Below are 144179 nucleotides of genomic sequence, written 5' to 3' on the forward strand. Positions count from 1 at the left end.
CTGGAAGAACAAAATAATCTTGTTATATGTAGTAACTTACATATTTGATATTAATTTTCTTTTTAGGCATTAATATGCTTTTTTGTTTTTACTGATAAACTTATGAGATATTAGCATTTCAATTTAATTTGTGGTTTTAGTTTTCCTTACAAACAGATATGACCAGAAGACAATTGGAATATGAAGCAAGGCAAATCAGAGTTGCAATGGAAGAACAACTAGGTACTTGCCAGGATATGGAGAAAAGAGCACAGGTAACTTATTATTAAATTATAAAACAGCACAGGCTAGAGGAGAGCTATTAAGAATGTGATGAATTATAGCTCTGTTAACATTGATTAAATTTTATTATTAAAGATATTTATAAGTCTACCTTCACTTAGGCACTGTTTCAGAATAATTGTTATGGCTGCTGCGCATCATAACCAATGTTCACGTGATTCTGCCTCTACCGTATTTCATTTCCCTGATTCTGTTCTGCTGTGCCTTGGAATAGTAAGAGAGAAAAAGTGTTAGATGCTGGTTATCTGGTAGCTGATAGTTAACTTCACTTCTCCTTTGAGATTTTTGCTTCTTGTAATCTAAGTATGTGTAATGACATTCAGAATATTTCACTGCTCTTTAAGTTGTACACAAAAAAAGGGAAGACCTCACTTAAAGAAAGTAGGAAGGAAATATAGAAAGAGGACACAGGGAGAGGTGAAATGAGTTGGATGGAGAACATTCCCATATTTCTACCTCAGTTGATGTCAAGAAAAGAATATTAAATAGCTTTGCTATTTGTCAAGCATTTTCATACATTATTGAACTTAGCACTTTGTATTTACACAAGTGTATTACTCGCTAATGTTTTAAGCCCTGACAAGGCCTAACCATTTGCCTTGTCTGTTTCAAAGCAAGTATGGGCATTAAGAAAGAAAAACAAAAAAAGGAAAACTTTTACAACAAACTGGGAGGAAAACATTATTTTAAAGATTTTATTTAAGGGAATAGTCAATAAAAGGGAGGGCCTACATTTGTATGTATGGTATAAATACATTTTTTATTCCAAGAAGTTTATGGTTTTAAAATCACTAATACAAGGCATTTTACATCCCCAAACTGTAGTTTTTATCTTTTATATGGTAGTTTCCTAAACACAATGTATATTTGCTTTATGCTAGAGTATGGAGGTAGACTAAGAAGATAGTTAAGCCCCAGTACCATGATATATTTTGTAGTCCATACCTGTTATTTTCACAATGAGGCTAGAGGCTCAACTAATATATCTATATTACTTATGTTATGATACATGCATATAATAACTTTTGTTAATTTCCTCTCACTACCTCCCCCATCTGTTCAAATTAACATCTTAAATGCCAAAAGTAAAACTTTAAGGGGCTTCTGGGTGGCTCTGTCAGTTAAGTGTCCGACTTCGACTCAGGTCATGATCTCACGGTTTGTGAGTTCGAGCCCTCCATCAGGCTCAGTGCTGACAGCCCAGAGCCTGGAGCTTGCTTCTGATTCTGTGTCTCCCCTGTTCATGCTCTGCCCCTCCCTCTCTCTCTCTCTCTCTCTCTCTCTCTCTCTCTCTCTCTCAAAAATAAATAAACATTAAAAAAAAATTTTTTTTAAAGTAAAACTTTAAAAATAAGCCTTTCAGTAGAAAATATATATGAATATCTTTCTAATATTGGGGTAAAAAAGGATTTCTTAAGCAAGATATAGAATACTATTTGTAAAAGAAAAAACTGATAAGTTTCATTGTATTAAAATTCAGAATTTATCGGGTACCTTAAAAATACGTAAATTTTGGGTTTGCAGTTACATGGATGAAATTAGAGGGTATTATGCTAAATGAAATTAGTCAGAGAAAGACAAATATCATATCACTTAACTCATGTGGAATTTAAGATACAAAACAGATGAACATAGGGGAAAGGAAACAAAAATAATACAAAACAAGGAGGGGGACAAAACATAAGAGACTCTTAAATACAGAGAACAGCTGTGGGTTGCTTGAAGGGTTGTGGGTGGGGGATGGGCTAAATTGCTAAGGGGCATTAAGGAAGACACTTGTTGGGATGAGCACTGGGTATTCTACATAGGGGATGAATCACTGGAATCTACTCCTAAAATCATCATTGCACAATATGCTGACTAACTTGGATGTAAATTAAAAAATAAATAAGATATAAAAATACATAAATTTGGGGGGAAATGGTAAATAGCTCAGTAAATATATAGGTACAGCTAGCAACTTATTTGGGAGAAGAGAAATTAAATTAGATCCCTAATTCAAACCTTGTATACGAAAAATTACAAATGGGAGTGCCTGGATGGCTCATTCGGTTAAGCATCTGACTTCGGCTGAGGTCATGATCTCACGGCTCGTGGGTTTAAGCCCCTTGTCGGACTCTGTGCTGACAGCTCGGGAGTTTGGAGCCTGCTTTGGATTCTGTCCTCTCTCTCTGTCCCTTCCCTGCTTATGCTCTGTCTCTCTCTCTCTCTTTCTGTCTCCCTCTCTCTGTCTCTGTCTCTCTCTCTCAAAAATAAATAAAATTTAAAAAAAAGAAAAAGAAAAATTACAAATGGATTGAATATCTTAGTGTGAAAAATAAACCTAAAACTAATGGAAGAAAATACAGGACAACAAATGTAATTTTTCATAAAATTTTAAAATATTCTGCAGAAGATAAACTAAGGGAAAATATTTTTAACACATAAAGGGGAAAAAAGTCACTATCCCTATAATGCAAGAATTCCTACAAACTAAGAAAAAAAAAGACATCTTTTTTTTTTTTTTTAATGGGTAGAGGATATCATTTTATTGAAAAGAAAATGCAAGTGATTAGTAAAAACATACAAATGACTGGTAAGCAGTTTAGGGAAATTCAAAATAAAATCCATTCTTGCTCATGACTGTGAGATTGTCAGTCTCCAACTATCTCTGTTAACAGTTTGGTTATTTATTTTGCTTTTTATTTGTTTACTACATATTTGGGCAGCTAATGGTGCCTACCACCTACTGGTGGTGGTCCCTAGTCTCCTATACACATGTACACAAAGGCTGGGGAAATGTACATCAAGTTGTTAATGGAGCTAACTTCTAGGGACTGGGGATTGGTAGGCTAAAAGTTCCTCACACTTCCATTTTACCATAATTTTTTGTAATTGTGTGGATAATATAGTTTGTATGTTTCCTGGTTGATGGCCATTTAGGTTGTAATTTTTCACTGTTTAAACAGCTCTGATAAACATACTTATTCATATCTTGTAAGAGTTGTGCAAGAGTTTCTCTTGGTTAACAGTCAGCAAACTTTTTCTTAAAGGGTCATAAAAAAAATATCTCATTCTTTGTGGGCCATATGATCTCTGTCACAGCTTCTCAACTCTGCTTTTGTAGCAACCATAGATGTTAGTATGTAAGCAAATAGGCATGACTGTGCTTCAGTAAAACTTAATTCACAAAAACAGATGGCTAACAGGCCCTAATTTGTTGACTTCAGCTCTGTAGTATATATACCTAAAAGCAGCATTGCCGGCCATAACATGTGAGTGTTTTGAACTAGTGTTTGCCAAATTGCACTCAAAATGATTTTATCGATTTACATTTCTACTAGTAGAGGTCTCTGTGAGTCACGCTTTATAATAGTCAGTGGGCAATGAAACATCAGCTTGTTATTTAATTTATATTTTCTTGAATACTACTGAAGTTGAATATCTTTTCATATATTTATTAGACTGTGGATTTTCTTTGTTACTTGTTCATCTTTTTCCCATTTTCCATTATGTTAAATGTCGTACTCTTAAATATTTGAGAGATGTATTAATATCCTCTTGATACCAATCTATTGCAGATAATATACACCACATCTCCTCCCTGCAAAATCCATTACCTGTTTTAGATTTGTGATAACAAAACTTAATTTTTGTTATAGAGCTAATTAATTATATATTGCCATATTTGTGCTTTCTGTGAATTATTTGTATATCTTTTCCTATCCTGGAGTCATAAAGTTACTTTCATATTATTTCTAATAGTTCTAATGTTTTATTTTTGCAATTAGGTCTTTAATTCATCTCCAAAATATAATCATGTATGTTTTAGAGGTAGGGATCTAATTTTACATAAATACAAGTATATATGATTTTATATGTATGTGTGTGTAATTATTCAATATATAACTTACATATTAAATAATATGTTGGTTTTTATTAATATTATATGGTCAGTTATATATAATATATATACAGATACATATACATACATGCATATTTATGTTTTTAACAAAATTACCTATTTATTTGATATTCCACTGTTCCCCATTGATTGCTAATGAATTCCATCTCTGGCATGTGGTAAGTTTGTATTTGCTGGATATTTCTACATTCTGTTCCACTGATCTATTTTAATTTCTCTGTGCCTGCACTCATACCACATTTGTTTTATTTGCTGTAGTTTTATAAATCTTGGTACCTGGTAGAGTGAGTTGTCCTATTTTTGTAAAAATGTGGTTATATTTTGTCTTACTACTCTTCCATCTGAAATTTCATATCAGCTTGTTGTCTAATTCAAAGAAAAAAATGCCTAGTGCATTTTTTGTTATAGTCACATTGAATTTATGAATTAATTTGAGGAGAATTCATATCTTTACAATACAAAGATTGGTTCTTGGTTAAAAGGATGGACTCTGGAGCCAGACCTCCTGGGTTCTAATCCCAGACCTGCTACCTACCTGCACTGATTTTGGGTACATTCTCTGCCTCGGTTTTCTCATTGATAAAGTATAATGCAAAACTGAAATGTGAGAATTAAATGAGTTAATACATGTAAGAGCACTTAAAGTCTGGCACATGCTAAACACCAAGCAGTATGTATTAGGTCTTATTATTTTATATCTCCATTCATTTAGGTGTTATTTTTGTTATAAAGTTTTGTAGTGTTCTCTATAAAAATTTTATACATTTTTAAAATTTATTCCTAGATACTATGTAGTTTTTGTTACTGTTATGAATGGAATTTAATTATCCAGCAACCTTCTTGAACTCTTTCATTAAATTGTCTCAGTAGTTTAAGACTTTCTTACATTTTTCTTGCATTTTCCATATGAACTGTCACATTGTTTGCAAAATAATGATAATTTTGTGTGTCCTTTTCAGTTTTTTTTCTCTTTATATTGCATAAAAACTCTAGTACGTCTTTGAATAAGAAGCAGTGATACTGTGTACTCAAAAGTTTTTGATAGTTACCTTTTCTCAAGTTAAGGAATTTACCTGCTATTACTCATTTGTTGAGAATTATCCTGAATCTGTTTTGAACTCTATTACTGTTACAATTTTTTAAAATCAGTTTTTCGAAAGTCATACTAACTACCTACCCTTGAATTGTTAAGTACTTGTTAGTAAGCATAATTTCATAAATATTCGAGGGTATCATACAAAAAAAGAAAGAACTACTACTGGCTTCTTCTATTTTCATTTTCAGAAACAGAAGCACAGGGGTTGTATTACTAGAAATCCTCTACTTCATGGGGCACCTGGGTGGCTCAGTTAAACATCTGACGCTTGATCTCAGCTCAGGTCATGACCTCACAGTTTGTGAGTTTGAACCCCCTGTTGGGCTCTGCGCTGATAACACAGAGCCTGCTTGGAATTATCTCGCTCTCCCTCTCTCATTCTGCCCGTCCTCTGTTCCTGCTCTCTCTTTCTCCCTCAAAATAAATAAAAGAAAGAAAGAAAGAAAGGAAGGAAGAAAGAAAGAAAGAAAGAAAGAAAGAAAGAGAAAGAAAGAAATCCTTTATCTCGGTGGATATCAAGATATAGACTGACTTCAAGATTTACTGACATATTGACAATACAGAAATCAAGAGAGATATTAGTTACAGTCTCCTACTATCATCTTCTAAATATTAAAATTTTTAATTTAAGATTTTACTGGTGGATCCCCCACCCCTGGGCTTTGCATCTATGGAGCTCCTCAGGCAGCTTCACTCTGGGCACTGCCCCCCAACTCTGTGCTTTAGGAGATCTGCCCTCTCCAATACTGTCTTGGCAACAGCCCATGCAAGGCAGTGCCACGGACTTGGCAGTGTGCAGGCAGATCCTATGGTGGCAAGCACCACTCTAAAGTGACTCCTACCCTGGAAAAAGGGGAAGATAACCACACATACCAGTCAAAGGAGGCCCCAGAAGTGGACCGGAGGCAGACAAGTGCTCTGACTACAGGTCCTGCCCACCAACAGAACCTTCTCAGGACAACACAGGGAAAACACCCAGCAGTTTGGTGCTACTGTATCTCTAGCACACATCTGGTCTGACTCAACCCAAGCCCAAGGCATACAAGGACTAGTCCACTAATACCACAGGAACCAGATTCTGCCCACAACAAGACAAAGACAGACATTGCAGATGACTGCACTAGACGAAAAAAGCATCTCAGCTGCAGCAGCAGAGCACATGCATCACACATAGGAGACACCCCTGAAGCATCAGGTTCTGGTGAATTAGGGACACTGCACAGCAGGGCACTACTGGACCTCTTCTTCATAAGGCCATTACTTTCAAATGCAGAAGATGTAGCTGTCTTTCCTAACATACAGAAGCAGACATAGAGAGTAAGACAAAATGAGACCGAGGACTATGTCCAAAATGAAACAAAAGGACAAAATCACAACAAGAGACCTAAGTAAAACGGAGATATGCAATATGCCTGAGAATTCAAAGAACCAATCATTAATACACTCACTAGACTTGAGAAAAGAGTGGGGGACATCAGTGAGACCCTTAATGAGATATGAAAGACCCAATCAGAGATGAACACAATAAATGAAATTAAAAATACACTAGAGGGAATAAGTAGTAGAAGCACAAGAACAAATAAGCAACTTGGAGGACAGAGTAATGGGAAGTGACCAAGCTGAGCACATGAAAGAAAAAAAATATTATGCAAAATGAGAACAAGCTTAGGGAACTCAGCAACATCATCAAGAATAATAATATTCTCGTTATAGGGATCCCATAAGGAGAAAAGGAGGCAAAAAAATTTATTTGAAGAAATAATAACTGAAAACTTACTGAATCTGGGGAAGGAAACAGAAATCCAAATCCAGGAGGCATAGAGATCCCCCAACAAAATCAGTCCAAGAAGGTCTACACCAAGACACATAGTAATTAAGATGGCAAAAGGTAGTGATAAAGAGGGGTGCCTGGGTGGCTCCATGGTTAAGCATCCAACTCTGGATTTCAGCTCAGGTCATGATCTCACGGTATTGAGAGCAAGCCCCACACTGGGCTTTGCACTGAGTGTGGAGCCTGTTTGGGATTCTCTCTCTCTCCCTCTCTCTGCCCCCCACCTCAAATATATAAATGGTTTTAAAAAGTGATAAAGAGAACATTTTTAAAGCAGCAAGAGAAAAGAAAGCAGTTACATATAAGGGAAACTCTATAGGCTGTTAGCTGATTTTTCAGCACAAACTTTGCTGGCCAGAAGGGAGAAGCATGATATATTCAAACTGCAGCCAAGAATACTCTATCCAGCAAGGCTATCATTCAGAATAGAAGTAAAGAGTTTCCCAAACAAAAAGGAAATCATGACCACTAAACCAGCCCTACAAGAAAAGTTAAAGGAGACTCTTCAAGTGGAAAGGAAAGACCATAAGCAAGAGTAAGGAATACAGTAGGAAGCACAGAAATAGTAAAGAAATAAGTATATCTATAAAAGTCAGTCAAGGGACTCACTAAATGAAAGCATGTAAAGTATGATACCACCTACCTAAAATGAAGAAAGGAAAGGAGTGGGTTCAAACTTAAGTGACCATCATCCTAATATAGACTGCTGTATACAGAAGATGTTACATACAAGCTGAATGGTAACTACAAATCAAAAACAATAAATATGCAAGAAATAGAGGAATCCAACTATATCACTAAAGAAAGCCAACTAATCTTGAGAAAAAAAAGCAAGAGAAGAAACAAATGGGGAAAAACTACAAAAACAGCCATAAAAGAAGTAACAAAATGGCAATAAACATATGCTATCAATAATTACTTTGAATGTAAATGAACTAACCACTCTAATCAAAAGACATAAGGTGATGGAATGAATAAATAAAACAAGACTCTATATGCTGCCTACAAGAGACTCATTTCAGACCTAAAGGCACATGCAGATTGAAAGTGAAGGGATGGAAAAGCATTTATCATGCATATGGGTGTGAAAAGAAAGCCAAGGTAGCAATATTTATATCTGACAAAATAGACTTTTAAACAAAGACTATAACAAGAGCCAAAGAAGGATACTATATGATCATTAAGGGGACAATGCAAGGAGATCTAACAGTTGTAAATATTTATGCATCCAACATGGGAGCACCCAAATATTTAAAGCAGTTAGTAACATAAGGAAATAATAGAGAGTAATACAATAATGGTAGAGGACTTTAACACCCCACTTAACATCAATGCACAGATCATCCAAACAAAATCAAAATGAAACAGTGGCTTTGAATGACACGCTGGACCAGGTGGATTTAACAGATACATGCAAAATATTGCATCTTAAAACAGCAAAATAGGGGCGCCTGGGTGGCGCAGTCAGTTAAGCGTCCGACTTCAGCCAGGTCACGATCTCGCGGTCCGTGAGTTCGAGCCCCGCGTCAGGTTCTGGGCTGATGGCTCAGAGCCTGGAGCCTGTTTCCGATTCTGTGTCTCCCTCTCTCTCTGCCCCTCCCCCGTTCATGCTCTGTCTCTCTCTGTCCCCAAAAAAATAAATAAACGTTGAAAAAAATTTTTTTTAAAAACAGCAAAATATACATTCTTTTCAAGGGCACATGGAACATTTTCCAGAATAGATCACATATTAGGCCAAAAAAAAAGTCTCAACAAATTCAGAAAGATCAAAGGCAATCCATGCATCTTTTGTGACCACAACACTGTGAAATTAGAAATGAACCACAAGAAAAAAATCTGGAAACACAACAAATACCCAGAAGCTAAATAACATGCTACTAAGTAATGAATGAAGTCAACCAAGAAGTCAAAGAGGAAATCAGAAAATACATGGAGACAAATGAAAATGAAAACACGGTGGTCCCCAAAATTTTTGAATTCTATTCTAAAAGGAAACTTTATAGCAATACAGGCCTACCTCAGGAAGGACAACAGATCTCAAGTAAACAACCTAACATTACACCTAAAGGAGCTAAAAAGAAGAACAACAACAACAAAAAAAAAAAAAATCCAAAGAAAGAAATAATAAAGATTAGAGCAGAAATAAATGAAGTAGAAGCTTAAAAAAAATAGTAGAATAGGTCAACGAAAGCAGAAGCTGGTTCTTTGAAAAGATCAACAAAATTGATAAGCCGTTAGCCAGACTCATCAAAAAGAGAGAGAGAGAGGTCTCAAAATCAGAAATGAAAGAGGAGAAATAACTGACCAAAAATACAAAGGATTATATGGGAATATTTTGAAAAATCATATGCCAACAAATTGGGCAACTTAGAAGAAATGGATAAATTCCTAGAAACCTGTAACTTTCCAAAATTGAATAGGAAAAAATGGAAAATTGGAAAAGACCAATTACCAGAAATAAAATCAAAAAGATTGCCAGCAAACAAAAGCCCAGACCAGGTGGCTTCACTGCAGAATTCTACCAAGCATTTAAAGAAGAGTTAATACCTGTTCTTCTCAAAATACTCCAAAAAATAGAAAAGGAAGGAAAACTTCTAAATTCATTCTACAAGACATGCATTACCTTGCTCCAAAAAAACAAAGACACTAGAAAAAAAACTACAGGCCAATATCTCTGATGAACATAGATGCAGAATTCCTCACATAATATTAGCAAACCAGATCCAACAATACATTTAAAAAAAAAAATTCACCACCAAATGGGATTTATTTCCAGGATGCAAGGATTCCTCAATATTCACAAGTCAATCAACACAATACATTGTATCAATAAGAGAAAGGATTAAAGACATGTGATCATTTCAGTAGACACAGAAAAAGCATTTGACATAATAAAACATCCATTCATGATAAAAACCCTCCACAAAGTAGATTTAGAGGGAACATACTTCAACATAACAAAGACCGTATATGAAAAACCCAGAGCTAACATCATCCTCATTGGAGAAAAACTGAGAGATTTTCCCTTAAAGTCAAGAACAAGACATGGATGTCCACTCTCAGTTGTATTCAACATAATACTGGAAGTCCTAGCGACAGCATTCAGACAAGAAAAAGGAATAAAAGGCATCTGTATTGGTAAGAAAGAAGTAAAACTTTCACTATTTGCATATGACGTGATACTATATTGAAAACCCTAAAGGCTCCACCAAAAAAACTTACTAGAATTGATAAAGGAATGCAGTAATGTCCCAGGATACAAAATCACTGTATAGAAATCCATAGCATTTTTATACACTAATAATAAACCACAGAAAGAGAAATTAAGAAAACAATCCCATTTATAACTGCACCAAAAATAATAAAATATCTAGGAATAAACTTAACCATGGAGGTGAAAGACCTGTACTCTGAAAACTATAAAACACTGATGAAAGAAATGAAAGATGTCACAAAAATAGAAAGACATTCCATGCTCATGGGTTGGAAGAACAAATGTTGTTAAAATATCCATACCAGAGCAATCTACAGATTTGACGCAATTCCTGTCCAAATATCAATAGCATTGTTTACAGAACTAGAACACATAATCCTAAAATTTGTATGGAACCACAGAAGAACACAAATAGCCAAAACAGTCTTGAAAAAGAGCAAAGCTGGAGGCATCACAATTTGGACTTCCAAGTTATATTACAAAGTAATAAAGTAATATAGTAATCAAAATAGTATGGTGCTGGCACAAAAATAACTACATAGATCAGTGAAACAGAATAGAAAATCCCGAAATGAATCCACAGTTACATGGTGAATTAATCTTCAACAAAGCAGGAAAGAATATGCAACAGACAAAAGACAGTCTGTTCAACAAATAGTGTTGGGAAAACTGGACAACAACATACAAAAGAATGAAACGGACCACTTTCTTACACCATCCACAAAAATAAAATCAAAATGGATGAAAGACCTAAACGTGAGACCTGAAACTATAAAAATCCTAGAAAGGAATGCAGGCAGTAATTTCTCTGCCATCAACCGTAGCAACTTTTTCTAGGTAGGTCCCCTGAGGCAAGGAAACCAAAAGCAAAAGTAAACTTAGGACCACATCAAAATAAAAAGCTTCTTCATAGTGAAGGAAACAATCAACAAATGAAGACAACTGACTAAATGGGAAAATATTATTTGCAAATGACATATGATAAAGGGTTAGTATCCAAATATATAAAGAACTTATACAACTCAACACCCAAAACCAAACAATAAATCCAATGAAAAAATGAGCAGAAGGGGCACCTGAGTGGCTCCATCAGTTAAGCATCTGACTCTGGACTGTTGGTGAGGATGTGGAGAAAAAGGAGTACTCATGCCCTGCTGTTGGGAATGAAAACTGGTGCGGCCACTGTCAAAAGACAGTATGAAGGTTCCTCAAAAAGTTAAAAATAGAACTACCATATAATCCAATAATTGCACTACTGAGTATTTACCCAAAGAATACAAAACCATTAATTCAAAAGGATCTCTGCACCCCTGTGTTTGTTGCAGCATTATTTATAATAGTCAAATTATGGAGACAGATCAAGTGTCCATTGACTGATGAATGGATAAGGAAGAGTGGTGTATATATGCAGTGGAATATTATTTAGCCATAAAAAAGAATGAAATCTTGCCATTTGTAATGACATGGATGGAGCTAGAATATAATGCTAAGTCAGGGAAAGACAAATACCATATAATTTCACTCATATGTGGAATTTGAAAAACAAATTAATGAAGTGGGGGGCAGAAATAGAGAAGTAAACCAAGAAATAGCTTCTTAACTATAGAGAACAAACTGATGGTTACCAGAGGGGAGGTGGGCAGGGAGACAGGTGAAATAGATGACTGGGATTAAGGACTGTACTTATCATGATGAGCACTGAACAGTATGTAGAATTGTTGAATCACTTTATACCTGAAATTAATGTAGCACTGTATGTTTACTGGGACTAAAATTAAAAACTTAATGAAAAATTTAAAAAAATATTTTATTGGTGGCAGGGAGCTTGTTACACAAAGAGGAAAACCAGTATTCTGAAGCTGATTGTGTATAGTTTCGTTGTTTCATGTAAAGCCAGAAATTGTTTATCATATGGTTGTAGAGGTAACCACTGATATCTGCGGTATCTTTAGAGAGCTACTGAAAATATAGGCATTTTTCCTTCCTTCACCATGTTTTCATGATATAAATTAGATAAGGAAGGGTTTGTTAGAGAAATTTATTTACCTTAAGTTCACTGTTTTCACAATTACAATAGAGTATCAGCATACTTATAGTGTTATGAGGGAAAGGAGGAGAGGGAGGGAAGGAAGGATTTGGTTTTGGGAGGGTTTTTTTTGTTTGGTGAGCACAATTTTGAGTTTTTCTGTGGTTATTTATCATAATATTAAATAATAGCGGCAATAAATGTTTTTACTGTGTAGTAAAATCATAAGGATACTGTATTTAAATAAAACTAAATATATCAGTGTAAGTTTTATAGTATAGATAGCTAAAGCTGTTTTAGTACTTTTATTATTTATCTGTTGGGATATGCATGCTCAGGAATCGTTTATTGATAGGGCACACACACACACACAAAAAGTTTAGAAATGACTCCATCTAGCTTCTAACACGTTTTTCGCCCATTAAAATAATTATCCATAATTTTCATGCCTCAATATTAGGATGTCACTATAGAATTATTTCAGAAGATGATACAACATTGATAGTACTTGTTTCTTTCTTTTTTTTTTTTTTAATACACTTTCCTTATCAAGGGTGACAAACCAAAACAAAAGCCTGAACATGTAAAAACCCAGGGTGCTGGAAATACAAACTCAGTTCATTCAAACTCAAGCTCATCCAGACCCTGGTCGCAATCCCTAGTGAGGTACATGTGAGCACCAAATCAGGGACAGGGGGACAGGAGTGATGCCAAGAGAAAGGGTGGGAAGGGGTCTCCCATAGGCCCCTAGGGATCACCGTCACAGTGGTACCTCCACCTTCCCAGTGACAGTGAAGACATACTAGGCCCTAATCTTTTGACCCTCACCCCAGCCCTGGCCAGGGTTTCGAATGCCAATCCCAAATGATTCTACCCTCCCTTGCTCCAGCCTCACTTCCACCCTCACTCTTCTCCACACTCTTCCCTGTGATTAGTAGCAGGTTAGGATACTGTGTGAGCCACAGTGAGGCTGGGGTCCAGGAGAGGCAGAGTGGAGACAGGTGAAGAGAGGAGACGAAGAGCTGTCCAAGGATCCCTCTCTTCATGGGATCCCAGACCGTGCAATCGGCAACTCTTTTGCGTCCACTCAGATCTGAGAAGGTGCACTGTGGGCATAAGCAGCTATCCTGGAGACTTGCTGTAAGTCGGAAAAAAGGGATGGGCTCGCTGGCCAGCCTTTGGTGGGGCTGGCTGGTTTGAGATGGCAACGGCAGCAGTTTCTTCAGTGGGTCAGGCTGCAGCTCAGCACAGCCAAGCGGGTGCTGGGCAGTACTTTTTTCTAAAACCTATGTGTTTGTTGTCATGAAGGTAATTAAAAATCATTTCACTTTGCAAGGTTTTCATATACAAGTGATTTGGTTTTTCTCGCTTCCACTTGTGTTCATAAAAATTAAAGCAAAATTTAGCTTTTTGTAAAAAGCACTTTTCCCACATTGTTTCAATTCCATGTCGTTTGATCTATAGTAAATTCTTTGTGTTCATTTACTGGTCTTAGGATAGTGGGAAAGCACAAAGCTTCTAACATTGTGATCCTAGTGTTGGGAATAAAAATAATGTTTAGCTGCGGAAGGTATTTGGGAAAACTATATCTGAAAGGTACATCTGACTTATAATAGGAATAACTCTGGGAAAGGTTAGTCCTACTGTTTAAACCCTAATGTTTATAAAAACAAATCAGATGTTCTTTCCCTTAACACATATACCATGCTTTCTTTAAATCTGTTACATTATACTAGCATCTGGATAAATATAAAGATAAAACTCAGGTGTAATTTTGTCTTTGGACTATTTTTTGAGAATAACTTAAATATGAATTTTTATACCACATGTGCCATGTAATTTGATACATGACTTTATGTGTACAATTTTCCTAAATAAATCTATCATGTAAAGTTAGATGTATTAAAAAATTGAACTGCCCCATATGTCATCAGTGTGTGACTATGTACACATTATCTAACTTCTTATGGAAGAATGATGTAGCATATCCCTGAGCTACTAAATGATAGCCATAGTATGACTATTTACACTTATGTTTTTAATAAAATTAGATCTAATTTGGTCACTTTTTTATTTTAGCGAAGAGTAACCAGAATTCAACAAATAGAGAAGGACATACTTCGTATACGACAGCTTTTACAGTCCCAAGCCACAGAAGCAGAGGTTGGTAAATTGTTTCTTTTTCATTTACAGATATAAAAATAGGTAATTATTCTAAGAAAAGAAAATATGTATAATTAATGTGACATTGAAATATAGATGTTCTTCTAGAGAATGGAGACACTTCATAAGTTTTTTTCATGAAATTAAATGAATTATCAAAAACCTTGACTATGTTGATCTTTTAATAACTCCTATGCAATTAAAATTTATCGAGCCATAAATACAGATACCTTACTTCAGTTATCAAATTACATATAAACAGATAACTGACTTAATTTGGCTATTATCAACTAGTAAATAAGCTATAACTTGTATGTAATTCATGATTAAAATTCATCATACAAAGTTATTTATGCTTGCTCCACAATCCTCATTAAAATGACACTAAAAGGATGAAATTAAAAAGGCAGAGACAAGGGAGTAACATCATAAAATTTGGGGAACTGAAAAGCAGGTAAATAAATGCACTGTTTTAGCATATGGCAGTGAATTAACCCCTAAGTCAGCAATAGAAAGTCATGAAGCAACTCATTTTATACTGTGGAGTTCCAAAACAGTTACCTATGGATGTGAAGATTAAAAAAAGTGACTAAAATTTTAGTGAGAGGATGATTGAAAATGGTTAAGAAGCAGGTGGCACCTCCAGAGCCTGTCTTCAACTCTCAGTAGCTGGGTGAGTTCTTTCTAATCCCAGCAAAAGATGAAGGACTTATTCTAGAAAGAAGAAAAGATCTTCAGATAGGGGTAAGCCCAGTGTAACTGAAATTACATGCTAAAAACTGAATTGAGTGAAAATTTACCTACTGAGTGCTGAAACCCTCACTGAATCCAGGCTTATAATACAGACAAGGTGCTAGAAGCAACTTCTTTAAGAAATGTGATTAACCCAAGAAAACAGACCTAAATGTACTGACATTGGAGGATTCCCCAATAAAACGACACAGTTGGACCACCCAAAAAAATAGCTGTAGTTGCCAGTCTTTATCCCTCATGTATAGAGCTTCACTTAACCTTTTCATAGGTAGCCCATTCCGAAGTAGGGATGGACTATGCAGAAAGAACACTTTAAAACATAAAACGAACATTAATATTCTCAGATAAATGATAATGCATCCATAGTGCAAAGAAACCATGGTACACAAAAAGAATATTCAAAGAATTCAGGAAAGAGTTCTTAGGAATTAAAATTGTGGTAGCAGAAATGAAAACTCAGAGTAGAAGATAAATTTTCCGGAAGATAGAACAGAAAGATATGAGATGAAAAACAGAAAAGATGAGAAAATCAGAGAATCATTCCTGGAGGGTTCAATATTCAAATAAAGAGGAGTTCCAGAAAGAGAATAGAGGAGCTAGAGGGAGCAAATGATCACAGAAGTAAATTAAAATATCCCAGAATTGGGGGGCATAGTTTTCCAAATAAAATGGTCTCTCCAATATCTAACACCACAGATGAAAATAATCCCACAGCAGGCACATCATGGTGCCATTTCATCTCACTAGAAATAAAAAGAAAGTCTTAAAACATTCTGGAGAAAGGAAAACAACTTCACACATACAAACAAAAATATAAATGTCTTTAGATACATAAACAGCAACACTAGAAGCTGTGACGTAGAATACCAACTTCTTAAAACTTCTGAAAGAAAATTATTTCCAGCTATGTTCTAATACCTGTTCCCTGACATACTGGGTGTCCTATAACTCTACTCAGTTCTGAAACTACCCAGAGTGTAGACCCCATATTTAAGGGTAAAGTCATTCCCAAGACTACTACCATCACTTCAGACACCAACTGCAAGTATCAGGCATCCCCAAGCAAACTGCACTTTGCTCACCTTCCTGTAAATTCTACCCTAAGTGGGGATGTTCCAGTACAATTCACTTCTGACAGTAACTACCTAGAGTTAACATAACACATACAGGTTAATGGTAGAGTCCTTCACAAAAATAACCCCACTTCACATGCCAAGCTACCCATACTTCTGCCCAACTGGTTACAAAATTGGGGCTTCCCACACCTGCTTAGGTTCAGTAATTCACTGGAATGACTCAGAACTCATTGGAAATACTACACATACAATTACAGTTTTATTTTAGAGGATTCAGATCAGGAACAGCCGAATGAGGAGACTTACAGGGCAAGATGTGGGGCAAGTGAGGGATAAAGAATGCAGAGCTTCCATGCTCTCATAGAGTCTGGATACATCATTCCCCCACACATCAGTATGTTCATCAGCCAGGAGGCTCCACTGAGCTTCAGTGTCCAGAGTTTTATTGGGGTTTCATTATGTAGACATGCTTGATTAAATAGGTGACTATATGATTGACCTCAATTTCCAGTCCCCCTCTTCCTCCTCCCTGGAGACTTGTCTGACCCAAGGTTCCAATCTTCTAGTGACCTGTTTCTTTATGCCTGACTCTTAATATCATAGGAACTTTGGCTGCAGTACATCCGAATTTGAAATATATAGAAACGTGTTTGCTAAGTAGGCAGTTTAAGTACAATTAAGTCCTACTCCTAAAAGCAGTTTTAACTTGGCTGTCCTAAGCCAATGAAAACCAGATAATATATGTATAAGGAATAAGTTGTCCATTTTGCAGTGTTGACTCTTAAAGACTAGAAAAAAAAATGGTCTCTCTTCTCCTTTTTCAGTTTCACTAGTATTGTTACATGGTAGTATTCTGGTCGTTATAACCTCTTTGACTTTACGGTGTAGTTTATCTTTTTTTTTTTTTCCTTGATTAAACTTAACTCTATTTTTAAAATTATTTTTAAAGAGGCAGCCTTTTGTTTTCATTGAGCAACACTGCATTTTATATTTTCTCTTCTGACATTTTCTGCTTTGAGTTTCCACTGCCAAGTTTCTCACTTCTTTAGTTACATTTTTTTCTTCCATCTTTTTATATTCTGATTATTACTGTTTGTCTGCATCTAACAAGTTCTTTTATATTTTGAAATCAATATTCACATTTGTTTTTTTAGTTGGTTGAATTTTTTATTTGTATGAAATAGCTCTCCTTATTACATTTAATGCTCTTCACCTTAAATTTCGTTGTTTGCTATTAATATTACTACACTAGCTTTTTGTTATCATTTTCCCACTATAACATATTCCCTCCCTGTATTTCCAAAATTTCCAACTTTCTGGCTTCTGGAAAGCCCTAAAAAATTGTCATTTGTTAATTGCAATCCTTATTTTTCAGCATCAGTATAAGTTTATTGCAGGTTGGGGACTTGTTCATCTTGTTTGGAATTGTTCAAAACTTTTTATTCATATCATTGGATTTGGGTCCAACTGTCTACCATTGTGATCCAGTCTCTCTTGCTTTCTTTTGTTATGAAAAGGATTATGTCAGTCATAGCCTACAGTGGTTACATTTAGTCTACTAGTTCAGTGAATGTACATTAAAGGAAGGTGCCATCTCACATTTAAGAAAGAACCAAAATCTTTTTTTTAATTTTGCTTTTTGAAGTTTTTTTTATTCCATTGTCATTGTTTTGCTAATATAGATAAGTGGGAGAAGCTGGAAAATGGAGAAAACCAGGGTTTGGACACTCATAAATTAGTTCATACTCAGTGTATACAGGGAAAGAGAAGATTTCTGTCAAATAATTTCTCTACAATGAAGCATATTTCTTACAGCACTGTCTTTGTCCTACCTGCTGACAACTCTGATTTAGGGTTTAAATGCTGTACATAATTCAAGTGATGTAATTATTGCACATGATTCAAATCTCAAAAGTTACAAAAAGATATGTGAGACAGCCAGTGCTACCACTTTCTTGTATATCTTTTCAGTTGGGTTATTTACTGACAAACAAATACGTTTGGGGAGATCAAAAAGATAGGAGCTGTGAGAATTTTAGCATGGTTGTAAAATCTCTAGATAGCCAGTGAGAAATATTTATTAAAATCCTATGCAAAGTACTTTTACAACTCATTAATAGGGAGATAGCTCAATTTTAAAATGGGCAAAAGATTTGAATAGACATTTCACCAGAAAATATACAGGAATGGCTGATAAACATGAAAATAAGCTTACCATCATTAGTCATTAGGGAAGTGCAGATCAAAACTAGAGTGATATCCCACCTTACCCCATTAGGATGGCTATAATCATAAAGACAGTAATAAATATTGGCAAGGATGTGGATAAATACAAGCCATCATACATTGCTATTGAGAATGTAAAATAGTATAACCACTTGAAAACAGTTTGGCAGTTACTTAAAATATTAAACATAAAGTCACCATGTGACCCAGCAATTCCACTTCTAGGTATACCCGTCCAAGAAAGTGAAAACATGTGGCCACACAAAGACTTTAACTTGAATGTATATAGCGGTATTATTCATAATAGCCTCAGAGTAGAAACAGTGCAAATGTATATCAACTGGTGAATAAATAAACACAATGTGTATATCCTTACAATGGAGTACTGTTTGGCTGTAAAAAGGAGTAAATTGGTGATACATACTATAACATGGATCAACATCAAAAACATGCTGAGTAAAAGAAACCAGACATGTAAGCCCATATATTTCATTTATAAAAAATGTCTAGAAAAGGCAAATTTATAAAGACAGAAAGTGGATAAGCCAGAGACATGAATGGGAATGAGGATTGACTGTAAGTGAGCACAAGGAATCTTATTAGAATGGTGAGAATGTTCTAAAACTGGATTATGGTGATGCTTGGTAAGCTTACAGAAAAATTGTTTAAAATGGGTGTATGTTGTGGTATATAAATACCTCAACAATTTTTTTTTTTAATTTTTTCAGCCCTAGGGTAGACAACATTGAGGAAGTTGTCCAGCAATGCTGGAAATGAGATCTCTAGTTAGATTGTTCTTTTTTTTTTTTTTTTAAGTTTGTTTATTTTTAGAGAGAGTGAGCACAAGCGGGACAAGGACAGAGGAAGAGGGAGAGAGAGAGAATCCCAAGCAGTCTCTACAATGTCATCATGGAGCCTGATGTGGGACTCAAACCCACGAACTGAGAGACCGTGACCTAAGCCGAAACTAAGAGGGGGATGCTTAACCCCCCGAGCCATCCAGGCACCCCAGGATTATTCTTTCATAAGAATCAGCAATAGTTTCTTTACCTTCAGTGTTAGCAGTATCTTTGGACAGTGATAAAGAGTGCAGGCAGGCCTGTAGCCTAGGATCAGTAAAAGAATAAAGGGAAGTAAATAACAAATAAGGAAAGAAGAAAAAGGAAAGAAAATAAAGATAGTAAGTGTTAAATATTAGTTTAGGCCCCGGAGTCAGACTTGTGATCCCCACTCTGGCTCTGCCATTTACTGAGTATGTGACCTAAAGCCAGATACTTATATTATCTGTTTCTCAGTTTCTTTATCTGTATAGTAGGGATAATAATAATACCTATGTCACAGAGCTGGTATGAGGATTAAATGAATCAATAGATGCCAAGTGATTAGTGCATAGTAAACATTAGACTTTTTTTTAACTTTATCATATTCATCATCCTCACCATCATCAAATGGGCCTGGTAATCCTTCAGGACTACTGTGTTTCTGTGGATCTCCATTCTTCTCTTGGAAATGACTTATCTCCCTCCCTTTAATAATTCCACCTCCTCCTTCCTACAGAAATCAGAACTGCCTGCCCTTCCTATCAGGAAGCATTCTACCTTCCTTCTTGTACTTTGGATTTTCAACTCCTGCCTTTTCAGGGACTTCTTACTCTTACTTCTTTTCTCACATTTATCTTCTTCTTCAGTGGTACCTTTGCATTGACATTTAAACATCCTCAAGTCAAGACTCAGGTCTTCATAATATAAAATGAACCTTCCTCAATTCTGCCTCTCCCTGCAGCTGTCTTCCTTCATCTGTCCCCTTCTCTCCCTCATTGTCTTTTCCCACTTCCCCACTCTAAAGGTGTTTCTAGACTCCAAGTCTGTATTTTCTTCCCACCATCCTCTCTTAAAATACACCAGTCTAGTCTCTACTCCCAAATGGATCATCAGCGACTTCTGTATTATTAATTAAATTGGTATTTTCAATCTTAATCTTGACATTTTCTACATTATTTAACACTTCCTGTTTCTTGAAATATTCTTCTCTTGGCATCTGTGACAACTGTTTTTTGGTGTTTTCCCACCTCTTTGGCTTTTATAGGCTCATGTTCTTTTATCTGGACATTAATTATAGGCATTCCTTAAATCTTCTCTTTTGTCTGTATTAGCTCTCCCTTAGACCATCTCATTAATGCTTAGACCTTCACTTACCTTCTATACACTGTTGGCTCTCAAATTCATTTTCTAGCCCTGAGTTCCAGACTCCTAAATCTGTCTGCCTACTCTGAATCTCCACTAAGATGTCTCAAAGATACTTTAAATCCAATATATCCAAAACATAATTAATGATCTTCTCCTAAGTCCTTCTTACCATGCCTCTACCTCCTCCAAAAAATCCTCACGCCCTTACTATTACCTTCTCTGCACACGACACCATTATTATTCAGTTGTGTAAGCTAAGGAACAAAGGAATTATTCTTGACACTACATCTCTTCCTTTACTCCATATCCAATCATATCAAGTTCTTCAGATTTACCTCTCTGTCTCTACTTCTTTTATCTTTATCACTGCTTGCCTAGTGTCAGGTACCATCATCTCACACTCACATTGATATATTAGCCTCCAAACTGGTCTCTATGTTTCCTATCTACTTAGGCCATTTAAATTTAAAATTAAAATTTTACCTTAAAAGATCAATTTATATTAACTTTTCCCATTAATAATCTAGTATTGGTTATGTGAGGGCAGGAGTGACATATGAGAATTATACTAAAATTCAACAAAGTAAGATTTATTGTTTTTACCTTTTTTGTTCTGTTCTCTGCACATGATTTTTTGATGTACTAGAACAAACCATGCCCCCTCCTACTCTAGGTCCATCATCTTTTTATCTAAAACCTTCCTCTAACCCTGTCCCTTTTCCCAGAATTCCTGTTTATTTTTTAGGTCTCAGTTCTGACAGTACTTCCCTGAGAGGACTCTTTCCCAAACTCAGGCCTTGTGATATCCCTCTGCTATACATTTCTCACAGCACTTTGTACTCTTTATTTCAGTGTGCTTGTCAAAGTTTTAACTTTATTGTTAGCTCTCTCATTATTTGATAGTATCCCTGATGAGACAATAAGCTTGAGCACATAGAGCAATGTCTGGTTTTGCCAGCCCTGTAGTCTCCAGCACCTAGTACAAGTAACAGAGCAGATGCTCAATAATTACTTTTGCATTGACATCTTTAATTATGTTAGTATAAAGTCTTTGTGTTTTTAGTGGTTTTTGATTCATTTTATCTCTCGATTGACTTCGTGTATGTCTCTACTTTTGTTGAATTTGTTGAATTTTCTAGTGTGATTTTCAGATGATACAATTCTTTTTCTGAATTATTGGGGCTTCCTCATTCTTGCCTACATATAACTAATGCTGGCTTATTGATGGAAATATTGCATGAAAAGTAACTTTTAAGTCACATTTTAAATGGTTTAGGAAAGCTTGGTATGTAAAGAAATTTTAGTGAAAGCCATTTTGTAATTTATTTATCACTATTAAATATGCCAAGTTTCTTAAAGGGTAATTTTTATTTTAGAGTATCATTTTCCTAGAGCAAGCAAGCACATTTGTAATTGTTGCTATGAAAAATAATGGAAAAATTATTTTACTTATTTGATTCTGCAGTGGTATTTTTACAGAGTGACTGCTGTGTACTGGATATAATCTATCCTGAAATGACTGCTTTTACTGGATATAATCTGTCATTTTCAGTTCATATAACAGATGGTGGTTACATTAAAAAAGGTTTTGGTTTTATTCATATCAGATTCTAAGAGCTTATTGATTTCATCTGACTTTTATTAGCAGAGGATATATATATATTCTGTGTTTAAATATACCTATACAGAAGGTATTTGTAAGCTTAGGTAATAGTTTAACTGTTAATATTTGCAGCTACATTGAATGCCAGAACCATGTGACCTTGTGGAAGAGACACTTATTTATTCTAGTGGGGTTATATCCCTGATAGTGATGTGAGCACAGCTGGTGGAGGATGGTGTTTCTGTGAGTCTCAGAAAATCCTTTGTCTTGTGCGGCTCTAATGCTCAAGGGACACACTTCACTTTCCTCCTGCTGAAATAGTCGACTGCCAACCATGCTGGAGGTTATGAAGTATAAAGTGCAGTTCTTTGCTTTTGTAAACCTATAAAATTGATACATTCAGAGCTTTAATACAGGACAGGAAAAAAAGCTGTGGGCTAAGAAAGCAAACACCATTTTTGCATGTAATGATATTAACTCCATATTAACAGAGGTCATCTCAGAGCAAGCATGAAGCCGGCTCACATGAAGCTGAGCGGCAGAATGAAGGTCAAGGAGTGGCAGAAATCAACATGGCAACTCCTGGTAGTGGTCAGGTAAAGAAATTTATTGGTTTTCTTTTTAATTAACTATTTAAATATTTCTAAAGGAATATGGGGTGAGATAGTCCTCAGAATGATCTGTAAATCTTATTGATTTCCTTAATCCTGAATGAATATCTCCAGAAGAATTCAGTGCCAAAATGCTATATTTATTACATCTAACAATGACGTTTCAAAATTTCTAATTTAGAGCTATATTTTATACCTCTAAATTCTGTATTTCTGTTTTAGTCTGAAATGATTAGCATGAGTAGAGGGGTTTTTTTGAAAAATAAATGCTAAGCTGCATTTTGCTTATATATATGATTTGACCTAGTTGTTATTGCTTGCATTGAACAGATTTGCTCTTTCTCTAAGGCATTCTTTGAAAGGGATTATTTGCAAAGACATTTTTATGTTTTTAAAAATGATCATAAGGACTTTGTTATAATTCTTTTTTTCTTTTGTACTTTAACATTACATAAATCTGAAATCAAAATTTTATCATTGAAAAAAATGATACTAATGCTCATAAAAAGTAAAGAGACCTAGCTTAGTCATGTTTAACCATTATCACATCATTGCTAGCAAAATTGTGGAAGTCAACTTGATTTTTTTTGTTTAATGTAAAACGGTTATCTTGTTATCCTGCCTTTAGTTTTCTATTAGAGTTTTATTGGAATGCATCCTCATATGACAGAATTTTCCTTGGGGTGTTATGTATTCTCCACATTTTTTTCAATGAATATTTTTTTGTTGTAAATGAGTGATTTTTTAAAAAAGAATTTCACTAAGTTTTTAAAGATAATTTCCCTACTCATGATGTAAAATACTCCTTTAGTGTCTCTGGTTGTTTTTGATGATACTATATTTTTAAAAAAGGAATGTATTAAAATTTAAAGCTTAAAATGTCTCATAATTATGTAAATTTATTTTACTGAGTTAAAAAAAGAGATACTTCATTTTTAGTATTACTAATTACCATTATACTGGGGGAAAACTTCAGCTATAAATGGTAAACTGGGGCAAAAGAAATTATATTTAACACATTTGAGTTATTCTTTATATTTTGGGAATTATTTGGGAAGTTTATATTTTCCTCCACATATCTAGAAAGAAGAAAATTTTTATGTTCTTGACAGAAAAAAATTGTTTGCCCCAGATTAGACCACCTATTAATGCTTTGGATCATGTTCCAGTTATTACGTATTTTAAAGTCTCATTTATCAATAAGTTGTCTATCCCATTTAAAATCTAATAATTGAGGGGTGCCTGGGCGGCTCAATTGGTTAAGCATCTGACTCTTGATTTCATCTCAGGTCATGATCTCACAGTTCATGAGTTCAAGAACCGATTTGGGCTCCGTGGTGACAGCTCGGAGCCTGCCTGTGATTTTCTCTCTCCCTCTCTGCTCCTTCCCTGCTTATGAGCATGCACTCTCTTGCTCTTTCTCAACATAAATAAACTTTAAAAATAATAATAATTGGATCCTTACCACACTTTTTATATCAGAATTAATTCTAAGTAGATTAGATTTCATGTCAAAAATAAAAATTAAAAATATAAAAAGATTAGAAAATATATACATATAAAGGTTAGAAAAATGTGGGTAGAATGATTATAATCATGAGGGAAATCATGAGGTGGGAAAACGGAAAAAATCAGTAGCTTTCACATAAAAACGTAAAACTCAAGTACACCATAAAATTATAGCAAGGTTACAAGACAAAAATTAAGATCTCATTATTTACATTTATTTATAACAAGAAAAAGTTACATTTCAAAATACAAAAAGAGTATAAATTAATTAAAGATCATTAAAACATGAACAAATGACATTACATGAACAGGAACTAAAAAGAAAATGACTTTTAAACATATGGAAAGGTCATCAGTTTCATAGTAATGATATATAAATATCAACTATAGCCAAAATAAGATTTTTTTTTTTTTTTGGATACCATTGGGTAGACAAAGATCATTAACACTCAGTATTGATAATGGTAAGTTTATAGGCATTCTCATGTGTGAAATGGAGCATTCTCATGTGTGAAATGGAACAACCTTTCTGAAAAGCAGTTTTGTAAATAAGCATCTAAATTTCTAGCTGTACCTGCCTTGTGGGTCATCATTGCAATATCTAACATTTTATGCTATGAGGTAATCAGTCAAGAATGTTCAGACATGTTTGAAGAGATTCATCATATTATTTGTAATAACAAAAATTAGAAATAAATGTATATTAATCAGTAGGTAACTGAGTAAATTATCATTTGACTGAGATAAGTGGTTAAATGGCTCTGGAGTCAGCAGTCCCGGGATTAATCCCATTCCTCCGCTAACTAGCTGAGAGACTGATCTTGGACAAGTATAAACTCTGAGCTTCAGTGTTTCCTCTAGCAAAATAAAGATGATATTGTTGTGAGAACTAAATGCGATATGTACTTAATACAGTTCTTGGTGGATATAGACACTCATTAAACATAATAGCTTATTGTTGTTAATAACTAATAATTATGATTTTTTAAGTAAAATTATGTGCCAGATGTTATAGTAGACTCTGGAGAGATCGAATTGAAGAGGACAAACAATCCCAGGCCTCATAGAACCTATGTGGTACATGAAACATCCATACAAATGTTAGAAATGATAAATTAGATCTCTGTTTATATAGAGATCTTCTATTTCAGCCTTGCCTTTTCTAGCATATTTTTCATATTATAATCAGAGTGATCCTTCCAAAATACCTGCTTATATTGCTTATTTATTTAAACCTTTCAGTGGCTACCCAAAGTGCCCAAAGAATAAAATCCAAATTCTTTGTTGCCTGCTTTTTCAACATTATCACTATATGCCCCCATTTCTCTACACTCCCTCAACTTCAGCTTCTTCGGGTCCTTGAGTATGTCCAGTCCTTCCACTCTCTGCCTGGAACTCTCCTCTGTTTCAGTTCACCAATATGTGTTCTACTCATCCTTCCCCTCAGTTTAAATGGCAGGCACTCTTCCAGGATATTTTCCTTGCTCCTGTCTCCCTAGAACTGATTAAGTGCTCTATCAGGTACTCTCTATTTCTGTTCTCACTGAATTTAGCACAATTTATTATAGGTTTAATTGTCTTCCTTCTTAAAATCCTTTAAGCTGAACTATATTGCCATTGCTCACCATTGTAACCGAACAAACTAACATAGTACTTGATAGACAGTAAATGTTCAAATGCTTACTGAGTTTGGGGCACCTGGATGGCACAGTTGGTTAAGCATCCAACTTTGGCTCAGGTCATGATCTCATGGTTCATGGGTTCGAGCCCCGCGTCAGGCTCTGTGCTGACAGCTTGGAGCTTGCTTCAGATTCTGTGTGTCTCTCTGTCTGCCCCTCTCCTGTTTGTGCTCTGTGTCTCAAAAATAAATAAACATTAAAAAAAATTAATGTTTGCCTAGTATTAATACATGCTATTAATTTAGAAAAATAATTTTAATATTTTTTCTTAAAATAAGTAATCTTCCATACTGTACCTATGTATATGTGTGTACGTGCATAGAAAAATGAAGGAATATTCAAAATGTTACCAATGATATCTCTAGTGTTGGGATTATGTTGTTTTTACTTTCATATTTACATTTTTATGTATTGTGTGAATTTTTTGTGATGAACATGAGATCTGTTAAAAACATTGAATCGGTGGCAAGTATTCATTCTTCAAATGGTGAATTTTGATATTGCCATAGATTCTGTGGTAAATATGATAAGACATTTGTTTGGCAATATTAGCCATAGACTCTGCCACCAAATCGGTGTTTCTGTGGCACTAATATTGCTAATGTCATCTATTTGGTTACTTTTAGTCACTGTTTAAAACACTACTACAGCTACTCCAAATCCTGATGTAGCTGAGTGATCTATATCTGTGTGACTGTGATTCAATTAACCAAGATTCCTTTAACTATCTTAATAGGATCTATACACATGACAACCTCTTGGGATTTCTTTTTTTGTTTTATTATTTGCTCCAGAAATAAAAACCATTGACAATAATTGAATATGAAAATCAGATCTTTGACTCTCTCAGGATCAAAGTAGCATGATGCAGCAAAGCTCCTATCCTTGCGGACTTATCCCTATCACTGTGTGAAGTACATTGTACACCCTCTCTCACTGGTTTCTGGCCCACATCCTTTCTGCCAGAATGATCTTTACAAAGATTTAATCACCTCGTTATAAAACCCTTTATTGGCTTCCTTGGTTCTTAGAATAAGATAACCCTTTATTAGGACCTGTATAATCTAGCTCTTATCAAACTTGTCAGCTTTACGTCACACTTTGCTCTTACCACTTCAGCCACACTGGCCTGTTAGTACCTCATATTTATTGGGCTTCCTTTTCCTGGGCATCCTGTGCACAATCTGTGCCCCTTCCATATAGTACTCTTCTCATCCCATTTTACTCCATTAACGTCAGTCCACGTGTCTTCGCGTTTAAGCATGACTTTCCCAAGAGGCTTGAACATAACAAATCCCATTGTTATAGGCCATCCTAGGACGTTCTTCTTCTTTGAAGAAGACTACATTTGCAGTTTACATTTATTTGTGTGATTATTTTATTAGTATTGATTTCCCCCACTAGACTAAACTCCAGAAGGGCAAAGATTTTATCTAGTTTTGTCCATTTTTCATATCCTAACAGTCCCTGGTAAATAGTAGATAACAGTAAATATATGTTAATTGGAAGGAAGATCTGGCATCCCTTCTAGAAATAGTGTTTCTTGATCTGTGATTAATCTCCCCTGGAAGTTAAATGGAAAGACGAAGTTAGAAGTAAATTATACAGGTCAGATCCCTGCTTGCTTAGTATATAACTGCATGTGTAATTCATTTGTGAATTTGTTCTTAGCTTTTCTATGTAAAGTTTAGAACCAGATCTCTAGTGAGAGCCAGTAAGTAGTGATGAAGATCAGCCAAGACTGAGAAAAAAATGAAATGATAGAACACTTTGCTGCTAATAAGCATTTTAAAACTTTTTACTATGCAAAACTTCAAACATATACAGAGGCAGATAGAATAATAGAGTAACCCACATGTACCCTGTCTACCTTGCCCTCCCATTTTATTTTTGAAGACGATCCGGCATCATCGTTTCTTCCATAAATATTTCACTCTGTATTTCCAAAAGATAAGAACACTTTTTAAAAATATACAACTATTTGGGCACCTGGCTGGCTCAGCCAGTAGAGCATGTAACTCTTGATCTCAGGGTCTCAACTTCAAGCTCTCACATTGGGCATAGAGCTTACTTAAAAAAAAAAAAAAAAAGCAAAATATATATATAACTATATTGCCATTATTACATTCCCAAAGGAACTAATAGTAATATATCGGATTATCCAGTCAGTATTCAAATTTGCAGTTGTTTCATAAATGTCATAATTTTTCACAATTTATTTGACTCTTTTCAGGTAAGGTTTGTGATTGGGTTTGGTTATAGTCTTCAAAGTCTTTTAATCTATAGTTTCCTTTTTTGTCTCTTGTTTTCTGGATGTTTATTTGTTAAAGAACCAAAGCTACTTATTTTATACAGTTTTCCAAAGTCTGGATTTTACTGATAACATCTCCATGGTATGTAGTTTGACATTTCTCTCTATCTTCTGTATTTCCAGTAAATTGGTATTTGGATCTAGAGATAGAATTCGCCTTGGATTTTCAGTTGTTTTGTTTTGTTTTGTTTTTGCAAGTCTTTTTCAGAGTGGCATTATGGTCTTCTCATCTTTAGTCAGGAAGCACATAATGTCTGGTTGTCTCTCTTTTTGTGATATTATCAGTAACTGATACCTTATGCCTAGTTCCATTAATTCATTAGGGGTGCAAAATTAGCTGGAATACTTCTGTAAAGAGAAACTTCATATGTACTCTTTGATTACTACCACATACAATTTGTTTCTGCCTTCAAAAAGTTTACATTCTAGCTTTTCCTTTTGAAAGATTAAGAACTGCAACAGAATACTTGCCAATATTGCTATCTAGGTGGATGTTATTCTTATAATCATTATTTTTAATCATTAATGAATTGTGTTAGCTGTGGCCTCTATTTTAATAGGTCCCACATATTTATCTGCAGCCCCAGATAAATATGTCCAGAGTTGCATCCTGGTTTTCACATGTCCATTTTTCCTGGGTGTCAGTATATTGAATGGTGATCTCACTTCCCACACTGAAACCTGTTATCTCTTCCTGAGTTTTATGTATTTTTTAATACCAGCATTATCCATGCATTTATCCAAGCTCAGTGCCTCCACGTTGTCCTTGGCTCCCAGTGTCTCTTTACTCACATCCAGTCAGTTAGCAAACCAATTGATTCTGTCCCCTACACGTGCATATCCCCAGGGCACTCAGTCAGTTGAGAACCTGTATCAGGTTCTATGCTGAGCATGGAGCCTGCTTAAGATATATTCTCTCTCTCTCTCTCTCTCTCTCTCTCTCTCTCACGCGTGCTCTAATTATTTTTAAAAAAAAATTTTTTTTTTTTAAAGGGGCGCCTGGGTGGCTCAGTCGGTTAAGCATCTGACTCCGGCTCAGGTCATGATCTCACGGTCCATGAGTTCGAGCCCCGCGTCGGGCTCTGTGCTGACAGCTCAGAGCCTGGAGCCTGTTTCAGATTCTGTATCTCCCTCTCTCTCTGCCCCTCCCCTGCTCATGCTCTGTCTCTCTCTGTCTCAAAAATAAATAAACATTAAAATAAAAAATTAAAAAAAAAATTTGTTTTAATAGAGTATTCTCACTTCCTTACTTTGTGTCCTGCTCACTGCTCAGCTGTTGAAAATACCCTCTTCCTGATTTGCCATCTTTGAGCTCTGCATCCTGTCTTTTCATACTCTTTTAAAGGTATAATTCTGGTTGTGCCATCCTCCTGCCTAAAGTCTAGTGGCTCCACAACGTCCACGGTTTGAAAGCAACATGTTTAAAATGACTCATGAAACACTTAATTTAACCCAATCTTTATCTCCCACCATACACCTTGTGCTCTGTCCACATTAAACAAATACTCCATGCTCTCATATTTATTACCTTTACACAGACTGTTCTATATGTCTCCCTACTCCAAGATTCTAGGCCTACCTTAAATGTTACTTTATGCAGCCTTTAATAGTTCCTTAGCAAGTAGTTGTTTCTTCCTGTTTTCCCTAAGTATTTTATGCATTTTTCTGCTGTGGTGCTTATAATATCACAGTGCAGTTATTTATTTTTTCATGTCTTTCTCCAATGAGGTTTTAAGCAGTCCTCTCTATACTATGAGCTCCTGGAGAAGTTAGACTGAACCAAATTCCTAGTTAGTTTTGTGGTAATTTAGAGCATTTCATCAATCAATAAAGCTTTCTATCAATAAATGTTTATTTGACCAAATGTGGTTGCATCTGTTTTGATCTGTGAAAAAATACCACTCTTAGAATTTCTTCAGTGTTTGGTTACTTCCATACAGTAGTTTAACTTCTTTTGCAGCACATCTCCTTTTCTCCATTTTTGCCTTAAAACCTACTTAAGTTCACAGGTAAAAATACTCATCTTGAGTGTTAAAATGTCCACACTTTTAATTGTGTATTTAGCTGTTTACCTTAAAGACAGTTCATTTGGTGCACCTTAACATGAAGTTAGCTCTATTTGTTTATAATCTAGATCATTCTATTCATAATTTGCTTAATTTCTAGGGTTCAGCTGCGCGAATGGATCATGAAACAGCCAGTGTTTTGAGTTCTGGTAGCACACACTCTGCTCCTCGAAGGCTTACAAGTCATCTGGGAACCAAGGTAACAGAAGATTACAAACTCTGGTCACTAATACTATGAGTACTTTGCTCTAAAACATTCTTCACTCATCTTTTAAATTCAGCTAGAGGACAGTTCTGGTTCCATCTCTTCTTCAAGAAACATCTTTTTATATAAGAGAGCACAAAGGAAAAAGGATTATAAAAACTGCCAAATTAGCTAGTTTTTTATTCTTTTTCAGCTATATTGTGCACTTCTCTGCAAGTACTCTAAGCTCCAGCCACACTGGCTTCCTTGCTGCTTCCCACGCACTACCTGTCACTTTTCTGCCTCCATGACTTGGCTATGATGGCACACACATCCACTTTCTACACCACCACAAAATGACTGTCAGAATCCAAGGCAGCCTTTAGAGCCCTTCTTGGGCTTTACTTCTTTACAGAACATTTTCTGATTCCCAAGTTCCTCTCACCTCCCCTTGTGGTCTGTCTACCTCCTTGGGGTCACTGCAGTTTGCATGAAGTACTCTCTTTCTTTTTTTTTTTTTTCTTTTTCTTTTTTAATGTTTATTTGTTTATTTTGAGAGAGAAAGAGAGAAAGCATGTGCAAGCAGGGGAAGGGAGAGAGAGAATCCCAAGCTGGCTCCATGCCGTCCACAGAGCCCAACAAGGGGCTCCATCTCATGAACCATGAGATTATGATCTGAGCTAAAATCAAGAGTCAGACACAGACTGAGCCACCCACATCCCCCTGCATGAAGTTCTCTTGGAAATAGGGACTTTTTTCCTTAATCTTTTGCAGCGTCTAGCACAGAACCTGCACATAAGTGTGTTTAATAAATATTCAGTGAATAGAAAAATTATCAAAATGGAATGTTACCCAGTGTTAAGCTAGTTTTTTTAGAGTCTCTCAGATATTAGCAAGTATTTTAGGACTTTAGAATGGTATGTTTTAAAAAGAAAATAATTATTGTATTGTTGTCATCTCTGTAAGTTGGCCAGAGTCTTTAATATTATATTGACAAAGATGAAATTCTAATTTAACTAAACAGTATATTTTTAGTTAAATCTCACTAATTCATTAACTGTTTTCACAGAATACTCTATGTATAATCTTTCTTTACTTTGACAATATAATGGCTCTTAGGAAAAGCATTACTGAAATAATGCTGATTTAAGAAATGAATTTAGAGTAATCAGAGATAATTGTTAATATGAGATTTAATACTTTTAATAACTCACAGCTGCTAATTGAGACCTCTGGTATGCCAGTAACTGTGCTAGAAGTTATGTGTACATTTCCTCTAATCTCAAAAACACTGTGAGGTATTCTTGTCCCTCTTTTTTAAATAAGAAAACTGAAGCAAAAAAAGTTCAGGCAGCTGTTGCGTATTTAAATTGGAATTCATCCCCAGATCTGTCCAACATCAATATGTAATTCTTACTATAAAGAAAATCTAATATTCAGCAGTACTACTGCATGAAAATCGGCAGCTAGAATACCATTTCCTGTTGAAGTAACTGGTGAATGATCATATTAAGACCTTACTACATTTTTTAATGCCAGCTACTGTCCTATACAGGTATTATTTCATTTAATCTTCACAGAGGAAATCTCGTTAGGTTAATATCTCCATTTTGCAGTTGAGAAAACTGGTCTCAGAAATCAAATAACTTGGTAGTGTCACACAGCTCATTCCTAAGTAGCGGGGCCAAAATTTGAAAGCCCAGTTTTCCACGGTTCTCCCTTCCTAAAACTTTAATATCTAAAAGTAGTGTGTGTTTATGTATTTAGAGTTTCTTAGCCTCAGCATTGTTGACTGGATAATTCTTTATTACAAGATGTTAAGCAGTATCTCTGGTCTTTTATCTTTTAAATGCCCATAGCACTTTCTTTTGCAGTTGTGACACCAAAAAATGTCTCCAAAGCAAAGCATGTCCTAAGAGGGCCAAAATCACCCCTGATTGAGAACCACTGATTTGTAGAGATGTTACATTCTTTATATAATAGCCTCGATTTTTATGTAATAGCTCTCACATTGAAATGAGGCTAACCACGGTGCAAGATAACTGGGTACTGTTTCCAGTCTAATCTACTTCTGAGCAAACCCTTAAAATTTGTTGTCAGAGTTATTGATGTTTACTGGTTGCTTTAAAAAAAAAAAATGGTTAAGAAATCTGGCCTTGGAAGGGGCGCCTGGGTGGCTCAGTTGGCTAAGTGTCCCAACTTTGGCTCAGATCATGATCTCGCGGTTCGTGAGTTCAAGCCCTGCATCCAGCTCTGTGCTGACAGCTCAGAGCCTGCAACCTGCTTCGGATTCTGTCTCCCTCTTTGTCTGCCCCTCCCCCACTCAGCCTCTGTCTCTCCCTCTCTCTCAAAAATAAACAAACATAAAAAAAAAAAAAGAAAGAAACCTGGCCTTGGAGCACCTAGGTGGCTTAGTTGGTTGAGCGTCCAGCTTTTGATTTCGGCTCAGGTCATGAACTCATGATTCGTGAGATCAAGCCCCGAGTCAGTCTCTCCCCTGAGCATGGAGCCTGCTTAAGATTCTCCCTCTCTCTCCCTCTTTCTCCTTCTCTCTCTCTATCTCTCTCTCTCTCTCTTTCTCTCTCCCTCTATGTGCCTCTCCCCCTACTCTCACACACCCTCACTCTCTTTTTCAAAATAAATAAACTTAAAAAAAAAAAAAAAAAGAATCCTGGCCTTCTACTCCCTATATGATCATGGCATTCTTCCTTTTATGGCAGAATATTTTTATATGTATAAGGGAGAAATTATATACTTTTAACAATATTATAATCTGGTAAAGTTTAGTGATTGTTGAAAACTAGTATGTAGTAAACAATAATTGTTGAAAAGTTTTCTATTTATTGATTATAGTTATAAATTAAAAGAAGTACAGTAAAATTTTAAATTGTACATTTAAATAAACCACATTCCTCATTTGTGTGTGTGTGTGTGTGTGTGTGTGTGTGTGTGTGTGTGTGTGTGTGAAATCATTTGATTGTCATTCATTATAATCAATGGATTATTACCAGCTATTCCAGAAAAAGGGCAGTTTAAGTATGTAAGAAGCTACTCTCTCTTTCAACACTGTATGTCACTACTGCTTCTGTTTATTCATATAAACAAATCAGTGATGATTATATGGATTTTGAAATAATGCTCATTACTTCATCCTGGAAAGGGGTTTTGAGTTTTGTTTTTCTTTTTAATGAGTTACAATAAATATCCCATTCATCACTTCATTGGTGTTAGCATTTGGATATTAAAGTCATAATTTTGTTTCTAAACTCATTTGGCCCACAGGTGGAAATGGTGTATTCATTGTTATCAATGCTTGGTACTCATGATAAGGATGATATGTCGCGAACTTTGCTAGCTATGTCTAGCTCCCAAGACAGCTGTATATCCATGCGACAGTCTGGATGTCTTCCTCTCCTCATCCAGCTTTTACATGGCAATGACAAAGACTCTGTGTTGTTGGGAAATTCCCGGGGCAGTAAAGAGGCTCGGGCCAGGGCCAGTGCAGCACTTCACAACATCATTCACTCACAGCCTGATGACAAGAGAGGCAGGCGTGAAATTCGAGTCCTTCATCTTTTGGAACAGATACGAGCTTACTGTGAAACCTGTTGGGAGTGGCAGGAAGCCCATGAACAAGGCATGGACCAGGACAAAAATCCAAGTATGTTCCCTGTAGTGCATGTTACAAAGCAAATGTAAAGTTTTGTAAATGAAAACTTTTTAAGTTAGTATGTTGTCTTTATGAGTGGAATATGAGTGGGATATAGGAATGGGAAGTTCATAGTAGCCATCTACACTGCTAACATAGTTTAAAGCTTAAGTCTGTATTTTTCTAGAAAAAATTGAGCAAAGGGCAACCAAAAAAGTACAGGGAATCAAGAGATATATAGTCATAGCATCGTATATTTAGAAAGAACTTGAGCAATTATGTTTTTCCATCCCTTTCCTTTTATAGATTAAGCTCAAGAAAGTGACTTTATACAAGTTTATTCAGCAGTTAGTGACCACACCATAATCTTTACATTTGCATAACATTCTGTTCAGTGGATGCAGAGATATGTTATATCTGTTATATTATTTGGCCCTCACAACAACCTTGTGAAGTAGGAAGGGAAAGTATTATCTCCATTTTACAGATAAAGAAACTGAGGCTCGGAGTGGCTAAAAGACTTGCCTGAAGCCTCATAGCTACTAAGTGGTAGAGTCAGGAACAGAGGCCAGATCTTCTGACTCTCAACCCAGTGCTCTTCCCACTGTACCATCCTACTTCAGGCCATGGGCCCTACTTACTGGGAGTGATCAGCCACCCAGCTCTTTGCTGAGGGAGAAACCCTGGGCAACCAACCCCTCTCCATCAGCAGGGAACATGGGAGTTGGGACCCTTGGGGACATAAGTTACTTCATTCCTGTAGCAAGAACCAAAAGCAGTAAGTATATAAGGTAAGATCTTCTTTTCACCTGGTAAGAAAACACACACACACACACACACACACAGGCACACAGGCACACAGGCACACAGGGTGGGGACTGTTGTAGTAACCTGTTGATTTAGGGATAAGGGGTGATGGTGAGAACACCATCAATGAAGATTTAGCAGGTTTTTTTTAGCTTACGTATAAAGGTGAATGTATTTTAAATTTACAAATTTTCAAGAATGAGAAAATAGCAGAAATGGTCTTTTATATCTTTTATATCTGTTTTATATCTGTTTATATCTGTTTATATAAAAGATATTGTTATATCTTTTATATCTGTTTTATATCTGTTCTCAAAATGGTTAAATTAAATATTATTACTTCTGAAAAATAGACTTTTAAAATGTTGATTTCACATAATGAGTTTTGAAACTTTGTACATGGTATTAAATGTGAAGTCATATTTTCTTGGACATCTCTTTAGATTTTTGTTTACTCTATATAGTAAGCTTTCTCTACTAGGTTCATACTGTATTTCTTCTTTTTTTTTTTTTTTTTTTTTAAGTTTTTACTTACTTATTTTGAAAGAGAAAGGAAGGAGGGAAAGAGAGAGAGAGAAAGAATCCCAAGCAGGCTCCGCGCTGTCAGTGCAGAGCCTGATGGAGGGCTCAAACTCAAGAACTGTGGGTTCATGACCTGGGCCAAAACCAAGAGCCAGCCACTTAACCAACTGAGCCACCCAGGCGCCCTATACTGGATTTCTTTATTACATTTGTACACAGCTAAGTGTTTTTAACCCACACTCATGACAATAGTTTAAATAGAAATTATAACAAAACAGCTTTATACCAAAGTGTTTTTATTCTTTTATATATTCAACATAATTTTATTTTATTTTTTTATTTTTTTTTTAATTTTTTTTTTCAATGTTTATTTTTGGGACAGAGAGAGACAGAGCATGAACGGGGGAAGGGCAGAGAGAGAGGGAGACACAGAATCGGGAACAGGTTCCAGGCTCTGAGCCATCAGCCCAGAGCCCGACGCGGGGCTCGAACTCACGGACCGCGAGATCGTGACCTGGCTGAAGTCGGACGCCTAACCGACTGCGCCACCCAGGCGCCCCTATTCAACATAATTTTAAATTATTATTTGAGTTATAGCATAAACCTGCAAGGGATTTATACTAACAGATTTGGCTAAAGGCAGGTAAGTGGTAAATATTTTTCTGGAACCAAGAAAAACCCTTTACTCATATTTTCTTTTCCATGTTTGTCGTATTTATTCATCTATTCAGCAAATATTTGTTGATCTACTAAACTACTATGCATTAGGGATATTAGCCTTGTTTTTTTTTATTAAGTATAATAAACATTATTGCTTTTGAGAAAACAAAGCATTATGTTTTGTATCAATTTTATTTTTCAGTGCCAGCTCCTGTTGAACATCAGATCTGTCCTGCTGTGTGTGTTCTAATGAAACTTTCATTTGATGAAGAACATAGACATGCAATGAATGAACTTGGTAAGACAAAAATGTTTCTTAATGCCGTAGAAGAAACCAACATTTTTCATCATCGTTGGAATAAATGCCACACGTTTCTATTACCACCTGCTTCCTCCTTGTAGGAAATGATTATACTCTGGTTTCCGGAGGGAAAAAAAAGGGTTTTTAATGATAGGCACTGCTACCTTGTTTAAACTAACTTGACTTTTCAAAATCTTAGCCAGCAGTTAGCAGAACTACTAACTGGGCTACTCCTTGCCCCTGTTGCCATAGCAGACCCTATGTGATAGTTGCTGAGGAGGGTAATTTAAATTATTTTGAAATGTGGAGCTAGGTGATTGTTCTTGAACTCAGTCACTTCTCATGGACACCAGAAGAAATTATTATTAAAATTCTCATTTATCTTCGTGGTTACCAACACTTTGCTGGATTCTCATGATAAGCAGCATAATATCTCTGAAACTGGTTAATGAAGAAAATCATTATGGTCTAATTTACGTTAGAAGTATTCCACTAGTTTTGGAAGGATTACTCTTTTGTGTATGTGTTATCACACACTCTAAACCTTTTATAACCTGCATTTTTGTGCACCCCATTTTTCATGTAACGGTTTTTCTTTGATTTCTAGGTTCATTTTGCACATGTGGTATTTATAATTGCATCATGCTGAGCCATCTCATGTGAACTGGATCTCTAGTCGTGCCACAAGCAAGAACCGTACACTGAGTTCCCATCTTAGTGTAGCTGTGCCCTTGCTTTTCATGCTGTTTATTTTACATTACACTCCAGCCCCCACTTTGTATTCCTACCACCCTCATCATTGTCATTCATCATTTATCTTAAAAGTCACAAAGTCATGAGACTCTTAAACACAGAGAACCTAAATGGCCAAAAATGAGTGTTGTCTCCTTCAGAGTCATCACTTTGGGGGGCTGTGTACTTTGTGAGCTCAGGCCTGTCCTCCAGCCATGCTTTTCTTCCCACAGGCCCTTGCAGTTGGCCCATCTGATTCTCTTTCCTTCCCCCACCCCCAGCCTCCCATGGAACTGAGTGTGGTCTTATGAGTTTGCCCCTCCTTACTACAATCTCAGCATTTGTGAAAATTTTACATTTGAGTGTTTTTTTAATGCTAGTAATTATGGGAAGGGGATAAAAATCATGAATAAACAAGAAAACTAATCCAATTTTAAACTACTACAAAGGTTTTCCTGTAAATGTCCCTGTGTTCCAATGAACTGTAGATTAGGACTGACACATTGATCATCTGAATTTCAAAGTAAAACCTAGACTCAGTATTTGTTCCTCTTCCTTCTTCAGGTAGGAAGGCTACCCGGGGCATTTCATCACAGGAGCTAGGGCAGGGGCTTGCAGGTGAGGAGCAGGATGGGGCCTCTGGGGGTGTGACTGTTGGCACAGAGCCACAGGGGGTTACCTTCTTCTCATTCCTAGCCTCTAAATTTGTACGAAGCAAAAGAAAGATCAAGGTTTGTGGATTGTGCAGAGATGGAGTAATTAAGCACAAGGTAATCTGATAGTGAGGGATAAGGAGGAAAGAAGTTCCAAATAGATGAAGGGACATTCCAAAGCCCAGTCTGCTGGGACTGTCATTTGTACATAGAAGATTCTACAACTTACCCAGGTCATTTAGGTTTGCATCAATTAGTATCACAGGTTTTAGACTATAGTATCAGTGATATATACATTGATTAAATGCCCACTCTTTCCTAGAAACCATGCCAGGCCCTGGAGGTAAAATGATGAAGATATGGTTCTGACTTTCAAGGAACTCATGGCTTATTTGTATTAGTATTTCCAAAACTAGATCATAATAATCACCAGAGGTATTTGTCAAACCATACAGATTCCCTGGCCCTGTAGCAGGCTTAGTAAAGCAGTATCTCCAGAGGGGGTACCCAGGAATCATGTAATAAGTGACCCAGGTGATTCTCATGATAAGGAAATTTTGTGAAACACCAATATATAGAATATTTATGTTGAGTCCCTAATGTTTATTTTAGAATGAGACGTTTCATGCTAGTGGTGATATCTAAACCCAAGGAAAAGGAAAAAATACACCTTTTAAAACTAAGAATCATCTATTATCTTTTTTTAATATAAGTCTAAATTAAGGATTCTGTTGAATGGTTTCTTTTGAAACCATTGGTCCTCTATTAGCTTTAAGGTTATGAGGTACTACATTGGATTATATTTGGTCCATCTGGACCCCTTTTTTAAAACACAGACACTGAGCAGAATGTGAAAAAAATTATGCTTATCATCTTTGCATTACCTTGAAAAAGCCTAAGTTTTCTTAGGGCATCTATTTTTTATTCTATCAGTCATGAATTCACGTCATATTTTTGTGAATCCATTTATAGTTTTCACATATATATTCATTGCCTTAAAATTTACAGAAAATTTTTTTTTCATTTGCCTGAAATCATAAAAGATTCTCTCTTTTATCTGATATCCTAAAATTTATTGAATGTTCCTTTTTCTTCATGGTGTTGCTGATATTGACAATATCCTTCTTTAATCATTGTTTTCAGAATCCAGTCCTGAGTTTTTTAATTTTTCCGTTCAAAAAAACTCTTTGTTCATTTAGTGCCTTCTTGAGACCTTCTTTATTAGATCATTTCACTTTCTTAAGAAAGTGTCACAGATACTGATATAGCAGGCAGGATTTCATATAGTCACAAAGCATAGTATGTTTTGTTTTGGTATTGATAGCCTGCTCTGTAATGCTCGACATCTTGGTGATCTTATCAGTATATAGGGCCACAGTCTTCAATTCATCAGTCACTCCCATTTCCATTTCCTGAGTCAGAACTCTCACTTCTTCTACTGGCTCCTTCTAGTAGTAAGCTCCTTAATACTTTACTCAAGTATTAAATGGTAGAAATTCCTCAGAGTTCTGGTGTAGGTTTTCTTCGTCTCTCCCTAGGCAGTATCTTCCAGTCCATGGCTTCATTTACAGTGTTTTTCAGATTTACATCTTAATCTGAGTTTGAGACACATTATCAAATCATTCATCTGACATCTTCATTTAGATGGTTTTTCAGACATTTTTAACTCAACTGCCCCAACTGAATTTGTTATCTTCTTCATCCCCAAATCTCTGTCTCTTCCAGGGTTCTTTTTCCCAGAAAATGGCATGCCAGCCAGCCCAGTTGCTCAGGAGACAATCTCGGGAGACATCCATGACTGTCTCCTCCTTATCCCCTACGTTTAGTAACTGAGTACTTTCATTCTGCTTCTTAAATCTGTCTCATCACTGCTCTCCTTTTCGTCTCCAGTTCAAGCCACTGTCGTCTCTTCTGTTCTGCAGTTCTTTGTCTTATTTGTCTCCACACGTCCAATTGTAATCCATTATGCACCTTGCAACCATAGGAGTCTGTTTAGAGCACACATTTAATTACTCCTCCTGTCTGAAATCCTTGGTGTGACATATAAAGTCTTGCATGATGTCTCCACCCATTTTTATAGCCTCATCTTGTGACCTTCTCCTTGTTGCTAATTTAAGGTTCAGGGGCTTACTGTTTCATCTGCCTAAAATGCTTTTGTATTATTCCTGTCCCACCCATTTTAGACACTCATTCATCCTTTAAGTCTTAAACTTTATTTCCTCAGCCTTTTTCTCGATCCTCCCAGTCTAGGTTAAATCCACCTATTACCTTGACCTGTGCCTCTTCACAGTCCATTTTACCTTAATTAATTGTTCAGTGTCTGCCTTTCCTCTAATCTATAAGCTCCATAAAGATAGTGGCAGTATTTTGTTCACTGGTTATGTATTTTTCCATCATCATGGGTGGTTGGAGGAAAACCTTCCTAAATATGGTTTGGATTTTCCTTAACCAAATTAATTTTCACTTATCTATGTTCAAACTCATCTGTCATTACTGCTAGTCATAAAGATTTGCACCAGCCTTCCTACAGTTAATTCCCCTGGCTTGGAATTCTTGACTCCAGTTAGAACTTCTACAAACTTGCAGATTCCTCTACAGACTGACCCTTCTAAATCATTTACAAAAATACTAAATGTACAGGTCCTCTTTCAGATTAATAACCTGACTGTTAAGACTTAGAATTTCCAAGAATTGCCTGTTTATATTCATCCTCCTTTTTTCTAAGCCACTTCTCTGTGACAAAACAACATCCCTAGTCCCATGATGATTAACATTGATGATGAATAATATTTTGAATAGCCTCCATATGCATTTTTATTTTTATTCACCTGCTCACCATTTTGCTTTACCTTTTTTATTTTGTTCTGTTTTGTTACTACCCCTTCCTTTATGTCTTTCGCTTTCCTTTTCCTTCATTTTTCTCCTTGCCTTCCTAGTGTTGACCATTGTGGGTCGAGCATACCCAGTGGTGGGAATCACAGAGAAAAAAATACTCAATTCTAGTGTAGTTGAATGTATCAAAGAAAAAGTAAGAAATGTATCAAAGAAAAGTAAGAAAAATTTTTAAATATATAAATATATATGTAGTTTTATAGAACTTATTAATAAGTTGAACAGATAATTCTTTTTCATAAAAAAAAAAAAAAGCTTTCCTTCATGCCGTTTTATTTAGAAATCTCAGGATTCCTAAGGATAATTCTTTGGCAAACCAAAAACATTAATTAGGCCATAGTGTATAACATTGAAGAATGTTTGTAAAGTTCTAATAATAAAAATAAGTTACCTTTTTCTGCCTTCATGCGGGAAGATCTAGTGTTAGAAAGTAGCCTTCTTCATCAATGAGAAGATACAGTGTGTGTGTAGTAAATAGAGTATAATTGCTCACTTCACTAATGAAAGGGTTTGAAGGGTGGAGAAAACTGGCAGAAAATGGAGTAATTATCATTTGTACTTTATGAGTGTATTTCACAAAAGTTCTTTATAACAGTTTTTGTAGCTTCTAGTTCTAAAGACATACTTAAACCATATATTCTCATTCTTTGAGATTTTTTCCTAGTAATTAGTTTTTAAATTTGGTATTACTTGTTTTATTTTAGATTATTGTCTTTTTCCTCTTGCCCTTTTGAAATTAGGGGGACTACAGGCCATTGCAGAATTATTGCAGGTGGATTGTGAAATGTATGGGCTAACTAATGACCACTACAGTATTACATTAAGACGATATGCTGGAATGGCTTTGACAAACTTGACTTTTGGAGATGTAGCCAACAAGGTATGTTTTAGAAGATCCGTTTCTTAAGATCTCTCTGGTATGAGTTAGTTTCATACAAACTACCTTTCACTAATTTTCTTTTTTTCCTTTCCTCATTAGACATTCACTAATAAAAAACCTGAACTTCACACACCACTGCATATTCTTACTCATTACGTTGTCTTACACCTAAACAAAGGCAAAACATGGAACACAGTAGTGGATTTATGTAATTGCATTTAAAATACTGTTCCTAGGAATGAGAGCAAAAATCTGAAAATCCTGATGACATATGCAAGTGTACACATATATTGGTTCCGTCCAAATAAGAGACTTTACTTTAAAACCCTTTGCTTATTATTTCTTATCATTTATTCATTTTATTTCTCCAGTATACTAAGAACTGATAGCAAAAGACTTATGTAATCTGGTTTTACATCTTTTATGGGTAAAATATTAGGATGATTAAAATGAGACCGTTAAAACTGGATTTGAAGTTTATTAGACAAAAATAAAGCACAGCTTCATTTTGCCTTGTTACTGACCCTCTGTTCCATTTCTAATTTTACAGGCTACACTCTGCTCTATGAAAGGCTGCATGAGAGCACTTGTGGCCCAACTAAAATCTGAAAGTGAAGACTTACAGCAGGTACTAGTTAGAATCACAAATGTTTTTTGGGGGTATTTGTGGGTTAATATCATGATTTAGATTAATTTAAGCTTTGGCTCAATATTTAGTGTCTCATGTTTCAATTATGGTTACATTAATACCAGAATAAAGGAAAATAATTATATTGTAGGAATTGCTTTTGGCACCATATTAGCATTTAGGAGGAATTTCTTTATTAGTAGATTTCTACTCTAAACAGTAGCATTAAGGGGCGCCTAGGTAGCTCAGGTGGTTAAGCACCCGACTTCGGCTCAGGTCATGATCTTGTAGTTTGTGGGTTCAAGCCCCGCATTGGGCCCTGTGCTGACAGCTCAGAGCCTGGAGCCTACTTCAGATTCTGTGTCTTCCCTCTCTCTCTGCCCCTCCCCCACTTGCATTCTGTCTCTCTCTCAAAAATAAATATTTTTAAAAACTTTAAAAACAAAAGCAGTTAGAGTGGAAGAGAGCCAAAGCATAAGAGACTCTTAAAAACTGAGAACAAACTGAGCGTTGATGGGGGGTGGGAGGGAGGGGAGGGTGGGTGATGGGTATTGAGGAGGGCACCTTTTGGGATGAGCACTGGGTGTTGTATGGAAACCAATTTGACAATAAACTTCATACATTGAAAAAAATAAAATAAAAATAAATGAATAAATGAATGAATGAATGAATGAATGAATAAATAAATAAATAAATAAATAAATAAATAAATAAATAAAAACTTTAAAAACAAACCAAAAAAAAAAGCATTAAAAACAAAACAACTATAGAGGCACCTGGGTGGCTCAGTTAGTTGAACATCCCGGCTCTTGAGGGTCATGGATCAAGCCCCAGGTTGGGCTCTGAGCTAAGCATGGAGCCTGCTTAAGATTCTCTCTCTCTCTCTCTCTCTCTCTCTCTCTCTCTCTCTCTCTCCCTCTCTCCCTCTCTCCCTCTCTCCCTCTCTCCCCCTCTCCCCCTCTCCCCCTCTCCCCCTCTCCCCCTCTCCCCCTCTCCCCCTCTCCCCCTCTCTCTCCCCTCCCCCTTCCCGCCCCTCTCCCCCACTGGCACTCCTGCTCTCTCACTCTAAAAGAGAACAAAACTATAAATTATTTTATATTCAAATTATTCTAAAATTGATTTCATTTGCAGGTTATTGCAAGTGTTTTGAGGAATTTGTCTTGGCGAGCAGATGTAAATAGTAAAAAGACATTGCGCGAAGTTGGAAGTGTGAAAGCATTAATGGAATGTGCTTTGGAAGTTAAAAAGGTACCTTTGAAAACATTTAATATTCTCATTCGGATTTTCATCTTTGGTTACTTTTTCCCATCCCTGAGATTCCTTAATTCGTGACCCGCTTATCTCATCAGTTCTTATTCTTAGACTGCTCTAAACTCCTACTAAAGTATTAAGATGGAAAAGATTGTACAAAGTGTCCTAGGGTAAATCAGGGTTTTTCGGATTTGACACTGTTGGCATCTTGGACCTGATAATTGTTTGTTTTAAGGGACTGACCTGTGCCTTGTATGGTGTTTTGCAGCATATTTGGCCTTTGTCCATTAGATACCAATATACTTCCCCTCAGTCATGACAGTCAAAAATGTCTCCAGATATTACCAGATGTGCCCCAGAGGGGCAAAGGGAAAGAATCATCCCCAGTGGAGAATCACTGTGTACGTAGTGTTAGTGTTACTCTGTGCTCTCCAGAGTCCTCAGTTTTGACAGTCACCCTATCAGGAGGTGAAAAGACCCAAGGGCAAGGAATTCCTCAAATAATAGTTTGTTTACAAAAGGAAATATCACCAGATGGCATATCTACTTCATAAACTAAGCTAATTTAAAAAGAAAAGCTTAAACTTGAAATCTGGGACTAAGCAGGCTTCCTTTCACCCAACCATTCCCCCTGGACCCACAGCCTACATTATTTTTCTTCAAAATGTCCTTTTCTGAGAAGATAAAGAATTTGGGGGTTTTGTTTATTTATTTGTGTATGTATTTTTGTGAAATTATACCAGGAAAACCCAAGAAAATCAACTGAAATATAATTAGAAATAAGAAAAGTATTCAATTAAAAAACTGGTTATAACAATAATATTCAAATATACTTAAGGTCTGCATACAAAATACCATTAAAACACTCTTGAAATAGCAGAACACTTGTATTTCTTACAGGGAGGAACATATACAAATGGCCAAGAAGCACTTAAAAAGATACTCAACGTCATTAGTCCTGAGGAAAATATAAATTAAAACTAGTGAGATACCATTACATATATTATATTGGTTAAAATGTAAAAGATTAACCAAGTGTTGTCTAGGATGTTAAGCAGCTGGAATTCTCATACACTGCTGGTGGGAATGTAAAATGGTATATACCACTTTGAAGAACATTTGGCAGTGTTTTAAAGTTAAACATAGACCAACCATACAACCCAGCCATTCAAGTTCTAAGTGTTTACCAAAGAGAAACAACCTCTGTTCACACAAAATCTTAAACACAGATGTTGTCAGCAATTTTGATAGCCAAAAACTAGACATAACTCTAAAGTATATCAACAGGTGAATGGGTAAAGAAGTTATGGAATGTCCACAATGGAATACTATTTGGCTATTTAAAAAATGAACTATTGGGGTACCTGGGTGGCTCATTTGGTTAAGCATCCGACTTTGGCTCAGGTCATGACCTCTTGGGCCCCGCGCTGGGCTCTGTGCTGACAGCTCAGAGCCTGGAGCCTGCTTCAGATTCTGTGTCTCCTTCTCTCTCTGTCCCTCCCCTGCTCGTGCTCTCTCACTCTCTCTCTCAAAAATAAACATTTTAAAAAATGTTTTTTAATGAGCCATTGACACATGCAATAATCTATAATGACAGAAACAGATCAGTAGTTGCTTGGGGCTGGCAGTGGATTACAATAAGATACTAGGAAATTTAGAGCATTGATATGTTTGTTATATACAACTTGCTGTTTTTATTTAATATTAAATCTTAAACATCTTTCCATGTCAGTATATAGAGGGTTTTTTCTGGGTTTTGTTATCATGAAATGTCATCTTTTCAGAATGCACACCAATTCCGTCTCATAGTCTAATATGAGCTCTTGTCAGGGTTGCCCAGCTGGGTGACTTAGTCGGTAAAGCATCCGACTTCAGCTCAGGTCACGATCTCACAGTCCATGAATTCGAGCCCTGCGTCAGGCTCTGTGCTGTCAACTCAGAGCCTGGAGCCTGCTTCAGATTCTGTGTCCCCTTCTCTCTGCCTCTTACCTGCTCACACTCTGTTTCTCTGTCTCTCTCTCTCTCAAAAGTAAATAAGCGTTAAAAAATTTAATATGAGCTCTTGCAAAATATGTGTGTACCATCTAAACACATAGAATAAAGTTCATAAAGGTCATTAGTTTAGTATTGTGTTCTGCTTGTTCTATGGGGACATCACTTAAGTTCCATTTGGTATTTTATGAAAGTTGTCCTAAATGAAGAGTTCCTAATACTTTGCCCATGAGGGGCAAGGAGCAGGGGAGTTGTGCAATAATAATAACAACTTACTCAAGGTGTGCTGGGGTGGCCCAGTCGGTTGAGTGTCCAACTCTTGATTTCTGCTCAGGTCATGATCCCAGGGTCAGGGGATCAAGCCCCACGTCAGGCTCTGCATGGAGTGTGGAGCCTGCTTGGGATTCTCTCTTTCTCTCCTCTGCCCCTGTCCCCTGCTCACACTTTCTCTCTCTCTTTAAAAAAATTAACAACTTAATAGAAATAAACACAGAAGTTGGAAGAGGCACATTCCAACTCTAATTAGATGACACATGTTCTGTTTCTTAATAGGAATCAACCCTCAAAAGCGTATTGAGTGCCTTATGGAATTTGTCAGCACACTGCACTGAGAATAAAGCTGATATATGTGCTGTAGATGGTGCGCTTGCATTTCTGGTTGGCACTCTCACTTACCGAAGCCAGACAAATACTTTAGCCATTATTGAAAGTGGAGGTGGAATATTACGGAACGTGTCCAGCTTGATAGCTACAAATGAGGACCACAGGTAAGTTTTATATTACTTTCAAATGAATTAGTGTAGAATTCTTACCCTTAAAAAGACCCAGTTGTAAGTAGTGTTTTGTTTAATTGTGCAGGTTCTAAGCCGAATTGTATTTATTCTAACAAAAGTTTATAGTATCACAAAGATGTGTACAAGTAAATAAATGACACTTAAAAGGTATAACCCATACGTAGGGAAAAAAAAGTTACAAATACTACAGAGAACAAAATCTCATTGTATATGTTAGTATGGCATAAAGGAGTATAAGGTTTATAAAGAACAAAACTTAGGTGTATAATCCAGAGAACACAGTAGTTCATGTCTTTCTAACAGTGTCTTAATAATCATAATGTCATTTAACCAACAACCATTTATCTAACTAGGGCTGTGAAACCTAAGAAAGTACCTGAGATACAAGGCACACATTTTCAGAACTTAGGCTCTGTATTTTGTCAACAAAAATATGGGTATCTTTCACAGCATATTTATTTATTGCTTCCCATTTTCAGAAAGTCCAGGAGGTGCTTTTAGTAACAGTACTTGTAAAGAATGTGAACATCTTCTCTTTAGGTTTTTGATGCACAGACTAACAAGCCTTATAGCCCTTTCTGCTATGCAAAGAAGACCTCTTAAATTCAGTAAGCACTCAGCTGTTTGCTGGACTGCTGAGAGAACTGTCATGTTAAGGCTCACTGCACACCCTTGCCGATCAATTTTAAAGTCCTCTAAAGTTGAACATGCTGTCATTAAACTTCAGTTTACCGTGCATTAAACAAGCTATAGCTCTTTCAAGTCCCAAAGTTCTCAACCTTTGGGACTCTCAACCTTTGTTTTATTTATTTATTTTTTTATATATATATATATGAAATTTATTGTCACATTGGTTTCCATACAACACCCAGTGCTCATCCCAAAAGGTGCCCTCTTCAATACCCATCACCCACCCTCTCCTCCCTCCCACCTCCCATCAACCCTCAGTTTGTTCTCAGTTTTTAACAGTCTCTTATGCTTTGGCTCTCTCCCACTCTAACCTCTTTTTTTTTTTTTTTTGCTTCCCCTCCCCCATGGGTTCCTGTTAAGTTTCTCAGGATCCACATAAGAGTGAAACCATATGGTATCTGTCTTTCTCTGTATGGCTTATTTCACTTAGCATCACACTCTCCAGTTCCATCCACGTTGCTACAAAAGGCCATATTTCATTTTTTCTCATTGCCACGTAATATTCCATTGTGTATATAAACCACAATTTCTTTATCCATTCATCAGTTGATGGACATTTAGGCTCTTTCCATAATTTGGCTATTGTTGAAAGTGCTGCTATGAACATTGGGGTACAAGTGGCCCTATGCATCAGTACTCCTGTATCCCTTGGATAAATTCCTAGCAGTGCTATTGCTGGGTCATAGGGTAGGTCTATTTTTAATTTTCTGAGGAACCTCCACACTGCTTTCCAGAGCGGCTGCACCAATTTGCATTCCCACCAACAGTGCAAGAGGGTTCCCGTTTCTCCACATCCTCTCCAGCATCTAGAGTCTCCTGATTTGTTCATTTTGGCCACTCTGACTGGCGTGAGGTGATACCTGAGTGTGGTTTTGATTTGTATTTCCCTGATAAGGAGCGACGCTGAACATCTCTTCATGTGCCTGTTGGCCATCCGGATGTCTTCTTTAGAGAAGTGTCTATTCATGTTTTCTGCCCATTTCTTCACTGGGTTCTTTGTTTTTCGGGTGTGGAGTTTGGGGAGCTCTTTATAGATTTTGGATACTAGCCCTTTGTCCGATATGTCATTTGCAAATATCTTTTCCCATTCCGTTGGTTGCCTTTTAGTTTTGTTGGTTGTTTCCTTTGCTGTGCAGAAGCTTTTTATCTTCATAAGGTCCCAGTAATTCACTTTTGCTTTTAATTCCCTTGCCTTTGGGGATGTGTCGAGTAAGAGATTGCTACGGCTGAGGTCAGAGAGGTCTTTTCCGGCTTTCTCCTCTAAGGTTTTGATGGTTTCCTGTCTCACATTCAGGTCCTTTATCCATTTTGAGATTATTTTTGTGAATGGTGTGAGAAAGTGGTCTAGTTTCAACCTTCTGCATGTTGCTGCCCAGTTCTCCCAGCACCATTTGTTAAAGAGGCTGTCTTTTTTCCATTGGATGTTCTTTCCTGCTTTGTCAAAGATGAGTTGGCCATAAGTTTGTGGGTCTAGTTCTGGGGTTTCTATTCTATTCCATTGGTCTATGTGTCTGTTTTTGTGCCAATACCATGCTGTCTTGATGATTACCGCTTTGTAGTAGAGGCTAAAGTCTGGGATTGTGATGCCTCCTGCTTTGGTCTTCTTCTTCAAAATTCCTTTGGCTATTCGGGGCCTTTTGTGGTTCCATATGAATTTTAGGATTGCTTGTTCTAGTTTCGAGAAGAATGCTGTGCAATTTTGATTGGGATTGCATTGAATGTGTAGATAGCTTTGGGTAGTATTGACATTTTGACAATATTTATTCTTCCAATCCATGAGCAGGGAATGTCTTTCCATTTCTTTAAATCTTCTTCAATTACCTTCATAAGCTTTCTATAGTTTTCAGCATACAGATCCTTTACATCTTTGGTTAGATTTATTCCTAGGTGTTTTATGCTTCTTGGTGCAATTGTGAATGGGATCAGTTTCTTTATTTGTCTTTCTGTTGCTTCATTGTTAGTGTATAAGAATGCAACTGATTTCTGTACATTGATTTTGTATCCTGCAACTTTGCTGAATTCCTGTATCAGTTCTAGCAGACTTTTGGTGGAGTCTATCGGATTTTCCATGTATAATATCATGTCATCTGCAAAAAGCGAAAGTTTGACTTCATCTTTGCCAATTTTGATGCCTTTGATTTCCTTTTGTTGTCTGATTGCTGATGCTAAAACTTCCAGCACTATGTTAAACAGCAGCGGTGAGAGTGAGCATCCCTGTCGTATTCCTGATCTCAGGGAGAAAGCTCTCAGTTTTTCCCCGTTGAGGATGATGTTAGCTGTGGGCTTTTCATAAATGGCTTTTATGATCTTTAAGTATGTTCCTTCTATCCCGACTTTCTCAAGGGTTTTTATTAAGAAAGGGTGCTGGATTTTGTCAAAGGCCTTTTCTGCATCGATTGACAGGATCATATGGTTCTTCTCTTTTTTTTTGTTAATGTGATGTATCACGTTGATTGATTTGCGAATGTTGAACCAGCCCTGCATCCCAGGAATGAATCCCACTTGATCATGGTGAATAATTCTTTTTATATGCCGTTGAATTCGATTTGCTAGTATCTTATTGAGAATTTTTGCATCCATATTCATCAGGGATATTGGCCTGTAGTTCTCTTTTTTTACTGGGTCTCTGTCTGGTTTATCAACCTTTGTTTTAAAGTTACCTTTAAATTTCCAAAACCTTTCATTAGAAATAACAAACTACGTGCACAGTTTGACAGCACATTTGTAAGGGGGATGGCAGTACCACGGACTCAATCCACGGACATAGAGGTTATTCTAAAATGTCAGTTTGCCGGCCTAGGAGCTTACATAAAAGCTTACAGCTTTATGACTATATAAAGATCCATCGATCGATTCTTCCACGTCTTCCACCACGTCTTATTAGTCGACATTGTGGCACCCATCCATAGATTAAGTTACCACAAAGTCCCTGTTTAGCATAAGATTTCATGATACATTTATTGGGGAACTCTATGACCATATAAACAAGGCAGATGTGTCTGCTCAGGCAAAAATTTTAAAGGCTATTGGGTCAGAATAGGAAATACAGAATGTGTTAAAATTAACACTTCTTTTAGTCTGACAGATGAGTATTTTTAAACAATAAACATTAAATGAACTAGGAACAAATGGAGATGTGAAATGCTTGGAATTTGTAGTATAATTTGGTGCAGTTTTATTGTGCCTATTAATCAGTTTTAGTAGTTATCTTTAGATTTAAATTTGTTTTCTAACCTTTTATTTATTGTTATAATAAGCAGATTTTTACCTTAATTTTGGGATCTCTTCTTTTTATTTCAGGCAAATCCTAAGAGAGAACAACTGCCTGCAAACCTTATTACAACACTTGAAATCTCACAGTTTGACAATAGTCAGTAATGCATGTGGAACCTTGTGGAATCTCTCAGCAAGAAATCCTAAAGACCAGGAAGCATTATGGGACATGGGGGCAGTCAGCATGCTCAAGAACCTCATTCATTCAAAGCACAAAATGATTGCTATGGGAAGCGCTGCAGCTTTAAGGAATCTCATGGCAAATAGACCTGCAAAGTATAAGGATGCCAATATAATGTCTCCTGGTTCAAGCTTGCCATCTCTTCATGTCAGAAAACAAAAAGCCCTAGAAGCAGAATTAGATGCTCAGCATTTATCAGAAACTTTTGACAATATTGACAATTTAAGTCCCAAGGCATCTCATCGTAGTAAGCAACGACACAAGCCAAATCTTTATGGTGACTATGTTTTTGACACCAATCGACATGATGATAATAGATCAGACAATTTTAATACTGGAAACATGACTGTCCTTTCACCATATTTAAATACTACAGTGTTGCCCAGCTCCTCTTCATCAAGAGGAAGTTTAGACAGTTCTCGTTCTGAAAAAGATAGAAGTTTGGAGAGAGAACGAGGAATTAGCCTAGGCAACTACCACCCAGCAACAGAAAATCCAGGCACTTCTTCAAAGCGAGGTTTGCAGATTTCCACCACTGCAGCCCAGATTGCCAAAGTCATGGAAGAAGTATCAGCCATTCACACCTCCCAGGAAGACAGAAGTTCTGGGTCTACTGGCGAGCTACATTGTGGGACAGATGAGAGGAATGCACTAAGAAGAAGCTCCACTGCCCACACACATGCAAACACTTACAACTTCACTAAGTCAGAAAATTCAAATAGGACATGTCCTATGCCTTATGCCAAATTGGAATATAAGAGATCTTCAAATGATAGTTTAAATAGTGTCAGTAGTAGTGATGGTTACGGTAAAAGAGGTCAGATGAAGCCTTCCATTGAATCCTATTCTGAAGATGATGAAAGTAAATTTTGCAGCTATGGTCAGTATCCAGCTGACCTAGCCCATAAAATACACAGCGCAAATCATATGGATGATAATGATGGAGAACTAGATACACCAATAAATTATAGTCTTAAATACTCAGATGAGCAGTTGAACTCCGGAAGGCAAAGCCCTTCACAGAATGAAAGATGGGCAAGACCCAAACATATAATAGAAGATGAAATAAAACAGAGTGAGCAAAGACAATCAAGAAGTCAAAGCACAACTTACCCCGTATATACTGAGAGCACTGATGATAAACATCTCAAGTTTCAGTCACATTTTGGACAGCAGGAATGTGTTTCCCCATATAGGTCAAGAGGAGCCAATGGTTCAGAAACAAATCGAGTAAGTTCCAATCATGGAATTAATCAAAATGTAAACCAGTCTTTGTGTCAGGAAGATGACTATGAAGATGATAAGCCAACCAACTATAGTGAACGTTACTCCGAGGAAGAGCAGCATGAAGAAGAAGAGAGACCAACAAATTATAGCATAAAGTATAATGAAGAGAAACATCATGTGGATCAACCTATCGATTATAGTTTAAAATATGCCACAGACATTCCTGCCTCACAGAAACCACCATTTTCATTCTCAAAGAGTTCATCTGGACAAAGCACTAAAACTGAACACATCTCTTCAAGCAGTGAGAATACATCCACACCTTCATCTAATGCCAAGAGGCAGAATCAGCACCATCCAAGTTCCACACAAAGCAGAAATGGTCAGACCCCAAAAGCCACCTCCTGCAAAGTTCCCTCTATCAACCAAGAAACAATACAGACTTACTGTGTAGAGGATACCCCAATATGTTTCTCACGTTGCAGTTCACTATCATCTTTGTCATCGGCCGAAGATGAAATAGGATGTGATCAGACAACACAGGAAACAGATTCTGCTAATACTCTACAAATAGCAGAAATAAAAGAAAACAGTGGGACTAGATCAACAGAAGAGTCTGTGAGTGAAGTTCCAACAGTGTCACAGCACATTAGAACCAAATCCAGCAGACTTCAGGCTTCTGGTTTATCTGCAGAATCGACCAGGCATAAAGCTGTTGAATTTTCTTCAGGGGCTAAATCTCCATCAAAAAGTGGTGCTCAGACACCTAAAAGTCCACCAGAGCACTACGTTCAGGAGACTCCACTCATGTTTAGCAGATGCACTTCTGTCAGTTCACTTGATAGTTTTGAGAGTCGTTCGATTGCCAGCTCCGTTCAGAGTGAACCCTGCAGTGGAATGGTAAGTGGCATTATAAGCCCCAGTGACCTTCCAGATAGCCCTGGGCAAACCATGCCACCAAGCAGAAGTAAAACCCCTCCTCCTCCTCCTCCTCAGACAGTTCAGAGTAAGCGAGAGGTACCTAAAAACAAAGCCCCTACTGCGGAAAAGAGAGAGAGTGGACCAAAGCAAGCTGCTGTAAATGCTGCAGTACAGAGAGTCCAGGTGCTTCCAGATGCTGATACTCTCTTACATTTTGCCACAGAAAGTACTCCAGATGGATTTTCTTGTTCATCTAGCCTGAGTGCTCTGAGCCTCGATGAGCCATTTATACAGAAAGATGTGGAATTAAGAATAATGCCTCCAGTTCAGGAAAATGACAATGGGAATGAAACCGAATCTGAGCAGCCTGAAGAAGCAAATGAAAGCCAGGTAAAAGAAGCAGAAAAACCTACTGATTCTGAAAAAGATCTGTTAGATGACTCAGATGATGATGATATTGAAATACTAGAAGAATGTATTATTTCTGCCATGCCAACAAAATCTTCACGTAAAGCCAAAAAACCAGCCCAGACTGCTCCAAAATTACCTCCACCTGTGGCAAGGAAACCAAGTCAACTCCCTGTATATAAACTTCTTCCATCACAAAACAGGTTACAGACACAAAAACATGTTAGTTTTACACCAGGAGATGATATGCCACGGGTGTATTGTGTAGAAGGGACACCTATAAACTTTTCCACAGCTACATCTTTAAGTGATCTAACAATAGAATCTCCTCCAAATGAGTTAGCTGCTGGAGAAGGGGTTAGAGCAGGAGCACAGTCCGGTGAATTTGAAAAACGAGATACCATTCCTACAGAAGGCAGAAGTACAGATGAGGCTCAAAGAGTAAAAACCCCATCTGCAACTATATCTGAACTGGATGACAATAAAACAGAAGAAGGTGATATTCTTGCAGAATGCATTAACTCTGCTATGCCCAAAGGAAAAAGTCACAAGCCTTTCCGTGTGAAGAAGATAATGGACCAGGTCCAACAAGCATCTATGTCTTCATCTGGAGCTAACAAAAATCAGTTAGATGGTAAGAAAAAGAAACCTACTTCACCAGTAAAACCTATACCACAAAATACTGAATATAGGACACGTGTAAGAAAAAACACAGACTCAAAAAATAATTTAAATGCTGAAAGAACTTTCTCAGACAACAAAGATTCAAAGAAACAGAACTTGAAAAATAATTCCAAGGACTTCAATGATAAGCTACCAAATAATGAAGATCGAGTCAGAGGAAGTTTTACTTTTGATTCACCTCATCATTACACTCCCATTGAAGGAACTCCATACTGTTTTTCACGAAATGATTCTTTGAGTTCTCTAGATTTTGATGATGATGATGTTGACCTTTCTAGAGAAAAGGCTGAATTAAGAAAGGGGAAAGAAAATAAAGAATCAGAAGCTAAAGTTACCAGCCACACAGAACTAACCTCTAGCCAACAATCAGCTAATAAGACACAAGCTGTTACAAAACATCCAATAAATCGAGGTCAGTCTAAACCCATGCTGCAGAAGCAATCCACTTTTCCACAGTCATCCAAAGACATACCAGACAGGGGAGCAGCAACTGATGAGAAATTACAAAATTTTGCTATTGAAAATACTCCGGTGTGCTTTTCTCGAAATTCCTCTTTAAGTTCTCTTAGTGACATTGATCAAGAAAACAACAATAACAAAGAAGGTGAACCTGTCAAAGAGACAGAGCCCCCTGACTCACAGGGAGAACCCAGTAAACCTCAGGCATCAGGTTATGCTCCTAAATCATTTCATGTTGAAGATACCCCTGTTTGTTTCTCACGAAATAGTTCTCTCAGTTCTCTTAGTATTGATTCTGAAGATGACCTGTTGCAGGAATGTATAAGTTCTGCAATGCCAAAAAAGAAAAAGCCTTCAAGACTCAAGGGTGATAATGAAAAGCATAGTCCCAGAAATATGAGTGGCATATTGGCAGAAGACTTGACACTTGATTTGAAAGATATACAGAGACCAGATTCAGAACATGGTTTATCCCCGGATTCAGAAAATTTTGATTGGAAAGCTATTCAGGAAGGTGCAAATTCCATAGTAAGTAGTTTACATCAAGCTGCTGCTGCTGCATGTTTATCTAGACAGGCATCATCTGACTCAGACTCCATCCTTTCACTGAAATCAGGGATCTCCCTGGGATCACCATTTCATCTTACACCTGATCAAGAGGAAAAACCCTTTACAAGTAATAAGGGCCCACGAATTCTAAAACCTGGGGAGAAGAGTACATTGGAAACTAAAAAGATAGAATCTGAAAATAAAGGAATCAAAGGAGGAAAAAAAGTTTATAGAAGTTTAATTACCGGAAAAGTTCGTTCTAATTCAGAAATTTCAAGCCAAATGAAACAGCCTCTTCAAACAAACATGCCTTCAATCTCTCGGGGCAGGACAATGATTCATATTCCAGGAGTTCGAAATAGCTCTTCAAGTACAAGTCCGGTTTCTAAAAAAGGCCCACCCCTTAAGACTCCAGCCTCCAAAAGCCCTAGTGAAGGTCAGCCAGCCACCACTTCTCCTAGAGGAACCAAGCCATCTGTGAAGTCAGAATTAAGCCCTGTTACCAGGCAGACATCCCAACCAGCTGGAGCAAATAAAGGGTCTTCTAGATCAGGATCTAGAGATTCCACTCCTTCAAGACCTGCCCAACAACCATTAAGTAGACCCATGCAGTCTCCGGGGCGGAACTCAATTTCTCCTGGTCGAAATGGAATAAGCCCTCCTAATAAATTATCCCAGTTGCCAAGGACTTCATCCCCTAGTACTGCTTCAACTAAGTCCTCAGGTTCTGGGAAGATGTCATACACATCTCCAGGCAGACAGATGAGCCAGCAGAACCTTACCAAGCAAACGGGTTTATCCAAGAATGGCAGCAGTATCCCAAGAAGTGAGTCTGCCTCCAAAGGACTAAATCAGATGAATAATGGGAATGGATCCAATAAAAAGGTAGAACTTTCTAGAATGTCCTCGACTAAATCAAGTGGAAGTGAATCTGATAGGTCAGAGAGACCCGTATTAGTACGCCAGTCAACTTTCATCAAAGAAGCTCCAAGCCCAACCCTAAGGAGAAAATTGGAGGAATCTGCTTCATTTGAATCTCTTTCTCCATCTTCTAGACCAGATTCTCCCACTAGGTCCCAGGCACAGACTCCAGTTTTAAGTCCTTCCCTTCCTGATATGTCTCTGTCCACACATTCATCTGTTCAGTCTGGTGGATGGCGAAAACTCCCACCTAATCTCAGTCCCACCATAGAGTATAATGATGGAAGACCAGCAAAGCGCCATGATATAGCACGCTCCCATTCTGAAAGTCCTTCTAGACTTCCAATTAATAGGTCAGGAACCTGGAAACGTGAGCACAGCAAACATTCATCATCCCTTCCACGAGTAAGCACTTGGAGAAGAACTGGAAGTTCATCCTCAATTCTTTCTGCTTCATCAGAATCCAGTGAAAAAGCAAAAAGTGAAGATGAAAAACATGTGAACTCTATTTCAGGAACCAAACAAACTAAAGAAAACCAAGTATCCACAAAAGGAACATGGAGAAAAATAAAAGAAAATGAGATTTCTCCCACAAATAGTACCTCTCAGACCACTTCCTCAGGTGCTGCAAATGGTGCTGAATCAAAGACTCTGATTTATCAAATGGCACCTGCTGTTTCTAAAACAGAGGATGTTTGGGTGAGAATTGAGGACTGCCCCATCAACAACCCTAGATCTGGAAGATCCCCAACAGGAAATACTCCCCCCGTGATTGACACTGTTTCAGAAAAGGGAAATCCAAACGCTAAAGATTCAAAAGATAATCAGGGAAAACAAAATGTGGGTAATGGCAGTGCTCCCATACGCACCATGGGTTTGGAAAACCGCCTGAACTCCTTTATTCAGGTAGATGCCCCAGACCAAAAAGGAACTGAGGCTAAACCGGGACAAAGTAACCCTGTCCCTGTGTCAGAGACTAATGAAAGTTCCATAGCTGAGCGTACCCCTTTCAGTTCTAGCAGTTCAAGCAAGCACAGTTCACCTAGTGGGACTGTTGCTGCCAGAGTGACTCCGTTTAACTACAATCCAAGCCCTAGGAAAAGCAGCGCAGATAGCACTTCAGCTCGGCCATCTCAGATCCCGACACCAGTGAACAACAATACGAAGAAACGAGATTCAAAAACTGACAGCACAGAATCCAGTGGAACTCAAAGTCCTAAGCGCCATTCTGGGTCTTACCTTGTGACATCTGTTTAAAAGAGCTGGAATGATGAAACTAAGAAAATTATGTGTTAATTACAACTGCTATGTAGAAATCTTGTTTCAGATGAAACTTTAAAAGACTGAAAAATTTTGTAAATAGGTTTGATGGTTAGAGAGTTTTTGTTCTGGAAGCCATATTTGATAGTATACTTTGTCTTCACTGGTCATATTTTGGGAGGCACTCTTGATAGTTAGGAAAAAAATGGTAAAGCCAAGTATATTTGTACAGTATGTTTTACATGTATTTAAGTAGCATCCCATCCCATCATACTTTAATTATTGCTTGTCTTAAAATAATGAACACTACAGATAGAGGATATGATATATTGCTGTTCTCAATCATTTCTAGATTATAAACTGACTAAACTTACATCAGGGAGAAATTGGTATTTATGCAAAAAACCATTCTGTTTTAGTCCTTGTGAATCCATCTAACATTATAATTAATCATGTGGCTGTGAAATTCACAGTAATATGGTTCCCGATGAACAAGTTTACCCAGCCTGCTTTGCTTTACTGCATGAGTGAAACTGATGGTTCAATTTCAGAAGTAATGATTAACAGTTCTGTGGTCAAATTATGTGCATATAGATAGCTACGGTGTAACAATTTACACTATTTTGTGCTCAAAACAAACAAAAAAATCAAAAAATCTGTGTAACTGTAAAACATTGAATGAAACTATTTTACCTGAACTAGATTTTATCTGAAAGTAGGTAGAATTTTGCTATGCTGTAACTTGTTGTATATTCTGGTATTTGAGGTGAGATGGCTGCTCTTTTATTAATGAGACATGAATCGTGTCTCAACAGAAACTAAATGAACATTTCAGAATAAATTATTGCTGTATGTAAACTGTTACTGAAATTGGTATTTGTTTGAAGGGTCTTATTTCATGTTTGTATTAATAATTGTTAAAAAGGCCTCTTTTAAAAGCTTATATAAACTTTTTCTTCAAATTCTATGCATTAAGAGTAAAATTCCTCTTACTGTAATAAAAACAATTGAAGCTAACTGTTGACATTTAACCATTCCATGCATTGGCACTTAACCATTCCTGAAACTTATTATTCTTATATGAGATTAGCTTAGCACTCCTGGTGTTTAATATTTTTTCTTACTCCACTGGGGTTGATTTAAAACAGATTCATGGAATAGCAATGTGCACTACCTAGCACAGGACTGGACGTTGAACATAATAGGCCCACATAGAGTATTTCTTTTTTCTTAATAGTCTCTTTACTTGAAAATTTTATTGATTATTCTTAGGTATAAGTAGTCTCTTCCATGCCTGTCTTGCAGTGTAACTGTCTTGTCCCTTCATCTACCCTCTGTTGCTACTGGGTCTGGAATGAACACTTTTTATCACCCTATATGTTGGGGCAAAATTCCAGCAGCTGATTGTAATCATTTTGCCATGCTCAGAAAATGCAAATCACACGGAACTTCAAAGGTTTAACACCACTGAGATTCAAAAGACAATTTAAAAACCTCTGCCTGTTAAGGAATACTGTTTCTGGTGGGTAGAGTTATGGGGTGCATGTGCCATTGCCCCCTTCTTCACAGAGCAGGGAGAGCCTCCTTCATGAAGGAAGATAACTAATACACATATTAACATATTTTATCTTCCCAGAATTTGTCCTGACTGATCAAAGGATGAAAATGATAAATGCTCACATACTGAATAAATGAAAATTTACTTTTAGTGATAAAATTCATGCATTCTGCTTTGGGGGAAGAGAAAAGATACTTAGGTACAGTGGGGATACTGGGAAAAGTGGTTGAGAAGGAGTAAGCACATCTGCTTGATGCCCCTGAAATCACATGTGGTTATGTACCCCTTACATGTGTTTATCAATGCCAGTAAATCCTCTAAAGCCCATACTCTTTCCACTGTACCACTTTGCAAACACTTCAATTTACTGATCTTTGGGATATATCTACATTTAAATTTTTGTCATTTTATCTAAATGAATCGATCGTTTGTGAATAATAATAATAGTTGATGTATTTTTCAAAGGCTGCCTTCTCCAACAGGGATACGCACATATAGGTCATATTTCCTTGCTCTTTTAGTCCTGATTTTCTATTTTTCTGAACTACTGCATGCCAGTTTTTATGAGCACTTCAAGTACTTTTATGGAAAGAGATGGGATGTAAATCGATTAGAATAAAATTGCCTTTTTCAAGGAAGAAAAATTAAAAAAAAAAAAAAACTATCAATGCTGGGAACGAAAAAAAAAAAAAGATGTCTTCCACCTGCCAGAAAGCTCAGGAAGTACTGTAAGCAACACCTACTGTCAGATGGTCCTGTCAATCGACATTGCCTGTGGAGGAAAAAGTTGCTATATGAGACTCTTCAGTTTGAACCAAAGCTCTGAATTAGGAAAGGGGCAACCTTCAATTCTACTTCTAGAAGTTTGCAGTGTGCTGCCATAACTGATAGCAGGCCAGATGGCCCCAGTATATGCTTGTTGAAAATGGTAACAGCGCAGTGTAGAGAATAAGAGTTATGATACCTGTTGAGAGAAGCAGGGGGCAGTGCCCCATCTAGCTTCCCACTGCAGCAAACAACTCCCAAGGCGGTGGGTTTCAAACTGGACTGCGTCTGAGTCACCAGAAGTGCTTATTAAGACAGCAGAGCCACACCCCGAAATGGCTCATTCTGAACAGGGCCCAAGAATTTGCGATTCTAAGAAGGGGTCAGGTGTTGCTTGATGCTGCTGGTCTGGGAACCATACTTTGAGATCAAGTGACTAAGTTAGGATAAAGCTCCTTGAGTGATTGCCTTCAGTTCTAGCTATTCCTCTCAACCGGACCTTTTAATCTGACAAAGTATTCCAACAAATAAACTTTCCCCTGCTTTAGGCATGAATGCTAAGCTATAAAATCTGATATAGCCCGTCCATCTCCACTCCCAATAATAGACAAGTTTAGCAGACATGAATTAATTCTAAACACTAACTATTTCTGAGAAATTGGCTTATGTTCCCTTTGGAACAAAGTTATTGAAAAGGCAAATTTCAGCAAGTACACAATTTGGATTTGCAGTAAGATTGGGACAGACTATGAAAAGGGAACTTTGAAGTTAAGGACAATTATTTTAGATGAAAAGATAATGTGCCTGACTTGCTAATATACTGTGGGAGTGATTAACAGCCAATTAACTGTGGCAAATTGCTATTGGAGAATAAAATTTCCAAATGACCTGAGTACTGAATGGGGCGTTAATGAGAGGGAAATAATGAAATGAAGGGTAAGCCCAAAAGAAACAAATAGCAATGTAAGTAAAAAAAAAAGTTTTCCCATAAAATATGGGTTGTGTTACCCAAGGTTAAGGCAAGGGATGAGGCTTTTGCTGAGGATGGGAGCCAGCTGCACTATTGTCTGAATTCAGGTTATCACGTAGTGTTTTTGTATCTAAAATACGAAAAGAACAGAGTGCCAGAAATGCAAAAGGTAAGTTGCCAAGAGCTGAAGAATATTTGAGTAGTCATACTATTAAAATTTACCAAATAATTTTTCAAAAGTATCTGAAATAGAGAATATAAATTATTTTTTAACGTCTAATTCCCTCATACTATGTTGACTTTAAAATACTACTTTGTAGTGTTAAAAAAGTATGGACTTTAACTCCTGTACAGACCACATCATTTTCCTGCCATTCTCCTAACTCTGTCCTGTGGTCTATAAAATTATATTCTGGTTTTTGTTAGACCATTGATGCTTCTTTCAACCTGTATGTTCTACATGTATTGTATTGTTCTTGGTGCTAAATACACTTTCCTTCCTCTGATATTCAGGATAACTCTTTCTCTACATTTGTGACTATTCACTTATTTTAAGTTATGTGATTGTTACTTTTTTTAATTAAAAATACTCATCATGGTGTATACTAGTGAAGGTGACCATTGAATATAAAGCAACATTAGTGTAAAGTAACTATTGACAATGATGCTAAATGGTACCTACACCACCTTTTGGAATCTAAGCACTTAGCCCAACTGTTGACCACTGAATCATGTACACAGCCCATGTACCCTGACCATGGCTATTTGTACCAGAGGTGGATACTTGCCCCAGGAGAGACTCATCATCAACCAGCTAGTGACCAAAGACTTGCCTGGCTTAAGGGGTGGGGGGAGGGGGGGGGCGGGGAACTGAGCCAATCAATTTGAAATAAGAGTCACAAAGGAAATTTCTGGTTGGTGACTGAGTGCTAGAACTGAAATATCTTGTAGCATTAGGCTGAGTTAACTTGAAAATAGCAGAAAACCACATTTAGACATACCTTAGTTTTTTTTAATTTCAAAGATAGAGAAAACTCTAAAAAACATTTGTGAGGAGAGAGGAATAGGCTGCCTACAAAAAAGAAAAAGAAAAAATTAGATTGGTAACATTTCTCTGCAATGCTAAATGCCAAAAAAGAAAAAAACAATAGAATAATATGTGCAGTATTTGGAAGGGAATGGGAATATTACCTAAGAATTTTGAAACCAGCCGAATTAACATTTAATTTATCTGAAATACTTGTATCACTTAGGATCCTTACAGCTGTTAACAAGACCTCTAAAAGATAAGACGTTCATTTAACGAATGCTAGGTAGCTCACAGGATCTGTATGAGGGCCAGAAAATCATTCTCAGAAGCCCCACAGCAGAAAAGATACCCAACCATCTGTGAAACTGCTTCAGTAAAGATCCACTTGCTTCCCCTAAACGCCAGAACCATCTGACACCATACCCACTGTAAAACAAGATTACATGTGGTACATCTTCCTCACGCTGCTCATTTGCGGACTGAAGTCTTGCTGGAGTGGACATGATTAGCAGAGGTTACGTATAGAGTCTGGGAGCTATGGGGCTATGTATAGAGTCTGGGAGCTCAAGTTTTGTTTTCTCCATTGAGGAAGCTGGATTCATAAAACATGAACTCTCCAAATCCATGAGGGGCACTTTGAAAGCATTGGGCAACTAGAAACCATGAGATGTTTTGCCATAGTATTCCTGCTGCCCCAACAATTAAAACAAATGGAAAAGTGTTAAGGAAACAAAATTTGAGCAATAAAACTTTTCAAGCTGAATAAATGTGTTAATAATTGTAGTTAATCTGATAATGCTAATCCACAGTGATAATAAATCTCAGTGTTAATGTCCACATAAAACTGAAAAGATGAAATGTTTAATAATTTAAACATTAAATTCCAGATTATTCTAACCCAAATTGGGAAACGAGTTGCAAGGTAGAGAAGACATAAAAGCATGCTAAATTTCTAGTTTTATGTAGGCAGTGTCAATAGATCCTATTTTACTTTTAACTTAGAAAAATACAAAGTCAATTTTTTAGTTTAATGGTAACCTCAATGTTAAAAAATTAAAATTTCCGCCCAAACCACTAGCCAAAGACAACAACTAAGAACACTTGAACAAGATCAAGGAATGGGAGACATAGGGGAGAATTAGCCACAAAGAAGCATAAAATGACAGAACAGTACCAAATGATAAATGGATTAAACAAATATAATAATTATTCTCAGATTGAAGTCAAGTAAAAAAGTCCTCCAACTATATGCCATGAATAAAAGACACACTAAAATGATCCAGAATGGATAAAACTACAAGTACAACCACACTTGCACAGGCAAATGTAAAGAAAGTAGTTAATGCAAATTTATGTCAGACAGTATAGTTCTGGATAAAAGGTAGCAAATATAATGAAAAGGAGATTAGTATCACTCATGACTTTCTTTAAATTTCAAATGATTTAGTATCAAATGTATGAAATTACAAATAGAAAATAAAAAAACGATGAAAACAAGTGAGACTCAGTGTTTGACAGGTGACGTGGTCTATACAAAACAAAGGGAGCTGTTTTTATTTAAAACCACAACTTCCTTCCAGACAGGGTGGACCTTGTTAAAGGAAGGCTCTCAGCGGTCCTTTTCTATAGCTGAGGACCTTCATGGGTTTGGGATCTATAAAGCCAAGCCTGGAGGGAGGGTTAGAGAAAATTTAACAGATTTGCTTATGAGAGGCAAGATCTTGGGATTCTCGGGGTACCCAGGCAATGGCGGGGGGTGGGGTGGGGGCTGAGGAGTAAAGATAGGAGAGGACAAAAGGGAAGAGGAGGCAGCAAAATGAGAAGTCAGGGTCATATGAAAACCTTGATGATGCAGCAGTTAAAATGATTTTAGAAACTGAGATACGTTACTTCAGTTGCAACCCTAAGTTCTTTGCAAAATCTCTGTTCCAGTATTAATGTACTCATTGATTTTTATTTTTCAGAATCTTTTCATAACAATTGCAACTGGCTTCACCATCACACTATCAATATTTATTTGAATTTAAGTATAAATTAGATGTAAGTTTTCACCACTGTTTCCTCTGTATTACATGCCTTTCACTATCTTCAATTCTTCATGTGAATATGATTTGCCTTAACTGGACTATGTCCTTAAATAGTTCCTTTTTTCCAGAAAAGCTAAGTTAAGGATATACTTTCTAAATCCTTGCTCGTTTAAAGTTGTTTTCTTTTGCTGTCACACAAAGGATAATTCGGGTCCCAATTCTTTTTCCTCAAAAAACTTATGTTTGGGGTGCCTGGGTGGCTCAGTCAGTTAAGAGTCCAACTCTTCATTTCAGCTCAGGTCATGATCTCACAGTTCATGAGTTCAAGCCCCATGTCAGGCTCTGTGCTGACAGTGTGGAGCCTGCTTGGGATTCTCTCTCCTCCTCTCTCTCTGGCCCTCCCCTGCTCACACTCTTTCTCTCAAAATAAATAAACTTATTAAAAGCAAAACAAAAAAAAATTCTAATGTTTACTGTGGCTAAGAAGTTCAAATATCAGTCTGAGTTTTGTTTACATTATACATAACTCTTATTTCCTAACTTAGTGATTGTAGGGTTTTGTTCTTATCCTTGAAATAAAGAAATTATACTGGCATAGTCCAGTTTCGTGTCTTTTTCCCACAAGTCTGTCTTTTAATATTGAATCTTAGTGATCTCCAGTCTTCAGTTCAATACATGTTCTCATGTCATCTCGGTCCTGATTGCTGCTTTCCCGTCATCTCCTTTCTCTCACTTTGCAGGGGCAGAGACAAAGCCATACTATGGCTTGAACACCAACTTCAGATCAACCATATCTATTAAAATGGCCCTCTCCATCAGACACCAGACTCTTAGTGGTGCCTACATGGGGATTGTACTGTCAGGAGTTCCTGGTGCCCAGACATTGCATTATGTTCCTCTAGAAATGAAAAGAGCACCTATCTACCACTCAGTATCAACATTTTCCCATAAGAGTGCTTGTGTTCAAATGCCATAAAGGATTTTTAATGAAACAGTTTTATTATAAAAAAGATTTTGCCTCTAGTCTACCCTCCCATCCCAAGATATAGATATGAATCCAACAGAGACTGGATGTGGCATGTAAGCAACTCTTACTCATAAACACCATGTTGTGCTCTGTGTTTTCCCCCTGACTGAAAGCTCTTTCGTTAGGTCAGGTTGGTGAACTTAACTTTTAGTTATCCTAGGGCAGATTCTGTGTTCTTTAGAAATTGATTTCTGGGGTGGCTCAGTCAGCTAAGCAACCGACTTCAGTCATGGTCTCGCTGTTTGAGCCCAGCATTGGGCTCTGTGCTGACAGCTCACAACCTGGAGCCTGCTTCAGATTCTGTCTCCCTCTTTCTCGCTGCCCCTCCCCGGCTCACACTCTGTCTGTGTGTCTCTCTCTCTTTCTCTCTCTCAAAAATAAATAAATATTAAAAAAAAATTTGTTTAAAGAAATTAACTTCTGACACGATGGTAGATAATATTTTCAAAGATGGCACAGTATCTGCCATCCCACATGCTTTTTTGCAATGTGGGAATCTATTACTGAGCTGGCCCTGTGACTGCTTTGACCAATAAAATGTGGAAGAAGTTACAAGACCAGACATTATAAAGGCCTGGTAGTTTCTACTGTGCCATCGGCAGGAAGCTAGCCACTAGGTAAGAAGCCCTGAAGCTACCATGCTATGAGGCAGTTGTTAAAGAAAAAAGTTATTCTGACACTTGTTAAAATGGTAAGGAAGACTTCAAGGCTACTGCAATAGGGATACTGGACTAGAGGAGAGAGATCAGTTCAACTCCAAATGCAGCAAAGACAGTTGGAGATTTATAACCAAAGGGCAGAGTAAGGGCCTCAGTAGATGGAAAATTTCTAAGGGTAAATTCTTGTTGAAGACAGGCCAAGGACTATCAGAGATGGGAATGAGGAATTTGATCAGATATTGAGGGTGATCAGATAACAAGAGTAGGGGGGTGCTCAACATACTTACTTTGATGGTTAATTTTCTGTGACAAATTAACTGGGCTAAGGGATACCCACATAGCTGTTAAAACATTGCAGGGTGTGTCTGTGAATATGTTTCGGAAGAGATTAGCATTCAAATCAGAGGACTGAGTAAAAAATATCTGCCTCCACCAATATGGGCAGGCATCATCTAATCTGTTGAGAGTCCAAATAGAACAAAAAAAGGGGAGAAATGGCACATTTTCTCTCTCTTTTCTTGAACTGGGACTTCCATCTCCTGTCCTCCGATATCTGATCTCGTTTCTCAGATATTCTAACTGGGACTTACACCATCAGCAATCCTGGTTCTCAGGCTTTTGGATTCAGGCTGATTTATACCATCAGCTTTCCTCGTTCTCCAAGCTTGCAGATAGCATATTGTGGCATATCTCAGCCTCCATGGTGTGGGCCAATTCCTATAATAATCTCATATATCTCTATATATCTTACAGTTCTGTCTCTTGGGAGAACCCTGACTGATACATTTAACTTAGCAGCATTCTTGCTAAAACTGGGATAGACAGGCAAAAAAAACACAAAAAACAACAAAAAAAAAAACACGGGACAAGGTCAAGGCCAGTCAAGACAAGAGCTCAGAGGAGCCTATCTAAAGAAGTTTGGTCAAGGAGAGAGGCTTTATCAAATTTCAGCCTAGCCATATGGAGATACTACACCACAGGAAAAGGAAGGTACCAGCAACCCTTCAGCTGATTCAACCATACCAGCGAGGCAGAGATATAGGAGTAAAGAAGTCATTTGGGACTTTCTATCTCCAGCAGATGCCATGTGGAACAGAGATCAGCTGTTCCAGCTAAGCTCTACCCAAACTACAGTTTTGTGAGGAAATACATTGTTCTTTTAATTTTTTTTAACATTTATTTATTATTGAGAGACAGAGACAGAGCGTGAGCAGGGGAGGGGCAGAGAGAGAGGGAGACACAGAATCTGAAGCAGGTTCCAGTCTCCGAGCTGTCAGCACAGAGCCCAACATGGGGCTCGAACTCACAAACCGCAAGATCATGACCTGAGCAGGTCAGACGCTGAATCAACTGAGCCACCCAGGTGCCCTGGATACACTGTTCTCTTAAAGCACTAACTTTTAGAGTGTTTTGTTACATTGTAATAGACAAGTGAAACAGACCATCCGTTAGTTAGCCAGGCTGGCCTGAGTTTTCTCATTGACTCAGTGCAGGCTGGGATGGCCCTGGTATACCTGTATGCTTAACAGTCTCACCCCTTAGAGCTGTGAGAAATTCGAGCAAGAGCTATTTTATTATTTTTATCTGTATCCCTAACACTTCTTAAAGTAGCTGGCACATAGTAGCTTCTCAAAATGTCCTTGTTGAATGCAATAGAAGCCATCCAGTGATTTGTAGCACAGATATCATGTAATCCACCAATTCTTCCCCTAATCACATTCCTGTCAAAGCTCACAGATCATCTTACATATCTACCAGTACCCTCCTGTCCATGCACACATATATATCATATCTCTTCTTCAATCCCTTCTTCCTGCTTTCAATTCTTCCCAACTATTTTAGGAAAATTTCTCTTGCCCATCTTGGTCTTCTCTTTCCACCTTTGTGAACCCCATCCCTACCCAGTAGCCTCAACCAAGGCTGACAGGTTGAATTTAGTGGCACATATAAATAAGGAAAAGGAAGACAGTTTGATAAGAATTAGATTTGAGAGGCGCCTGGATGGTTCAGTTGGTTAAGCATTGGACTTTGGCTCAGGTCATGATCTCTGGGTTCGTAGGTTCGAGCCCTATGTCAGGCTCTCCACTGGGAGTGCAGAGTCTGCTTGGGATTCTCTCTCTCCCTCTCCCACTCACGCTTCCTTTCCCTCTCGAAATAAATAAACTTTATTTAAAAAAATTAGATTTGAAAACTAGTGCCATCAATCTCTAAAGCCCTATTCGTCATTTTCACAATTTTCCACATGCAACTTCATCCTCCTTTAAACCAACCTGCTTGTAAGATATTTCAACTGTAGTGTAGAGTTAAATAGAAGTTATGGATCTAGCACAGAATGGCACTCAAAAATATCAGCTCCATCATTAACTCCCTTAGTGTTTAGGAACCAGGAAACATAACCAATTTTAATATTGGGCTTTTTTGTCTGCAAGTATTTACATAGGTCTAAGAAAACCCTATGGTGAGTAGGCTACTGTATGTATTAAACCTCAGGCTACCTTGTTCATGTCCCATTTTTCCCATATGATGTATAAAATATTGATTTTCTGAAAAGTATTTGAGTTTTCATGATGCAACTAAAGTATGAAAATAAATCTTAAAACAGGCAAAGTAGATATTTTAAAGCTTGGATTCATTTCATCCCTGTTGTGTTTTGTTGGTCACATTGCATGAAGCTCTTTTTACAGGAATCACGTACACTTCAAGAAAGAAGTAAGACTGATGTATTTACATCAGCACCAAACTAATCCGGTACTGCGAAACTACAAGGAAGATTGAGAGGCAGGAATTGAGGGGGTGGAGAAAAGTCAGGGGCTTCCAGAAGGACCAGATGGGCATTATGCTCAGCCATCATTAGCCTGAATGGCCATTAACTAACTTCAATGAGACTCAAGCTTTGGGGAGGATTTTTGTTTGTTTGTTTGATCTGTAATAAAGAATACTTACCTTTGAAAAGTGCCTTTGTTGGTGTGGACTAAACAGCAGCTACTAGAATAGGAATGAAGGTGTGTTTAGTTGAAGAACGGAAATGCTGAAATAGTGCTTTGCAATTAACCTAAGGTATGCAAAAAATATAATGAATTGTAAGGTAGAAGGTGTTTTTCAGTAGTTTAAAAAGGTGTATAGTCAAATTCTTAACATTTAGACGTCTTATTGAAACAGTAATTTATCTTGTTTCACCACTATAAACATACGTATTTGCCAAGTTGGAAACAAGCAAGCTGTGGGGTCCAGGAGCAGATCAAGATTAAACATAAGAGGCATTTCCTCGCCTACTCGGATCTGTGTAGACAGATCACTCGCGGTATACAGCCTTCACCTAAGGGTGGGGGTAGCTAACACCATTCAAACTCAGTGTGAAACTGGATGTGAAGGAGCGTAAAATATTAACCCCATTTTAGCGACAGCGTAAGGTTCTAAAACTTCGGGTTTTGACAAGAGAAGGAATTCGAAGCGTTCGTGGATCCTCTCGCGATAAGAGAGGTGCTAACGCCACGTCAGAAACTACATACGTTAGTGCAGAGCGACAGATGCCGGAACAAATGATAGCTGAACAACCGCGGAAGCGTAGGCGGGCAGGTGGGCTGGACTTCCGCCGGAAAACGGAGTCGCCTGGGAAATCTCAGAGCCGGATACCGGCAGGCTTTCTGCCCGGAGGCCGTGGGCGGGCGCTGTGTGGGCCTGGGCAAAGATGGCTTGCGCTGCTGCACGGTCCCCGGCCGACCAGGACAGGTGGGTCCTGAGAAAGGGAAGGGCTTGCCGCGAGCCCGCGGGTGTTGCGCCACCCTCCCCACCCCCGAGAAGGGCTAGCGGCGGGGAGCTGGGCTCCGGCCGCAGGCTCCGGGCCGCTCCTCGGGTGTCGGTTCCTCTGGGAGGCCAGCAGCGCCAGGCTCTTCGTAGGTCCTCGAAATTCCGACTCTGGGTAGCTCAGTGTCTGCCTGTACCTGAGACAAAGGACCTTGGGTGCGACGTGGGCAGACATTGAGTAACAGACTCACAAGTGACAAATCTGTTTTCTTGTTACGTTCAGGAAGGTTCGTTCAGGTTCTTCACAGTCTTTTAAAACCTCTGGTGCCGTAGTTTCTGTGTGACAGCAGGCCCCACCCTCGGGAAGTTCTCTAGGCAGCTGTAGCTAACTGAACAGTGAAGGCATTGGTTTAGTTTGGTTTTAAACCTTCTCCGGCAAGTGGTGTTTTCTAAATAGTAAACGAAAGTTTACTTTTTAGGTAAGTTAAGTAAAAGGGAGACAATTTAAAGAAAAACTACTAAGTAAATAACAGGTATGCTGGCAGTCCTGTTGGTGATGAAAGAATGAATGAGTTTTTGGAAATACTGCTCTGCTGATACTAGCTGTGCTTCCTTCTGTGACAGATTCATTTGTATCTATCCCGCTTATTTAAATAACAAGAAGACCATCGCGGAGGGGAGGCGAATCCCCATAAGCAAGGTAAATGGGCTGCCACCTCGGTACTTGAGGGGCTCTGAGAGGTTGTACTGTTAGGGCTGCAAGGGCTTCTTTTACTGGACTGTATTGTGTAGGACCTGAAGTGAACAGCTGCCAAGAATTGAGGCGCTTAACAGTGGTGAAACCAGAAAGGCTCTAATTCCTAGCTGGGGGGATTTTTTAAATGGTTCTTCATGAGCCTGTGCTTGAAAGAGGATGGGTGGGGGTAGGGTTTGTATGTTGTTACTGGTTTTTAAACCAAGATTGTGAAAACCTTGCCCTTAATAAAGGAAACCAAGCTTACATTATTGTATAATATGTCCAGAATGCAACTGCGTTTTTAAAAAAGACTTGCAGAGGGGCGCCTGGGTGGCTCAGTCGGTTAAGCATCTGACTTCGGCTCAGGTCATGATCTCGCGGTCCGTGAGATCGAGCCCCACGTCAGGCTCTGAGCTGACAGCTCAGAGCCTGGAGCCTGTTTCAGATTCTGTGTCTGTTTCTCTGACCCTCCCCTGTTCATGCTCTGTCTCTCTCTGTCTCAAAAATAAATAAACATTTTAAAAAATTTTTTTAATTTAAAAAAAAAAGTAAAAAGACTTGTAGAGAATTTAGATGTGTTGAGTTTTATAGTTTATGTCCATTATCTTTTTTTTTTTATAGGGGTAAAGTGTAATACTTTTAAAAAGTAGGGTGTTGCAGCTGTTAAAAATAGGATTTTTCCCTTGTTTAGGTTTTACTTTTTCATGTTTGTTTATTTTTGAGACAGAGTAAGCGGAGTAGGGGTGGAGAAGCAGGGAGAGGGAGAATCCCAAGCAGGCTCCATGTTGTCAGTGCAGAGCCCGAGGATGGGCTCGATCTCATGAAACCATGATATCATGACCAGAGCCGAAATTAAGTGTGGGACACTTAATCAACTGAGCCAGGCGCCCCAAAGCCCTGTTTATGTTTTGTAATCTAATGACAGATTCAAGGAAGTGACCTGAAGCGATGCATTATTTTTGTGTTATTTAATATTTCCCATTTTGTTGTTTAGATATGTGTAAAGGAAGGTCTGCTTTGCTGCCCCAGAGTAAAAGAGACTATACCAAAGCCCTGATTCAGGATAATGCCTGACATCAAGCCAATGTGACAGAGGCCTCTGGTAGCAGGGTCTCACATAACTTGGAGAATAACTGGTTTTTAACTTTATTGACATATAGGATACATACAGAAATATAGATAAGTCTTAAGTGTATATCTTGATTAATTTTCACAGACTGAGTACACACATGGGTAACCAAGCACCCAAATTAAAAAAAGAAAGCATTTTCAGCACCTAGGAAGATTCTTTTGTCTCCTCACAGTCACTGCCCCCTCCTCATACTCACAAGGATAACCACTGTCCTGACTTCCAGCACAATATATTAATTTTGTTTTTAAACTTTATTTTTTAAATTTTATTTTATTTATTATTATTTTTTAAATGTTTTTCTTTATTTTTGAGACAGAGACAGAGCATGAACGGGGTGGGTCAGAGAGAGAGGGAGACACAGAATCCGAAGCAGGCTCCAGGCTCTGAGCTGTCAGCACAGAGCCCAATGCGGGGCTCGAACCCACAACTGCGAGGTCATGACCTGAGCTGAAGTCGGAAGCTTAACCGACTGACCCACCCAGGCGCCCTTTTAAATTTTATTTTAAAGTAATCCCTGCACCCAGCGTGGGGCTTCAACTCACAACCCCAAGATCAAGAGTCGCATGCTCTTCCAACCAAGCCATCCAGGCGTCCCTTTAAATTTTATTTAAATGGCATTACATACACTATGTACTTTTGTGTCTGTCTTTTTTCACTGAACTTTAAGCTTAAGAAATTTATTTACGTTTTTTATTGTAGTTTGTTAATTTTCACTGCCCTGTAGCAGGGTTTCTCAACAACAGCACCACTGACATTTTGAGCCAGATCATTCTTGTGTGGGGGCTGTTCTGTGCATTTTAGGTTTTTTAGCAGCATGTTTGGCCTCTACCCACCAGATACCAGTGCCTTGCCTGACTCCTGTGACAATTAAAAATGTCTCCTAGCATTGTAAATATCAGAGGGGAAAAATTACCTTACTGAAAACCACTGCTCTGTAGTGTTGAAGTGTATAAATATACCACAGTCTATTCTACTGTTGATGGATAATTGGGTTGCTTCTAGTTTGGGGCTATTACACATACTACTACTGTCAACATTCTTTAGCTTGTCTTTTAGGGAACATGTTTTGCATTTTTCATGGATATATACTAGAAGTGGAATTGCCCATCCATGAAGAATGCATATGTTTAGCTTTAGTGGACGCTACCAAACCATTTTCTAAAACGGTTGTTACCTATAATAGTTGTTTAATCAGTATTCATTTAGCACTTACTATGCTCCAAGCCTCATACCAGATAACTTGGGAATATAGTGATAAAACAGTACTTGCCTTTGTGAAGTTCATGTTCTGTTGGAAGGGGATGGACACACAAGTATGAATCAGTGCTATTCCCAGGAGTTTTTAAAATTACAATGCAAAAAACTGTACCTAATGAAAAGGAGACCTAAGGTTTTGATAGGTATTGTGATTGTAGTATTTGAAATGATTCACCCAACAATACAGCAGTAGCCACTTACGGTAAGCTGTTTAGTGTTTTTGTTTTAACTGTTCAGGCTGTTGAAAATCCTACAGCTACTGAGATTCAAGATGTGTGCTCAGCAGTTGGACTTAATGTATTCCTTGAGGTAAGAGGTGTTTCTTTCTTCACTATTTTTCCTACTCAATCTCATTGATGTAATAACTTTCTTAAAGCCTGTTTTTTTGTGTTTTGTTTTGTTTTTGTTTTTGTTTTTGTTTTGCCTTTTCACATTAGAAAAATAAAATGTACTCTAGAGAATGGAATCGTGATGTTCAGTACAGGGGCCGAGTCCGGGTCCAGCTCAAACAGGAAGATGGCAGCCTCTGTCTCGTACAGTTTCCATCACGTAAGCTTTTCTGAATAAACAAAGTTTGGGGACAGCTTATTCCTGTACTCTGCAAAACAGGTTCTAAAACTGACCTTTTGAAAGGTAAAAATCATAATTGGCATTCTACAGATTAATTTAGAAAAGGACTACTGCTAAAGAGAGGAAAACAGTGGTTCTAACTTCTCCTAAGTTAAGGACCTCTGAGAATGTGATGAAGCCTGTTTGTTTCTCCAAAAAATTTGTTTTGTGAACATTTTATGAACCTCTGCAAGTCCATCATTATTCCCAAGTTAATAGTGTAGAATTATTGAATGGTCAGATGTTTATGCCATTTCAGATCCTAGAGGCTCTGGGGCCTGGTAATAATTTCTAAAACTAATCTAAAAAGCCATACTAAGTGAAAGAAGCAAGAGAAATGCATAGTGTGGTACCACGTAGGTACATTTAAATACAAAATATTACTGTTTATTGATATATATGTCTTATTGCTTATTGATTATTATATATGTAAATGTATTTTAAGTGGACTGTAAGAAAACCCCAGTCTTAAAATAGTAATTAACCTAATGGTGAGCAGGGAGTGGGGACACAGGGATGGTGGTCAGAGAAGACTGTAGCATTATCTCTTATTTTATTTCTTAGACAACAACAGTAATCAAACACAATTGGATATCAGTATCCCAAAATATTAATTCTGAGTTTGGGGAAGATGAATTTTTTTTTTTTACACATGATTCTTTTCTGAATTCTTCATTTCTAAAAACTATAATTTTTTAAATGGAGCTATTAATTCCCTTCTTGTCACAATAATCCCAAGCTGGCAACTAAATTGTTTTTAGTTTAGTTAACATAGGTTGGTTTTTCTATGCTAAAACCTGTCCAGGTTAGTAGATATTTCTGGAAACAAGATTGTGACTCCAGAGTAACAGGTAGTATATTCCAGTGTATTTCTTCTTCGGTTTGACATCTTCCTTTACTATCTCTTAAAAGATAAAAAAAACAAAAAACTTTTGACTTCACCAGTAAGTAAAATATAAGTAAAAAATTGAAAACATTTTTCTCCCTGTTTCTAGCAAGAAAATAGTTAGAAAGTAAAAAGAGAGAAAAAATGAGGAGCTTAGTGTATTGAAAGTAGCTACTAGAGCCTGAAGAGTTATTTGGTGCACAGAGAGGGTACCTGCAGGCATAAATCATCTGGGCATATGAATGACATCTTTTGTAGCTTGATGACATTCACAAAATTAAGCAGCCCTGTGTTTCTGTAGCTTAAGATAACAATGATGTCTTCATTCTGTTTCCCAGTTTTCGTATTTAGATTAATTCTCCTTTGATCTTGAAGTCAGTTACTAGAGCCAAGACCAAAATTTATGTTTTAAATTTTTATTTTGTTCACTTAAATATTTCATTGTAGTTCTTAGAACCTTTTCTCTAGGAAAGGCTCCCACTTGAGCAAGTCATGTCTTCATACTTTTTTTTTTTTTAATCCTTGTCATTCTCCTGATGTGACAATTTGTTGACCTTTATGATTAATTTGAAGTTAATGAGCTTTTATGTCTTATTCCTTAAGTTGTACACTAAGCCTAACTTCTGGTTCCTAGGTAAGTCAGTAATGTTGTATGCAGCGGAAATGATACCTAAACTAAAAACAAGGACACAAAAAACAGGAGGTGGTGACCAAAGTCTTCAGCAAGGAGAGGGAAGTAAAAAAGGGAAAGGAAAGAAGAAGAAGTGATCGGGGATGAGAATCAAGTATGTGGTACTACTGTGAGAGACGTGAACGAAGGCTTCTAATTTATATCTAAGAGAAACAGAAGCTTTTTGTTTGCATCATTTAATCAAACTATGGACATTTGTGCCTCCCAGCTTCAGCATCAGAGCTGACAATGAAATAAATTTACATCAGAAGTTTGCATCTAGCTCTTACACAGTACAAAAGAAAATTTCTTTGCCTTTCAATGGAGAGTTTTTGTGGAAGAAAGAAGCTTATTTTTAAGTGGACAATGGATTCTACCATCAGTTACTTGAAATTCTGTATCTGTCCTGTGTGTAACATGTTTCAGATAATGAGTTTAATTAAAGATTTGAAATACACATTTTCTTCAACTTTTAAGTTAGTGAAATAAAATTTGAAACTGACTTTTAATAGCTTTTGCCTATGAACTAATGCTAGTAGAAGAGGTAATTAAAGAGAATAAAATGAGTCTTAGTGTGAGCTTAAAACTAGAAGAAAATGGCTACATCCTCTTGGACGTTTATGAACAGCTAGTCTACAGATCATTTTAATCAATTGTCATCGAGTGTTCAGTTACTAGTTTTTTGACATGGAAAATCCTGGAGTTTAAGCTTTAGATTTGCTTATTTTATAGGCTTCAGAACATTATTTATTTATTTAAAAATATTTTTTTTTAACATTTATTCATTTTTGAGAGACAGAAACAGTGTGAGTGGGGGAGGGATAGAGAGAGAGGGAGACAGAATCTGAAACAGGCTCCAGGCTCTGAGCTGTCAGCACAGAGCCCAATGCGGGGCTTGAATTCATGAACCACGAGACTATAACCTGAGCTGAAGTCAGATGCTTAACCGACCGAGCCACCCAGGTGCCCCAGAACGTTATTTTAATTGGAGTTAATGTTATTGCCTATGCTTTAACACCTTGAGATATACTTTTTCTCAAAACACTAAATTGGATTGGTGATTCTGACTTTATTCCAAAGCACTATTTCTGAAAGTGGTAATTTTGTGTAAGATTTAAGAGAATCACTATCCAGCCATTTGTTTTTGTCTGAGCATCCTTTGGGGAACTGTCTTCTCTGACTCCATATGCTTCTGGAAGGGCTATTAATTATAGGACATACCACAGGGTATGACCCAAGTCAGACCAATGGTTTATTTTTCAGGAATTTAAATCTGGAGTAGAAACACAGACATTATAGTTGATGATGGAAGCTAAGATATTTGATGGTCTACAGATTTGAGTTATCCTAAGTCCTGTTCTTGAGGCCTGTTTTGGCTCTTCTGTGAATTCTGTAAACTATACTTTATATTCTTCCAGTAAATCCCATTTTCATTGTTTTTATTGCTTGAGATAAAAAATTCCCCTTGATGACAAAATAAGTGAATCCAGAGTTTCAGAGTTTTAAATGGACTTACACACCTAGGCTGTAGGAAGGTGATCCATGGGTGTGTAGGAAGAAGTATTCAAATTTTTACTCTTTTCTCTCTTTAATAATTTCTGTTGTTCATACATTTTATAGTGAACATAATAGTATAGCAGTTTATATATTTGATTTACAAATAAATATTGGGGCAGTCTATGCAAAACAAGATTCAGAGTAGCCCTCTGGGAAGATCTATTACTTAGGAATGTGTTTATGTAACAAAACAATGAGAAACATAAGCAGGAGTTACTTTTTTTGGAATAACATAAAATCCAAAGGTATTACAGGTGTTGGTTCAGCTGCTCAGTGATGCCCTCATATCTTCCCATTCCACTATCCATGGCATGTTTCTAACAGCTTGTTGTCTCAAGCTTATAAAAGGGCTGATGGAACATCAGATTTCAAGGCAGAATGAAAACCTAGCTGTGCCAGACACTTTTATTCCTGCTTTAGGAAAGCTAAAGATTTCTCAAAATCCCTCCCAGCCAACTTTCATTTAAGTCTCATTGTCAAGAACTGTGGCTCATGTCCATCTTGAACTGCAAGAGAGGCTAGGAAAGTGACTATATAGCTTTTTGAGTCATGAAAATGGAGTCAGCCAAGGAAGAAAGTGGAGACTGGATATTGGGGCAGTCAACTTAAAAGATTTGTCACAGGGGTGCCTGGGTGGCTCAGTCGGCTTAAGTGTTGACTCTTGGTTTCAGTGCAGGTCATGAGCTCACAGTTTGGGGTTTGAACCCCACGTCGGGTTCTGCAGCTGGCAATGCTCTCTCTCTCCCTCTCTGCCCCTCCCTGCTTACACTGTCTCTGTCTTTCTCAAAATAAACTAAAAAAAAAAAAAAAAAAAAAAAAGATTTGTCACAGAAAGATGACCAGAGTCTAAAATTATTTGGGTTATGGGGCAATAGGGATTGTCAGAAAGGTTTCAGGACTCTTTCTGTAATGCGGCAATCAGTGCATAATTGAACTTTTCACATTGTTGCAGTCAGTGCATAATTGAACTTTTCTTTGCCAATCAAGTAAAAAATACAGTCTTTTCTAATGAGTAACACTGAGCATGTATTTTTATGTTGAAATGCCATTTGTATTTATTTCAGTGAGTTATGTTCACATCCTTTGGCCACTTTTTAAGGACTTTATTGTTATCAATATAATAGATAATGTAAAGAGCCAGCTAGTTTTTGTGTGTTTTCTATTTATTTTTATTTTTTTAATGTTTCTTTTTGAGAGAGACAGAGCATGAGCAGGGGAGGAGCAGAGAGAGAGGGAGACAGAATCTGAAACAGGCTCCAGGCTCTGAGCTGTCAGCACAGAGCCTGATGTGGGGCTCGAACCTATGAGCCATGAGATCATGACCTGAGCCAAAGTCGGATGCTTAACAGACTGAGCCACCCAGGCACCCATTTGTTTTTTAGGCATTAACTTCTGTTGAAGAAAACGATTTAGTTTTACCCCCCAGTGTATGCTTCCTATCCCTCCCTCCTACCACTCTATTTCATAACTTTAATCAGTATTCAGAGTTCACATTACTATCCTGTATTCCATTCATAGCTGAACCATGCAATACTTTGCTACTCAAATGTGTGGTCAGGGGTCCAGCAGCACTGGTCTCTCCTGGGAAATTGTGAAAAATGCAAAATCTTTGGCCCTAGCCCAGAATTAAAAGGTCCCCAAGGGATTCTTATGCACATTACAGTGAGAAACACTGAAGTATGCTATTGTTATTTTTGTTTTCTGGATTTGTGTTTTCCATAGATCTAATTATTAGTTTTTTAAATATTTATCACTAACTCAACCACACAGTATCAGCTGTCAAAAAATATCCTTTTAAAGAGTTTGTACATGTCCGTTTAATTCATCTTTTTAAAGAAGTTTTTTCTGGAGCATTTTACCTGGTTCTAATCTCTACTGGTTACCCTTTAGGCCTAGTGCACAGCTTCACTCTGCATCCAGAGTGACCTGCTTCACTGCTTTGCTGTTTTGGGCATCCTGTATTATGGAATCCTGTGCATTCTGTCTTGGGTTACGTCCTTGTTTGTAGCCCATCTTCTGGGAAAAATGCAAGGGAGGTAAATGTTCTTAGGCATTGCATGTCATTGTACCCTCACACAGTTTGGCTGAGTGTAGAATTAGAATCGAAAGTCATTTTATTTCAGAAGTTCAAGGACATTGCATCGTGGTCTTCTGACTAATGTTTTAGCTGAAGGGAAGTCCGAGTCATTCTAGTTAATGATCTTTTGTGACTCACATTTTTCTTGTTGAAACTCACAACATCTTGGGGCGCCTGGGTGGCTCAGTCGGTTGAGCGTCCGACTTCAGCTCAGGTCACGATCTCGCAGTCCGTGAGTTCGAGCCCCGCGTCGGGCTCTGGGCTGATGGCTCAGAGCCTGGAGCCTGCTTCCGATTCTGTGTCTCCCTCTCTCTCTGCCCCTCCCCCGTTCATGCTCTGTCTCTCTCTGTCTCAAAAATAAATAAACGTTAAAAAAAAATTAAAAAAAAAAAAGAAACTCACAACATCTCGGTATTCTAAAATATCACAATAGTGTGGCTTTGGACTTTTTTGTCTATTGTGCTGGGTACCTACCTAATGGGCCTTTCAATCTGGAAACTTGTGTCTTTCAGTTCTGGGAATTTTCTTGAAAATTTCATCAGTGGAATTCTTTCTGATCTTGGAACTCCTTATTTGGATGTTAGATGTGCTGGACTAGCTCACAAATTTTCTCATCTTTTTTTCCTCTTATTTCCATTTCTTTGTCTTTATATTCTATTTCCTACAATTCCTCAGCTCTGTCTTCCAACCCCTCTATTGAACTGTTCATTTTTCTTATATTTTCAGCTTCTTCAAGCTTTCTTGTTATCTGAATATTTCCTTTTTCTAGCATTTTGTTCTCAGGGGGTATGCTTTATATTCTTTTGTTTTCGATTTCATTTCGTTGGCGGTGGTTGTGGTTTTTATTTTGATCCCTGTCATATTAAGTGGCTTTCCTTAGACCAGGGTTTTTTGGTTGTAGATTGATGGCTTTTTGAGTGACAAACCAAAAAGCTGATTAGAAGTTCTGAGCACATAAGAAAGGTTTGCAGACTGAATTTTACTAAAGGGATATCTGGGTGAGATGTTCTTTTAGGGGAAATTTCCAAGATCAGAAATGTTTTTTCTTAGACTGACCTGTTTCCTAGAGTCCAACAAGCTCCCAGGAGGATAAAGACCTGGGCGTCCAGTGGGAGAAGTTGGAGTGGGGGAAATGGGTCTTACCATTGAGTCAATCCAGTTTTTATTACAACTTCCCTCCCTTGACTCTGCCTGTGTCCTCCCCACTCCAGAAATCCTTTTACTATCTCTGGAGGACAATCTCTTTCACCTGAAAGATGATAAGGTGTTTTTTCACTATTCCTTTTTTTAAATTTTTAGTTCCCTCACAACATTAAGATTGTTCTTTGTGGTTATTTTGATATTGCGGGTGACTTTATAATGAAAAAAATTTTTTCTTAATGTTTATTATTTATTTTGAGAGAGAGTAAAAGCAGGGGAGGGTCAGAGAGAGATGGAGGGAGAGAGAGAATCCCAAGCAGGATCTACACTGTCAGTGCAGAGCCTGGCTGACCTGCAAACCGCAAGATCATGACCTGAGCTGAAACCCAAGATTCGGATGCTTAACCAACTGAGCCACCCAGGTGCCCCTATAATGAAAAAATTTTTAATGTTTGTTTATTTTGAGAGAGAGAGAGAGAGAGAGAGAGAGAGAGAAACCAAGTGCGAGTGGGAGAGGGGCAGAGAGAGAGGCAGGGAGAGAATCCCAAGCAGGCTCCGTGCTCCCAGAGCAGAGCAGGATGCAGGGCTTGAGCTCACGAACTGTGAAATCATGACCTGAGCCAAAATCAAGAATCATGCTCAACCAGCTGAGCCATGCAGGCACCCTATAATGAAATGTCTATACCAAAGAGATTAGGTGTGGTAGGCAGAATAATGTGGTGTTCTCCCACCAAAAAAAACCCCTTGTGAATATTACTTCATATGGCAAAAGGCCTTGCAGGTGTGATTAGGAATCTTCAGCTGGAGAAAGTAGTGGTTATCCAGGTGGGCCCACTGTAATCTGAAGGATCTTTATAAAAGGGAAGTAGAAGCTAGAGTGCTAAGGGGTCCCAAGCCAATGAATGCAAGCAGCTTCTAGCTGAAAGAAGCAAGGAAATGGATTCTCCCCTAGTCTCCAGAAGGAATGCAGACCCTTTTGGATGTCTGATCTCCAGAACTGTAAGCTGCTAAATTTATACTGTTTTGAGCCACTAAATTTGTGGCAATGTGTTGTAGCAACATTAGGAAACACAGACCTGGTGAACCAATATGAGTGAAGGTAAACTGCAGACCTTGGGATTCTTAACCCCAGTAGTAGTTTCTACAAGTTCTTAACACTGGCTACATGTTAGAATCACCCTAGAGTTTTAAAAGCATACTGGCACCTAGGTATCACAGTAGATACCAGAATTTCTGGTAGTGGAGGGAGATACCAGCATTTTTGGAAAGCTGCTCAGGTGATTGTAATATGCAGTCAGATCTAAAAACCACTGTATACTAAGTGTAGAGGTAGCGTTTGTCTAACCCGATGGTTTTATCTCAAAGTGTGGTTTCTGGACCATCGGCATTACCTGGGGATTTATTGGAAATGCAAATTTTTCAGTTCCACCCCAGACCTACTGAATCAGAAACTCTGGATGGGACCAGCAATCTGTTAGAACAATCCCCTCCCCTGCAGAGAAATTCCAATGTACACTGAAGTTTGAAAACCAACTGATCTAACCAAAGAAACTTCTTATTCTTAATACTCTATGAGATGTATATTATAGATTTTATAAGCTAATATTGTAATAAAGAGCCAGAAAAAGATTTAATGAAGGTCATTCTCAAACATAATTACTTTCCTACCGTACTACATATAACTTAATATCATCTGATGGCTCAGGATGTGAACTCTCACTCTAGACACCATGATTCTAGACATACAGACATGTAAAAGCAGATGTGGAAGACAAAGCTGACCAAAGCATGACCTCCAGAAGCATTTTTTTTTTAATTTTTTTTTTTTTTTGTTAACGTTTATTTATTTTTGAGAGAGAGAGAGAGAGCATGAACGGGGGAGGGGCAGAGAGAGAGGGAGACACAGAATCGGAAGCAGGCTCCAGGCTCTGAGCCATCAGCCCAGAGCCCGACGCGGGGCTCGAACTCACGGACCGTGAGATCGTGACTTGAGCTGAAGTCGGACGCTTAACCGACTGAGCCACCCAGGCGCCCCCCAGAAGCAGACATTTTTGATAAAATTCTCAAGTTCCTCCTTCCTTGGTCTCTTCTTAAGTATAGAGTAATTTGCAGGCACATGCAGGAAGTGTTTGCTACATCAAAATGTACTTACAGGCAACCAACTTCTAGGAGACTGGGTGTAACGAAATATGCAGTAGAAAGCAACTTAGGTTTCTTTTAAATCTAGTGCTAATTATTGCTAAAAGCTTTTCACGGTTGTTTTCCTTTGGGAGTTTTTCCTCTGACAGGTAGTAACCACCAGGGGGTGACTACAGGCCAGGTAAAGAATGGGGTTAATGAACAGCAGTGTTTAAGGTTCATTTACCTGCATTTTACTTCAGATATTGCTTAAATGATTCTAGATTCTCTTAAGCCCCAGAAAATAAAATGAAACATAACAGTTCAGTGAGATAACAGAAGTTTATTTACATCCATTTCCATTTAATATATCACATCTTCTGGATGGGTGATAACTTATTTAATGGCTATGCTCATTTTCTTCAGGCTATGGATAGAAAACTTTCCCCAGAGTAGCAGTAACTGTTGATCTGAAAGCTTTCAAGTAAGGGAACTGTTGGGGAGATTCTTTGATTTTACCCCTGAAACACCATTCATGTACACATAAATGCTTGTCTTCTAGCCAGACACAGGCTCAATTAGTTTTTCAAATACTCTAGCCATGGCGGTATGTTATCTGGGAAATTTAAACAGACACAATTGCTCAACTCATTAACTTCTGTCATTAGTATGTACACTTTGCCAAAAACAGGAACTTAAATTTCTTACAGAATGCACTGCAGGAAAAAGCTGTAAGGACAAAATAATTGCATTCAGAATATATTTTCTTACTATAGCAGTTTTTAAACTGGTATCAGCCTGTAAGTAGTTATGAGCAATAGTAACTTTTATGCTTCCCCCTCTTGCCTGGTATTTTGTATACTGAAAGTTATATATTCTACATGCTGACAACCTGATTATATATTCTGTATGCTAGAAGTTGCTAATTTTCATTCTTCTGCCACCAAGAAAAGTGTACTTTATTATGGGGAAAGGAACTTCAGTACTCCTGGAGGAACTTTTTTTTTTTTTTTAATCTAAGGCTTGATTTTCTGCTGATAATTAATTGCTTATTTTCTAAGTTTTTTTTTCCTTTAAGGTAAGTTTAGTAAGATGCCTTATGATTACCACTGTCTTACAGGAAAAAAATAAATAATGTGATCCATATTATAATATTTAGCTGATATTGTCCCTAATTTTTGATATCTTTGGTATTTTTTACATCAGGAGATTTCATTATGATCTTACCTGTTATCCAAAGGAGAGCTAATTATCTCCTTTTTGCCTTAAAAAGTATTTTACAGACGGGATAATTAAACTTGTTTTGTTATAATTGGTTTTGTTTGGTCAGTGTAGTCTAATTCAGAAGGATGCTCAGTTTTTGAAGTTCCTGTGAGTTGGCAGATCAAACCAGAAACCTTAATGTTAAATTTTTGTTCTGTACTTAAACTATGTGGTTATCTGCAATTTATCAAAACAGAGTATAAAGATGAAGGCATTTAAATGGACCACAAATGACTGAAATTTAAACCAGGGAGGCCTCTTGTTTGTTTGACTTTAAAGGCCAGAGAAAGAAGGTGAAAGCAGTTTGACTTCACTGTCAACTGGATTATATAGGTTAGATCATCCTTTCATTCTCCCAGCCTTGGTCTAAGAGCCTGGTGTCATCATTAGCATGTAGCTGCTAATGACAGAAACAAGAACATACCTGTAATCAGAGGTGGGAAAGTCTAGAGGTTCCTTAGGCTAGTTTCAAAAAAAAAAAAAAAAAGACTAGTAAAGAAACAAGACTAAACCAACATATTACCAAGCTTTGAAGAAGAAACCAGGAATGGTTTCCGTTATAGCATCTTAAAACAGACAAATCTAAAGTTTATAATCAGCTTTTTTTTAAAGGCCACAAGACATTACTAGTTCTACAGGAAGTTGGTAGCTGTGTATTATTGGTGTGTGTGTGTACATTTCCCCATCTATCACCAAAGTGACTGCTTTACACATCTATTCTGGTATTCAGCTGCTACAAAGTTAGCGAAACAACCAGGCCAACCCCCACCCAACTTCATTTATCACTTAACTATTCACTGGAAATATCAGTATTTGTTTTTTTAATTTTCTGAGATATTATTTAACAGATCACACCAGCACACTGGAACCTTCAGCTTTTGGCAGGCGCTCCCTGTGAGCATTATACATGTCACAGTCAGACAGTAACATTTCCCTACACATATGTATGCACAAATACATTAAAAACATCTCATACAAAATTGTACATTACATGAAGTAGAACCTTAAAGAGTATCCTAAAATAGAAGTACAGAGAAAATGCATGCAGAGAGAGCCTGTTGAAGTACAAAGCCTGTGGGATATAGAATTTCAAGTTTCTATTTCCTACAGGATGGTAACACATGTCTTTTCCTTCCCAGAGGCAAAATATATTTTCCAAAAATTTGGACGCTGCCCATTGCATTAAATTTAAATGCCCCCTATGTATATAGACAGTAAAAGTAAGCAAAAGAAACCAAAAAAACACACATTCCTTTTTTTAATATATCAAAAATGTTTCCAAGGCAACATTATTAAAATGATTATACCACAGTCCCTAATATAACATCAAGCGCTAATAGGCAGGTACAGAGAGGGCAGAAAGGTCTCATCCAGTCAGCAGTTAGGTGCTCTTCTTTTCTTCACCAAGTAAATTCACTGCTGCTTTCTTGGCTGTTAGGAGGGAAGAAAACTGTGTCAAGACTATTTGTAATGCCAGCTCTGTGCCTAATGTAGTGACTAGATAGCAACTTGGATGACTCATATCCAGATGAGAACACACTGAGGTTTGTGGCAGGGCTGAGAGAGTTTCCAGGAAGTGGACCAGAGAGAGACCTCTTCAGAGCACAGATCCTGAGTACCCTAGCATATTTCTTTAAGGTCGTCTAGCCTAACCCTGTACAGTAACCGTCTCCTCTAAGCCGTCTACCCTCCTTCAGGTGTCACAAGAAGCAGGGATTCCCTGGGCATGTAGTGCTCCTCTGTACAAGCAAGAAATTCTTGTTTGTGTCTGGGTGCTCACCTGTTTAATTTGACTATGTCTCAGTCTGATGACAACTAGGTCATCTATCCCATGGTGACAAAAAAAAAAAAAAATCACAGAAATTCCTCCTTCCTACACCTCAGAAATGATGGAATATTTATACACCTTTATATTCTCTTCATTGTGCCACCATTTCCCTCTAAGTGTTTGAGTTGGTGGCAAGATACTACACTCATCAAGAAAATATTCTTGTATCTGTGGGAGACTAAGCCTTCCTCTTCCTAATTACCAAGCGACATGGAATATGCTGTAAGAACTAGTGTGGAGTGTGAGATGAGGGATGGGGGTGTTATGGAAGACTCCAAGGCCTCCTGGGAGAATCCACAAAGTGCACCTGTTTTTGATGGGGCCCAGGGTGAAGCACTGCCAGTCCTTCCTTGTTCACCAGCTGCCCGAGGGCTGTTCTCCCTTCACTTAAAGTTGCTGAACAGTTAACCAGAAATTGCAGCCTCTTTCTTAACTAGCCCATTGTAAAAATTTACTTCCTGAGGAATCCAGAAGTTTTGAAGTCTAAAATGAGTCAGCATGCAAGTTCCTCCTAATTTATTTTCATTCTTACACTCCCGTTTAGCAATGTATCAAAGTAAAATTGGATTTTAGAGTATTGACATCTAAGAACCAAGGGTCTAAGCAATGTGAGTGAACTAGACAGAAGTGACATCGCCAGAGGTTGCTGCTTTGGCTGAGGCAAGGAACAGGAAGGAAACTTCTTAAAAGGAAACTGGCAATCCCCAGGTGGGAGGACATGAAGGCTACAAGTCAGAAAACACTTAAAACTGTAGAAAAAGGAATCCAAGTAGACTGGAGCTGTATGCCTGGGAGAGAAGTCCAGTGGAGAGAGGAGTGTGTGAAGGGCAATAGGGAGAACATATCCACACTGCTGGAGAGCTGTCTTGGGGATCTTACTGGCCCAGTGGTCAGGTCAGTTCTCCTCTCCCACTTTCTAATTACCACAGAGCTCTCCAAACAAAATGGTAAGTCTGCATCCCTCACTACTTTTGTCCAATTTATAAAACCCTTTCTGTGCCCTCTGGAACTCAAGACCCAGTCATCAGCAAAACCTCTTCTATCCCCATCCATCTCTCCGAAAGTTTCTTTCACCTTCTTGCTTTTACAGAAATCTGGCTGTCTCTTGAGAACACTGCTTTCTCAGGTAGTGGCTATTTTTTCTTTCTTCCTTGACCCTAGTACGAGTGGGTCTGGAGGGTTTGGTAAGCTGTCTTTGTTCTCCATTGCCACGTTCAGAATCTCATGGCATCAGATTATATCTGCTACCAGCCTTTCTTTTTCCAGTCATCTCAGACTCTTGGGTTATGCTGCCTCATTTCTTTAAGATTTTAACTCCAAACTTATTTTAGTTATTGGTGATTTCAGTATTTTGCCAGTATCCTGGCCTCTCGGCTGTCCCCTCCAATAACCTTTACGCTCCATCCTACCAACCCCCACCTCTCTCCCAACCCCAGGCACTCATTCCACGATCCTCATCACTACCTGTGACCGCAGTCCCTGTATAATCTCAGTGTCCAGCATCCCACTCTCCCCCACCACGCCCAGCTGTGCAGCACACGCCCTCTGTTCTACTGATTCAGAGTCCTCCCCCACCACCTTTTCCACCGTCCCTTCCCTCCTTGGCCAGTTGAAGTTCCACCATCAGACACTAAGCACTCCCTGGTCCCTCTCTCACTTCATGGTTCTTTACTCAGTTGGCCTTGGCACAGAGCCCCACCTGCTCTGCAGCTGCGGAGCTAAGTGTGTCAACTGGCCTCACTTTAAGTTCACTGACACAACTTCAAATGAGCCTGTAATACTCCTGACAGTCACGTGGCACTGCCCCAGTCCGTCCACTCTCCCACGGTCCTGGAGTGGCCAGCAACCGACGGTCACACTCACTGGTTACTCATCTGGGCTGCTTTCACACTAGAGTGGCAGAGCTGAGAGTCCCAAGCAAGAGCTGATGGCCCACAAAAAATAACATTTATTATCTGACCCTTCACAGAAAACGTCTGCTGACCCCAGTCCTAGGTACCTATTTCATACCATCTCTTTCTATCACCATCTTCCCCATCCTCTCTCCGCTGACCTTCCTACTTCACTGAGAAATGGGAAGCAGTGGGAAAGTCCCTTCTGTAGGCACCCACCATCACAGGCACTCACCTGCCAGCATCTCTACTCGTGTTCTCAACCTCTGTGCCCCATGACCAGTCCTGTTCCTACTCTGGTTCCCATCTCTTCTGGTCTAATTGGGGATGGAGCTCCAGAAGCTCTTCCCTCACTCATACCCACTTTTTGCTCTCTTCTGGATCATTCCCCAATCAAAATTTTCAGACATATTTTGTTCCTTCTACTTTAGGAAAAAGAAAAAAAAGCACATCCTTAGGACCCTAGTTCCTTCTTCCAGGTGCAGCCACAGTCTTCTCCTTTTTGCAGGAAATTTCCCAAAAGACCTACATTCTCTCAGCCTTGCTTCCCATCTCTCAAATCCATTTCAATCAGCATTTGGGTCCCACCACTCCATAAACTGTTCTGTCAAGATCACTAGTGCCTTCCTCACCACCAAGTGTAATGGTCAGTTTTCACTCGTTACCTAACTTGACCTGTGTCTGCAGCAGGTGACACAATGGACTACTCCCCACTTTGAAACTTTCTTTACTTGGCCTCAAGGACATCAGTCACATGGTTTTCTTGCTACCACAACTGACTGCTCCTTATCAGTCCACTTTATCAGTTGCTCCCCATCTCCCCAATCTCTAAACATTGGGGGCCACCGCCTCAGACCTCATCTTTCTAACTACGTTCACTCACTTAATAATCTCACCTAGTCCCATGATTACTATCCTGCTGGTGACCCCCAAATGTATATCTCTAGCCCAAACCTGTCTCTGAATTCTCAACATATATATCCAACTAGCTGCCTGACTACTCCATGTAGGTACCTAATAGACACTTCAAAGTTATGTCCAGAACTGAATTCCTTATTTTCCCCTCTAAACCTGCTCTATCTAGTCTTCCCCATCTCTACAACAATTCTTTCCTTCCATGTGTTCTGGCTAAAAAGTTTGGCTTTATGCATGACTCCTCTCTCATGTTCCATGCCTGGTCCATAAGCAAATCCTATTGGTTCTACCTTCAAAATATATCAAGAATCCTGGGGCTCCTTGGTGACTCAGTCGGTTAAGCAACGGACTCTTGATTTTGGCTCAGGTTGTGATTTCATGGTTTGTGGGGTCGTGCCCCACAACAGGCTCTATGCTGACAGTGCAGAGCCTGCCTGGGATTCTCTCTGTCCCTCTCTCTCTGCCCCTTCCCCACACTCTCAGAAATAAATAAACATTTAAAATATACATATCAAGAATCCAATGACTTCTCGCCTCCTACTGCTACTACTATGAGCCAAGCCACCATCGTCCTCTCCAGCCGGATCACTGCAAACACCTTATAACTGGTCTCCTGATTTCTTCCCCATCCCCCTTCAGTCTATTCTTAACACAGTGGCCTGTTAAACACAGGGTGGATATGTTGCTCCTCTGCTCAAAACTCTCCAACAGCACCCCACCTCACAGAGTTAAAGCCAAAGCCTCTACAAAAGCCTATAAGGCCTTACCTGATCGGTCTTCCAGCCTCCACTCCCCAACCTCTCTGACCTTATCTCCTTCTTCTCTTCCTCTAGATCATTCCCTTCCACCCATACTGCTCCTGCCTCCAGTTTAAACATGCAGTTCTATCAAGAGCATTCTTCCCCATGGTTTCTTTCAAGTCTGATTCAGAACAGTCTTCTTGGTGAGGATACCCTAAATCACTCTATTTAAAATTGTACCTTTCCCTTCAGCCCTGGTATTCCCTATCTATCTGCTTTATTTTTCTCTGTATACTCTAACTATATCATGTAATTTCAAATTTTTACTGTGTATCTCTCAACAAGAGTATAAGCTTCATGAGTTCAAGTAGTATGCTCTGTTTGGTTCATCCCCAATGCTATGAACATGCTTGGCACATATTAAGCACCTCAAGAAATAAATACTTGTTGAATGAATGAATGAATCTGGATACGTGAAAGGGCATTCTCTTGACCTCTAACAAAAGCAATTTGAAACAGTTCAACCTGAAATGAATTAAAGAGATTGTACTGGTATATAAACACAGATGATTCTCTAAAATCTCTGCCCACCACAGGAAAGTCATTTTTCCTAATGTGCTGACTAAACAGTGCATTAAATGTGGCATGGTGGGAGAATCTTGGAAAAAGTAAAGGGCGACAGGCAAAGTATTAGTAAAGAAATCCCAGGGTGGCCTCAGCATTTGGCTGAGGAAAGCTGATAGGAAAGGGGAGAAGCCGCTTGTTATTTAGGCCCAGTACTTCCCATGTCCTCTCACCTGCTGAACCCAGCTGCTCCTGGGCCTTACCTTCTTTAGTGATGGTATCTACAGTTTCTTTGGCTTTGTCCTTCAAGTCATTCACCATAGTGTCCACCTGGGACTCATGCTTCAGGAAGAAAGGATGGATGACGCGCTTATACAGCAGTTCCGCCCCGTTAGAAGGGCTTGGGGCCATGCACCACAACAGGAAGCCGCACTGCACAGAATGAGAGTCAGCAGGTTACTGGACAGCAGTGGGCATCCTGACAACACACACTGCCGCCTCTGCTCTGTGGATGCCGCTGCCTCGGCTATGTTCTCCAATAGCATTTCCAGTGTTTTCTGCAGGCTACAAGTGCCCTTTTCTTGGACGGAAAAAACACCTGACAAATCATGACCTAGTAATGCTGAGACTGAAAACAGAAAGGTAAAACACACCAAATCTGACGGCCTAACTTCCTTCCTACTTTGGATCACTTTTTAGTTTATGGCTGCAAGAAGTTCTATTAATCATAACTCTTAAAAATCAGTTTAAGAAACATAGTACTTAACTGCACGTGTAAAGAAAACTGTCTCGGGGCGCCTGGGTGGCGCAGTCGGTTAAGCTTCCGACTTCAGCCAGGTCACGATCTCGCGGTCCGTGAGTTCAAGCCCCGCGTCAGGCTCTGGGCTGATGGCTCGGAGCCTGGAGCCTGTTTCCGATTCTGTGTCTCCCTCTCTCTCTGCCCCTCCCCCATTCATGCTCTGTCTCTCTCTCTGTCCCAAAAATAAATTAAAAACGTTGAAAAAAAAATTTTTTTTAATAAAAAAAAAAGAAAACTGTCTAGGGGCACATAGGTGGCTCAGTTAAGTGACTGACTCCTTTTAGCTCAGATCACAATCTCATGGTTTCTTGGGTTTGAGCCCCACATCATGCTCTGCATGCTGACCATATGTGGAGCCTACTTGGGATTCTGTCTCTTTGCCCATCCCCCCACTTGTGCTCGCTCGCTCTCTCTCTCTCTCTCTCTCTCTCTCTCTCAAAATAAATAGATTAAAAAAAAAAAAAACTATCTAAAGGAACCCGTGAAGCTTGTTCTTAGTTGGCTTACCCCAGTAGGTCTGTCACATGTATCCATCCTGTTATAGACAAACTCAGCAGAATCTCAGTTTTTGCCTTCGAGGAATCTTTACAATCAACTGTTCATCATCTTCCACTTTAAATGTAGATATCATTTCCCAACTCTTTTATGGCTGTACTTTGCCATTGAAATAAAAAAGAGACCAGGGGCACCTGGGTGGCTCAGTCAGTTGAGCGTCCGACTTCGGCTCAAGTCATGATCTCACAGTCCGTGAGTTCGGGCCCCGCGTCGGGCTCTGTGCTAACAGCTCAGAGCCTGGAGCCTGTTTCGGATTCTGTGTCTCCCCCTCTCTCTGCTCCTCCCATGCTCATGCTTTCTGTCTCTCAATAATAAATAAACATTAAAAAATTTTTTTGAAATAAAAAAGACCAGAATTATGCCCTAAAAACTTTATTAACAAGAACTGTCACCTTATATTTATGCCCCCCCAAAAGTCTTACTGTTTATTCAAATGCCAACAGCTTAGCCCTTTTAGTTGTCCCAGCCGCTTATTCTCATCTAAGACACTGAGCAAAAAAGGGGATATGCACAGCGACCTGCTCATTTCCCTAGAAAGTTCAATAACCAGCCTACTGGATTTTCTTAGGGTGAAAGATTCTAACATAGCCAGGTGATATAAAAAATGAAGTCCTTTCTTGAGATTCCAAATCTGTACATTTTATAACTTCTCCTTAAAGAAAAAACCTCGCACCTCTTCTGCTGTCCATTAAACTCCACAGCCTTAGTCCTTATTATTCCAAACCAAACAATGTATTCAAATAACTGAGAAGCCACAATGCTTTTCTAAGTTTATGTTTGCTCTAGAGATGAAAAGCTTTTGGTAAAGGACTAAACCAGTAACAAAGCCTTGGGCTTAAAATGCACATATTTGTGCCCCAAAGCTCACTCCATCAGTACCATTTTGGCTCTGAGAAATTTGTATTGCATTTGTATTACACTCAAAATACAACGCAAAACACAGGTTCTCAACAAATTACCCTCTCTAGATTATCTGAACTATAGAACTCTGGAAAAGTAACACTCATGAACTAGAATTTGTTGGACACAGGAGAGCAGGGGGCTAGCTTTCAAAAGACGGGCTATCAGACTAGACTAAAAAAAAATACAGTAAAGCTATATGTTTCTTGTAAGAAACACACCTAAGGCAAAACCAACTAGGAACACTGAAAATAACGGAGTTGAAAGAGGGGCGCCTGGGTGGCTCAGCTGGTTAAGCATCCAGACTCTTGATTTTGGTTCAGGTCATGATCTCACAGTTTGTGGGATTGAGCACTGTATTGGGTTCCATGCTGACAGCACAGAGCTTGTTTGGGATCATTTGTCTCTGACCCTCCCCCACTTGCTCTCTCTCAAAATAAATAAACTTAAAAAAAAAATAGATTGAAAGAGATGTATCAGACAAATACCAACTCTCAAAATAGCTTATAAAGCAATATTAACCATACACAAACATTATTGAAGGCAATGATAAAGAAGGAAAACAATTTGCCAAGTAGATTCACATAAAACCTACATATCTTTGAAGATGTAAATTATATATAACTTTGTAGGTATATATATATGTAATTATATAATTATACCATTTGTTTTTATAATTTTATAATTATATAATTATAGATAGCTTCCAAATATAGCTTTGAATTATGTAAATTAAAGTCATAATTGTATAAATGGAGAAATTCCACGCTCATAGATTTTTAACACTTCCACCAGAAACTGAGATATCAAACAAACTAGAAACTAGTAAGAATACAGAACAAGGAATACCAAATTGAAAATCTTGATCTAAAAATATGCAGCTCTCTCCACCTAACAAATTGATTTTAAGAGAGTCAGGGGCTGGGGCACCTGCGTGGCTCAGTTGGTTAAGTCATCGACCTCCGCTCAGGTCATGATCTCACGGTTTGTGGGTTCGAACTCCTGCATTGGGCTCTGTGCTACACACTTGCTCAGAGCCTGGAGCCTGCTTCAGATTCTATGTCTCCTTCTCTCTCTGCCCTTCCCCTGCTTATGCTCTGTCTCACTCTGTCTCTCAAAAATAAATTAAAAAAAAAAAATAAGAAAGTTAGGGGCACCTGGGTGGCTCAGTGGGTTGAGTGTCCGACTTAGGCTCAGGTCATGATCTTGCGGTTCGTAAGTTCGAGCCCCATGTCGGGCTCTGTGCTGACAGCTCGGAGCCTGGAGCCTGCTTTTCTGATTCTGTGTCTCCCTCTCTCTCTGCTCTTCCCTGCTTGAGCTCTGTCTCTCTCTCTTTCTCTCAAAAATAAACATTTTAAAAAAGAGTTATATATTATAATAGATAGAGGTTAAAGAATGGTCTCAAGAGAAACTGGGCTCTAGTCCTGGTTCTGCCATTTACTAGTGAGGCAAACCTTGTGTATGTAACTTAATTGCCTAAGTCTGTATAGACTCTCTAATATAAAAAGATATTAGCTGAAATTAAAAAAAAAATCTACCTCACATAGATTTTTGTGAGAAAATAAGAAATATCTGGAACATCTAGGAGTGCTGAGACTTTCTTCCAACAATTCTGTCTTCCACCAACAGCCATGAAACAGTAACAGGCTAACTGATTAGCTTTAAATGGGGTAATTACAATCAAATCTCAGAACCAATAGATACCCTTTTTAAACAATTCGTTTCTAACACTTTTAGTACCTGAAATAAAACTTAAAATAATGATACATCTACGCATATAATTACCAAAAAAACAAAATCAAGAAGTTCTCTAACTTTAATATAAAGGAAAAATAAAGTGAAAGTAATTTATCATAAACAATATATATTTTTAGGGCACCTGGATGGCCCAGTCAGTTAGCGTCTGACATTGGCTCAGATCATGATCTCATGGTTCGTGGGTTCAAGCCCCGAATCGGGCTCTGTGCTAACAGCTTCAAAGCCTAGAGCCTGCTTCAGATTCTGTCTCCCTCTCTGTCTGCCCCCAACTCCCGCTTGTGCTTTCTCTCTCTCAAAAAATAAACGCTTGAACATGTAAATGTTCAAGCCAAACTATACTAGACAACACCATAAAACACTAAGTAAAATCAGTGACTATTAACAGCTACAAACAAAATTTCCTCCATATATTTCCAAAAGGTTGAGAATTTCTGAACTGGAGGGACTACAAAGGCTGCTTCCCATATCCAAGCACTCAACCAAATGCAATTCCCTGTCATAATCTCCAAGTTATGATTTTAAGCCGATCCTCCCTCAAACCTCCTACCCCTGATGTATGACAGACTCCACAGCTCATTTACTGAACATAACAGCAGAAAGACTGAATGTTAAGAGAGAAGCAGTGGGGGAAAAGCACGGCAAAAGGAAGGGGAAGAGCAAACATTCAGACCAGCCACCTCCTAGTCTCCCCACACACATCTGTGCAACCAACCCAAACTCCACCAAGCCCTCACACACACGTGGCATCGTAAGACCTTCTGCTACAGGTCCAGGCCTCTCAATGAAGCCAATCCTTGAAATACCCTCAGCACCTCAGTATGTGTGGGTGGTTTCATGTTTCCTGCTAGTTTTCTCAGAGACTCTGCTCTAGCACCTGCTGGGCTTGCTGGCTATCCTAATGAATTATAAGAAGATGTTGCCAGAGAAACCTTGATTTTCTTAATTGCAAATTTCATAATTTGCCATTTGTAGTAACCCAAAATGCAGAAATAAGTAACTGCATTTTTCCCTGACTTTAGCTTCCATTTCCTCTGCTTAGAGCCAGGCAGACCCTATAGACCATCTCTGTAGTTAACATTTCCTTGTGGAAGACTTCTGGTTTGTAACATCCAAACATCATACAGTGTTTTCCACTGGTTGCTTATATAGGTAATGTTAATACATATATACCCAAAACACAACACAACAATTTAAACAAAATGATGTGTGAGAAAAAGGAAAAACTACATTCTTGACAGTAAGTTAGAATTCCCTATGCAGAGGCCCCCATCGAGTTCCACACTGAGTGTGGAGCCTACTTGGGATTCTCTCCCTCCCTCACTTTCTGCTCCTCCCTTACTCGCACACATGCGCTCTCTCTCAAAATAAATAGCTAAAACAACAACGGTATGCAGAGTGTCCTAGAGGTGCCATGTACTACTACATACTAAGTGATAATTTTTTACTAACTATGTCAACAATTTGGAAAACAAGAAGTGTTGGTGTTAGCATCTAACACACTAACACATTTGTTACTTATATAGAGGTATTTTGCTGTGTGTTACTAATATTTAGGAAACTGGTATGGAGTTTTAGATGTATATATCTTAATTTTTACCATTTAAAATTGTAGGAAATAGTCTCCTGGCTGGTATTTCCAGGTAGAATATCTAATTTTCAGGAATGGATTACTATTGATGCAGACCTAGAAACCCTCAGCATAAGTATAGGCATCAAGGTGAAATGGAAAGAACTCACTGGATTAGGAATCAAAGAGTTGGTATCTACTTTATTTTATGACTTTAGGGAAGGTCATAAACAACCTCTCTGAGAGTCCATTTTCTCTTCTGTAAGATTTTAGGAAAGTCACAAATTAATGTACTTGAAGAAAGTATACAAGACGGTAGTGGTATTACCAAATCCTACAGTTATTACTGTTGTTGTAAATCTTTGGAATATTATCTGCCCAAGTAATACCTCAGCCCCTCAGCAATCCAGAAAAGCTGACTCATTCATCTTTTCTGAACGAATTAAGGCAAGACTACCAGGCAGAACCAGAGCCAAGTGTCTATATTTTTATACCTCTCCAATGTGATTAGGTTTCACTCTGGTCTGCTCCTTTCTTTCCAGGGCACTGTAGCTATCATCTTGGGACAGTAAAATAATTACTGCTCTCTACCTATGTCATTAGCGTTTTCCAGTTTTCAAATGAAATAGCTTTCTTGTATTAAAAAATAAAGTTAATTACTGTTCAACTCTCATGGCTATATTCAGTCACCAGCTTTTACAACTCCCTTTCTTTAACCTACATAACTATTCTAGAGCCCAGGAGTACCCTGAACGACACAGATCCTCACAGTGCCCGCTGACAGCACAATCACGAGCAAACACAAACCCACTCTTACCTGCAGTCCAGAGTCTGTGCTATTTTGGCTGAATTCCTGGCACTACGAGCTCTCATTTGATAAATCCTTAAATTACAGATTACAGCAGGCCAGATAATTCTGTCTGTGGTTCTAATGGCTGTCGCCATCCAATTTTCTTCTAGAAGAGGTATTTCCAAGGTAGGTCTTACACTTTATATGCAGTTTCTGGGACCAGCCTGGTCAGAACTGAGTTAATATCAAAAAAGACAAAACACCCACATTTCAACACATCAGCGACCTGCTGATACACTACAATCACCTGATCAGAAACAAAATCCATAGGGAAACTTCTGCAATGTAGCCACAAGAACAGTGATAGGCGAAAGCTAAAACAGACTGCCCAGCATGCACAAATAAGAGCTCAAAAAAGAACACGTGAAGGGCAAGACTTCCCTGTGGTCTTTGCCTCTTATGAAGTTAAGAAATGTTCTGCTTTCCAACACAGGTGCAGTAGTACAGGTGACAGTCTAAGTCAGGACTAAGAGTCACCAGAGTTTTGTTTAAAAAACTAATCTAGAAAGTAATCTAAATGAGTGTAAAGAGAAGATACAAAGCTATTCATTGTGTCACTCATTAAAATGTGATAAAGTGAGATAAATGTCCTAAATGTCTATCATTTGGGGAATTAGTACATTGCTATCAATAATGGATTAGACAGTTTACCAAAGAATATTGAATAACATGAGAAAATACTCCTAGTATTATGTTAATTGAAACAAGCTAGATACAGAATCATGTATAAAATGTGGTCTCAACCATATATATATATATATATATATATATATATATATATATGGTTAAAACAATAATATATACATGGTTCTGTGTGTCTTTATGTACTTGGACCAATATACTTGCACATTAAAAAAATAGGAAGACTAACATGTGACCGGGGGTACGATTACAAATGCTATTTTCCTCCTTATATAAAACATGTCCCAACACACACACACACACACACACACACACACACACACACACACACACACAAATGAATATAAACAATACAACAACAGAGACTTTGTTTTATTCACCAAAGTATCCTTCTGACCTAGAACAGATTCTGGCACACAGAAGTCCTAAATAAACGTCTTCTGAATAAAGAAATGAAAATACACTACTTTTATAATCAGAGGGAGAAAAAAGGCTTTTGTATTTATTTTTAAAACCTCCTGGTAAAGGCAGACCTCAGAGCAAAGCTCTGAGCAGGCACGGTCCACTATTTCTAGTGCGACAGATTACATACTATCTTTTCTACTAATCTTTGATGCCTAATCATTGGTTCCTCTTATTTTCTCCAATCATAGGCTGCTTTAGAAAAATGGGGGGAAATGCCAATAATACTAATTCTGCAAAAGATCATTTTTTTGCAAAAGATAAATATTAAACATGTCCTTACTTGGATCTCTTTGTCATACTCCACACAATCACCATGTGATTGTAACATGGCATATGGTCTATGCTAGTCCTTAACACAGGATATTCTCCTACCCACTCTGCAATTCAGAGGCTTCTTCTCAGTGTGTTCTCTGAAGCCACTCAGAAAATGCACTACAGCAAGAAAAAAGTATTTTGATTGACAGCATAATCCATTTTTAATGATCTCAAGTATATTATCTATTTGGAACATGCAGTAAATTCTCATGGATGCCCTGAGACTACTAATGGATGCACATTCCTTTTACTATTAAGGAAGAAAATTTTGCTGCAAAGCAATTTTTGTAATGTACTTCAAAACCAACTATAAATGATTTGGTGATTATCTCGTATTTCGGATCCTCTCTTTACCTTCTGTGACCCCCATTAGCAGAAGAGATCAGGAGCGGGCTGGAGTCAGGCTTGCTCCTGTTTTCGAAGTGTGAGGTCAGCTACTGGTTTGAGTGGGTCTGCTGTCAGGATACTGTTCTCTGCAGCAAGCAGGTGGGCCCAAGGCAAAGCCAAGTCTCTTTCCTTTAGAGACTGCACTGTGATGTCACTACTATTAGATGGATCTTATGAAGGACTTCAAAGTTGTTTGTAGTTTAAAATATGTGACATCCAAATAAGATTATAAAAATATAAATGCTAAACATCTTTGAATAACAAAACACACAGAAAATCCAGCAACCTTTGAAATCGTAACTGCTACCACAGGCTTTTTAAAAAAAAATTGCTTGAAAATTCTTCAGCCATCTTACAAGGCATTCTGTGGTAACGTTATTCAAAATTAAGAAATTATAATGAGCATGCTTTCATTTAAATTTTTTAGGGGCGCCTGGGTGGCGCAGTCGGTTAAGCGTCCGACTTCAGCCAGGTCACAATCTCGCAGTCCGGGAGTTTGAGCCCCGCGTCAGGCTCTGGGCTGATGGCTCGGAGCCTGGAGCCTGTTTCCGATTCTGTGTCTCCCTCTCTCTCTGCCCCTCCCCCGTTCATGCTCTGTCTCTCTCTGTCCCAAAAATAAATAAACGTTGAAAAAAAAATTAAAAAAAAAATAAAAATAAAAAATAAATTTTTTAACTATGTAGTTCTTTTTTTTTGTTTTACCATAAATGGTGTCCCACTATATGTAATGTTTACCAATTTTTTATAATTAATGAATTATGCAAACATTTCTATAGATGTGAATCATTTCATTCCATTTAACTGTATGGGTGTACTAGTTTTTTCCAAGTCTTTTTTTTTTATATAAGTATAGTTGACATACAATATTATATTAATTCCAGGTGTACAACACAGTGATCTGACAGTTATATACACTATGCAATGCTCGTCACAAGTAGAGTTACATCTGTCACCGTTCAGAGTTATTACAATATTATTGACTATATTCCCTGTGCTGTATCTTTCATCTGCGTGACTTATTTATTTTAGAACTGGAAGTTTGTACCTGTCAAGCCCCTTCACCTTCCTCCTTCCTGGCAACACCAGTTTGTTCTCCGTGTTTATGAGTCTGCTTCTGGTTTTTGTTTGTTCATTTTTTTCAATTCTACATATGAGTAAAGTCACATATGGTATCTTTCTCTTACTTACTATTCTTAGCATAGTTACAGCTATGGACCCTCTAGGTCCATCCATGTTGCTGTGAATGGCAAGATCTCATTCCTTTTTATGGCTGGATAATATTCCATTGTGTGTGTGTACACATCACATCTTTACTTCATTTAGTTCATTTATTGACAACACTTAGATTGTTTCCATACCTTGGCTATTGTAAATAATGCTGCAAAAAACACAGAGGTGTATATAGCTTTCTCAATTAGTGTTTTCATTTTCTTTGGGTAAATACCCAGTAATAGAATTACTGGATCACATGGTATAGAATTTTAATTTTTTGATGAACTTCCATACTCTTTTCCACAGTGGCTGCACCAATTTACATTCTCGCCAACAGGACATGAGGGTTGCCTTTTCTCCATATCCTTGCCAATGCTTGTTATTTCTTGCCTTTTTGACACTAGCCATTCTGACTGGTGTGAGGTGACATCTCACTGTGGTTTTGATTTGCATTTCCCTGATGATAAGTAATGCTGAAAAGACACGTGCTTTCATGTGTCTGTTGGCCATCTGTATGTCTTCTTTGGAAAAATGTCTATTCAGGTCTCCTGCACATTTTTTAATATGTATATATACTTATTTATTTTTAAGAGAGGGAGAGAGTGGAGATGGGCAGAGAGAGAAAGGGACAGAGGATCAGAAGTGGGCCGCACACTGACAGCAGCAAGCCCAATGGGGGGATCGAACTTTTAAACTGCAAGATAATGACCGGGGCTGAAATTGGATGCTGAACCAACTGAGCCACCCAGGGAGCCCCTCTCCTGCCCATTAAAAAAAATTTTTTTTTCCACATTTAGAGGGAGAAGAAAGAGAGTGGGAGCAGGGGAGGGGCAGAGAGAGAGGGAGACACAGAATTCGAGGCAGGCCCCAGACTCTGAGCTGTCACACAGAGCCTGATACGGGGCTCGAACTCAAGAATGAACTCAAGAACCATGAGATCATGACCTGAGCTGAAGTCTGACGCTAAACCAACTAAGCCACCCAGGCGCCCCTAAAACAGAGGTTTTGGCATAGAAGTCCTGTCCTTGTGAGGCACTGAGGAAAATGAGTGGAACTAAGTAGCAGGGCAGCTCCTCCCCATCCCCTCCTGCTCTGTCCCCTTGAGCTGTGTGTAACAGCTTCTGAGCATCTCCTCCTAATGCTGCTGGGGGAGCAAAGGGTGCTCCTTCGGCCTGAGGGGCTATGTAGTAGGAGAAGGGTTATGAACCACAGTTCCTCTGCTAGCTGGGACTCCCTACCCTAGGACTCATCCGCCCCTACCCACAGCTTCCTGGGACCAGCATGGACTGGCATGTGGTCTTCCTCCATCCCAGTGCCTAACAGAACAGCTGATACTGTTAGAGGAAAAGGAGCTTACAGGTCAAAATAACAGGAGATTTGAAAAGCACAACCGTTTCAAAAAGAAAGACAACACGATCAACTACCAAATTCTATCAGCAATAGAAATATTAGAACTAACCAAGACTTAAGCTAAATTGCTAACTATGTCAGAAGAAACAGAGCAATAAGAAACAAGAACGAGAAAATATAGGAAAGAGACAAGCAAAAATATTAGATACAAAAGAGTTGAAATAAAGAATACGCTGTGTGGCATATATAACAGAATGGAGTAAACTTGAAAACTGGAAGGGAAGATTGAAAAATATGTATCAATGAATAAATACATTACTTACAGAAGAAAACATCCATAGATTGTAAAAACAGCTAAGGCCAGAGATAAAGCAAAAATGTATCCATAACTGCCCAGAATTAAAAATGAAGACAACATCAACATGTTGGTAGGTGGGGTGAGGGAGACCAAAGAATGAGAGCTTCCTGCATCTAATTTCCTTTATCTAAATTTCTTTAGACAAAAAATTTAAAAGAAAGTAAATAGAAATGTAGAAACAGTAAGACAAATTGAACTAACAAGGACCCTCAAAATAGGTCTGAATATGTAAATAAGAAAACAATGATTAGTTCCAGGGAAAATAAAAAACAGCAAGAACACTACATGTACATGCTATGTACACTATATGGTATAACTAAATGGTATTTACAAAGTCACAATAATGTAAGTGGTGAATGTGTATCTAACCAAAATTATGATACAAACACCTGAGGAAGATGGGGACACAGGAGGACTGCATGTGTATGTCAGGGACAAGCCAGGAAAGGGAACCAAATCCTACCAGTAGGAATCAAGAGCTAATGTGTCAAATAGAAAAATTAAAAGGTGGCTAGACAAGAATGTTATTTAGAAACACAGAGGTAAATGACAAAATAATCTGCCATAAATGTAGGGATAATGGTTGCTTTTAAGGAATGCAGTATAGGCAGCAGGGTTTGCTGTTTTTCTTTAAAAATCTTACAGAAGTATCTGAGTCTTCATTTCACGGACGACTTTTAAAAAAATGAATACTTCAGAGTATGAAGGGAAAGAAGAGAACTCAGAATTCATAAGGGCTGGAATCCCCACTCTCTACAGCTTGGGAAGTCTGGCCCCATGAGCCTGAGGTACCATCTACATTCTATGCAACTAATGGGAAGCAGGTGTCTTCCACAGAAGACACTCAAGGAACCAACTGAACACAGTTTGTCCTATCTAGAAAGAAAGAACCACTCTATCAAAAGATGTTGACTTCTTCATTCTCAGTCAGAATCAATACAGGTCCCATTAGGAATGAGTTTCAACTTCCTAATCCTTGTCCTCACATGGTGGTGACCAAGGCTAGATTTCTACCAAACACGAGGTGTGGCAGGGCTGATCCCTGACCACTGCACCTGTCAAAGTTATCAAAATGACTTCCTCAGAGAGCCCACTTCACATCTTCATTCTCCAAATGTATATAAGAAATAAGATGGTTTTTTTTTTCTTCTAATGACTCCTGGGGTGCCTGGGTGGCTCAGTCAGTTAAGTGTCGGACTCTTGATCTTAGCTCAGGTCATGATCTCACAGTTAGTGAGATCGAGCCCTGAGTCGAGTTGTCTGCTGACAGAACAGAGCCTGCTTGGGATTCTCTCTCCCCCTCTCTCTCTGCCCCACCCCTGCTCACACTCTCTCTCAAAATCGATACATAAACTTAAAAAAAGCAAGAAAGCAAGAAAGCAAGAAAGAAAGGAAGGAAGGAAGAAAGGAAGGAAGGAAGAAAGAATGACTCCCACACACCACTGTAAATAATCAATGGCCTGCCTAAATGTGCAGTGCTTCTGCATCAAACCTAGGTAACACTGCCTTAAGGAAGGATCTTGGTAAACTAACAACAATGCTTGTGCTAGGTCACAGTATTTCCATCTTTTATTACCAAACACATCTTGAATACACAATTGCTTTGGCTGTTTCCAAGGCAGTATACAAAATAAGGGAGGTGTGTCGAATTCTGTTTTCCTATTTATAATCTGAGGCAGAGCCACAGATGTCCAACACTCAAGCATCTGTTCCTGTTATATAGGTCCTAAGATGGAATTTATTTTAGTGGTAGGGCACAAAGCAAATACATAGATGGAAGGAAACAGAGAAGTTCAACATACCTTCAGCATGTAGTAGAAGGGGACCCATGACAGGAACAGGTCAGAGAAGAATTCAGCAATGCTGAACACACCATACACTACCCAATAGGTCAGCCACTGGGTATCATCTTCTTTGTTGGGACTCTCTATGGCTTTAATCCTGAAAGGCAATACAAAAGCAAGTACATCATGTAGTGTGATCTCAATGAAACACTTTCGAACAGCAGACTTTGACAGCCCGCCCTCCCATACCAGGTAGGAAACTCAGGCAAATGTATGCACCTTGTCATGGAGATAAGAATACAACGTAAGAAGCAATCTGGAAATAACAAGCCATTGTGACTACCTGTTACCAGTCTTCTTGTCACCAGAGAAACCAGCACTAGCTGTCCCCTGGATTTCCACTCTATCTTAACCAGGCACCAGGAGATATCACCAATGACTGGGAACTCCCAAGTGCAGGCCTGCCTCCAGAGCTTTATCAAGGATTCTTAAAAAAAAAAAAAAGAAAAAAAAAAAGAGAAAGAAAAGAAAAAGAATTCTCTTATGGCAGGGAGCCTGGCTGGCTCAGTCGGTCAGTGGAGTATGTGACTCTTGATCTCAAGGTTGTAAGTCTGAGTCCCATGTTGGGTACAGAGATTATTTAAAAGTAAAATCATTTCAAAAAAAAAGAATTCTCTCATGGTAACTTAGTTTTTATGTACTTTTAATAACTGAGCTATATTATGGGTAAGTAGAAACTTCCACAAAGGAACTTCTGGGACATAGGTCAGATACTGCCCAAAGTCTGTAACATAACTTCATAACAAACAGGTGAAAACAAGTATCATGGTGTCTATTTGGTTCTATCATTGTGTGATCTTTTGGCTGTAGCCTCTTTCCCTCATCAGTTAATAACATGACTTTCTTAGTACCAGCTACTGCTTAAACAAATTTCATTCTGCAAATGAATGGAAATAAGTTTAAAATAATCTGTTACTTCTGGGGCACCTGGATGAGTGGAGCCTGCTTAAGACTCTCTCTCACTCTCTCTCTCAAAATAAATAAACATTTAATTAATTAATCTTTTACTTCTGAATCACAGAAATTTCTTTCATGCCTGGGAATCTCTTCATTCTAAAGCTGAATTCCTTAATTTTTTAATCCTATCCTAACACATGTCTGGACGCTTATCAGAACTGAGCTGGACTAACACAGGAAACTCGAAGTTCTATGAATAATATTGTTAGCTTATGAGATGGGCTAACTGCTGAAAATACTTGGTAAGATGGGTTCCCCAAAGGGACCGTTAGACTGCTGAATCATGCTGAGTCATTCTCTAAGAAAGCCTCTGAAGTGATGAGAAGCAGCTGTGGGCTTGAGGTCCGCTTGTATGCCTGGGTGTTGTAAGAAAACAACCAAAGAGGGGAAAGTTCTAGCTGACTGAGATGAGTGCTAATGACATGAGGAAGAGAAGAGGAAGAAGAGATAAAATCAATACCTCTCTGCAAGCCAAGACAACGCAAAAGTTTTTCAACTTACACAAAAGAATCATAAAATGAATTTATGAGAGCAGATTATAAAATAATGGCTTGTAACTTGTGGACTATATGTGTTCCAGCTTTCCTCAGATAGAAGCTGGCAAATGTAACAAAAGGCCAAAGGAAAAGCGTGGGCAAGCACATTAACCAAAGAACTAACAGTGGTATCCCCTTTACACATAAGGCCATTTTCCTATCCATTTCTATTTAAGTGGATCTTTTAAGTTATTAGTTATTAGTTTGATAAAGATTTGTTTCTTAGATGTCACTCCTGGGCAGAGGGGATATGGAGTTATATTTCACTTAAGGTCTTCATTTTGGAAACCAAAGCAATTCATGACTATGTAGTAAACAAACATCCAGTAAACAAATGTATCCACACATAAATATAAACTGAAATATACATTTCATGGAAACATTCTGGTATTTTCATTTCCATTCTATGTCATTGTTTTTAAGAGGTTAGTCAAGATCCACAGATTCAAAAACAGAAAAACCACCCCAAACAGTTCAAGTTCTGTGCTTGAAGGAATAAATTTTTAAATAGTTAATTTCCATAACTTATAAACACTAGGCATTCAAAGGCTTCCATGTTAATACACTTGGAAAACTACGTAGTAACATCGAAAGCAGGAAGAAAAGAGCTCCAAACAACACACAGGTTGATCACAACTTTGTAGAAAACCAAGGCACATGAAAGAGGTCAGGACAAAACCAGATTCTTATTAGGCTGAAGAGATTTTTAATAGAATTTCTCAGATAATTGAAGCATTTAATTACTGTTTTAATTTAAAATACCATAAGGGCACCTTGGTGGTTGAGTCGGTTAAGTGTCCAATTCTTGATTTCATCTCAGGTCATGCTCTCACGTTTTGTGGGATAGAGCCCTACATCGGGCTCTGGGCTAACAGCATGGAGTCTGCTTGGTTTCTCTCTCTCCCTCTCCCACTCTGCTCCCCCTTCCTGCTGGCACATGTGTTCCCTCTCTCTCTCTCAAAATAAATAAAACAATAAACTAGCCACAATAAGAAAGAACATAAGTGACAGTCCATAGGTGTGGAACCTGAGAATCAAAATGGTGAAGCACTCCAATCTAGTTATGGGAAGAGTAGAGAAGAGCTTAAAACTGGCATTTCCTGAGTGCTATTTATTTATATACTTCCTTGTCCAAGTGCATGGACATAGGTGACTATTCAACAATACACTCCACAGCCTTGTACTTCTACTGAATCATATTTCAACACAGTATATCAGAATGAGGATGTAGCAACTTATCAGGCAACACAGGAATTCAAAAATCTTAAGCACTCTACACCCTTCCATTCTAGCCAAAATGGCACAGCTAAAGAATGGGAAGAGGTAGGAACCTAATAATTTTCCTCCCCAACATCATTTACTGACAAGAATATCTTTTCCCCACCTCATGTTCTTGCCTCCTTTGTTGTAGATTAACCATATAAGCATTATTGACCATGAAAGCATGAGCTAATTTCTGGGCTCCCTATACTGTTCCATTGATCTATGTGTCTATTTATGTGCCAGTATCATACTGTTTTACTGTGGCTTTGTAATCGATCTTGAAGTCTGGCATTGTGATACCTGCAGCTTTGTTCTTTCTCGAGATTGCTTTTGCCATTCAGGGTCTTTTACGATTCCGTACAAATGTTAAGATTATTTGTTCTAGTTCTGTGAAAAGTGCTGCTGCTATTTTGATAGGGATTACATGGAATCTGCAGATTGCCTTTAGTATGGATATTTTAACAATATTAATGCTTTCACTCCATAAGTGTGTTATATCTTTCCATCTATGTCCTCTTCAATTACTTTCATCAATGCCTCATAGTGTTCAGAGTATACATCTTTCACATCCTTGGTTAAATTTTACCTAAGAGTTATTTTAATTTCATAATAGCCCTATGATGTAAGGATTGTTATTTTCAGGAAATACTGGGGCTTAAGGAAGAAAAACAACATGTGCAGGGCTCCTAGCTACAAGCAGCAGAGACTGGGGGCACCTGGCTGTCTCACTCAGTAGAGTGTGCGACTCTTGATCTCGGGTTCATGAGTTCAAGCCCCATATTGGGTGGAGAGCTTACTTTAAAAAGAAATTGAACAAGTAGCAGAGGTTGGATTTACACCCAAGATTAACTCCAACAAAACCCGTGCCTATTTCACTATCCCAGGCTGTTTCCCTATTTAGAACAACTCACCACCAGGCTGCATAACACTTAGCAAAATGTCTGGTACCAAGTAGGCATTTAATAAATATTTACTGCATTACTATAAATACAAAAAGAGTTCATAATATTTCTTTTGGAAGGGACCAGAATGATCTAGTCTTGTGCTGAAGAAAACCAAGACCCAAAAAGGGTAAATTGGTCACAGAAGACAAATAAGAGAAGGCAGTCTCAAGGCCCAGATCCTTAGAGAAGCCTTCCACCCTCCAACCTGCTTACCCGAGGGGGGACAGGCAGAGGTGGGGAGGGAAGGGAGGGTATCAGAAGTGAACAGGACATGTTCTGAGTTGGTGCCCTAGTCCACTGTTTCTCAAACTTAGATGATGATCCATAACCACCTACAGAACTAGTTAAACATACATGCCTGGGTTCTTTTCAGACCTAGTGATTCAGACTCTGGCATGTAGAGCTTTAAGCTTTAGAAAGTTGTGCAGGTGATCCTAAGGCTGAGCCAAGTTTCAGAACTATTGGTCAAAGTTTCAGTCTCAGCACCACCTCTGCATATCTTTTCCAGGAAAGAAAACCCAAATGATGGATTTGTAGCTAAAGGGTAGGTTACCCCTTTCCCGCAACAAACAAGAGGCCAGGAGAGAAGTAAAGTTAGACAGAGAAGGCAAACTGAATGATATCTCTGCTACAATTAGGATGAGTCACTCTAAGATAATGTAGAACGCTCACCTGAGCATTCTCAAACTTGTAAAAGAATTCAAGATAAAAACATCTCCTAAACAAAACTCTTTTGCTAAAATTTTAAGAACCAATCTAAAAGTCCTCTATTACGTTGGCTAGAATATCAACCTCCCCTGGGGCTTTTCGATCTCTAGCTAAACCCCAGAGGAGTTCTGGAACTATCCCAAAGACAGCTGGCAACAATTCCAACCACTCTCCCCACAGGCCTGGGCCATTGTCTTATTTATTCTCAATGTGCCCTTGCCCTTAAGTGAGCTTTGTTAGCCATACCACAGACACTAAACCTGGGTTTAGAACTACACATTCACAAAAGACAGACACCATGGTCTTAGATTGCTCTCTGCAGACTCACTGCCATATTCTCACTACTGATCCAAAGCCTGGTCACTTGGGCTTGGTTCTATGGCTTCTTTGTTCTCTCTCTCCTCAGCCACCTACCATGTTCCAGGGGCAGAGCTTGGTCTACCTCAAGCAAAGGGCAAAAAAGAAATGAGGCCTGGGTGAGCAGCAGAAACATGGCTAAGGTGCAGAAAATGGCTGTAAATACTATACATGGGAGGGGTTAGCAGTTCTAAAAATTCACAGAGCAGAATTAGAAATTGTAGAATGTTGAGTTAGAAGCTGTCTTAGAGACAAACTGTTCATGTTCTATATTGTATAGACCAACATATGAAGTTCAAAGAGAAAAGACTGATATTAAAGTAATTTCAATGAAAATAAAATATTATGAAGTATGTGTCTACAGGTTTTTTAAGGGCAGCAATGGGCTGTGTAAATACATTTTGGTATATCCATACAATGAAATATTCTGAAGTCTTTAAAAAGGATATTAACAAAGAAAGATGTCCAAGCTACAATGTTGAATGTAAAAAGTAGATAACTTTGTGTTTTGAAAAAAAAGAGACATGGACATCTATTTCTATGTGTTTACAGATCAAGAATGGTATCCAGAAGCATATATTTCAAATTGTGTAAAGTTAATCCTGGGCATTGGGACTGCAGAATTTCACTTTTTTAAGGTCTTTGTAATGAGCCTGTGCAATATTTTTATAACAAGAGAAAGGAAAAATATTTCTATGTGGGAGAAAAAAATAAACACCAGGCTTTCTATAACTACTTCCTCCTATGGGACTGTCTCTTTAGGGCTTTGTTAAACACTGAAGTGAACATCAGGCATATTCATTTAATTTCTCTCTTGAGGAAACAGCTCATGGTTTTCTTACAAACTTCTCTAACAATGATCAGACACACCCTCGTGTTTTAGAGCATTAAAAGGTTTTCAATAACACACATATAAACACATAAAGACACAGAGAGAAGAGAGTCCTGTAGTCCAACACATGGAATGGACTCATTCTAATTTTCTATTTCAAAAAAGCAAACTATCAAAAATTTATTAATTACAGGGTGCCTGGGGCTCAGTTGGTTAAGCATCTGACTTGTGATTTCAGCTCAGGTCATGATTTCGAGCCCCATGTCAGGCTCTGCCACTGACAACACAGAGCCTGCTTGGGATTCTCTCTCCCTCTTTCTCTGCTTCTCCTCTGCTCGCACATGTGCATGTGCTTTCTGTCTCTCAAAATATATCAACATTTTGAAAAATTATTAATTACTCTGGATGATGGAATAGCCTGGCTTTTCCCTCCATTCCTTCCCAATGCTCATCTGGCTTTGCATCACTTCACCACCCTTGGCATGCACCTTGTATCCCAGTTCCAGCACTTACTAGGCACATGACCTTGAGCAAGTTATTCTGGGCCTTACTTTCCTCATTTGTCAAGAAGGAATGATAAACCTGATCGTGCTGTTATGAAGATTAAATGATTACATGCAAAGCACTTAGAATCAGTGACTTGAACCAAGTAAGGTCTCATTAAATATAACCTTAATAGATAGTACTTATAATGTGGTAATAATTTAATATTATTATTATTATTATTATTGGGAGGCAAGAGAGTAAAAAAAGCTTAGTCCTTCTGGCTAAGTACAGCTGGTAGAGGGTTAACAGCATTGTTAATAAGGCTAAAAGGAGATTAGAGAATTACCCATGGATTTTAATTACACTTCACTCTCCAAATCCCAATGCTATAGAGAGTAAAGAGCTGAAATCCCCAAATCCCATTGGCAGGTCAATGCGAACAAACTCAGACACTGGTGAAAACATTTTTCAGGCCCATGGTGTGAAGGTTCATGGGCCAAAATTCTTTACATTGGTATTGGATTGGTACTGATATGCACAGAACCCACTGGCCAGACCACTGGGATCCTCCAGTGACTGGTACCGGCTGCCTTCACCCTTCCACGTCCCATCAGTTTGTTTACCCCTTTATTGCTGTTTTCTAAAAGCAAGGGCAGGAATGAAGGATAGTGAAAGGATAGCATTAAACATGTGTAAAGAGGGTGCCTGGGTGGCTCAGTCAAGCGTCTGACTTCGGCTCAGGTCATGATCTCACGGTTCATGAGTTCGAGTCTCACATCACGGTGAGCACAAGCCCCGCATTGGGTGAGCCCTGCTTCTCTCTCTCCCTCTCTCTCTCTGCCCCTCCTGGGAGTCTCTCTCTTTCTGCCTCTTGCTCACTTGTGCCCTCTCTCTCTTTCTCTCTCTCAAAAAAAAAAAAAAAAAAAAGGAGAGAGAGAAAGAGAAACATGTGTAAAGAAAACAAAGTTTGCACAGAGGTAATCTTGGGCTACCAGTATTCTCTCCCTCCAAATCTGAGTCATTATTCAGAGAACCTAAAATATTCCCTGCCCCATATGGTAATCCACCACAGAAAATCAGTGACAGATTCATTCAGATGCAAGTATATATACTGAGCACCAACAATGCAACTGACATTGTAATTAAAGCCCTTGGGGCCAAAACAGACTCAAGGACCAAAAGCCAACAGTCAAAAAATAGTTCCCCTGCTAATTAAGGAGCATATGTGTGATTGGGGAAGGGTCTTATGAAGGAGGGTTATGGAGGCAGAGTTATGGGAAACTGGAAATCTTAACAGAAACAAAAAGTAAAAAATGGGATTTAAGATTTTAAAATTGTTAAAATGACACCCAGTGCTTAGCAACATGCACACCACTGTACCATAACAGAAGAAAACCATCAGCCATACCACATATTTGCAAACCTGGAAGAACACACTCTGATTGTACTTTTTTGCTCTTGGAATAATAATGTCTTAAGGACCCAAAAAAGTAAGTGGAAAAAATTAATGAAAATTAATGAAAGGAGGTCTTTCCTTAATCATTTAAAAGCTCAATTACCTAGAGTTCATCACAACAATGATTAGTTTTCCTCTTTGTAGGTTAGTAAAACCACCCTTAATTAAGCACTTACTGAATGCTAGATTCTGTGCCAAGTGTTTGACATATACTATCCACCCCTTTTGCTCAAGAAAATTGACCTTTATGAAAGTTAATCTGATTTGCCCAAGAGTTAATACAGCTAGTAATTATCAGGTCTATATACATATGCTTCTGATCACTCACACCAAAGAAATTCAGGTATACACCACCTGAATGGTACATGGTTCATATGTAACTTGGCCACTACAATTCAGATTAGCCAAATGACATAAAATTAAATAATATATTTCTTCAAAGCACTGGCTTTACTACTAAAACCAATTGTATCCATCCATGGAAGTTTAATTTTTTTTTTTTTAATTTTTAAAAAAAATTTTTTTTCAATGTTTTTTATTTATTTTTGGGACAGAGAGAGACAGAGCATGAACGGGGGAGGGGCAGAGAGAGAGGGAGACACAGAATCGGAAACAGGCTCCAGGCTCCGAGCCATCAGCCCAGAGCCCGATGCGGGGCTCGAACTCACAGACCGCAAGATCGTGACCTGGCTGAAGTCGGACGCTTAACCGACTGAGCCACCCAGGCGCCCCGATGGAAGTTTAATTTTAATGAGTCCATTATATCACCAGACTGACAGTGAATCAAAAAAAAAAAGCAGTTAATAAAACAACCTATAATAATAAACAGCCTTGAGATATGCTGTTGGTAAAGAACAGAAAGAAATCTGCCTCGATTCCACTTGGTTTGTTTTATCTCTAACATGGTAAATTTTATTTAATAGCAAATATTCCCGAGTTCAAGGTAGATTATTTGAAGCCTAAATATGAAGAATACAGACCATAATGTTTATAATCCTTTTTGATACGGCAAACATATAATGTGACCATACACAGCACCCACTATGCATGAGACTACTTCTGCTGCGTTAATTTATCAGAGAGTGTGATTTAGGAACTCCTGAGAGCTCAAAAAGGTTTACTAATTTCTTATTACCTTGGTTGAGAAGAATGCCACTGCAAATCTTATTTGACACATACAGTGCATCAAATTAGAAGAAAAAATTACATATTTTAAGACATAAACACTAGTTTGTTTCCATGCTAATAAAAACATTTTTCTTCTTCATGGAAGAAAAGAAGGTAAGAAGCCATGGGCACTCAGAGTTACTTGTTTTCCACTGCAGAGTAGTTGTGCTCTCAAAGCAAGAAAGAGGCTCCTGTACAGAGCTAGAGAAACTAATGGAAGAAAATAGAACATATGAAAAACTCCATTTGCTTATTATGATTTATATCAAGCCAGCCCTCCTCCCCTCTTCAAAAAAAAAAAAGAGACAAAGAAAGAAAAAAGATATGATAGGTAGTTAGGTATGCATCCTAAATATGTAGAAACTATCTTCTAAGGTTACTATACAAGAAAAATGAAAATATATCAAACTCCTTTACTCTTTAATATGGTGTTTGTTCTCCTATATAAAATGACCGACTTAATGAAATACATAAATAGGCTAAATTCACAGGCAAATACATTTTAGATGAGTCTATAAAACATCTCCAAGGGAGACTGAATAATAAAACAAAAGTAGTCATTCAGTCGTCAAGTAGTTTGGTGTTTAATTACAATGATCTTATTTATTTACCAACTTCCCACCATTTTGTTTTTTAATGCAAAATGAAATATTCAGTTACAGTCAAATATAAAACATGAGGAATGTTAAAGTGTGCAGGCCAGAGAATTCAGGCATCCCTACGACTACCCCTGGCTTTGCCCCAACAAACCCATGACCCAAGTCCAGTAACTTGTTTGTGGCCTTAGTTTCCAAATCTGTAAAAGGTAGCTCTTGCCCCAGCAGCTTGATCTCTAGGACCTAAACTAGCTAACATTTTATAACTCAAAGCTTAATGTGCTACTGGGTGTTGTATGGAAACCAATTTGACAATAAATTTCATATACTGAAAAAAAAATAATAAAAGATCATTCTTTCCCTGCTTGAAGGAAAAAAAAAAAAGAAAAAAAAAGCTTAATGTGCTAAACTATTTGATAGTTAAAAAAAAAATGTATGCCTAAAGCAATAAAACAGCAGATGCAAATCCTACTGGAACAACCCTTTGTCAATAAAATGAATGGTTCTATAAATGTAATGTCTATGTCAAGTATAGTATCATCAAGTTTAACTTAGGCTCAAGTACCCTCACAACCTGGACAAGAATGATCTAAACTGACCTTTCCTAGACAAAAGAAGGCCACATCAAGATAGGCAGATAGCAGCCTCGAGTTACCTCTGACATGTAAGTGATCCCTTCACCAGATCACCTGGCATAACTCTCGGAGGCTGCAGGATAAATATAGTGGTCATGTGACTGAGAGGGACTGATAAGCTCTACTCCCAAGAACCAGAAGAGTGTGCTAGCGACAGACCAAAGTCAGAAGAGGTTTCTACAGGCCCCACTTATATTTCAATTGCTACAAAAAGCCATTTCATGAACAATTTTTGAAACTGCTTTCCAATTCTAAATTAATTCATTGTTCCTCAAAATTAACTAATTGGTAATGTTGTCAACAGTCACCAATACCTTAGAATGTCCCATATGTATTTCTAGTTGTTTTAAATACCATAAGAGGAAATGAAGTTGGAAATGGACTCCTCATTCAGAGTCAGTCTCGAAAAAGAGAACTCCAAGATGAGTTGGATGAAGGCAGAGGACAAATAAACCACATCTCTAGGGCCCTCAAAAATAGGAAAACATTTTCATTAAAATTCACAGGGAGCATTCTAGAACAGAACATTAGGAATGAGATCTCTCCTCACGACTGCTTAAGAGCCCAGAAAGTAGATCATGAGTAAGTAATTTAAATCTTTCATCTTATTTGCTCCTTAAGACCTTCCTTTCTCTATGGTACAGGCAAGGGAGATGGGGGGAACCCTAACCTAACCTAATCTAAAATTCTTGCTGTAATTGCCTACAAAAATAGTGACATGCGATTATAAGGATATTTTATTACTTTTTTTAGTTTCTCTACAATTCCATCTTAAAATAGCTCAGCAATATTAGCAGTAATACTAAGTGAAAACTCAACCAATAAAAAGCTGATAAAACTTAAACATCTAACATCTCAGGACGCTGAAGGCAAAATTCACACAATGCCAGTAATGGAGCCAAGTGCACCGTCGGCCAGAACACCACCTGAGCTTCACACTTACCCAGAGGAGTCAAAGTGTGGGCATTCGCCACTCTGCTCTTCAGCACTCCAGCACAGAGCTTACAGTTGTAGAGAGAAAAGCTAGTGTAATAGGAACGTGAGCAGCTTAGGAGAAAGTGTATCTGCCCCCACGTTCTCAAGAGTAAAAAAGAAACAAACCATAATTACAAGTTTTTTTTGGGGGGGAAGCACCCAAGAAAACAAACACCCCCCTTACTAATGAGTCTCAGAAGAGAACCACAAGTCCACATTCTCCAGCACCATTAGGGAAGCCTCACTTTGCGTCAGTGGACTTTGTTTTCCGAAACAGAAAGTGGTGCTCAACTGCCAGTCATACCAAGACAACTTCCTCCAATGCTCCTTCGGAGAACACCTCTGTTATAGGAGGCTGCCACTGCAAATCTTGAATGAGTTGATCTGAGTCCTTTGTAAACTATGCTCCCGCACTTTGTCTGCTGTGAATCATTAGCTAAGAAGAGGCAGTAGCTTTTACTTCTGGTTAACTGCATTACAACTCTTGTGGTTACTCTGACAGTGTCTTTCCCAAATATCACCCCCCCACACACCATCCCCCTTTCGATCTTACCGCATAGGAGTCACCCCCAAACATCTCCTCCTAAAGATTCTCTGCCTCCTGACACAGAACTAAAGGCAAGGCCACATTCTCTCAGGAAATGCAATTCAGTGTGCCATCCTCATAGGGGCTTGCCCTGGTAAAAGAGAGCAAGTCTCTGCAAATAACTAGTTATGTCACTGCTGTTGTAAATCAATGATACATAACAAGAGAAATAACTTGTTAGTTATTTCTAATACATTCTAACTCATGTTCCCAAAACACTGCAAATGCCTATGTGTGCAGATACATGACTTGGTTGGGGGGGGGGGGTAGTCCCCTATTTGAGAGAGGAAAAATACACTGCATCAAGACAGTGTATTGACAATGTCAAACTGAGAAAAGAAAAAGTTTACATCAACAGTTCAATTTTCATCTCTGCATAGGGCATGGCATGTATCTGAGACAGCCAAACAGCCACATGGAAAGTAGTGTAACAAAAAACTTAAAAACATGGGCTCTGGGTTTGTTGTTAGTAAGTAAGTAAGCAAGCTCTATGCCCAATCTGGGGCTTAAACTCATGACCCACAAGATTAAGAGTCTTATGCTCTACCGATTGAGCCACCCAGGTTCCCTGGGTTTAAATACACTTTACCATCTACTAATTGCGAGACCCTGATCAAGTTACTTCTTTCTCTGTTTCCTTATCTGTAAAATGGGAACAATCATAGTATTTAAATCAGAGGGTTGCCATAAGGATTAAATGAGCTACATTTGTAAGGCACTTAAATAGGGATATAAGTATCTATTAAATGAAGTGCTACACAGGTATTCAGCTATGCAAAGAGCTAAAAGCAGTAACATTGTTTGTATTGGTGGCACAGTTTAAAATGGGCTGGTATGGGGTACTTGGGTGGCTCAGTCAGTTAAGCATCCGACTTCAGGTCAGGTCATGATCTCACAGTTTGTGGGTTTGAGCCCCACATCAGGCTCTGTGCGGACAGCTCACAGCCTGAGCCTGCTTCGGATTCTGTGTCTCACTCTCTCTCTCTCTCTCCCCCTCCCCTGCTCTGTGCTCTCGCTCTCGCTCTCAAAAAATAAACATTAAAAAAAATTTTTTTAATGTGCTGGTGAGGACACAGGAGATAGAATCACACATCACTGAAGTGGGCATGAGATTTCAAAAGTGTTGCCAAACATTAGACTGTATACAGTCATCAAAATGCTGGACTCTAAACATATTTAATCTATTCGAGTCTGATACTAAAATATGCCTCAAGGTGCTTTCACATTCCTGCGTAGTAGCTGAGGGTTCCAGACCAAGACTGGCCCCTGTGTGAACTTCAGAAACATATTCTACCTCTCTGTGCCTGGATCATTTGAAAACTAAAGGAATTAGGGGCACCTAGGTAGCTCAGTTCATTAGGCATCAGACTCTTGATCTCAGCTCGGGTCTTGATCTCAGAGTCATGAGTTCAAAGCCTTATGCTGGGGGTTAAAAAAAAAAAAAGAAAGAAAAGAAAAGAAAACCAAAGGAATTAGATTACATGCTTGATCTCTAAGGCCCAACTCTGATAGTCCCAGGAAGGTGGTAGCCTGATCTTTATGAAAAAATGAAATAAAAATAAAAGTTAATAGACATTTTTGTGGAATTTTTTTTAAGTTGCTGAGTAGGATAGAAAGCAAACTCTCCTCCTTTCCTTTCTCTGCAGGACAAAAGCAAAAATAGAAAATAAAGTCATTAGGGGCGCCTGGGTTGCTCAGTCGGTTGAGCGTCCGACTTCGGCTCGGGTCACGATCTCGCGGTCCGTGAGTTTGAGCCCCGCGTCGGGCTCTGTGCTGACAGCTCAGAGCCTGGACCCTGTTTCAGATTCTGTGTCTCCCTCTCTCTTTGCCCCTGCCCCACTCACTCTCTGTCTCCCTCTGTCTCAAAAATAAACGTTAAAAAAAATTTTTTTTTAAGAGGAAAGAAAGTCATTAGACTTTCCCTCATAATTCCATTTGAACAAACAAGCAGGGACAAGACTAGCACCCACTCGAGGACCCCCGGTGAGGGCTACCTTAGGTCTCTGGCAACAGACTCTGCATGTGAGGGTGCAGCATAGCACACGCTCATAGGGCATCTTTCAGAAAGACTCTTATTTGTGCAATGCCACTAAAAGCAGGGCTGTACTGGGGCACCCGGGTGGCTCAGTCTGTTAAACATCCAACTCTTGATTTTGGCTCAGGTCATGATCTCTTGGTCATGAGATCAAGCTCTGCATCAGGCTCTGTGCTAGGCATGGAGCTTCTTTAAGATTCCCCTGCCCCCCTACTCTCCTTCTCCCTCCCTTCCTCCCTCTGCCCTCTCGCCAAACAAAAGCAAGGCTGCACCAGAAACAAAAGGCCATATATTACAGGATTCCATTTATATGAAAAGTCCAGAACAAGCAGATCCATAGAGACAGAAAATTGTAAGTGGTTTCTGGAGACTGGGGCATAGGAGAAATAGGGTGTGAATGCTAATGGATCCAGTTTCTTTTTGAGGGTGATGAAAATGTCTTGGAATTAGATAGCAGTGATGATTGCACAACTTTATGAGTATACTAAACACTGAATTGTACACTTTAAAAAGGCTGCATGTGAATTATATCTTGGCAAAAAAATGGGCAGCATGGGGGTGGGTCTACCTTAATAACAGAGTTCCTACAATGCAATGGTCTGCCTTCTCTTCTAAGGAATAGAGTGAATAAAGAGATGACAGCAATTCTGTCAATAGCTCTTGACAATGAGAAGGCTGGAATTAGATTTCAAAGTGCCTGTACAGTGTGGCCAAAAAGTCTGGAAACATACGGAAATGATGTACACAGAAAATAAGAGTAACCAGTAGGGGGGGGCGCCTGGATGGCTCAGCCGGTTGAGTGTCCAACTTTGGCTCAGGTCATGGTCTCGCAGTTGGTGGGTTTGAGCCCCACGTCGGGCTCTGTGCTGACAAACAGCTTGGAGCCTGGGGCCTGCTTCGGATTCTTTATCTCTCTCTCTCTTTCCTCCTCCCCTGCTCATGCTCTGCCACTCTCTGTATCTCAAAAATAAACGTTAAAAAAAATTTTTTTTCAAGAGTAACCAGTAGGAAGGGGGTACCTCATAAGGCACTAACTGCCCCTCCAGGAGCCAGGCCTCCAGCTGTCTGTGTTCCAACATGCCACAACCTCACCTGAAGCCAGGTAATGCCAGGGTCCCACCCACAACTTTCCCAAGGTGGTAAGTCACAGGATAAGCAATGAAGCCATATGAGCTTTTCCAAATTTTATTTCTGTGCCCTGCAGCCTCTAAGCCCAGTGCTGACCATTACATACAATCTGTGGGCCTCCCTATGATGGAGGGAGAAGAGAGGAAATAGCGGAAGCAAAAGCTGAAGGTGAGAAAGGCTGAGACTGGCAAGAGTTTTGCAGGATGGCTAATTCCTTCCAGAGATCACAGTAGCCAAAATGACCTTAAAATGTAAATCATATCATGTCACCCCCTAAATTTTTTTATGTTTCTTTCTTTATTTTGAGAGCGAGCATAAGCAGGGGATAAGCAGAGAGGAGTGACAGAATCCCAAGCAGACTCCACACCATTAGCACAGAGCCTGATGCGGTGCTCAAACTCACAAACTGCGAGGTCATTACCCGAGCAGAGATCAAGAGTTGGAAGCTTAACTGACTGAGCCACCCAGGTATCCCTCATGTCACCCCCTATTTAAAACCCATCCAAGGCAATCAGAAAACCTGCCAACTCCCTACAAACTACCAGGAATAAAAACTACACTTATTAACCGGCCACCAGCCTTGCCTGATGGCACCTGCACCTCTGGGTCGATCTCACCTTTCTTCCGGCTCAGAGCTTCCAAGGCGCCGTTCCTGGCACATGCTGCTCCCTCGGCCTGGCTCTGCTCTTGGCTGGCCTGGCACTTTCTCATTCCTCAAGCCTTAACTCAGATGGTATCTCACATAAATACGGAAAGGGGGTCCTTCCCGCAATCCCCTACCCCAGCTCCCTGTCAATTTTCTTCACAGGGCTTACTTACCACACTGTGTCACTACTTTATTTATTGTAGTGCATGTAGGTAGACCGTTCATTCAAAGAGAATGGAGAGTATGTTGACCTCAGCCCATCGTGTATCTCAAGTGTTGCCACAGTGCCTGGCATGTGGCTGGATTTGACTTTTGCTAAATAGATGAACCCATATTGTTTAGAATAACTCTGGCTGGGGAGCACAGGGAGAATTATAAGAGGCAAGGAGAACTATTAAAGGGAAAGGGATCACAGATCACATTTTTTTAAATAATTGTTTTAAGTTTATTTTGAGAGAGACAGAGCATGAGCTGGGGAGGAGCAGAAAGAGAGGGAGACAGAGAATCCCAAGCAGGCTCTTCAGGGTCAGCACAGAGCCCAACATGGGGCTCAAACTCACGAAACTATGAGAGCATGACCTGAGCCAAAATCAAGAGTAGGAAGCTTAACCGACTGAGCCACCCAGGTGCCCCACATTTTAACTAACACTGATTTGGGTGCCACCAATAACACCATTTTCAAGGGGTTTCTGGCAATTACACAATTACACTGGTTAAGCGATGAACAAACTTGATTAGACTAATGTTTAACATTGACTGCCTGAATTTTACTCACAGGGGGGTCTGTGTGCTTCGTACTATGCACACAGTTCCACATCACCTTGACAAAGCAGAGGCCAGGTGGGGCCCAGGGTCAGCAGGCCATTTTTCTCTCCCTTGTACCCCATTTTCAAGTGTAACAAGCACAGATTGCTGCTGCTGTACATCACACGTTCTCAACATTGGCTGACATTAGAATCCTTTACAAATTGTAAAAGACCAACGAGCCTGAATCCCCCAAACCCAGGCTGCATCCCAGGCCAATTACACCAGAATCTCTGGAGGTTGGGACTAGGCCTCAGCACTTCTGAAGGCTCCTCAGATAACTCCAATGGGCATCTAAGGCTGAGAACCATTGTTTTAGAGAAAAGTCCAAATACCCACAGAGAGCAATCGTCACTTAATTTCCTTATGGTCAGAGAATCTTATCTTTATTTTATAGGTAAAAGAGTTGCGTCTACAAAAAGGAAGCAACCTATGAATAAATACCACTCTAGAGATGCTCATTATTTCCCGAATTTTTGCTTAAATCATGAAATTCCCTTTATTAGATTTTTAGCACTTTTCCAACCCCTAGTAAGGTATACTACAAATGTCACTTTACCTCAGAATATTCAAATAGAAAGGAAAGTATACTCAGTGAATAGAATTAATTCTAAAATATCTAAAACCCACCCACCTGGCCCACTCAGAAATATGACTGTCTCTATCATTTCACAGAATTATGAGCAATAGACAAGAGCATTTGGCTTCTTGGAGGTAAAAAGAGCCAATACTATTCAGCTGACTATGCAGAAAATGAATAAATGACTACAAACAAATGATTAAAAAAAGAAAAACCTGAAATTGACTTGCTTTAAAATATGACTGAAAATGAGGTTCCTGCTGGAATTAATCCACTTCAGGTCAAGGAGAAACATACTTGAATTCTGTCTGCACCTTTAGTCATGTAGAGTACCGCACATATCTGAATATACATAGCCCACCTAGAAACAGATTTTTACTTGACTAAAGCCCACACCAGTGATCTCATCACATCAACAGAGAAGGTTATGTTTCTCACAGGATTATGTACCAAATGGTACTGGTGTGGAAAATTTTTTTATCCTTCAGTATTTCCAAAAATCTGTATTCCTTGCTAGTTCAAAATAATTCAAGTAGCTAGACAGTTACTAAAATGCCACCCAAGATTTGTTCAAAATATAATCAATAACCTCTGAACTACAAACCTGAAAAATGCTTCAAACTCTTTTTTATTAAAGAAACTCTTGGGGCACATGGGCGGCTTAGTCCATTGAGCATCTGACTCTTGATTTCAGCTTTGGTCATAATCTCATGGGTTTGTGAGTTCGAGCCCCACATCAGGTTCTGCACTGATGGTGTGGAGCCTGCTTAGAATTCTGTCTCTCCTTCTCTCTGCCCCTCCCCCACTTGTCTCTCTCTCTCTCTCTCAAAATAAATAAACATTGAAAAAAATTTTAAAAAAACTCTTGCAAGTAAAATACACAATCAGAAGGAACGTACATTTATGTTATTTTGTCTGTTATCATAGACATGTGGTGCAAGCCTTTTTTTTAAGTTTATTTATTTAGAGAGAAACAGTGTGCATAAGCAGGGTAGGGGCAGAGAGGGAATCCTAAGCAGGCTTTGCAAGGTCAGTATAGAGCCCAACGCTGGGCTGGATCTCAAAAAGCCATGAGATCATGACTTGAGCCAAAATCAAGACAGAAGCTTAACCGACTGAGGTACCAAGGTGCCCACAAGCCATTTTTATAATCAGTGTTGCCTACAAACTTTCTATATACACCTACACCATATTCTCAGTAGATTACATTTTTGGAAAACTTTTATTCTTATACTTTTTCTCACTGATCTGAAAGTCAAACCAGTTTTCCTGGTCTGCCCTTCACAATCTTTTGGTATACATATGCAACCTCAATGGTGCTTTAGCAGGTAATACCGGATAAGGGTAAACGCTTTTCTCAACATGACAACAGGACCTCCAAATTCATAAGCAGTAGTATCCTAATATGGCCAGACTTCACGGAGTGCTACTAAGGATATGCACCCAACTAATACAGCAACTACTTATGTCACTTCAATTTAATTGTTCAAACCAGAACTAACTTCTAAAACATGTTTCCTTCTTTCTAGTCATATATTAAATTCTAGCCTGCCCTGTAATAGAGCCGAGATGTAATAAATGTGTTTATCTGTGTCTTAGCCTCCCAGCCTAAATGTTTTCCTTTATCTCTATAGGCGAGAAAAGTTGCAGAGACCAATTCAATGAAAGCAAAACCCACCAGCTTTCTCGGGTAGTGGTGTAGAGTAAAACAATTCATTTGTGGGGAAGAATTCCTATTTGAATGAATGAAAAAATAAAATTGTAGATAGAATATTTTCAAAATAAACATTGTAGGGTGAACACCTCAAGTAGTAATAAATTCAGATACATTTTAAAGCTTAATTATATAAATGAGTCATTTCTACAACCAAGGATCTATATTAGGAATGCATTTTATAAGGTTGTTTTTATTTTTATCCTAGGGTGTTTTCCATTTGCCTGTAAGAAGTAGCCAGTCTTTTCAAAATCATGAAAGCAAAAGTCTCCCCAGTTTCTGCATTAACATTAATTCTGAATTAGGGAAGTCCCATTTGATGGGGTTTTACTGTCTGTGCACATACATATAAGGAGAAATATCCATTTAAATAATTGTTAAGGAGAAGGAATCAGCTTTCTGTACCCAGTTAAGATCTCCCCACCAGTTAAGGCAGGACGACTTTGTTGTAGCGCTTTCCATTTGTGCATCCATCAGAAGGCACCCACCCTGCCAACATAATCTGATGAAATAAGCATTTCGGCTAGTCATCAGGAGATCAGGCATCAAGTTAAGTCTCTAAAATGTGTAACCTTAAGCAGTTACTACCTTCTGGTGCACTGACCGCTCTCCCAGGAAAATGCGGATGTGTTAGTAACTAGGGCAGCCCTGGATGGGGGATGGGGAGGGAAGAGGAGGAAAGGAGGGTTGAGGGGGAGCCACTTACGAGACGTAGGCCGGATAGCCAAATCCTATCAAGTTGCAGAGGAGAGAAGCTCCATAACCGAACATCAGATACAAAGCCACCAGCCCAATGACACCTGGAGACATGAGGATGAGAGAAGTGGGTCTTGTGGGACAAGAAGCGCTAAGCCGGACAGCCCCCGCCCACACCGCAAGGCTTGGCCCGGTATAGGCGATCTAGAAAAACAAACCGCCGTAAGGTGGGGCCCGCGCCTTTGCGGGCTTTGCAGTGAGTCTGGGGATAACCAGGCAGCCCCTACCTTCGAGCCGTTCCTCGTGCTCTCCCTCCACAGGGCTCCCCCGCCATACCGCGCAGTAGCCCAGGGAACCGGCTCCACAGAGGATCCGGAGAGGCCCCGACTCCTTCGCCTGCCCGCGGCCCCTCCCCTCCCGGGGACACCCTTCTCTGTACTGAGCTCCACGGACAGTGTTAGGAGCGTGCCCGCGCGCCCTCCCGCAGGAGGCCCCTGCCATCCCGAGCCTAGCCTGCGCAAGGCCACTGGGACACGGCACTCGGCCGCGGGGACAGACACGTCAGCGCCGGCCCTCCCCGCTCCCAGGGCGCTCCGCCACCGGGCCGCGGACACAGGCCAGCGCCCCCCCCCCCCCGCCCTCCGCCGCCGCAGCCCGGGCGCCCCGGCGGGGTCTCTGGCCCCAAGCCTTCCCGGGCGGCCAGACGACCCCTAGGATGCCTCTCGCCCCCGTCTGTCACCGACCTCCGAACCCCCTTCCCGCTCGCTTCCCCTGCAGCTGGTGCAGCAGCTGCTCCCGGGGCCCAGCAGGCGGCGGCGACCCCGCACCCACCGAGCGCGATGTATCTCCTGTTCACGCCGGTCTTGGCCTCGAGCTTGGCCAAAAGGTCGGTCATGCAGTTCTTCTCCTTCAAAAACCGGTCGAATCTCTCTCTCGCGGCCGCAGACATGGCGAGGACCTTCGCACCGCCGCCGGGGCTGCTCCTAGTGCCGGGGCTGAGCGCGAAGACTGGGGCGGGGGCGGGGGCGGGGGCGGGAGGCGGGCGGGACCGGCGCTAGTTGACGCGGCCCGCTCCCCGCGCGGCCCCACGCCCCGCCCCGGCCGCCCCACCCGCGCTCCGCCACCAGCGCCACACCCGGCCAGCGGCCCGACCTGCGCCTCCCTGGCAGTGGCTAGGGGCCGGAGCTGCAGCGGCTCCCGGCGGGGTGACGGTACCCCGCGTCTAGCAGCCTTAATCCACGGAGGGTAGAGACGGGTGAGACTCTTACGAGCTCCTTTCGCAAATCCGATGAGTGCAAAAGCAGGTGGAAAGGGAGAGGCAGGTGCCCTTGTTGCCCCCACCCTCAGTGTAGTGGGACTGGTCTGATGTGCCTGTACTACTGTGCTAACCCTACTAAGGCATTTGAAATCTAAAAATTGAAATGTACGACCACCCTGAAAGAACTCCTGTCGGAGACATGCTTTTTCCCCCAATGCCAGAACTCAGCATAGTTTTTCTCAATAGCCTTTTTGGAAAGACTCTTGAAGAGACTTAAAACACCCTCCCCTGGGGGACACCCTTTCCAAGAAAGGACTGCACTATTTAAACCTTTTTGTGGTGGACTTGAATTTGATTAATGTCTGATATCCTGGAAACGTTTCCATCCCCACTGCCCTACCCCCTGTCCAAGGGGAGACAGTAGTCTGCAGTTGCCTACAAGCAAAATACTGTGAGAAGGTAGTTCCAAGATTTAGGGCAGGGCCTCACTTTGCGGCCTTCAGGATGTCCAGCTCCTGCTCTTCCTCCACCTGAACTTTGGCTCTTGTTATGTCTCACCATATTATTTCAGGAAACTCCTTTTGAAATTATTCTTTCTGACTCCTATGATCTGCACACTGGGATAGAGCTTTCATCATTGCTTATTAAGCTTCAAAACTCCTAGTTACTTACAAACGAGAGACTACGGTGCCTGAGTACCTAGCACTCACTGACTCTGCACACAAACTGCCCCCCAGCGTTTCCTCTTTGTCCAACACAACCCCTCTGCTCTTTCAGATTGACTTAGCTACAGCACTGCCTTCCATTTCTGGGGGAAAAAAAAAAGCTATCTTGCCCACTCCTGGGTTTTTCCTTTGCTTTTACTCTAATTCTACTTCCTCTTTTCTTCCCTAGAAATTCTTAGCTCAATTCTCTCAGTGCTCCCGCCACCATCCAGTCACATCAGTGAACAAAATTAAACCAAATAAAAAATTAATGGGATTATTGTGATAGCCTCCCAAATGAACTGTCCATTTCTGTCTTTCCACCTGCAGTCAATTCTCAATGTGTCAGCCAGTTGGACCTTTAAAAAAAAATTTTTTTTTAAGTTTATTATTTTCAGAGAGACAGCATGAGTGGGACAGGGGCAGAGAGAGAGAGAGAGAGAGAGAGAGAGAGAGAGAGAGAGGAGAGAGAATCCCAAGCAGGTTCCATGCCACAAGCACAGAGCTGGATCCAGGACTCAATCCCACCATGAGATCATTACCTGAGCAGAAACCAAGAGTCAGTCACTTAACCGACTGAGCCACCCAGATGCCCTGCCAGTTGGATCTTTTTAAAATGTGGGTTAAGGGGCGCCTGGGTGGCTCAGTCGGTTAAGCGTCCGACTTCAGCCAGGTCACGATCTCGCGGTCCGTGAGTTCGAGCCCCGCGTCGGGCTCTGGGCTGATGGCTCGGAGCCTGGAGCCTGTTTCCGATTCTGTGTCTCCCTCTCTCTCTCTGCCCCTCGCCCGTTCATGCTCTGTCTCTCTCTGTCCCAAAAATAAATAAACGTTGAAAAAAAAATTAAAAAAAAAATAAAATGTGGGTCAAGTGTGTTCTTTTTTGCTCTGAACCCTCCAGGAGCTTTCCATCTGTCATAGGTGATGTAATTCATCCTGCTGTCTTCTGATTTCATCTACTGCCTGCCTCCTTGCTGTGCCTCAAACAGGCTGAACGCATTCCTTCCTTAGGCCTTTCACCCTTCTTCTAGCTCCATGGTTCTGAACTAGGGGTGATTTTGCCCCACACAGGACATGTGGCAATGTCTGAAGACATCTTTGGTTATCAAACAGGTGGTCACAGCTGGGGAAGCCAGGGATACTGCTTACACATCCTACCATGTACAGGACAGCCTTCCCACAACAAGATTATCCAGGCCTCAATGTCAGTAGTACTGATATGGGGGAACCCTCCCTTATCTGGTAAGCTCCAGGTAACCACTTAACTGTCTCTTCTCACTTTTCGGGTCTTTACTCCAATGGCACATCAGTGGGGCCTTCTCTGATCCCAAATTGCAACCCCCAATGCTCTCTAGTCCCTGGCTTGCTTTTCTCCATAACAATTACTGTCTGACATTCCATATGTTGTACTTTTTAAAAAAACATATTTTTAAATGTTACTGTATTTATTTAGTTCCAATATAGTTTTATTTATTTAATTCCAATACAGTTAACGGACAGTGTTATATTTGTTTCAGGTGTACAATGTAGTGGTTCAACAATTCTATACATTACTCAGTGTTCATCAGGATAAGTGTACTCTTTTTTTTTTTTTTATTTTTTTTTTAACGTTTATTTATTTTTGAGACAGAGAGAGACAGAGCATGAACAGGGGAGGGTCAGAGAGAGGGAGACACAGAATCTGAAACAGGCTCCAGGCTCTGAGCTGTCAGCACAGAGCCCGATGCGGGGCTCAAACTCACGGACCGCGAGATCATGACCTGAGCCGAAGTCGGCTGCTTAACCGACTGAGCCACCCAGGCGCCCCAGGATAAGTGTACTCTTAATCCCTTTCACCTATTTCACCCAGCCCCCTGCCCCCCTCTCCTCTGCTAACTATCAGTTTGTTCTCTATAATTAAGAGTCTGTTCTTTTCCTTTGTTCATTTGTTTCTTAAATTCCACATATGAGTGAAATCATACAGTATTTCTTTCTTTGTCTGGCTTACTTCATTTTACTCTGTGGATCCATACACGTTGTTGCAAATGGCAAGTGTAGAGGTCACTTTTAGGCAACAGGCTTGAGCGGTGGAAACTTAAGCAAGGCAAAAGGGCCCACGGTGATCACCAGACTAATGCACACAGGCCCATTAAGCCATAGGCCCTAAGCAACCAATGGGCTGCTTACAACCAGGCACAGTTCCTAAGATACCAAAAAAGGGGAAATTCCATACATTGCCACACTCCCTTACTCCATCCTATAACTGTAGCCCCTCACCATCTTCTCATGACAGACAGCCTCTTCTTTGCTGTCCTGCCCGCTGCTCTTTGGCAATATATTAAGTCAACTTCTATCACCTTTATTGTGCTTTGGGTGAATTCTTTCACTGCCTGAGCCACCAGCCCCCACCCAGTGGGGAGGCCCCACAGCAAGATTTCCTTCATTTTTGTTGCTGATTTAATATTCCTTTGTATTTTATATATCTTTATCTTCTTTATCAGCGGACACTTGGGCCACTTCCAGAATTTGGCAATTGTAAATAATGTCGCAATAAATACAGGAGTGCATGTATCCCTTTGAAGTGGTGTTTTGTATTTGGGGGGCAAATACCCAGAATTATGATTATTGGATCATATGGTAATTCTATTTTTAATTTTTTGAGGAACCCCCATACTGTTTTCCACAGTGGCTGCACCAGTTTGCGTTCCTACTGACAGGGCACAAGAGTTCCTTTTTCTCCTCATCCTTGCCAATGGTTATTGTTTCTTGTGTTATTTTTGCCATTCTGACAGGTGTGAGGTGGGTGATATCTCATTGTGGTTTTGATTTGCATTTCCCTGATGAGTGATGTTGACCATCTTTTCATGTGTCTTTTTGCATTTCTGTATGTCTTCTTTGGAGAAATGTCTCTTCCTATGTTCTGCCCATTTTTTCATTGGATTACTTGGTTTTTTGGTGTTGAGTTGTATAAATTCTTTTTTTATATTTTGGATATTAGCCCTTTATTGGGTATGTCATTTGCAAATATCTTCTCCCATTCTGTAGGTTGTCTTTTAGTTTTGTTGATTGTTTCCTTTGCTGTGCAGAAACTTTTTATTTTGATGTAGCCTGAATAGTTTATTTTTCCTTTTGTTTCCCTTGATTCAAGAGACATATATACATATCTAGAAAAATGTTGTTACAGCCAATGTCAGAGAAATTACTGCCTGGCTCTATTCTAGAATTTTTATGGTTTCATGTCTCACATTTTGGTATTTAATTCATTTTGAGTTTATTTTTGTGTATGGTGCAAGAAAGTGGTCCAGTTTCATTTTTTTGCATGTAGATGTCGACTTTTCCCAACACCATTTGTTGAAGAGACTGTCTTTTCCCAATTAGATATTCTTGCCTCCTTTGTTAAAGATTAATTGACCATCTAAACGTGTGTTTATTTCTGGGCTTTCTATTCTGTTCTGTTGATCTATGTGTCTATTTTTGTGCCAGTATCACGTTGTTTTAATTACTGCAGTTTTGTAGTATAACTTGAAATCTGGAATTATGATACCACTTTTCCAAGATTGCTTTGGCTATTCGGGGTCTTTTGTGGTTCCATACAAATTTTAGGATTCTTTGTTCTAGTTCTGTGAAAAATGCTGTTGGTATTTTGATAGGGATTGCATTAAATCTGTAGATTGCTTTGGGTAGTGTGGACATTTTAACTATATTTGTTCTTCCAACCCATGAGCATGGAATGTCTTTCTGCTGTGCCATCTTCAATTTCTTTCATTAGTGTTTTATAGTTTTCAGAGTATAGTTCTTTGACCTCCTTGGTTAAGTTTATTCTTAGTTATAGTATTGTTTTTGGTACAATTGTAAATGGAATTGTTTTCTTAATTTTACTTTCTGCTGCTTCAATGTTAGCATATAGAAATGTAATGAATTTCAAAAAAGAAATGTAATGAATCTCTATGCATTGATTTTGTATCCTGTGACATTACTGAACTCATTTATCAGTTCTAGTAGTTTTTTGGTGGAGTCTTAAGGGTTTTCTATATATGTTCTCATGTCATCTGAAACAGTAAAAGTTTTACTTCTTCCTTAACAATATGGATGCCTTTTATCCCATTTTCTTGTCTGACTGCTGTGGCTAGGACTTCCAGTACTATGTTGAATAAAAGTGATCAGAGTGGACATCCTTGTCTTGTTCCTGATACTAGGGAAGAAGCTCTCAGTTTTTCATCACCGAGTTTGCTGTGGGTTTTTAATATGTGGCATTTATTATGTTGAGTTATGTTTCCTCTAAACTTATATAGTTGAGAGTTTTTATCAAGAATAGATGTTGTACTTTGTCAAATTTCTGAATTTGACAGAATTTTCTGCATCTATTAAAATGATAATATGGTTTTTGTATTTTTTCTTATTGATGTGATGTATCATGGTGATTGATTAGCTAATATTGAACTATACTCACATCCAGGGAACAAATCCCACTTGATCATGGTGAATAATTATTTTTAATGTATTGTTTGGATTCAGTTTATGTTGAGGATTTTTGCTTTAGAGATATTGGCCTGTGTTCTTTATAGGTTCTACTTTTTAAACTGTTTTTCTTGGATGCCTGGGTGGCTTAGTTGTTGAGTGTATAACTGTTGATTTTGGCTCAGATTGTGATCCCAGGGTCATGGGATCAAGCCCACTGTCACACTCTGCACCAAATGTGGAGCCTGCTTAAGATTCTTTTTCTGTCTCCCTCTGCCCCTCTTCCCCGCTTGGGCAAGCTCTCTCAATCTCTCTCTCTCTCTCTCTCTCTCTCTCTCTCTCTCTCTCTCAAATAAATAAATAAATAAATAAATGGTTTTTCTTTTCCCATTACATTATGGGCTCCACCAACGTAGATGTTTTTGCCTATTTTGTTTACTTCTTTATCTCAAACACCTGGAATAATGCCTGGCACTTTATAGGTGTTCAGAAACAATATTTTGAATGAATGGATATCTAACATGCATTGTACTACCCAATAGTCTAAGTGCTACATGTACTAATTCCTTTAGTCCTCATGACAGCATGAGGCAGATACTATCTGTTTTACCTTCATTTAAGGGAAGAAAATGAGGTATAGCAAAGTCTCATGAATGTCAGAGCTAGAATTCAGACCCAGACTCTTCCCCCTATATTATACTTCCAATATGGGTTGAATTGCATCCTCCCCAAAAAAGATATGTTGGAATCATAACCTTCCGTACCTCAGAATATGATCTTATTTGGAGAAAGGGTGTTTACAAAGGCAATCAAGTTAAAATGAGGTGATTATGATGGGCTCTAATCGAATATGACTAGTGTCCTCGTAAAAAGGGAGAATTTGGACACAGAGACAGACACAGACAGAGGGAGAGATGTGAGACACACAGAGAGAAGCCCTCTGTCTATATGCCAAGGAAAGAGGCCTAAAGCAGATCCTTCCCTCACAGCTCTCAGAGGAAAGCAACCTTAGAGACATCTTGATCTTTAACTTCTGGCATCCAGAACTGTGAGACAATAAATTTATGCTATTTAAGCCAATCATTGTGTGGTACTTTGTTATAGCAGCCCTAGCAAACTATTATAACTGCCTACAAGAAGCGCCGAGTTTGGAACTTTTTAGCCAGTTGCAAGTTTGTATAATTTCCTACTAAATGATTGCAGTAATTATTACTTAAGTGGAAGTTGGGGTCATGTTTTTGAGTACTTCAAATGATTCACAATTTGATATCGTTAAGGTTCTTTAGCCAAGGAGCAAAATCCTTTTAAGTTATGTATTCAAATCAGCCTAGTTTTTTTTTTTTAAGTTTATTTATGTTGAGAGAAAGAGAGGGAGGGCAAGAGAAAGGGAGGGAGTGTGGGGAGGAGCAGAGAGAGAGAGAGAGAGAGAGAGAGAGAGAGAGAGAATCCCAAGCATGCTCTGTGCTGAAAGCACAGAACCTGACTGAGGGCTCGATTCCACAAACCACAAGATCATGACCTGAGCCAAGATCGAGAGTTGGACGCTCAACCAATTGAGCCACCCAGGCCCCCAAATCAGCCTAGATTTTTATCAGTATGTGTCATACAGTGTCAACATTTGTACTATATCAACTATGCATGAAGTACCTGGAAACATACTATTCATTTGGATTTTTTTTGTATAAATATTACTCCTTTCTCACTTTTGTCCTAACTTAAGTTCCAAATGTTTTCCTTTCTCCATCATTCTACCTAATAGTAGTAAGACAAAGCAGCACAGTAAAGCATAGTATGTGGAACACTGTCTCTGAATCCAGCTTGGATGGGTGACATCCCAGCCCCACCATTTAGCTTTGTGACTTTGGGCAAGTTACATAAGCTCTCTGTTGGTTCATCTGTAAAATAGGGATAACAATAGTACCAACTTCACAGGGTTGTCATGATGATAAAATAAACTATCATTTGCAAAGTTTTTGGAAGGATGCCTAATGCAAAATAAGTGTTAAGTAATTTAAGAAAGAAAAAGAATACAGCTAGATGTTAAAATTGAGGTAGAAGAGTATTACCTAATTCTTACCTTTAGGAAATTACAGTCAGTTTGGGGACTGTGGGACCCTTAGGTCGTCCAGTCATCTCTACAAAAAGCTTAGACTCTTTCATAGATGAGAAAGAGGTGCAGAAGGTGAGAACTTGGCCTTAGGTCTCAGACTATTCACTCACTCATATTTATGGAGCATAGCCTATGTGCCAGATGCTGCCAGACCTGGGAACCAGACAGACCAGGTCTGTATCTGGAGGGCCATGGGAAAGGCTGGCCCGAAGCAGGCTGACTTTGGCAATTGCTAAGAAGGAAGTCAAACCAACTTGGGATGATGCAAATGTTATTACTATATCCCTCATAGGCTACAGAAGAAAACTCTGCCATAGATCTATGATCTATGATCAGGCCCCTTTGTTCTCTCCATAAGCTGTTTCTTCAGGTTAAGAAAATTTCTTAACTACTTGAAGTCATTAACACATTTTTGTTCCATCATATACGTTAGGAAGAAGATGTGCATAATCTCCCCGGGGAATCCCCACCCCGACACCTTTGGAGGGGACCCTGGCTCTTATTGGAGCCTGGCACCAATGAGGCAGCCAGCCTTCCCAGTAAGGAGACCTTCAGCCCCTGCAGACACAGCTCTGTTAGCACATACCTCTCCCTCTGCCGGAGGAAGCTGATGGCCAGTGATGTCACAGAAATAAGGAGGGGAAAAGACAAAGTTAACAAACCCTGAGATACAGACAGGAGGAAAATGCATAGGCTGAATGTGACTTAAGAAATAGTATTCAAGGGGCGCCTGGGTGGCGCAGTCGGTTAAGCGTCCGACTTCAGCCAGGTCACGATCTCGCAGTCCGTGAGTTCAAGCCCCGCGTCAGGCTCTGGGCTGATGGCTCGGAGCCTGGAGCCTGTTTCCGATTCTGTGTCTCCCTCTCTCTCTGCCCCTCCCCCGTTCATGCTCTGTCTCTCTCTGTCCCAAAAATAAATAAAAACGTTGAAAAAAAATTAAAAAAAAAAAGAAATAGTATTCAAAGAAATAAAATACAAACATTGTGGTGCTTCACTGAATACATTCAAGTTATGTTTTATTTTTCTCATTTGTCTTATTCTTAAACCTCTTCTACTAAAAATATGGACAAAACATTTTATCATATGTCTCCACTGATCAAACAGAAAGTAGAATTTTAGAAAATTGCTGCTCACAATTGGGAATCAACCAACCTGAGGATATCCTTTTATTCAGCAAATTATTTTTTTTACACTTTTTTAATGTTTATTTTTGAGAGAGAGAGAGAGAGTGCGCGCGAGAGAGAGGGAGGCATAGAATCTGAAGCAGGCTCCAGGCTCCGAGCCGTCAGCACAGAGCACAATGTGGGGACCGAACTCACAAGCCACGAGACCATGTCCTGAGCCAAAGCCAGACACTCAACTGACTGAGCCACCCAGGAGCCCCTCAGCAAAGTATTTTTCTTCTGAAATAAAATTCCATAGGTCACTGCTATTGCACATAAATCTGGAGCTTTTCACCAGATGTAACAGTGCCCTCTAATTCACACTTTCATTTCTCTGGTGGCACCTGCACAGGAGACAAATAGATAATAAGTCACTGAGGGATTGTTTCTCGAGGTTCAAGACCAGTCAATCCAGTTCTGGACAAACCATGGCCTTTAGACTACATACTGGGGTAGTACTGTGTCCACTGACCCTGAGATACGGTTCAATCCAGATTTGCCACATGGCCTACAGGGTGGTATGCATTTTTGCTTTTCTTTCCGCATAAGAGAAGGACCAGAGTCAGACAACTGTGTGTACTTCCCTTCATGACTAGGCATTAGGGGAATTCAGTTAATTGAATAAAGGAACTAACCAGTTATTAATTACCTATTGCGGCTGCAATAAATTACTACAAACTTGGTGGCTTAAAACAGCAAAATGTATTATAGTTCTCTCTACATCAGACATCTGACACCAGTCTCACTGGGTTCAGTCAAGTTATCATCAGCAGGGTTACATTCCTTTTTCAAGGCTCAGGGGAAGATCAGGCTTTTTGTTGTTGTTGTTGTTGTTGTTGTTGTTCTTCTTCTTCTTCTTCTTCTTCTTCTTTTCTTCTTCTTTTCTTCTTCTTCTTCTTCTTCTTCTTCTTCTTCTTCTTCTTCTTCTCATTTGGGGTTGTTGGCAGAATCTGAATTCTGTGGTTGCAGGACTGAGGTCCCCATTTCCTTCTTCATCTTCAAAGCCAGCAGCAGTGGGTTGAATCCCTCTCAGACTTAAAATTTCTCTTCCAGGGGCGCCTGGGTGGCGCAGTCGGTTAAGCGTCCGACTTCAGCCAGGTCACGATCTTGCGGTCCGTGGGTTCCAGCCCCGCGTCAGGCTCTGGGCTGATGGCTCGGAGCCTGGAGCCTGTTTCCGATTCTGTGTCTCCCTCTCTCTCTGCCCCTCCCCCGTTCATGCTCTGTCTCTCTCTGTCCCAAAAATAAATAAACGTTGGGAAAAAAAAAATTAAAAAAAAAATTTCTCTTCCTTTTTCTTTGGTCTCGCCTCTCTGTCCCATCTGTTTTCCACTTCCATTTTCAAGGTCTCACATGATTAGAATGAGTCCACCCAGATAATCCAAAATGATCTCCCAATTTTAAGGTCCACAACCTTAATCCCATCTGCAAAGTTCCTTTAGCCATCTAATGGGGCATACTTCAAATTCTGGAAACTAGGGTATGGACATCTTTGGGAGGTCATTACTTTGGCTACTATACCAGCCTGAGGTGGGGGATCCATAACTAGCCTCAAGGTCATGAAAAAAGTAAACATGTTGAGGTTAATTGACCCATGTAGTCCTTTCCCTCACATTGAGAGCCCACCCAGGACATGGCACAGGCTTAAGGCACCGGCCCCTAGAGCAGATGCCCTGGCTCCATTTCTTACTTGCTGTGTGATTTTAGGAAAGTTCTCAACCTCCAAAAGTCCCACTTTCCTCAGCCTATAAAATGAAGTTAATGTCAGTATCCACCTGCTATAGGGTGAATGGTTGTATACTCCCAAAATTCTTATGTTGAACCTAACCCCAAATGTGATCATATTTGGATGTGGGGCCTTTAGGGGGTTACCAGGTCATGAGGGTGGAGGCTTCATGATGGAATTAGTGCCCTTATAGAAGAGAACTCAGAGAACTCCCTCACCCCTCCCACCCTGTGAAGACACAGAGAGAAGATGGGTGTCTATAAACCATAAAGTGAGCTCTCACCAGGCGTGGAATCTACTGGTACTTTGACCTTGGATTTCCCAGCCTCCAGAACTGTGAGAAACAAATGCTGTTTAAGTCACCTAGTCTATTTTTGTCATAACAGCCCAAATGGGCTAATGTATTACCTCATAGGGTGGTTGGAAAATAACATACTACATGTAAAGCACTCTGAAGAGTCTAGCCTCATGGAGTGTGCTGAGGTGTTAGCTAATCCGGAAGACTCATATACAGATGAAGCAAACAGTCACAAGAGTTGATGCCTAAAATTCCTCTCTCTTGTCTCATTCCATTGATTCCGGGATTTGGTTATCTGTGAAAACAAAAACACTCTAGAAGGAACACAAAGCACATTTTCCTCAGTAATTTGACTGTGGCAAAAGAGGAGGCAAACGAAACTTTATACTGAGCATCTACTTTGTCTTAAACAATTTGTGTGCGTAAGGGGCCTGAGAGCATATTTTAATGAGGTGGAAGCACCAAGTGCCTGAGACTTAACGGAGCAGGCTTTCCTAAGACACAAAGTATTAAAACAAAAGTGCTAATTTCCTAGTTTTGTCTAAGACCCGTTGACTAATCAGCAGCCAACAGAAATGGACCCTCCAGGCCTGCACAGATGGCAGCCAGGAACTGACCTAACCACGCGTGTCAGGTCAAGTCCAGCTGTTCTCTGACATGCAGCAAGCTGATTCATGCAACCCTTCATCACTTAGTAGTCTCCAAATGCTTCCTCCCTCTCCTTAATATCTCTCTTTCAGCTGTTTGGGGATGAGTTTTGGCTCAAGATCCTCCAGCTCTTGGACATTGATCATGCTATGACCACAATGATTGACTCAAGTGTGTGCCTCTTCCTTGAATCCATAAATAACTTTTGCTTTATTATAAGCATGGCAGTGCAGATAGGTGAGAATGACTTCACCGTGTAGGCTTTTGCTTATCATCCAGAATGCTCAGTCTAAAATCAATGCAGATGTAGATTAATAACAGGGCAGTATTGGGGGATTTGGAATATGGCTGAGGGGGACAGGCTTGATTTTTTTTCACACCTTTGTTTACAACGACTCTTTATCTGTCGGCCACCATAACAAAAACTGCTCAAAGTGAGAATTTACTAGTTTAAGAAATCATGATGTGTACTATCTCCAAATAGCACCAACTGTTGTGTCTATAATCATAACCAGCTTAATCAAATTTTCTGAAACTGTTGATACTTTTCTTTTTTTGGAAGTGTTGATCATTCTTATGCAGTTTGAACTTGGAAACATAAATCATTAGAACTGTAACTTCTGATTTTGTAAATAGTAACTGAATTTATGTTTAACACAATACCAAAATCTATATTATGTATATATTTGGTGTGTTTATTGCTCCACACGGTGGCATATGAAATGGTTTAAAAGAGGCATTTCCATTTCTGGATTCTCTGGGGGGGGGGGGAGTGTGATTCCTTAGAAATTATGTCTTTAACATGCAGGAAGACCTTTATACTTAAATTGCTTGAGGGGGCACGTAGGTGGCTCAGTTGGTTGAGTGGCTGAGCCTCTGATTTCAGTTCAGGTCGAGATCTCACAGCTTGTGAGTTCGAGCCCCATGTCCGGTTCTGTAGGGACAGCTCAGAGCCTGGAGCCTGCTTCAGATTCTATGTCTCCTGTCTCTGCCCCTCCCCTACTCATGCTCTGTTTCTCTCTCAAAATAAATAAAAATAAAACAAATAAATATTTAAAAATAAAAGAAAGAAAGAAAGAAAGAAAGAAAGAAAGAAAGAAAGAAAGAAAGAAAGAAAGAAAGAAAGAGGTGAACTTTATTGGGGCACCTGGGTGGCTCAGTTGGCTAAGTGCCTGACTTTGGCTCAGGTCATGAACTCATGGCTCCTGAGTTTGAGCCCCACATCTCTCTACTGTCAGTGCAGAGCCTGCTTCAGTTCCTGTCTCCTTCTCTCTCTGCCCCTTCCCAGCTCGTGCTTTCTCTGTCTCAAAAATAAATTTTAAAAAAATCAAAAGAAAGTTTAAAAAAAGATTGCTTGATATCAGGTTGACAACTTCTATTTAATGTTAAACAATGCCATGATTTGGAGTAGATGCAAATGTCTTAAATAAGCCACAAAAGACTTGAATGTAAAATTAAGTTGAGGATAGGCAGTTATCTTAATTGGCAGAAAATAACATCGACTCAATTTCAGAGTAATCTTCTTTTTTTTTTTTTTTTTTAAGTAGGCTTCATGTCCAGCATGGAGTCCATTGCAGGGCTTGAACTCATGACCCTGAGATCAAGACCTGAGCTGAGATCAAGAGTCAAACACTTAACTGACTGAGCCATCCAGGCGCCCCCAGAGTAATCTTTTAAAAACAAATTATTTGGGGGGAGCCTGGGTGGCTCAGTCAGTTAAGCTCTGTCCATCTCCCCTGCTTGTGCTCTCTCTCTCTCTAAAAAATAAAAATAAATAAATAAATAAATAAATAAATAAATAAAAATTATTTTTTGTAGTTACTTCAAGTCACTTTCTCTAATTTGTATTAATTTACAGGAGAATAAAGGGAAAATATCAGCTTAGACTGAATATTTGCATCAGTTTATATAGCATGATTTCTTTTCATTTGCCTTAGATCACATCTACACTGACAACAGAAAGTGGAGAGTTAAGCACCTATCCTATGATTTTGCCAGTAAAAATTGTATGAATAATTACTTGGTGTAGACAGCCCCAGGTCTTAACCTTTCAACAGAGAACAATTGGACATGGGTAGGTTTTTCAGAGTGACTTAGTTTGAGACCAAGGAATGGTCAGTGCTGTTTTTATTGGGCATAAAATAGATCCCAGAATACAGTCCTCTACCCTTGAAGTGTGATCCCAATTATTTAGATCTAATTTGTTAAAGGTTTTCTACTCATTTTCAGAAGGATAATGAATCACCAGTATTAAATATTTATCCATTCAACAGTTATTTACTGAATCCCCACTACCTGCTGGGCACTGAAGGTGCCCCTGGAACCAAGATAGATAAGGCACAAGCTTTATGGATCTCACAGGAGATAATAACCATAGCAACATTTGGTGTCCCTCATTGAGAATGTGAAATAAACTTTAGCGTCTTGAGACAATATGTTTTTTTCATCACCAAAGAGAAAATTATTATCAATTTAATAAGTTTTAATTTGGAGCACCTGGGTGGCTCAGTCGATTAAGCATCCAACTCTTGAATTCAGCTCAGGTCATGATCTCAAGGTCATGAGATCAAGCCCCACCCTGAGCATGGAGCCTGCTTGGGATTCTCTTTTTCCCTCTCTCTCTGCCCCTCCTTCTGCTCGAGTGCTCATCCTCTGTGTGTGTGTGTGTGTGTGTGTGTCTCAAAATAAATAAATAAACATTAAAAAAAAGTCTCAATTTGGTTATCACAGGTCACCACTTGTTCTCTTTTCACTGACACCCTTTTCTCTGCTAGCAGCAAATGCTCTCTTACTCCACTAGCTTTCTTCCCTTTTCCTCAGATCCAACAGGAGTTGGGGGAGTGGTGACTCCATGGTTGAGTCATCGTTTTGCTGCATTATATAATAAGTTCATAAACACCAACAGTGGAAAAAAACTAAACAGTGGGAAAAGATCTATTGTTTATCCCTTGTCTCCCAGTCTCGCCATACTTCCCTAGTGGGGTTGGTTTTGAAATGATCCGACCCATGAGGAGTGAGAAGGAGAACTACTCATTGACCTGACCAAACATCTGGTGATAACAATCTTTCTTCATTCTATAGGGAGACACTTATACTGTATAAATAGACATCTTACTGTTTTACCTCACGGGAAAATGTGTTAACAGTTAGCAGTTGTTTGTTACAGCAGTGGACTAACATCTGTTAGTAATGAGATTCTGGCATCGTGTCCCATATGAGTAATTCTAAAGAAAGGAAGTTAGAATAGCAGAGCAGTGGTCACCCCAAAATAGCCCCGAGACTGCAGCTCTGGGCAGAAGAACTCATAGGCAAAACTGTGAGGTGAGCAGAGCTGTTTACCTGCTGACTCATCCATTTTACACATATCTACATAGTGTCTGTCATGCGCTAAGCATGATGCTTAAGGATGTACAAGATGCACTTCCTGCCCAAAAAAGTTTAAAAAGTTTAGCTTCCTTCTCCTGATTTTTTTTTTATCTCTACATGCCCCATGTGTCCAGGATCCTATTACTCCTTGTTCTTTGCTCTTTTGATTCTCTCCTCTCATCAAATACTCTTCTTAATTAGCTACAAGTTGGGAAGAAACTGATAGTTAATTCATACAAAGGTATAAAAGACTGTAATGGCTTAGTACATAGTGTTCTACTATCTTTCTCAGAGCTGTTTGCATTTTCAGAGAAAAGAATCCCTTAATCTGAAGTAGTGAAATTATGGTAGAACTCTAGGCATTAATGAAGCAATAGCTAAGACTTTTTTCCCCAAGCATATGTAACTTCCCAAGGTCCACCATGCGTGGACAAGGCCAGGCCTGACTTTGAGGACTTAATGCTTAGTTCACTTTTAGATAAGAGCCCTAGCAAATCAAGTTGACTACTTATTTTGTGTTAGTATAATTCAACTCAAATATTTCAGATATTAAGGCACATTTCTCCCTTGTCTATCAAGTTACCGTGGCTTTTAAAAGTTTATTCTACTATGCACTTATTCGTTCAACAAATGTGCGTTGACTGGTATAAAATATCAGTGATACTGTTAAGCAAAACTAAAACTTCCTATTGGCATTAATAACACACAACATAAAATAGATAAGCATGAATTTGGTAAGATATGTGATGGACATATTAGAAGGAAACTATATAACTTGACTGAGGAACATAAAAGATTGGGGACATATTCAATATTATGAATAAGTTAGTTCTCTCTCAAATGTATCCATAAGTTTAACACAATCCCAACATTTATGTTTTGACAAAAGAATTCTAAATTTCGCAACTAAGAATAACAAGCAAAAATAACCAGTAACATTAAAAAAAAAAAGAAGGTATGGGGCGCCTGGGTGGCTCAGTCAGTTGAGCCTCCGACTTCGGCTCAGGTCATGATCTCACAGTCTGTGTGTTCGAGCCCCTCATCAGGCTCCATGCTGACAGCTCAGAGCCTGGAGACTGTTTCAGATTCTGTGTCTCCCTCTCTCTGACCCTCCCCCGTTCATGCTCTGTCTCTCTCTGTCTCAAAAATAAACGTTAAAAAAATTTTTTTTTCAAAAAAAAGAAGGTATGAGGAGAGATTGCCTTACCAGGTATATAACTACATCAATTGAAACCATGGCTCCTGGTGCAAGGATCACTTATGTATATATATATTATATATATATATTATATATATATGTATATGTATAAATAATATATATATACATTATGTATTACATATAATATATAAATATATACATTTATATATAAATAATATATATATAATAAATATATAAATTTATATTTTATATATATTATTTATATACATACTTATATATATAAATATATATATATGAAACTAACATGTGAGAAAAAGCAAGGAAAAATGGCAAAAAAAAAAACAAGACAAACAAAACTCTAAAAGGCAAAAAGCAATTCTGGAAAAGTATTTCATATGTGTATCACAGACAAGGTTAATAAATTGATATATAAGCAGTTATCTAAGAAAAACAGGAAAATTTCGAGAAAAGTGGACAAAATAATGAATAGGCTAATTCACAAAATAAGAAAAACAAAGGGTGCCTGACTGGCTCATGTGGTGGAGCATGCAACTTTTTTTTTTTTTAATGTTTGTTTTTCAGAGAGAGAGAGAGAGAAAGAGAGAGAGAGAGAGCGTGATGGGGGGAGAGGAAGAGAGAGATGGAGACACAGATTCTGAAACAGACTCCAGGCTCCAAGCTGTCAGCACAGAGCCCGACGCGGGGCCCGAACTCACAAACTGCAAGACCCTTACCTGAGCCAAAGTCAGGAGGCTTAACTGACTGAGCCACCCAGGAGCCCCTGGAGTGTGCAACTCTTGACCTCAGGTTTGTGAGTTTGAGTCCTATGTTCGTTGTGAAAATGATTTAAAAATAAAATTTTAACAAAAAAGAAAAGAAAAGAAAAACAACAAGCATGGGAAACATCAATCCCATTTGTAATCAAAAACTACTGATTAAAACAATGTGATACTATTTTTGGCTGGTGGGTTAAAAAACACTAAAATAGATACCATTCAGGGTTTATGAGACACTACAGAAAACCTACACAAGGATATCAACATTGCTTTAATACCAGAAGATGGGAAACAGCCTAAAAGCCCCTAAGTAGATAGTTGGTTACATGATATAGTATTATCATACAACAGAATAGTGTAGAACAATTAAAAACAGTGATATAAATAATTGTAATTAATATGAAAAGCTGCTTGTGATGTGTACTTTTATTAATTTCTGAAGTAGTACATGCATTTTTGGAAGAGATTATGTGGATATATATAAAATAAAATTTAATGTTTCTTCAATTTACTCCCTTCCATCCCATTTCCTGCTGTTAAAAATTTGGTTTGTACCGTGCCACATCATTTCCTGTGCAAATAAAATCATATATAAGTCTATCTAGATTTATATTTATATCTAGATATAAACATGTAGAATTCTTAAACAAAACATATATTCAAGTCATACTTGAATATATGTATTACTCAGTAACTTCCTTTTTCATTCTATGACATATCATAAATATCTATGATATATTAAGTAAAAAAATAAAGTTACAAAACAACATGTTTAGAGTGATCCTGACTTCGTAAAGTGTGTGTGTGTGTGTGTGTGTGTGTGTGTGTGTGAGTGGTTGTGTGTGCATGCATATGTATAGGCAAAGAGAAAAGTCTGGGCATGTAGATTTCTTGTTGAGGGAGTACAGGTGACTTTCAGACTTTTTCCACTGTTTAAGTTGTTATTTTTTGTTTGTTTGTTTGTTTAGAGAAAGAGTGTGAGAAGGGGAGAGGGGCAGAGGGAGAGAAAAAAAAAAGAGGGAGAGACTCTCAAGCAGGCTCCACACTCAGCACAGAACCTGACTCAGGGCTTGATCCCACGACCCCCAGGGATCATGACCTGAGCTGAAATCAAGAGTCCAACACTCAACTGACTGAGCCATCCAGGTGTCCCTCCACTGTTTAACTTTTTAAAATAAGGAGTTTGTATTACTTTTTTTTTTCTAAAAGCATATTTTACATGTTTATTGGCCCATTACTTCATTGTATTCCTTTTTAATATTACTTTTATAACCAGGATAAAATCTGGTTTTGTTACAAGAAAAAAAAATCAGTATTACTGGAAAACTTATGAGACAGCATTTGGCTGAGGGCATACTGCTCACTGGTGGATTATTGCTCTGATGAGCTTTTGTCCTCTTAGTCTGTGAATTAGTGTTAATATTCTCCTTCTAAGTGAAAATATAGCTATAATATTATTCAATTATTATATAATATAAAACTATACAATGTAATATACATAAACTCTATATATATTTAAAGTGAATTGTGGCTGCATTTAGGATTCTCTCTAGACAAGATGAAGCTTATAACTTTTTGTGGTTTTATTGACGTGGATAGTTATTTCTAATAAATCCAGTAATAAGAGGACAAACTGAAGCTGCCACAAGGGAAAGAAATTAAAAACCACAGTCATTTTGTTGCCATTTTTGTTACTGTTAAAGGTGGTGAGATTGATTTCCTTTTTGCATCCAGAGAAGTGAGCTATAAATGAATCTTCCAAGGTGAACAAAAAGAGAACGCCTTCTGCATTCTCTGGTGTCTGTTTTGTGACCCTTCCTGGTTGCAGGGAAGAGGGCCTGCCTGGCATGTAGTATCAGACCTGGGGGGTTTGCTCAGGCACCTCTGCAGCAGATAGTCTTCTGTCACAGATACTCTTCTGCAGCAGATACTCTTTTGTGACAGATGCTCTCCCATGGTAGATACTCTTGTGTGACAGATACTCTTTTTTCACCTTTATTTTCCTTACAAAATCTGTTTTCAGAAATGTCATAAACAGTCACTTCAGCCCAGGGTCCAAATAGGAACCAAACTTTAGGGTAAACCTGGGGTCTCCAGATCTTGACTTATTGTCACCTGAAAGGGAACCCCCAAGAGAATATACCCTTATCTCTACACAGAGTCATGGATTTGTAGCAGTAATAAAGGGCTTTACTCCATAAAACTCTGGCCCTGGGATACGCATGTTCCTTTATGCCTTTGTGGGTATCTATCTTCCTGTGTATCATCTTTGGCGTTGCTTTTTGTGATTCCTTTTCTTATTCTCTCATTTCCTTCATTTTCTCTTTATTTTATTCTCTTAATTGGCCACATTTAAAAAAATGTGTTACTTGTTGACTTTATCAAATTTTCTATACATTTTCTATATATTGTATGTTAGGAGTAAAACGCAATTGTAACTTATTTAAAGGTTCAGGATCAACCATATATATTTTGTAGCATTTATCACTAACTGTCATTGTAGTATGCATTTATTGTTTATCTCTCCCAATATGATGCAAACTCCCCAAGGGCTGGGGACTTGGTCTTGTTCTGTGCTATATCCCAAGTGGGTTGGTCTCCAGCTGCCCCAGAAGTCTTCATTTACCCTGTCCCAGTCCCAACCCTTTCCCTTTCACCTAAAAGTAAGCATATCTTTACTCTTATGGTCATCATTTTCTTCTTTCCTTTAGAGTCTGTCCACCCAAGATGCATCTCTAAGCCTTATAGTTTAACTTGCTTTTTAAGAAGTATACATCTTTCAAGTTTCTTCCAATACTCCAAGTGCCCCTCAATTCCCCTGCTGCCCCCCCTTTCCCTTTATAGCTTAATTCTGGAAGAAACTGGGTTGTTTTATTTGTCTTGTAGAGTTTCCCACATCTGGATTTTGCCGATCATATTCCCATGTAATTTACCCAGCTCTTCTGTATTTTCTATAAACTGGTAATGGGATTATAGACTTGATCAGATTCAGGTATAATTTGGGGTCCAACCTCTTTGTAGGTGGCATGTAGGAGACCTGCAATAGGTGATTATCTTTCTGTGTGATGCAGGCAGCCAGTAATCCATTAATTCATTGTAAAGTGCAAAATGGTGATATTCAAATTTAAATTTACTACTTTTTTTTAAATGTGTATTTATATGTGAAAGAGAGACAGAGTGTGAGCAGGGAGGGGCAGAGAGAGAGAGGGAGACACAGAATCCAAAGCAGGCTCCAGGCTCCGAGGTGTCAGCACAGAGCCCAAAACGGGGCTCAGACTTGTGAGCTGTGAGATCATGACGCAAGCCAAAGCTGGACGCTTAGCCGACTGAGCCACCCAGGCTCCCCTAATTTTTACTTTTTTATTTTGCTGGTGAAATACTTTCATAAGGGAAAACTTCTCCTCAACTTATTAGCTTACACTGTATAGGAAAGGTAGCATAAATGCTTGATGAAAATACACATTTAGAAAGACAAAATATGCAAAATAAATATACAAAAATAAGAAATTACTAACCATAGACTTATTCAAAGATATACTTCAATAGGAAGAATAGCTAACTTAGAGGGAAGAAATTAAATGCAAGAAAAAATTGTGAGCACAGATATCGATAATTTAAGTAGGTAAATATGATTACTAAAAAAATAATTTGAGGGTTAAAAAGCAATATGGGAGTGCTTAGCAGGTTGTTAAAACACTTAACTTTGTGTCTTATGTAGGAGAAAGAAAAAGCATTGAATACCTTAAGACTTTGTAGGAAAAATGTAGAGCTAAACGTGTATGTTAAAAAACAGAAATACAATGTATAACTTTGAAGACAACAAAGGAGGAAAAAGAATATAGAAAACTTTGCCAGTCCCAAAGAAGAGACAAAAGGAATAAAAAGAAAAAAAGAAAAAGGACAGTAAAGAGAAGACCCAAATTAGATGGTAGAATAATTCCAAATACACCAAGATCATTGTATGAATTCATTGGATAGAACTCATTTACTAAAAGATCATCCCAAGTGATTAAAAAGCAAGCAAGCAAACAAACAGCAAAACTATATCTAGTTCAAGAAACAAACTTAAAGTGTGCTTGACTGGCTCAGCTGGTAAAGCATGTAACATATGACTCTTGATCTTGGGGCTGTGAGTTTGAGCCCCACGTTGGGTGTAGAGATTGCTAAATACATACATACATACATGTGAAACATACTTAAAACCATCCACAAATATGAAAATAAAGGAAAAATGTAACAATCAAATAAAAATGCAAAAGAAAACCATGCAGAAGAATAATAGTATTTAGTGGAATTAATAGCAAACAAATGAAATTTAAGATTAAAAGCATCATTTGGGGTGACAAGTAAAACTCTTTAATGAAAAAGAATAATTTGCCAGAAGATAGAGCAATCAAGAACCATAGAAGGATGTTTAACCAAACAGATTCAAGAGGGAAGATCTTAACACCCCTTTAACTAATAGGTCAAGCTGGCCAAAAGAAATAAAATTCATAAGCTTGCTTGAATTGATATAGAACAAAGGAATGAGAGCTTCCCCCCTGGTGGATCATAAGGTATTGATCCCCAAAAGCCATACAGTTGTCAGGGCAGGGCTTGATTTATTGGAGTCTGCGCATTGTGACAGACCAAAATAATACAAATCAAGGGAGGATGTGGGGGAAACGGCACTATCATGTGTTGCTGGTGGGAGATGAAATGTTACAACCATTTTAGAGAGCTGTTTATCAAATAAGCTATTTATCAAATGAAGGGATTATCAAAATTGATGATCTGCGTATCCAGCAATTCTACTTGTTAGGTGTATACCACAGAGAAACTCTAATGTGTGTAGATTAAGTAGATATGTACAAGAACATTTCTTACAGTATTTTTTTTTGAAACTAGGAAAAACTGGAAGTAACTTAAATGTGCATCAACAGGAAAATGGTTTATGAAAATGAAATTGTAGGTAATTAAGTGAGCTACAGTTACTATATTAACATGAGATAAATTACATGTTGTGAAGAGGGAATATATATATGTATATATATACATATACATATAATTTTTTTAAGTAAGCTCTCTGCCCAACGTGGGGCTTGAAGTCACAGTCCCAAGATCAAGAGTCACATGCTGTACCAACTGAGCCAGCCAGGCACCCCTAACAATGGTATTATTTATGGATACATCATAGTATGATAAAAATATGAAAAGGGGCAGAGGAATGATACACACCAACATTTATAGAATGATTGTCCAAGAAAGGGGGAAAGAGGCTTGCAATACTTTAAAATAAATAAACCTACAGAGTGATTACTGATAGTATTATAGTCTATAAATATGCATATAAAGTATGGGTAGGCTCACTTAAGTTTATACAAGTCTGAGAAAAAGGTCTGTTGTCATTAGAATGGTACACATAGGTGTCTGCTGTCCATTTTCAGAATTGCTACAGTTGTATCACCAAGGCAATAATCTAAATTCCTTGGGAAGTGTGGCAGATAGGAACCACATGCTAGTTTTAGCTGAGTTGTCCTTCATTTTTTTATGGTTTATAAATACACCCAACTTAAGTCAGGCTTGTGTAACTTGGGTAGAAGCAATCCAAGTTGCACCTTCATTGAGTGTTTTATCTGCAAGTTTCTTGGGAAATTCAAAATAAATATAAAATATTTTCTCACACTCAAAGGACTTAAAAACTAATTCCAACAATTAGACAAATAGAGAACAGTATAAAACCAAAGGTGGGCTGATTGTATGTCTTGTGTTATAAGGATTTAGAAAAGTTGAGGATCAGGATGAGCTCTGGTAGTAACTGGTGATGCTTCATGAAGTGGAACTTGGAGTGGGGTCTCAAAAATGAGAAGAACTTATCCTGATATGAATTTAAAGGCAATACTTTAGCTGTGCTCTTCTTCCAGATCTAAGTAAGATTCACTTCCATCAACCATTGACACTAGATTTAGAAGCAGCTCAGCTTAGAAAACATCGGTCCAGTGGGGAACATTTAGTTGGATAACTGAGCGCTCAGCTCTTTCCATGCTCTGTCTGACTCTTTACTGGGTTGAAAACTGAAATGAGAAGAATGATCATGCCATCCTTCTTTCTGTCCCCTCCAAGTGTGGTGCAACATATGGCAAGTAGCAGAAACCCAAAAGCAAATGTAAAAACAAGAGCTTATTGAACACATACTGAAGTTTAATAGACATGAACAGTCAGGATTCAAAGGGCTTGTAA

At 38.8% G+C, this 144179-nt stretch overlaps 3 protein-coding genes and 1 long non-coding RNA gene across 14 annotated transcripts in view; 2 read left to right on the forward strand and 2 right to left on the reverse strand.

Moving 5' to 3' along the window:
- Positions 1-58071, forward strand: part of APC (APC regulator of WNT signaling pathway) — a 151419-nt gene extending 93348 nt beyond the window's left edge. For 4 of the 11 annotated variants that reach the window (XM_019838005.3, XM_019838018.3, XM_019838007.3 and 1 more), the window contains 12 exons: positions 141-254; positions 14433-14516; positions 22852-22956; positions 30637-30735; positions 34003-34381; positions 36561-36656; positions 37956-38009; positions 41677-41816; positions 42367-42444; positions 43576-43692; positions 46240-46454; positions 50472-58071. In XM_019838005.3, the coding sequence (XP_019693564.3) occupies positions 141-254; positions 14433-14516; positions 22852-22956; positions 30637-30735; positions 34003-34381; positions 36561-36656; positions 37956-38009; positions 41677-41816; positions 42367-42444; positions 43576-43692; positions 46240-46454; positions 50472-57051 (8061 nt within the window). In that variant the 3' untranslated portion in view covers positions 57052-58071. The remainder of the gene's footprint in view (positions 1-140; positions 255-14432; positions 14517-22851; positions 22957-30636; positions 30736-34002; positions 34382-36560; positions 36657-37955; positions 38010-41676; positions 41817-42366; positions 42445-43575; positions 43693-46239; positions 46455-50471) is intronic. The other 7 variants (XM_011285189.4, XM_045034696.1, XM_023258973.2 and 4 more) reach the window with 5 other exon arrangements.
- A 3276-nt stretch (positions 58072-61347) lies between these two features.
- Positions 61348-68573, reverse strand: LOC109502685. Its single transcript, XR_002161446.3, has 3 exons — positions 68282-68573; positions 68034-68142; positions 61348-61419 (listed from the first exon to the last, which is right to left on the reverse strand). It is a non-coding gene; the product is annotated as an uncharacterized LOC109502685 (long non-coding RNA).
- Positions 68574-68665: 92 nt separating this feature from the next.
- Positions 68666-74626, forward strand: SRP19 (signal recognition particle 19). The gene is made up of 5 exons (XM_003981198.5): positions 68666-68819; positions 69459-69534; positions 72197-72268; positions 72397-72508; positions 74089-74626. Exons 1-5 carry the CDS (start codon positions 68779-68781, stop codon positions 74220-74222), a joined length of 435 nt encoding a protein of 144 aa, XP_003981247.1. The 5' UTR covers positions 68666-68778; the 3' UTR covers positions 74223-74626.
- A 6713-nt stretch (positions 74627-81339) lies between these two features.
- On the reverse strand, positions 81340-121342 carry REEP5 (receptor accessory protein 5). The gene is made up of 5 exons (XM_003981201.5): positions 121153-121342; positions 120332-120425; positions 101179-101317; positions 88482-88650; positions 81340-83710 (listed from the first exon to the last, which is right to left on the reverse strand). Exons 1-5 carry the CDS (start codon positions 121268-121270, stop codon positions 83661-83663), a joined length of 570 nt encoding a protein of 189 aa, XP_003981250.1. The 5' UTR covers positions 121271-121342; the 3' UTR covers positions 81340-83660.
- Positions 121343-144179: the final 22837 nt, after the last annotated feature.

This window comes from Felis catus, chromosome A1 (assembly GCF_018350175.1).
Source record: "Felis catus isolate Fca126 chromosome A1, F.catus_Fca126_mat1.0, whole genome shotgun sequence".
Taxonomy (NCBI): Eukaryota; Metazoa; Chordata; class Mammalia; order Carnivora; family Felidae; genus Felis; species Felis catus.

What these genes read in the sequence shown, in the direction of transcription:
- SRP19 (XM_003981198.5), top strand. Translation starts at nt 68,779, where the DNA reads ATGGCTTGCGCTGCTGCACGGTCCCCGGCCGACCAGGACAG. An exon ending in TCCCCGGCCGACCAGGACAG is followed by an intron (nt 68,820 to 69,458) that starts GTGGGTCCTGAG and finishes CTTCTGTGACAG; the next exon opens with ATTCATTTGTATCTATCCCG. An exon ending in GACTTAATGTATTCCTTGAG is followed by an intron (nt 72,269 to 72,396) that starts GTAAGAGGTGTT and finishes TTTTCACATTAG; the next exon opens with AAAAATAAAATGTACTCTAG.
- REEP5 (XM_003981201.5), bottom strand. Translation starts at nt 121,270, where the DNA reads ATGTCTGCGGCCGCGAGAGAGAGATTCGACCGGTTTTTGAAGGAGAAG. An exon ending in CCTTCTACTACATGCTGAAG is followed by an intron (nt 88,651 to 101,178) that starts GTATGTTGAACT and finishes CATTCTGTGCAG; the next exon opens with TGCGGCTTCCTGTTGTGGTG. An exon ending in AGATACCATCACTAAAGAAG is followed by an intron (nt 83,711 to 88,481) that starts GTAAGGCCCAGG and finishes CCCTCCTAACAG; the next exon opens with CCAAGAAAGCAGCAGTGAAT.